Source organism: Phyllostomus discolor, chromosome 4 (genome assembly GCF_004126475.2).
Source record: "Phyllostomus discolor isolate MPI-MPIP mPhyDis1 chromosome 4, mPhyDis1.pri.v3, whole genome shotgun sequence".
In the NCBI taxonomy this organism is placed as follows: domain Eukaryota; kingdom Metazoa; phylum Chordata; class Mammalia; order Chiroptera; family Phyllostomidae; genus Phyllostomus; species Phyllostomus discolor.
Window position 1 is genome coordinate 177,437,472 of NC_040906.2, and position 144,179 is coordinate 177,581,650.

At 34.1% G+C, this 144,179-nt stretch overlaps 1 protein-coding gene across 1 annotated transcript; it reads right to left on the reverse strand.

Annotated features, from left to right (window-relative positions):
• Positions 1 to 15,938: 15,938 nt before the first annotated feature.
• On the reverse strand, positions 15,939 to 113,750 carry LOC114493836 (triadin-like). Its single transcript, XM_036022605.1, has 21 exons — positions 113,733 to 113,750; positions 112,166 to 112,193; positions 112,021 to 112,047; positions 109,840 to 109,866; positions 104,140 to 104,187; positions 98,793 to 98,840; positions 82,643 to 82,693; positions 76,931 to 76,981; positions 54,311 to 54,337; positions 53,704 to 53,733; positions 50,113 to 50,142; positions 48,383 to 48,430; positions 46,567 to 46,614; positions 45,092 to 45,109; positions 43,067 to 43,111; positions 41,805 to 41,825; positions 39,987 to 40,013; positions 37,841 to 37,861; positions 24,313 to 24,351; positions 21,666 to 21,707; positions 15,939 to 18,343 (listed from the first exon to the last, which is right to left on the reverse strand). The coding sequence occupies exons 1-21, from the start codon at positions 113,748 to 113,750 to the stop codon at positions 18,204 to 18,206; spliced, it is 834 nt and encodes a 277-aa protein (XP_035878498.1). The 3' UTR covers positions 15,939 to 18,203.
• Between the last annotated feature and the right edge of the window lie 30,429 nt (positions 113,751 to 144,179).

Genomic DNA, 144,179 nt, shown 5'->3' on the forward strand with positions numbered 1-144,179 from the left:
TAGAATTCCATAGTTAACAATAAGAGGCAACAAAAAATATCTGTCCTGAATTTTGAAAATTTTACCCACAATTTGCCCACATTTGTGAGTATGTGCATCACATATCTTCCTCCACGTTAAGTCTGTGGAGCTTGCAGGATGGTGCAAAAACAACGCCTCTCAATAAGTTCAAAGTAACTTAAGATGGTAGTTAGTAATTGAAATAAAAAATGCAAGACAAAAATAACTCTAATTAGATTATAGAGCAAAAAAAAAGATTACAAGAAGGAAGTGAAGGCTGGACCAAATCAATAAAATCTAAGGTTAGCTTTTATATTTTAGCTTAAAGAAGTTAAATGACAATTTAAATGAATTATAGGTGTTGATAGAACAGGAGCAAAATTTGGTTGTTAGAATGTTAACATTAGTATGCCCAGTGAAAGCAGAAAATAGTACTAATAGTTTTAAAATATCTTAAATAATTTTCTACCTATGGGTAATTTCTCCCAGACCAAATATAAATTCACTTATCTATAGGCAATTAAGTTACCACATATTATTTTTATTTAGATAGGTGAAAAGTAGAGCCTCATTATGTATCAAACTTAGCTCTTCTTGAGTAAAGTAAATCCTAGTATCTGACTTCAGGTTTTTATCCTAAGCTTTCTTGGAACTTTTGCATTGGGAGCTCCTTAAAGCCACCTACATTTACTCACAAGTCCAGAAAAGCAGGCTTATCACCTTAAGATAGAGTTATTCTATAGCACATGTTTTCTGTAATATTGACAGAGATATTTAGTCATCAAGACTAATCTACATGACATTATTACAGAAGCAAAGAGGAAACTGCACACAATATCAATATCAATAACTACATAACAATATCAACAATCTTTATGGAATCTTTAAAAAGCTTTTGTGATAGCTTTATTTAAGGAAGAGAAATGGTAATTGAAAAAAATACAATAAAAATAAATGAAGGGCTAAATCTATGGGATAACTTCAAACATACCAATATTCCCAGCAAAGCGGTGCTGGAAAGAGAAGAGAAAGAGGAAGAATTTGGAAACCTATTTAAAAAACAAAAGACAGAAATCTTCCCTAACTTGGTGAAGGAAATAGATATACAAGTTCAAGAACTGGAGACCCCAACCATTATGAACCCAAAGAGGCCCACACCCAGACACATCATAATTAAAATGCCAAAAGTTAAATACAAAGAGAGAATCTTAAAAGCAGCAAAAGAAAAGCAGTTAGTTACCTACAAGGGAGTTCCCACAAGACTAAGCTAATTTATCAAAGGAAACTTTGAAGGTTAGAAGAGATTGGCAAGGACTATTCAAAGTGATGAAAAGCAAGGCCTTATGACCAAGATAACTCCACCCAGCCAAGTTGCTGTTTAGAATCAAAGAACAGATAAAGAGTTTCCCAGACAAAAAAAAAAAAACCTAATGGAGTTCATCACCACCAAACCAGTATTACATAACATGTTAAGGGTCTTCTTTAAGAAGAAGAATAAGATTAACAAATACAAACAATAAATGGCAATAAACATATATCTATCAACAATTAATCTAAAAGATAAACTAAACAAACCAGCTGAGCAAAAACAGAATTATAGATACAGAGAGCATTTTGATGGTTGTCAGATGGGAGGGGAGTTGAGGGGATGGCTGAAGAAGGTGAGGGGATTAAGAAGTACAAATTGGTAGGTACAAACAGTAATGGGGATGTGAAGCACAGCATATGGAATAGTCAAAGAACATATATGCATGACCCAGGGACATGGACAATGGTGTGGGGATTGCCCGAGGGAGTGAGAGGGGGCTGGGTGGAGTGGGACAGAGGGGGAAAATTGGGACAACTGTAATAGCATAAATAATAAAATATAGTTAAAAATAAATTGAAAAGTATAGTATTTAAACATAAAAATGTAAATCTAATGGCTAAGTTAGCTCTTTTATCTTTTATCAGTCATTTATTTCTTCAAATAAAGGATTAAGAGTTTAATAGTAAAGAGGTGAAAATATCAGGTTCCTAGGGGATAGAAGGACAAAACAGAAAAGAAGCAAAAGCGTTAGGAGTTGATAACATTACTCTGTTTTCAATGGAGGTCAAAGAGCTCTCAGAAGGAAATCCACATTTAATTTAGACTGAAATATCTAGATGAAACTGAAATTTTTGCTTCTTCAATTAGTCATCCCAGTTGTTGTATCAACATCACAATTACACAGGCCACACAAGATTATGAAAGAATAGTGAGTATTTACTCTTTCTTCTAGATGTTCAGTGCATGGTGAGAGTTTTTACTATAGAGAGCTGGAGCACATTGGTGTTATTTATTTTTTAAAAGATTTTATTTATTTACTTTTAGAGAGAAGAAAAGGGAGGGAGAAAGAGAGGGAGAGAAACATCAATGCGATGTGAGAGAGAAACTGATCTGTTGCCTCTTGTACACTCTCTGGGCACTGAACCCACAGCCCGGGTGTGTGTCCTGTCTGTGAATTGAACTGGTGACATTTTGCTTTCTGAGATGATGCCCAACCAACTGAGCCATACCATTCAGGGCCACATTAGCATTATTAACTCAAATTATAAAAATAGAGAAATCATATTAAGCAAAGGTGTTATTATACATTCAGGTTAGGAGCATATTTATCATATACATCTAATTTAAGTCCCATATTCCATTAAACTATAAGAAATTCTTTAAAATTTCTTCATTTAGTATATTAATCTATGAATAGACAGAAAAGATGGAAAATTATAACAAAATTTTGGAAGCGAGAACACTTACTACAATACATAAAAAAGAAACAAAATATCTTATTCTCAATAAGCTAATATCCAAGTAAAGGGAAAGCAAAGAGCAAACATCAGTTGAATGCTGATAACTCCCGTGAAGAGCAGAAATAGGACAAACGGAACATTAGAGGATGCTGAATATCACATTATAGCAAGAGTAAAGATACGGAATTGTTAATCATTGAAATATTCATGTTTAAACAAATGTTGGCAGATAATACATGATATTCAAAAATAAGATGAATATTTATTTATTTATTTAGTCCTCACCTGAGGACATTTTTCATTGCTTTTAGAGAGAGAGGAAAGGGAGGAGAGAGAGAGAGAGAGGGAGAAGATATAAGATGAACTTTTAAAGGTGAGATGCCCTTTTCCTGTGGGTTCAGTTCCCTCAGAATGCATCATTTAAAAGCAAACTGCAGCAGATGGTTTATTCTCAATCTTGGAGAGCCCTCAGTTGAAACCATGAGCATGCAGACAGCTTGATATTGGAGTTTTAACCTCTAGAACTGTCAAAATACATATTTCTGTTATTTAAGCCATTCCGTCTGTGGTGTTTTGTTATGGCAGCCTTAGCAAAATAATATACCACCCAAAGACCTTTCATAAAGAAAATCCCTTTCTAAGTAAATATCATCTGGCTTTTGATTTTTTTCCAACTTTAAAGTTATGTTCTAAGTATGGAGAAAATAACTAAACATTGTTCTGGTCACATGCTCTCTTCTCACATCTCATTTCTCAACAGTGAAAATATATTTGTGGGTTATTTAAAACATAAATGGAATCCCCTTTTGCAGAGTTGATTCATGAATATTAATTCAGCACTTCAGATATGGTTCTTCATTTTTTCTTTTATTTTCTCGCATCTCCTTTCACTGCAAGCTTTCCCCATCTTCTGCAGCATTAAATAGACATCAAATTATTGTAGCTTAAGGTTCTTTGTTTTGTAGTGGAGTCATTGCTGCTGTGTAATGCACATGACCATTACAGAATGTTTATCAAACTTGAGAATGCTTATGAATCATTTAGGATCTCAGTTAAAATACAGACTTCACTTCGGAAGGTCTGAGGTGGGTTTGAGATTCTTCATTGGTGAAAGTCTCCCATTTATGCCAATGGTCTGGGTTGTAGATCACACTTTGAGTAGGAAGAGATTATATACTTTCTGGAGCCACAGCCTCTATTTCTGATCTCTGAGACATCAATGGGTAATTCTCCACCAGCCTAACTCCTTAAGGTGACCTGGTAATGTGACAGAATTAACGTATTCTTTCTAAGTAGGCAAGTTACATGTATTGTGCAACAAAACTGTCTTCCTCCTATTTGACAAAAATCGAGAGTGCTCAATTGGGAATATAAGAGAACTCTTTCTACTTCCAAACAGTGGATTAACAGTTGCATTTGGGATGGTGTTTGTCTAAGGGCTAAAATTTCCTTAACTATGAAAGAAACTTACGATAAAAACAAATTTCTTGTTTTCTCATAAGAAACTCATCATGAGCCCAGAGTAGAAATCATGGGAATTGGTGACCTCTGTGACACAAAAGCAAAATGATCAGGCAAAGGGTGGAGCTTCAAACTTAAGTCAGGCTAGAAAGAGAGACAAACCTGACTTCCAAAAAGTAGAGACTGCATTTTTTTTTTTTTATGGCTGAGAAGGAATGAGGACTGCTTGTTCAAGGGAAAGAGAGAGCTGCAGGGTAATGCAGGATAGTAAGGGTTGTGATGGGAGACATTGGCACAGTGTAACTGTGCAGCATGGGGTCACCAGTCGTCACCTTGGTACATGACCTGAAGACTTGTGCCGAACGGAACAGTTTTTTATTAACAATATTTTGGTTTTCGAGGAGAAAAACTGAGAGCACTTCTTCTCTGAGCCCCTCTCTCCCATGAGACCCAGAACTTCTCTTGCTCTGCAAAAGATTACAAACCAAAACCACACTCAGATGTTCCCCATTTCCTAATCAGTTTTTGGGGGGGTTAAGGCAGCCACAAAAACAGATCTCCATCCTCTCTGAAAGGTGGGTTTCAGAGTCGCCCTCTTGTTGCAGCAGTGCTCCCTCTCTCTCTCTCTCTATCTCTCTGTCTCCTCTGTCTCTCAGGATCTGGGTGCACTGCTCCCAGTCTCCATGTGGCAGTCCAGGACTGGTGTGTCATGCTGTAATGGACCAGTGTCCCAGAGGCTGGAGGCCAGAGAGGCACGTGTCCCAGCATGGGACCCTCTCTCCAGGGACTTCTAACCATGTGGGGTCTATTCACCTGGTGGGCCCAGCATCTGCTTGGTTCCATGAAAGCCCCAGTCCATGTGAGAAGCAAGGCCAAAGACCCAGAGCATCCAAGTGCACCTGTGACAAAAGTCCCAAGCCAAAACTTCACAAGCCAAGAGCTAAGAGAGAGCCAAAAGTCTGCACCCAGCACCAAAGCCAGGGAGCGCTTCTCCCTGCCTCCTGTTTCAAAAGTGCTCTCTCCCAGGACCCCATGTGCTCTGGAAGCCAGTGAGAGTGTCCAGCTTTTAAACCACTAACCATGTTTGTCTTGTCCACTTTTTCTGGGTATGGGCAGAAGTCTCCAGTTACCCTGGGCAAGGAGTCCAACCCCCACAGCTCACACAGCCAGCACTGAATAGGATGATTCATGAGCTAGTAGCCCCAAGGCTGTGGGCAATTAAGCTCCAGCTCAGGAGTTCTCTGCCCCTCCTCCTACCAACGGCATTGTGTTTATAACAGCCTGGGGCTCGAGCAATTCTCCTTTTCCAGCAGCCCCTCCCTTCTCAGCAGGCAGGCTGCTTCAATCTGCTGTCTCAGCAGGCACCCTCACAACCCCCCTGCCTTTCCTGCCAAGAGGGGGAGCAGTCTCTGTGCTGGATTTGGGGGTCCCCTGCTGGAATTGAGGCCTCTTGGTTTCCAGTGATTTCTGCTCCAACGTACCCCATTACAAAAGGTTTATATATTTAGGAGGTGATATAATTTTGAAAACTACCAATATCTGCTATTTTATTGCTTTCAAACATATCCAACAATCTTTCTCAGGCTCACGATTGTTTTTCTCCAAAAATCAGGGTATGTTAGGCAGCCTGGTTTTAGTGAGAGAAAAGAGTCATAAGGAAGAATTTGGGGGTCTGTGTGTAAGGATGAGTACTAAACCCAAACCCACTAATAAAAATTAATTAACAGTCAGATATTTCATGATCAGGTACACATATATTTTGGGACAATGTATCAGTCACTGTGGTCAGCAACGAGAATATACTTTTATGAATATGATAAAGTCCCTGTCTTCAAAAATTCCCAGTGCAGTGACTGTGGCACATCCAGGGCGCTGGGTGATAGGTTGCTATGCGAGTGACTGTATAGGGAGTCCAATTACTCATTCTTGAAAATAAAGGAAGGTTTCTTTGAGTCTTTAACTATAAAACTAATTACTAAAGGACAATTAGGAGTTCTGCAAGAGAAGAGCTGGGGAAGATATAGGCTGAAGTATCAGGCTATGGGGGTGGAAGCACAGAAAACGGTTCCAGTTCTACAAAAACAGAGTAAGAGGGAATGAGTATAGTGAACTGTAGCGGGTGATAAAGGCTAAACACAGATAGTGAAGGGTGGTGTATTTCATAATGAGCTTAGGTAATATTCTAGTGGCAATGGGACATAGCAGTAGAATGCCATAATTATATTTGCAAGTGAAAGAACTTTTATGACAGTGTGGGATAGGGATTGAGGGAACAAGACTGGGGGCAGAGGGGTGGCTTCAAACACTGCTGTTGTTATCAGGTGATGAATGTGGGTAATTTAAGCTAAGGAGATAGAAGTGGAAGTTAGAGGAGTGTGTGAACACTGGGGAAAAGGAATGGTCAGAATCTGGTGTGGAAATTAGTGCTGCAGAAAAAGGAGGAGAATGAACAGGAGTACTATGTGGACACAGACAGATTCCTGGCTTGAGAATCAACATGTGCAGTTTTCCAGTCAGGATTTATTTGGAAATCATTAAACGACATAATGAAAAACTCAAGGCTTTGAGCTATTGAGTGAAAAAAAAATACATATATATATAGCCCAACGATGGAAGATAACAGCAATGCCAAATTAGTACATCCATAAATATGTTGAAGAAGCCAGCATTTACATAAATTACACCCGAGTGGGGTTGCTTTTGTTCATTTTTTCCAGTCAGTTTAGCTCTGATTGCACAAACAGGAGAATATTTGCATCCCCGGGAACAATTTCCGTGAAATATCATTTGAAAGAGATAAATGAAGAGAAGTTGTCTGCAACAAGCAAGGATTATGGAAGAAAACATCTTGAATCAAAAGCAACTAATTTGTGTCTGTTTTAGTAGATCAAAATGTGTGATGTTAGCTCTCATTTCGTAAATTTAAGTCCCAGTTTGGATAATCAGGCAAAAGAGAACATTGGTTCCTTGGTTAGACATTCTGAATGATACTAAGTAATCTTTTTCTGAAATTTAGATGGCAATCAGTATTTTGTCTGTCATGAATTTCACACTCAATCTCCCAAGCAGACACCTCGGTAGCATCTTTGATTGCCTACTTCGTGCTTTTCATTTCCCCACCACTCAGCCTCTAATTCCACAGAGTGCTTCTTATGGTCACTTAAAAATGTCATTGGATTACACATTTTCACAATCCTGGGCCTTTGCTGATATTTTATCCTTTTTCTAGTATTGCCCTCAACTGCCTTGCCTTCTACCTCACCACCATGAGGCCATCATTTAAATCTTCCCAATCCTTCCTCTTGTACCACACAGGTGAGAATTTAGCACACCCTCTTCTAGGCTGCCACAGTGGAGTATGTGACCATTTTACAGGCTTCATGTCATTGTTTTACATTTATTTATCAATCTATCTCTCCTCCTTGACTTCAGTAGCTTGAGAGCAGGAACTTGAGCTCACTCACTGGGGTATCCTCAGCCCCTAGCAATCCTTTTTCAGGTCTAGCTTACAATTTATGCTCATTAAATGGTTAGAAAATGAATTGATGTAAGATTGTTGCCTAAGAATCTACTGGAAGAATATGGACAATGTAAAAATAATATAGGAAATATGTAATGATACCTAGAAAAAGAAAAACAGTGCTTGGCTTTTATAGATAAATTCAATGAGATATCTATTTATAGACATAATTCTCAGAGTTGAAGCCAGCAGAAAGGGTTATAAATTTATAGTCCTCTAATTGGGAACAAGCTGAATCACAAACTCTTATTATGCCAGCTTTCAATTTAGGAAGGTTGACTTTAACCAGTAAACCATTAATGCCTTTGATGAGGATTTTTTTGGCACAGATGATGTTTTCTACAAAGAAAATTTAAACAAGACAAAAACAAACAAAAACCTTGGCCTAATCTCCTCTGTGCTGATAATGATTTTATTTTTGTTAAATTCAGAATGGTTGAGAGTAATTGGATGTGTTTGCTAATTTAATTTAAGTAAACCACTTATCTGTCTCCTCATTAGCATAATGGAGTGTCCCCCTAGCTTTGTAGAAATTGAGCTAAATGGGGGTGGGGAGGTGTTTTTAGAAGGCAAGAGAGGCAGTAAGTTGCAAGGGAGCTGAAAATGTGTGCATACTGATTAAATTACCTTTTCTTTAAGAAACATCAGTAGGAAAGTGCTTCACCTTGACACCTGCTTCTTAGAAAGGGTAGCACAGACCAGAGAATGCAGCATCTCCAGAAGTTAAAGGAAAAAGAAAGTTAAGGTGCAAAACAGCGATGGATGGGAAAGGTTGATGGATTCCTTCAGGGAATTCTTGAGCTGACTGGGAGTACTGTCTCTAACCTAAACCCAAAGCTGGTTACTATGCACTGCTATAAAAGTTGAATTCTAAATAAGAAAGAATTAAAGGAGCATATTTTCAACTACTCAGTCTTCTAAAAACAATCTTTAAGGCCCAATAAGAATATGTTTTTGTTGCCCTCTCTCCACATTCCTTTGGTTTTTCACAACAGGAGGCTCTATCTGCTGCCAAAGCTTAAGCTTGTTGAACACTGTTTAGGGAAGGGTTGCTAGATTCTACCACCTGCTTCCTTGTAACTAGGAACACTTGTAAAACACAAGGCTGCTTCACAAGGAAGCTGATTAAGGAATGCCTAGGTTCCATTTAGGTAAGTTGCCTTCATTAAAACAATTTATTCTTCCTGGGCTTGATTCTTAGCAGAATTCTTATTTCCTTAGCTCTGGGGAAAATACAAATAATCTCTGAGAGAAAATGTCCTTAGCATTTTCCTCATTTAAGTCATCCAATGTCAAAACGATAACTGTGGAGGATAGAGTCAAGAAAAAAAATGGGCTTTGGAGCACGAGGATGATGATGTGAGAGCAGAGAGATGGGCAGGCATACACATTGCCTCGGCCCCAAGAAAATGCAGACAGTGGTATTGGGCGGTGGGCTTCTCATGACCAGTTAGAGTGAGAGTACTTGTAAGAGTCGGATGGCTAAAGATGGCTAATGGATTAAAAGCAATTGATGGACTTAGACACTGACAGACAAGGCAGGGTGGCCAGGGCATTAGGACAAACAAGGGAAAATAAAGAGTAGGAATAAGGGAAAGTAGCCATTATTTAATGCATATAATGTGCCATAAACACTTTTCTCATTTAATCTTCTCCTAATTCCATGGCGTGTAAATATTATTGACATACCAGCTTTACATAAGGAAACAACTTTTCAAAAAGATTGTAAATCACAAAATCAAAGGCTAATAAGATTCAGAACTAGAATTTAAACTTTGAAAAGTGCTTGATATCAAAGCCAAGTGTTTTCTGTTATAACATTTTCTGAAGTAATTGGGATATAGATGAGCTCTGTCTGGAAAAAGTTCAGCCATTGTTAATATAATGAGAATGGTTCGTGCAGCATCAATGTAATGTCGTAGCCAAGGCGAGTGGACTGGAATGTGCATGTGTGAACACTGATGATTTCACTATACTATCAGTAGGGGTTGTAGGCGCCATTGAATGAGCATGTGTACTGGGTGGACATCACATTCAAATTGAATGAGCAAGTAGAGCAATGGATCTGCATCAAATCTTGCATTAAGTTTGAGCATTCCTGTGCAGAAACTATTCAGATGATTCAGAAGGCCACAGCTACGGGCAGCTGGTGATTGGCAGCTTCATCATGACAATGTGCCCACTCATGCATCACATCTCATGCAGAGTTTTTTGGAGAAACATCGAATCACCCAGGTGACTCAGTCCCTGCTTCAGCCCAGATTTGGTGCCCTGAAACTTCTGGATTTCTCCAAAACTAAAATCACCCTTTAAAAGGAAGAGATTTCAGACTGTCAATGAGATTCAGGAAAATACTGTGGGGCACCTGATAGCGATTCCTACAAAGGATTTTGCTGAGTGTTTTGATCAGTGGAAGAGACACTGGGAGAACTGTGCCTAAGTAGGCATCCCAAGATGCCTACTTTGCAGGGGACTGAGATGCCATTGTCCTATATACAGTGTTTCTGGTATCTTCTTCAATAAATGTCTTTACTTTTCATATTACATGGCCAGATACTTTCTGGACAGACTTCATCATATATCTTGTATATAGGAAGCTATGCATTGTATACTTAATAAAATAAATTAGAGACAACTTTAGAATAAAAATGTGTTCTGTAACTTCTGGAAGAGTAGCCATATAAAGAAGGACTTAGTTCAGTGTTAATCAGTAGATAGTTGAAGCCAAAACAGACAGTGACAGGACCTGGTAGGGCCCAGGGGGCAGGACCCCCAGGAGCTCTCTTATTAGCTAAGAGCCACTATTCTGTGTTTATCTCCAGGAATGCCAGGCACATGTTGCATCAGAAGTCAGTGTGACATTAGTTGTTTTCTTCACTAAACATACTCCAGAAGGACCTGTGTACTTAGGGCTCACAGCCTTCTTCAGCCTGGAGATTCTGGCCTATTGTCATGTTTGTATTCTGACCCAATAGGCCCTTCTGACTGGTTGGTCAAATAATTTCCCCCCAGCATCTTCTGTGTAGTGTGCAACCATAAAAGTGTTTTATTACTCAATTTATTATTCTAAGTAAAAATTGCAGTGGATACATTGAAAAACTAACACCACTTAGATTTTCCTATAAAATTACATATCCAAACCAATTACTTTTAATTTGTATTATATATTAAATTATAATAAAAGCTATTATATACTTTTCTTTAGCATTCTAATTTCTGTACACTCTTGCTAATTTGGCTATTCCCACTAAGTCAGGGGTGTTCAACCTTTTGGCATCTCTGGATCACACTGGAGGAAGAAGATTGTCTTGGGCCACACATTAAATACACAAACACTAATGAAAACTGATGAATAAAAAAAATGTCTGTTCATAATTTTCATGACACCCACCACCACAGATAAGCAAAAAAGTTCTCACATAATAACCCTAATTATGCATGGCCTTTTCGATAATCTTTTAAAATTATCAAGCAGATCCCAAGTTTCTGATCACTAATATAGGAAATGTACATATCTAAATAATAAAACTTAGTACAGATTTTAGTAATAAAACAAAGTAATGTTTTAAGTAAATTCATGATTTTATGTTGGGCCGCGTTCACAGCCACCCTGGGCCACATGTGGTCCACGGACTGTGGGCTGGATGTCCCTGCACTAAGTAAATATGCTTTTAATTGACAATAAATTTATCTCAGGAAACATATAGCTATTCCCAATTGACTTTATCCTTAAATATCTATTTTTCCCTATGAAACACATTTTAATATGTTTACTTTGATTTTTGCTTCTAGCCACACTCCCCAAAGATATAGCAAAAGATAGATTAGAAGACAAGATGACAAATAGAGGTACATGGCATATATATGTATATATATACATGCACATATATATATTATCTTAATTTTCATTAGAAAAAAATAGGAAGGATGGAAGTAAAAGTAAAATACCCATACTATCTTTCTCTGTAGATTTGAAAGGATAAAGCAATATTATTATCATGTAAAGTTTAACCCTATTTCTTTGATCCTAATCACACCAAAAATCTTTTATCATACCCAGTCAAATCAGGATAAAAATATCAATTTAAAAGGACACTTATATTGTAAACTTTGATAGAACCTTTCTTGATTTTGGAATGTATGTTAGTGGAACTTGAAGTTTCATCACAGGTAGTTTATTAGATTGCATAGCTATCATGTTTATATTCTGCCTACTGCAAAACATTGTTTGATTGTTGTCTCCTATTTAAAAATTAAGAACAATCTGTAATTTACTGCAAATAGAAAAACAAGGGGCTGTTGCCATAAATATTAAAATGAGGACCATATAATTTACATTATTTAAGAGGAGAGAACAGAAAATTTAACAGAAGAAACTGAAGGAATTTTAGAAAGAGGTGAAGATTTTAAACACTGCATAGAGGGCTTAGAGAACAAGTCCCCATAAAACATAGCAAATGTTCTGTAACTATCTCATGTTATTAAATCAATATTAGCATGGAAAATAAAATTAGATCACCTGATTTTTTATTTTCAAATCAGATCACTTAACTGTATATTATACAGAATTACATTGCATTTTAGTTTTGCTTTAACAAGTTTGTAGGTTTGTAATCTTGGGCAAGTTTTTTAAATTGTTCTGAGCTTTAGTTATCCGTTTTGTCAAATTACAGGATTATCTCTTCCAGTTCAAAATTCCTGTGATCACAACATTTTACATATATAGATTTTTCTTGGCATTTAAAGCTATTCATAACTTTTACTATTTTAAAAACAAATGTTAGCCCTGGCTGGCGTAGCTCAGTGGATGGAGCGTGGGCTGGGAACCAAAGTGTCCCAGGTTCGATTCCCAGCCAGGGTACATGCCTGCATTGCAGGCCATAACCCCCAGCAACCACACATTGATGTTTCTCTCTCTCTCTCTCTCTCTCTCTCTCCCTTCCCTCTCTAAAAATAAATAAAATCTTAAAAAAAAAATGTTATAAGTGGAAATATAAAATAGGTTTCTTAAACATTAATTTAAAAAACATAATATAACTAATAATTTCTTAAAGAGAACCAAAGTTACTTTATTTCTGCAGTCATAAAATTGATGTTCCTTGTATGAAAGAAACTACCTCCTCATATGCCAGCAACTAGTATAGCTTAACCCTTTTGATGATTAATTTGATTACTAAAGTACTCGTCTTTTCACTTAAGGAAGTATTTTACAACTTTTTTTCCTTGTGGCTTCTTCCAATATGGATTATTTAGAAGTGTGTTGTGTAATGTCCACGCATTTGTACTATTCCAAATATATTTTCTTATTGATTTCTTATTCAATTCTTATGGCCGGTGAATATGCTCTATATTGTTTCTGTTTTGCTAAATATTTTATTAACTGTTATATACTGTATCTTCATCAATGTTTCCTGTGCACTTGGAAAAAATGTGTGTTTCACTAATTTTGAGTGTAGTATTTTTATATATCAGTTAAATCAAGTTGCATGGTATTGACTTTCTTTTCACTTTTTAAAAAGTTTAACTGGCATATAATATCATATTAACTTTAGGTGTACAATATAGTAATTTGATATTATACATATTGCAAAATGATGCAATATATACAATAAGTTTTGTATATAACAATAAGCTGATAACAATAAATAAGTTTTGTTAACATCCCTCACCATGTATAGTTACAAATTTTTTTTCTTATGGTAAGAAACATTTTTTATTGTTTTATTTAAAACATTTTTTATTGTTTTATTTAAAACATTTTTTATTGATTGATTTGAGAAAAAGAGAGAGAGAGAATCATCAGTTTGTTGTTCCACTATATATGAGTGCATGAGGGGGGTAGAGAAGGAAAGAGAGAGAGAGGAGAGAGATATTTCTTCCCTAAGCAAAGACATATGCTAAATGATTTGAGATGTTACAGTTGCTATTTATTTTACACTATCTTCACTTACATTGATGAAACGCTTTTAGACCTTCTAATGAATGTTCAATTTTGTGGTAGTGTTCTGGGGTACACGAGTCACTTGCTCTTTCATTTCAGCTTTCCATTCTGAGTGCCACTTCTCTGCAGGCATCTTACAAGCTCTGAGTGTAAGTGGTTTGAAGGGTCTCTGTCACTGATTTACAAGAACTCCATGAAAGTGACACAAAGCAGTAGACTTCTTTAAAATTGTTTTTGTTAGTGGCAGTGTTCCCATTTTTGTGTGGGACTCATGCAAATCTCATTTCCATTTGCTGCATTGGGTTATGCCACTTAGCAACACTAGGTCTTCATTGCAGAGCGGAGTGGGATCATTTAATAACAAAAGAAGGACATTGAGAAGATCTTAACAATAACATAACATTACAAGGTACTGTTTCTTACCAAAGATGAACTTTTGTCACCAGAATTTTTATTTTTTTTTTAGAGATGAAGAACTGAGGAACATATGAGGTAAATGACCAGAGTTATTCCTAGAATTAATTAACAGTCTGACCTTGGATTCGCGGGCCCTTTGTCCACTGTGCTCACCACTATAGCACACTTGCTCTGAAGACACATCTGGCCTCACAATTCCACTCAGAGGCATGGAGTACACTCATGACCTTGTATTAAGTTATTTAGGAGTGCTTTGGATGTGGTGGGGGAAAAATGTAATATAGCACTGATGACCTGATGCAAGCAGTTAGTTGTCACTGAAAGTTCGACACGGAGTGTAGACACAGGAATTGACAGCCTTGCAAAGGGTACATGGCCAGGGGCTGGGCGTGGCTGTGTAAGAAACCAAGAATTTCTTTCTTTTCTATTACCACTTTGCTAACATAACACCATGTGCTTCTTTCTAGAATTTGTATGACTTTTAAATAATAACATGCACTAATTCTCTTTATCATTTATTCTGAGCTTTCCTTTAGAGCCTAAATGTAGTTTTGTATTTATTTTTCTAACTTATTTCACTAACCCACGTCTTTGGATGGGTTGTGATTAATTTAGCGAGTTGTCTTTTTTGTTGTTTTCTTTTTATCTGGGCAAATATTTTGGGTCTTTCAGTGACTTATCACATTTTTTATGCTTAAATAGTATGGAAAATAAAGCTATTTAATTTTATACACAAAGAAAAGCATCTACAGCATGTTTCATGGACCTACAGAGTTAGTGAGGGAGAAGATACAGGGATGCAGTAGTATCAGCCTGAAAGGAGAACAGCAGTGTCATCAGTAGGTCAGTTCCTGGAAAGCTGTGCTGAGTTTCCACGTGTACATGGGTTTACAAATTAGAGAGGGAAGCGTATGATGGAGGAAACAGCAGACAGAGCTGCACAGGGTGGGTGATATACAACAGATTAGAAAGCAAAATTAGACTTCTCAACCTAGTTTTGTTGCAGAGTAGATTTGACCCTGGGCAGGTCACCTAACATCACTGAGATTCATCATTTTATCTCCAAAGGAGATGAATATGGCTTACTCTTAAGGTCCTTTTTAGCTCTCATGTAGAAAACTATCAAGTCCTTCCACATAAGGTTTCATTTCTGACACTGATTATAATTCAAAAATAGATTTTTGAGATATCAAAAAAAAATTAGCCAAGGTTTGCAATAGCATATTGAGGATATAGTTTTATTAAGGGCCTTTGGGAGCTAACAGACCAAGGTTCTGTGCTTGGTTTTGATACAGTTGGTTGGCAAATTTATGCATTTCTGTAGCGATTAGGTTCATTTTCTGTATGTTCCAGTTGGGCTAGAGGTCTTTGAATTTTCTACCATCAGTAATATTCATTATTCTCCTTGGGTTTTTTCCTAGTAAAATAACTGAAGGAAATGATCTAAGTCCTTAAATATATAGTCTCAGTTTCCAAAATATTTCTATGGGAAGTTTTGACAGGGGTATATCAGAATGAATCAGTATACAGGTGCTTTTCAAGGGCATTATTCCAAAAAAAACCTTTATGTCATTTGAATGATTTCATAAATCAAAAACCTTAGGTAGTTATTTACTTTCTATGGACCTTCATCTACTATGAGGAGTAGAAGAGGTGGGAGAGTAGAGGGTCTGTCTGTGTAGCTCATATCATTTGGACAAAACAGAAAACTAACACAATTATTAAATGCTCACATATCCATGACCAATGTGACATGAATTATGAGAAAGCTATTGAAGGCAAAGCATTTTGACCATTTATCTTTTCCTTTTAAAATATAAAGCACAAACATAAAAGGACCAGAAATACTTTATTTGGTGGAACCATACAAACAAAAGAGTTTTGTTCATATTTTTCATATGTTATCATCATTGTAACTTTAAGCGGATAAGCCTTAACAAGTTTTATTAATAATTAATTAATTATTACTAGTTAATCCTAATTAATTTGTCTAAATTCTAATTATAATAAGTTATCATATTTTAATTTTTATCAAGTAATCTTTATAATGAGATTGAAAGAAACAGTAATATGTAGAAAAGCACTCAGAGAGAAAACATCCAAAAGTATTATTTTAGGAATTAATTTTGATGTCATATTTATATTACGATATGTTGTTAGTGTCCACAGTATACCTGTGTATCAGGTTGGTTGTTGTGAAATTCCTATTTTACACTTTGGGAAACAAGCATAGAACATTTAGTAAATTTGCCAAGGCCACATGTGTGAGGATAATACAGGGAAGAGAATCTATCTCTGATATTTCTCTGATAGTGTCCAGTGCCTAACACAGTGCACTAAGTGCTCAATAAATACTCATTGAAAGAAAGAATGAGTGAATGACTAAATCATTCTGTTCTATGAAATCTAAGAAAAACTATTGTCTTTTCTCTCTGTTACCTTTACTCACTAACCTGGACAAGCTGGAGGAGCAGGTGAGCAATAAACTCTACCCACTGTCCTGCCACAAGTTTCCATTGCTACATGAAGAGGCTCCGCAAGATGGTATCACCCGGTCAGTGCTGATGGTACACATTGCTAGGCCCCCCACAAGGAGTGTCATTAGTCTTGGTTCATTGTAATGTTGGCTTTTGTGCTGTGAGCTAGGTCCATCAGCATGTGGCTGAGACCTATAACTTTCACAAAAGTCACTGAAAATCCATTATTAGTAACAGACATGTTACTGATGCCCTTGTCAATGATATTTTAGTAAACCAGTGGTGTAAATCTTGGAATTAAAGGACTTAGTTGCAGTCCTTGGAAATAAATCACCTTGTCTCATATTGACTCTGGCAACCTTGTCAGAAAGTAAGTATAATGCTAGGAAAAAAACCCTCAATTTATTTCCTGAGTTAATCTGACATAAGTTGAGTTGCAACTGTAAACATGAAAAGATCACAGTGGCATGATTGTTAGAGCTGATAGGAAAATGTGATAAAGAACACAAGTGTTTATATTACCGGGAGACAAAAGATGGCAAAACCACAATTGTCATTCCCAATAATGTGTCGTCAAGTAAGTTAAAGACTGGTATTCGTTTCATTGGCATTGATAACCAATTACTAAAAAATCAAGTAAGACATATCATGATGTGCTTATGTTTAAAATGTAGTCCTTCAAGTTTGATGACATTCATATTTTTTCTTTTTGAGAAAGAAAATATTTAATTCCATTGAAGGATTATATTAAAGTGAAATAAAAATACTCTTGCATCTGTCACCCAAATTTAGTGACTGATCTACAATTTCACCCAAGGATATTTTCATCAGGACATACATAGTCTGGAAAAATCTGAAAATTCTACATCTCATTTGCCTATATTTTACACAAATGATTCACCAGACCTGCCTAACTGGGTAGTGTATTTCCACTAGAGTGAATGTATTAATTACAATTCAAGACAAATCTTAGTGATAAGATTCATCAGACATTTCTATTCCTTCTTGTCATGTCTGAAGTTCAGAGATATTTTTGAGCTCTAAAAGAGCATCACTAGGAAACTACAACACTCTTTGGTACAACTGTAACCCAGTCTTACACCTATTCACAACTAAAATAGAAATAGACACAAATAAAATTGAACTATTAAGTACTGACTTATTAGTAAATTGAACTTTGATACCTACATGATACAAAACAGTAGCTTTTATGTAAGTTCCTGTACTCTTTCAACTTAAGGCATAGTCTGTGTTTTCATTTAAAAATATCTATCTACCTGAATCAGGAATTTGATTTTGTAATTTTGTCAATTACATTTAAGAGACCATTATTAAGTAAACTTCAAAGTAATTTGTGAACAACCCTATAGTGAGTGGAAATAGAAAATAATATAAATACCCACACCAGCAACAAACACAAATAGCAGATTTGTCTTGAGCTCCAGACCTTTCAATATGTCTGCTTATTAGTCAGTCCTTTTGCCCACTTTTTTCTATACCAGGCAGAAGAATAAAAATATTTTCAAAGAAATTCTCCCAATTTTTAAATTTCAGTTGCCTGTCTCACTGTGGACAAATGGAAGTTCTTAAAGTCCTTATAATGGTCATGCATGTCTGCCTATTGTCCTTGTTGCTTCTGTCCTGGAGAACTTGGTGGGCCAGAGCTCTCTCCAGGGCGCTGTGCAGGAGTGAATGGAAACTGAAATCCATAGCCATTGTAACCATTCAAGTAGACACATTGGAAGAAACTGATGGGGCCTAAGGAAGAGAGCATGATAATTTGTTAAAACAAGCACAACAAAGGTGAAGCACAGCAAGGCAGTATAGTACAATTCATGCAGACATGGGTTCTATAGCCAGATGGCCTTGGCAATGACTGGCACGTTACTAAACCTCTTTGTGTCTTGGATTCCTCATGTGTAAAACTGAGTCATCAACAAAAACCTCAAAGAAATATAGAAATTAATAAGTGAATATACATACAGCACTTGATATACTTCCTGGAACATAAGAAGCCCTTACCAAATGCTAATAAAAATGGTCTAGCATAAAAAATTAAAGTACTTACTTTATAGAAATCTATTGATGTTATACAGCATTCAGAAAAACTCATATAGTCACAGGTTTCAAAACTTGAGTTTATCAATATATAAAGTAACCAGCTATTTTTTAGTGTTTTAATAATACCATGGAGAGCCTTGTCATTCCTAAAATTTTGAGATTTTCCACTTGCCCTTGCTCTGGAGGCAGTTGCTCTCCTGGGATGAAGTAGTTACTCATTAAATCAATGTCTGCAGGTAGCATCTCTGGCCTAAGGGCAGAGAGCAGCACAGGAAAGGAATGAGTGCCCAGTGAGGCAGTGTGCACAGTGGGTACAAACGTGAGCGCTGGGCCCAGGAAGCTGGTGCTCCCAGGTAGCAGCTCTTTTCAGAGATGACGAGTTTAGCCTCTCTCCACAATCACGGGTACCTCCTGTCTCTTCAGTATCTTCCTCCTGTTCATTTGCATTCTGCCAACCAACCACAGACCTTTTGCAGGTCTGCAGAAAAAAGATGACAACTGAAGCTAGTAGTGTGGGGAATATGTGGAAGCTGGCCAAATAAAAGAAATATAGACTAAAGAAATGCATGGGTAAGGAGAAGCTGAGGGAAGCAGCAGGAAATCATTCTGGATGAAAGCTGACTTTAATTATTTAATCTCTGGGTTTTCAATGGTGAAAACACAATAGTTTGGAGAAATCTTGAAAGAAGAAATTCTTCTTTTCACTTCACCTCACGCAGAAGCATTTCCCACTTTATTCTAGCACCAACAGATACAGTAGGCACAACTCACCCCCACCACCAAGGCTGTGGCAGCTTGTGGGGTAGACAGGCTACCTAGAGGGAGGGCAATACAGCTAGACCTGTATTAAGGAGAAATGGGAGCACCCTCGCTAAAAGGAGAAGAGTTCATCCAAGATAAGCTACCTTCTAGCTGAACAAGGTTCAGAGAGTCAGAGATTGAACAAGTCAGAGATTGGTTCTGTTCTGACAGACTTATTTAATTGATGTTGAATAGGCCATTAATTAAAAAATATCACTATATCTGCAAATTTTAGAACATATAAAAGGCACATGGATATCAGGCTATAGGACTACTTCATAGTAAGATGAAAATAGAAAATATTATTTTACTATGTATAAGTCTGCTTTTTACTAAAAACATTGAATTGTTTGTTTTTAGTTAAACTTTTTATTTTGAGGTCATTGAAGAATCACATACAATTACAAGAAATAATGCAGAGGAATCCCATGTGTCCCTCAGCCAGTTTCCCCCTAATGGAAACATCTTTGCAAAATCATAATGCAATATCCCAACCATGAAATTGACATAGATATCCTCTAACTATCTTACTAAATTATGCTTTAATACTTACAAGAGGGGAACTCCAAGAAACAGATTTTATTTATTAAAACATTGTGTATTTATTCTTATATATTTAAACTTCAGCCACTTCAAAGCACTCCCCATTTGATGCAATACATCTATTGAGACGTTTCTTCCACTGCTCAAAACAGTTTTTGAACTTGTTGATTTTGATGCCTTTTAGTGCTTCTGCTGTTTTATATTTTTGCTTTACCTCTTCCACATTGGCAAAACATTTCCCTTTGAGGTCTTTTTCAACCAGGAAAACAAACAAAAATGTTGCTTGGGCAAGATCTGGTGAATAGGGAGGGTAGGCAGGGGAGTTGTACCATTTTGGGTTGAAAACTGCTGAACACTCAGTGCAGTGTGGGCAGGTGCACTTGAAAATCACCCAGCATGAAATGATCAAATGTGGTGAAAGATAGACTTCAAAACAATTCAATGAAGCTGAATGCAGCCTCTCACATCATGAGCTGGTGCACTGATACAGATGGGTTCCTAGAACACTCACCTAGTGCAGGAAGCCGGTACCACAACGGGCCTTCTGTCCTAAGATAATTCTGTTTTCTTTTGGGTACCTCTCATATTTATGAAATAAATTTTAAGTGTTTATGTGAGATAGCCACAAATTATTACCAGTAGGTAAACAATTGGGGAAGTGTTGCTGTATAAATCAGAAACATGCCTAGATCGACTTTGTGTATTTTGCAACAATATCTCAAAGTGTTAAGACTGATTGTTTTCCTATATTTCTCACAACCCAGTAATTTGAATGGTTATAATAAGTATTTCTAATATCTAAACAGAGCTTGGGGCATAGTAGGCACTTAATATTTATTCAACAAATCACATACTATGTAGAGTAGAAGGCATTTGTTAATGTAGATGACATTTTTGTAATTTCCCACAGAAACACATTCAAGAAGCTTTGTAGAACCCAGAGAACACTGGCATCATTTCCTAAGATAAATGTCTATTCTTTACTTTAAAACATTATGTAAACCAAACTCTAATTATACCTATTTTTAAAATTAATTCTTTTATTCTGCCTGTCCAGCAACAATTTTAATGCATATGTGAATTGAAAATTGGTATTCAGATGACATTGCTTTACCATCTGAAGCAAAATGTCTAATTTGGAAGTAGTGGAATAATGAGAATCTTGGATACTAAATTTTGCAATTGCATGTGAATATTGATTACATTACAAAATCAATGATCCCCAAAATTGAATATTAAGAGCCTACCATATATCTAAAGAAATCAAAAAGAACTTTCAATTGATGACCTAGACCTATTATTTTCCTTTTGATGTACAGAAAGTTCAGCATATCACTTTGACTGTCTTTTTTATAAAGCGGACTGTAACACACATTTAAGCACAGATTCAGCAGAAGTACTCAGGATAAGAGCTGTGTAGAACGGTTTACAGGAAATGCCACACAAATCATTACTTTGTAATTCCTCCAAATTTGTGCCTTTGCCTGACTCAAAAAGTGATGACCTTCTCTTTGAAATATAGATGGCCCATTTTTATTCTTCATGCTCTTCTTCAGGTCTGTGCTAAAAATCTTTTTATTCTAATACTTCTCTTCAGAGAGTTTTCAGTTTCAATTTATATTTACCATCTTTAATATAGATTCATTTAACAGTTTTAATCTAATCGTAAACTTACTTTTTTGCTTCTTTGTGGAAGACACATCTTCAGCTTCTTCTAGTGGATCAAAAATATGGAAGAAGAAAAAAATATGGAAGAATGTGACTTTTACATTTACAGTGATTACATAACAAATATGTAGGGGACTGTAAATATCTCAACAGTACGGAAAGGCACAGGAACTACTTGCCCTTCTTACAATATACTTTAGATTCTCACTCAGACTATGTTCAGCCTTGTACTATGGACTTTGATGGCTAAGAGCCAGTGATAGAAGGGAGCCAATGAAAGAAAAGTGTAGCATGCTACAGGCAACTGTTCAAATAGTTACTGATATGTTGGACACTGGTGGGTGAGGGCTGTAGACCCCTTTTCTTTCTTAAAACACAGCTTTGATGCTCAGAGTTGTAATGTGGTAAGTGTAGAATCTGGTTGTAAAATGATCCCTTTAGTCAAAATAATTCTAGATTTGGGAAGCCATGCATTTTCAGTGATTACCCTCACCATGAAAAAAATAACAATAGCAGGCTGGAATTCTGAATCCTTTCCTTTTCTTATCTGAAGCAGGGCTCTGTTTGCTGTTGTGATATGTAATATGTGTTTATCGACTGGTGGATGATTTTTCTCCTGGTTAGAGGTTCTTAGATGGTTTCCTTGGGCTTTGCAGGTGGGGTTCCTATAAAATCCAAAATGTTCAGATGTGAGTATGTGTGTGTATGTGTTTCATCTAAAGTTAGGTGTTGAGGACTGCCCTGCCTGGTCTCAGGAAGCTATAACCCCCGTGACTTAGGCTGAGTGAAAGACCTCTAGACCAGAAGCCACTAAGGAGACAAAACTTATTTCCCTGGCATGAACACTGCCTGTTCTAATGCCTGGCTCTCATTGCATGATCGGCAGTCAATGACAGGTAACAATTCTCTAATAAAGAGAATGAATCTAAGACAGATGCGATCATGTGGGAATGCCCTAAGGGGAGCGACTCAGGGCTGTGGATATGAAGGGGTGATTGACATCAACCCCTGCCCCCTTGGCTTTGTCAAAGCCTGAGTCCTTGTGAGAAATCCAAGTCTCCTGGCTGCCTTTGTCTTCTCTGTTAACTCAGGCCTGCGGAAATAGCAGGAGCGGTGCAGCCCAGACCAGAAATGGCGAACCCCTGGGGTAATCAGGCCTGGGACATAGAATATGCAAGATCCTATGAGATCTATTTGCTGGAGGATGTTATTAGATTAGAATCTAAAGGCATAGACAGGAAATCAAAACTGCCCTTTGAGTTCTGTTACTCCTTTCAAATGTTAAAACCCCAAACCTCTGCCCAGAATCACAGCGGGGGTTCTGTCTGCACCTTTGTAAGTCACCTACTTCTTTTGATCTTTTCTGCCAGACTGTGAATCCACAAACTAAGTCTGTATTCTCAATTAAAATCTGCTTGGGAATGGATATGGCATGCTCTCCACTAGAGAGAGTGGCCCTGCTGTCCCTATTTCCCCACAGGACCTGGTTGTCTCTGTGTATGTTTTTCTCGTATTTCGACGAGCATCCGCAGGAGAGATGGATACTGCTGGCCGGTATCTGCCACAGTTAGGTTTTAGATTTTATCAAATTCTAAATAAGTTTAAGAACCTTTCTTCTCAAAGTGTGATCCGTGTACCAGTAGTTTCACCATTATTTGGGAAATTGATACAAATGTAGTTCTTACGCACCAACTCAGACTTACTTCATTTTAAAAAGACTCCGAGGTCATTCATGTATAAAATAATTTGAAAGCAATGGTGTAGAAGTCAAAAACATATTAAGAGTTGTTTTTCTTAATAATTCAATTGCTTAAAATATCTAAAAAGTCAGTACTCAATAATTTGTTTTAAGACAAGTATAAATTATTTTTCAAAAGACTCAGGTACTCAGGTACCTTGTGTCTTTTCTCAAAGGACTATTTTCTACACTGTTAATTAATTCTGGGCACTGCCACAGAATTTACATTTTCATGGCAAGAACAACTCTTAGGCAAACTTTTATTATCTACAGGCAAGTTGAGAAGTAGAATAGAAAATATCTGTTATATAACAAGCCAAACGAGGAAGTCAAGGAACTCTTGATGGGAGAACAATGCATCAAATTAGTTGAAACCTTTGCAATAAAGATAAAGAACTTTAGTCCTGGAAAGACCCACTCAAAATCATGCATCTTGTTGTATAAGATTTTTCTGAGATTTGGGGCTTTCTTCCCTTCACTCCCTCCTTTCATTCCTTCCTTTCCTCTTTTCTTTATTATATTGCTGTTAATATAGTCAAGTTATCTTAATTTTTCTTAATAAAAATATGTCAAACTCATATTTGAACATTTATGTGCTTCTCCTGCTGTCAAATAATATCCTCCTAATCCTTGGTGATATAATCATTTTGAAATATTGTTCTTGCAAGCAGATTGGTGAATCAATGCTTCTAAAAATTACTTGTAAATAAATCAGTGTCCAACTAGTAACTTCAATATATGAAGATACATACACACAAACAATGGAAAAAGCTGTTTGTTTAAAAAAGGTCTATCACATAGACATTGCTTAGGAAAAGGTAAGTGCTAGGTCAAGAATACTAAAATAAAACAGGCAGCTGAAATATTATGGTCTCGAGGAAAAAATTCATAAGTGAACTTAAGATAATAAGCTTACCTTTAGCGTTCTTTGAAGCTGGAACATCTTCAAAATCTTCTAGAGAGTAAAAAAAAAACAGTCTATTTTTCAGATTTCTCAAGAGAAAGTATAGTATTTAATGTATTTCAAGAGTCACAGGATCTCTTAACTTGTAAAATCAGCATCTAGTGCCTCCACAAACAAGAATGTCCAGAGACTAAGGACACGTCTCTGATTTAGAGCAGGGGGAGGAATGAATGCCATGCTGGGACTATGGCTAGCAGGCTGCCAATGGGTGGCTAAAACAAGGAGGGCCTGCAGTGGCCTTCCCAAAAGTCCCCCTCTTCCTTCGACTCCTAAGTCTCCTCTTCAAAACCACTGTCACTTTTGGAATTTGAAGAATTTGAGGTAAATGGATTCTCGTACACAATGTAGGGCAAGAAGGGAATATCCATCCACATCATTAACAGACCAATATTTGACAGTTGCAAAGACAATTAAAAGACATTAAAAGATGAACTAAAGTTTAAATATAGAAACAATGACCCTTAAGATGCACTATGTACATTGCTTGGTCTCTTGTGAATTCTACTTAAAACTACATTGTTGAGTAATGGGAAAGTATAAGTCAGAGATAATTCTAATGCAATATATAATTAAATGATCTTTAAATCTTTATATCAACTTTTTGGTGTTCTGGAAAAGAGTCAGTTTTACATTATTTATTCATATTTTGCATTCCAGCTGTTCACAAATAAACAGAAAAGAGGTAAAATAGGTCAGTATGCAAATTTTCTCAAATAAGAAAGAAAGGTGATCTTTAAGAAGAGATATTATTGTGTGAAAGAAAAACTGGGAAGTAGAAACAAAATTATTATCCTTTTTTTTCTACAGTGAATTTTTAAAGTTTTAACCTGATTAGTTTTCTAATCGATTTAAATATAGACATAACTCAGTTAAACACTGGATTAAATGACCATGGTTTTAAACTGTCCAATAAACAGCTATAAATAAAGGTACAGTATAAATGGTTACATGGTATTTTGAAGTAACTAGTGTATATATATATATATATATATATAATCATGTGAGAGTTGTAGGTAAATCAATTAAAATATTTTAAGTGTGTAATAAGAATCTGGTAATGTCTGTGGAAGATGTTCACAAAATTAAAATGATACAGGCCTTTGCACAGAAAAATATGCATTTTATTTTATAATCTATTTTGTAGATTATAGCACACTTAAAACTAAGACACCCATTCTCTGGATCTATTTGTTACCCCTGGGGAAATAAATATGGGTAGAATAAAAGCCTTAGCTTCTTTTTCCTCCAAATTCTAGTTTGACAGTCAAACTGAAAATTAACTTAAAGTTTTCCTGTAATTTATTCATTTAAGGAATAGCTACTTTTCAGCTATAATAATTACAGTGAGCTCTCTTTCTGTGCCGTGTAGTCTTTTAGGTGTTTTACATGTTTTCACTCAAGACTCACAATAGACCTATTAAACAGGTCAAATAATCTCCATTTTACCAGAGAACCTTGAAGTTAAAGAAATTGAAAAAGAATTTTCCTTCAAGCAACACATTTTAAAAAGTGTTAGAAGAAGATAGAAAGTTAATTTTCCTCAACTTCTAGACCCTTGTGGTTTTAACTAAACTAGTCTCTCTCCACATGCAAAGAAACACTTTGCCATGTGTCCTGAAAGAACCACAAAGAAACCCATGCTACCAGGAAGTCATTGGCAGTCAAGTGGAGAAAATGGACATGTGCTCACACAGATATAAGACACTACAGATATCAAGGTGGTATGTTCCAGTTGTCAGAATAAATGAGAGATGTTTCCAGTGTGGAATGGTCACACAGGAAACATCTCCTCCTATGGAGATCAAAGACATTTTGTTTGTTTGTTTGTTTGTTTGTTTGTTTGTTTGTTTTGGAATCTCTACCACTGGCAATGGACGTTGAAGGTTCATTTACTCAGGGGTGGAAAGAATATTCCAGCCAAGGAGAATGTCAAAACCAAAGTTTTGGATGAGAAATGCTAGGAACATGGAAATAATTTGGGTTGAAACCTGTGATAGGTATGAAAAATGATTATAGAAAAATATTTAAAATGTAGTTTAAGCCTGAATCATAGAGATAGAGTCTCTAGACCCCCAGGTTAAGAAATGTAGAATTTATTCTAAATTTGCCATGAATAATTATTGAACATTTGTTATATAAATGGCCTAATCAATTTGAAATATTGGAAAACTTTGTCTATCAGTAGAAAAGGAAGAATGAGAGAAATCACTGAGGAGGCAGGTTAGGCTTCAGAATGGTTTGAGGTCTTATCCACAGAGAGGTAGCCAGCAAGTTTGGATGACTCAGCCAAGGAAGAGTGCAGAATAGTAGGAAAGAAAGCTGAGAATGCAAGGGGTCGGTCTCTGGGGAAAAAATGTGCAGCAGAATCCCAATACTAAAAGACAAAATAAAATAGAAAGTTCAATATTATCAGAGCCAAGGGAGGGAAACATTTCAAAACTGGTGGTAGACCAACAATGTTGATTACAACCAAGTGCCTGAGAATGGAGGATAATTAAGAAAAGGTAATTAAGCTTTGCATGTTAGAGCTCTTCACTGAGTTTCAAGCACATACCTTATTTGAGGAAAATGTCAGGGTGTAATATTGAAGTTGCATATAGTTAAAGCCCAAAGAGGTGGTGAAGAATTTGTGCCAACCTTTTTTCAGAACTGTGATTATAAGTGATAGCAGAACAAAAGCAGAACAGATTCAGTAAGCAAACGGGTAAGAATTTTACATGAGGAAGTAAGCAAAGGGAAAAGGATTTCTGCGAGTAAGACCTGAAGATACATGATTGAGGAGCAAGGATTAAGGGAGGTATGAAGTCAAAGAGGATATGATTTTCTAAGAAGCACTAGTATTCTTAGAAAATCACGGGAGGGTAGTGTTAGGTAAAATAAGGATAAAGATGAAAAGAACTTGTAATTTGGAAAGAAGGAGCATTTTAAAGAATCTGCATTGATGGCATAGATTGTTAACTTTATTTTTCTCATTTTTAAGATAAAATGTTCTGTGTAGCATCTAGTCTGCTCTGCATATTCTTAGCAAATATGATAAATAAATAAAAACTTCCTAAATAATGCATAAAGGTACTGTACCAGAAGTTACTGTACATTTAAGTCCATTAGCAGCCTATTCTGATTTGTGCAGTTTCAAGAAACACTCATAGGTAAACATCTGGAGTTCTTATGCACAGATACAAAGGTGAAGTATGGATTTTTGTATTCTTTATTATTCCTCTTTCTTTATCTAATTCTCTGCACCACTTTGTCTTTGCAGAAATACCAACAACTCCAAATTATTTTCTCAACTGATTGCTGGATTATGTGTAAATAATATGATGAAATATTGCACTCTAAAAGTTTGTTTTTATTTTTCATGAAGTCCTGGGGATTCACAGTAGTTCAAAGCAACAGCTGACAGCCACTTTATTTTAGTTCTCAGGTGTGAAAGCCTTCTATACATGCTGGTATTTAAAATAGTCATGAGTTTTAAAGAAAATTAACTGGTACACTGAGCAATAGTCACAGAATTCTTGAAATTCTGTGAATAATAAAGTACGTAGAGACAGTTTACATTTGGAATTTTGCTCACAGTGAAGCCAGTGATATTCAACAAACATGTGCCTGCCCCGTCACTCTGCGGATAAGACACAATTGTCTTAAGGGCAGTGTCAGAGCAACTTAACATCACCAGTAAAGGACTGAGGACATATTGCTGGTTTCCAAAGACTAATAATCAGCAGTGACAAACTTTCCACCTAATGCACCTTCTACACAGACTTTCTCTGGGTGCTAGCAAAGGGAGTGATCAGAAGGGGTTTTATTCAACAGATTTCAGTCAAAAGTAACTGCTTCATTTTATTTTCTTCTGTAACAAAATCTCCATGATTTATTCACTCTTAATTAAAAAAGTAGGAGGGTTTTAAGTCTACCTTAAAATAAATGAGATGTTCTTATTATGATTTTATCTTATGATTTTATTTATTTTGATGCAAAAGCTTAATAAGAAAAATATGTTCTTAACTAGGGAAGTAACCCAGTATTATGCCATAGTCATCACCATCACCATCATTATCATCATTATTCTCACAAGTGCCAATTAATAATCACTAATTATGCACAAATAATTATTTATGCACATTTTATTTTATCTTACTTAACCTACCCCAAATTTGCTTTTTAAAGATTTGATTTATATATTTGTTTTAGAGAGAGGGGAAAGGAAGGAGGGAGGGAAACATGTGGGAGAGAAACATAAATCAGTTGACTCTTGCACACCCCCGACTGGGGACCTGGCTCACAACCCAGGCATGAGCTCTGACTGGGAATCAAACTGGTGACTTTTCAGTCTGCAGGCCAGCGCTCCATCCACTGAGCCACAGAGCCAGGGCTGCCCCAGACTTTTTACTATTATTACCCACTTTGAAAAAATAAGGCTACTAAGCATAGAAATGTTTAGTAAAATCCCAAGTTTATACAGTTTTTAAGTCATGATTAGAACCCAGTCCTTCTGAAGCCAGTGTCCCTATCTGATGCTACCCTATAATATCTTTGGTGTGTCTACTATTAATTTGGTGCCAATTTGTTTTTAATAAAAACTACAGTGTTAGTATTCATCAACATTCTCTTCTAGCAAGTGATCTTCGCCACTATTCCACCCCAGCAAGGAACCTCCAACAAAACAAACAAAATCAGACATTTAAAAAAAACAATTATTGGTATATGTATCTCCTGAAATAACATTTAATTAGTACACTACAGAAAGACACATTTTCCTTTTTTGAATGTTTATGCATATATGTGTTAACTGAGAAGGGTTTTGTTCTAAAGAAGGTTAAATTTGGGATTCTATTATGAAAGACTGCCTAAAGTTTTAATAACAAATGTAGGTTGATACAATTGCCTGGAAGTAGGACATCAAAGAGTTTACTTTTCCACTTAGAAAGGAAACTATGAACCTTGGTTAAGGTAAGATTTGTGGGTAACATTACAAAATCACTTTTGGACACTCAAACTTCTGATAATAGGACAGATAACAACGGCACAGTCAGACAGTGGCAGCGGTGCTGGGCTCAGAGGTGAAGGAACTCTGTGGAATCTCTCCTTCTGCCCCAAAGTAAGAAAGGCCCTCTTGATACATGAAAGATGAAGTAAACCTGCAGACAAGTGCCTGTATGAAAACTGGAATTCAGGCACTACGTGTGCAAGGAGCAATGTTGGGATGAAGATGTCCCTTGTTACGTCAGTGATGGTGCCATAAAAATAAAACTGCCCCAAGGGAATCTGAGAACATACAGCAATATATTATTTAAATCTCTCTCCAATGCCCCCTAAACAGAGAGCAAAACTCATGGATAATATTTATAGTAAAATGGAATGAAGTTTAAAATACATGTGGATTAAGACAAACAAAGAGTCGAAAACATACCAGGTATCAGTGTTTCTAAAGATAGAAATGGGAAAGCAATGATAAAGCCGAGAGACTGGAGAAGAGGGAACAACCAAATACACAACAGATAGTTTCTGAAAAGTAAGACAGGCCAAATGGTAATTGTCAGCTGAGAATGGAAGGGACTTTGCCCAGTCCCGCAACAGTTAAGCATGGAGGTCCACCATGATGTCTGAGTGATGGTGCGAGGGGCGACCCTATGACCTTGGGAAATGATGAGCCAGGGCTCATTCCCAGGAACTGGGAGTTGTGGAATAGAAGTTGAGTGGGACGAGGGCAGTAGAGACAAAGAAAGATAAGGTCAGATGTAGTAAGGGAACGGAAAAAATGTAAAGTCAACTTCAAGGTTTTGATCACAGAAGGAAAAAGGTCAACGTGAGTGTGAGTCTGAAGAAACAACAAAACAAATTTATATCACAAAAAACTTCACATATTGAAATCTTTTACTCAAAATTTTAAATATATATGAAATATTTTAAGAAATAAAATATGAATTAATAAATGAGGATAAGCAAAAGGAGATTGTGAAAATAACCAATAAGGTTTAAAAGTAACTATTATAGTAAACATGGGACAAGTTAAATAATATTACATAGAGCTGAAGAAATAGTGAATCTATTATCTTTATATAATAATTTTTCTATTCCATGTAATGAGAATTTAGGAATATTAATTCTTTTGGCCATGTTATCATTTTATAACACACTGACCCATTAACAGTCACATGATTATCTGAAAAAGTAAAATATTCTTTCAAATGGGAATTACATACTTGTTTGGAGATACTGGCTTTCTAAAATCCTTGAAAATTTTCAATGCAGGTACATATATCAATAAAAATAGGTTATGCTTTTATGATGACAAAAGTATAGTTTAGTTACATGTAATTATATTCTTTTAAAATTAGTCTTTACCTAAGAAACACAGACATATCAATTAAGAAAAATACTACTAACCTTTATATTTACAGAGTCCTTGTTCAATTTTATCTTGTGCTTATTTAAGTTTGCAGACACATTTCCAAGGTAGCTTACTTCTGATATCTAATATTGTTGCAAACTTATTAATTTTCCATATTTATATAAGTTTAATAATGCAGAACCAAAAAGTGAATGAGCATTTTAAAAGTTAGAAAGCTATAAAAAGCAAACCCCAGGTGCAAACTATAAATGAAATTGTCTAAAAAATGGAAATCCTGGCTAGTCCTCTGCTGGGGTTGTTTAAAGTTTCATTAAAAACTAATTAACTTCAAGAAGAGATAAAGTTTTATCAATGTGTACTTATAAAATTAAATTCACTATCTTTGATATCAAAATTAGATCTCAGGGACTTTATAATAATCCCAAACTTGTCTCTGCAGATAGTTTTGGCAAAATACTCACTATTCATAATTAAGAACCATGTGGCAAAACAAGATGACAAAGTTAAAATCCCAATAGAATTACCTGAAGGAATGTTCTTACTATATTACACCTTTTAAATACTCACTTTGAGGGGAAAGGTAGCCTAACTTTACTTAAATGTTCACTACCAGCAATAAGAACAAGAAAAATCATGGATTCTTATAAAAGTTTTTTTTCTCGAAACCCCAGCACCCATTGTCATAAATTGATTATCGATGTCTCCGTTCCATCAAGAGTCCTGAGCTCCTCTAGATGCAGGTCTTTCCCTGGCACCATCTGCCAGTTAATGTATTTTTAAATTTCTTTTTTTATTTCATTTTTTTTTTCTTTTGGGAAAGTTCCTGGAGAGTAAAGTTTTAAGACATACAGTTTATTTGTTTTTCAGGGAAAAGGATATCAAAAGTCCTAAAATAATATCAGGAGGAAATGGTTCCTCCATTTGAAATCCAATGCTGTATTTATTTTGTTTTTAATTTTTACGGTAATAGGTCGTAAATATAATATAATATAATACCCCTTGATGTGTTTCCCTTAATTCTATGGAAAGCAAATTATTCCTTATATTTTACCACATCTACAAAGAAAACAGATACAGAGTAAAAATTAAATAAATATTTAGCAATTAGAAAGTTACATTCTTTAAAAAAGAAACCCACAAAACAAGCATTGATTAAACCATAATAGTCTATGAATCATCAAACATTTGATTTTGCTTTCTTATACATTCATTACCCTCCTTCTTTTGGTTGGAACATTTGAGCTATTTATATTTAAGGTGATCATTGATAGATATGTATATAGTGCTGTTTTATTGTTAGATTGTTTTCCTCTATTTTTTTCTTTCTCTTTTTCTTCTTCTTAAAACAAGCCTTTTAACACTTGTTTCAGTGTTCACAAATTCTGATTTGGTGTTCACAAATTCTTTAGCTTTTTGTTTCCTCTGGGAATCTCATTTCTCCTTCAATTTTAAATGATAGCCTTACTGGGTAAACTAGTCTTGGTTTTAGATCCTTGTTTTTCATCACCTTGAATATTTCATGCCATTCCCTTCAGGCCTGAAATGTTTGTGTTGAGTAATCAGATATCCATCTAACTGGTGCTCCCTTGTAGGTAACTAACTGCTTTTCTCTTGTGGCTTTTATGATTCTCTCCTTGTCTTTAAGCCTTGTCATTTTAATTATGGTATGTTTTGGTGTAATCCTCCTTGGGTCCAACTTGTTTGGGATGCTCTGAGCTTCCTGGACTTGTATATCTTTTTCCTCCACCAGATTAAGGAAGTTTTGGGTAATTATTTCTTCAAGTAGGTTCTCAATCTCTTGCTCACTCTCTCCTCCTTCTGATATTCCCATGACATTGATGTTGTTATACTTCATGTTGTCCAAAATGTTTCTTAAGCTGTCCTCATTTTCAAGAATTCTTTTTTTCTTTTTGCTACTCTGCCTGGGTGATTCATTTCTACCTCATCTTCCAAATCATTGATTCAGTCATCTGCTTCATCTAACTTACTATTCATTATGTTCAGTGTATTATTTCAGATATTGCATTTTTTATTTCTGACTTGTCCATTTTAATGGTTTCTGTATCTTTTTTCATGCTGTTGAGTATCCTTATAATCATTACTCTAAACTCGATGCCTCTAAGAGACCCATCTCAGATGGAGATACACACAAACTAAAAATAAAAGGATGGAAAAAGATATTTCATGCAAATGGAAAAGAAAAAGAGGTGGGGTAACAGTCCCTATATCCAAAAAAAAAAACAGACTTTAAACAAAGGCTATGGTAAGAGACAAAGAAGGACACTGTATAAAGATAATGGGAACAATGTAACAAGAGGATATAACCCCAGTAAACATTTCTGCACAAACATAGGAGCACATAAATACATAAAGCAGATCTTGATGGACATAAAGGGAGAGATTGACAGAAGTACAATCATAGTTGGGGATTTTAACACCTCATTGACTTCAATTGCTAGATCGTCCAAGCAGAAAACCAACAAGGAGACAGTGGCCTTGAATGACACATTAGATCAAATGGATTTAACTGATATCCCCAGAGCATTTCACCCCAAAGCAGCAGAATATACACACTTTTCAAGTACACATGGAATGTTTTCTAAGGCCACATATAGGATACAAAACAAGGCTCAATGAATTTAAGAAGATCGAAATTACATCAAGCATCTTGTCTTATTGTAATGCTATGAAACTAGAAATCAATCACAAGAACATTGAAAAACAAGGAAAAGCATGGTAACTCAATAACATGTTATTAAGCAATGAATGGGTCAACAAGATCAAGGAAAAAATAAAAGATACCTCCAAACAAATGAAAATGAGGACACAACAATCCAAAATCTGTGGGACACTGGGAAAGCAATCCTAAGAGGGAAATTCCTAACATTACAGGTCTAGCTCAAGAAACAAGAAAAAGCTCAAATAAACAATCTAACTTTACACTTAAAGGAACTTGAAAAAGAACAACAAACAAAGCCCAAAGTAGGTAGAAGGAAGGAAAGTATTCAAACATTCAAGAATGTTTTTGCACAGCAAAGGAAATCATCAACAAAATAAAAAGGCAGCCCACAGAATGGGAGAATATATTTGCCAATATATCTGATAAGGAGTTAATATCCAAAATTTATAAAGTACTGACAAAACTCAACACTCAAAAAACAAGCAACCCAATTAAAATATGGACAAAGGACCTGAATAAACACTTCTCTAAAGAGGACATATGGAGGGCCAACAGACATATGAAAAAGATGCTCGACATCACTAATCATCACAGAAATGCACATCAAAACCACAATGAGATACTATCTCACACCTGTCAGAATGGATTTCATCAATAAATTAACAAACAACAAGTGCTGGTGAGGATGTGGAGAAAAGTGAGCTGTTTTGCGCTGTTGGGAATGCAGACTGGTACACCCACTGTGGAAGCAGTATGGAGTTACCTCAAAAAATTAAAAAAGGATCTGCCTTTTAACCCAGCAATCCCACTTCTGGGAATAGGTCCAAAGGAACCCAACAACACCAATTGGAAAGAACATAAGCACCCGTATGTTCATTGCAGTATTGTTTACAATTGCCAAGATGTGGAAGTATCAATCAGTAGATGAAAATAACTATGGAATATTTGCACAGTGGAATACTACTTGGCCATTAAAAAATTACCCTTTGCAACAGTGTAGATGTATTTGGAGAGCATTATGCTAAGTGAAATAAGCCAGTTAGAGAAAGACAAATACCGTATGATTTTACTCATATGTGGAAGGTAGTGAAAAATGGGGACAGACTCATAGATGGAGAGAATGATGACAGCTAGCTGGAGGTGGGGGGGTTAGGATTGGAGAGATTCAGCGAAAATTCAAAAAGGACTCATAGACATGGACAACAGTGTGGTAACTGCTAGGAAGAGAGAGGTATAAGGGGACTAAATGTTAATGGAAAAAGAATAAAATTAAGGTTAAAAATAAACAATAAATTGATTTTGCAACATTACTTTCACTGGTGTTACGGGGAGATATTAGTTCATTGCTGATTCTTATTAGCATCTTTTCTTATGTTTACAATAAAAACCTAGATGGTTGAGAATCCAGTTTACTGGATAGTTTCAAGCATCTAAATCAGAGTGAACCATTAGAATTGAGAAAGAAATAATTATCCTCTGTTTTACACTAGTCATTTTCCACGTATTAACACACACCTTTCCTGACCAAAAAATCTAATCTGGGAGTAGAGGATGGTCTGTCTCTGTGCATCCAGCATCAAAGCAGAGAAAATGACCTTCGGAGGCAGAGGACCTGGTCTCACCCAACAGGAAATGCAGGCACTAGAGTACAGCTCAAAAATGCAAGTAGAGAGGATCGATGGCTTCAAAGCAGGGCCCATTTTGTGAAGCTTCTTTAGTAAATGACAAATAAGTGAGCAAAAATAAATAAGAAATCTAACAACCCCCAAATTTATACACACATATAATATTGAAAAGAGGTTCAGAAAAAAATGGTAAAAGGCAGATGACTGTACTTGAACAATAAATAAATAAATAAATAAATAACCTGTATTATATTCTATTTGATAACTATCTAAAGCAATTTTTATGATTACCCTTAAAAATTCATTGTAAAAAATATATGCTCTAGAGAATGTAACCTTCACACATTCAGAAACCTACCTATAAAGTGCATTGTTTCATAATATCCCTGGACATTTATTTTATATGATCTATAAAAAACAATATGCATTTTTCCTCATATCTTTCTCTTTTCTGTTAAAACTCTTACCCTTCATTGCTTCTACTACTACTATCCCTGTGACTATAAGCTTCCCCCAATTTTTTTCATATCTTACAAAGTCAAGAAAGTAAACCATAGCTTTCTGGAGCTGGTAAATCTAAATTTTTTGGCCTGCAGGTTCTCCACCTCACAGTTTTACCCTCCATGCCATTACCTCCCACTACTTTATTTTTTAAATTAAATCATTTTTATTGTTATTCTATTACAGTTGTACCAGTTCTTGCCTCTTCACCCTCCCCCACACGTCCCACTGCTTTCTAACGCTAGCCCTGACTCCAACCCCAGCCAACTCTTTTTCTTTGTCTTTGATTGCCTCTGTGTACTATGCTTTCTCACCACCTACTGGGAGATAATGGGAAACACACATACTGGTCTCTGCACCCAGTTTCTGGCACAGACCTCTTAAATTCCTTGGAATATTCTGGGTGACAAGAAAGTCTTTTGTTCTAATGAGGCAAATGGTGGGTTCCTGGAGGAAGGGTCGTCATCAGAAGGATCAAGCCATGATTAGAAGCTTGGAGCTTCCAGCCCTGCCACTCCTCTTTTACGAAGGGAAGAAGGGCTAGGGATTGAGTTAATGATTAATTATACCAATGTGCTGAAGCCTCCATAAAATGGCAAAGGTGTGGGGTTCAAGGAACTTCTGGATTGGTGAACACAACTACATAGAAGGTGGTGCACCCCAACTCTACAGACACAGAAGCTACTGCCCTTGGGACCCTTCTGGGCCTTGCCTTATGTATCTCTTTGTATGGCTGTTCATCTATGTCTTTGACCACATCTTTATTATGCAATAAGCTGGTAACATAAGTAAGTGTTTCTCTGAGTTCTGTGAGCTGTGCTAGCAAATAATTAAATTCCAGGCAAGAGGTTGTAGGAACCTTCTATTGGCAGTCAAATCAGAAAGAAGTTATGGATAACCTGGGGGCCAACTCCCTGCAATGGAAATCTCATATGGAGAGGGGGATGTCTCATGGGACTGAGCCCTTTAATCCATGAGATATGAGCTAAATCTAGTTAATGTCAGAATTTAACTGAATTGTAGGACAACTGGCTGGTGTCAGAAAGAATTACTTGGTGTAGAAAAAGAATTCACACATCAGGTGTCAAAAGTGTGGGAGTATGGTAGTAGTGTGAGAGTAACAGCAAAACACACAGAAGTGAGTTTTCTTTACACCCACTTTTATCTTTTTCCGGTTATCCAATCCTATCCCTTCTTCAAAGTACAAATTCCAGAATCCCTTCCTTCATGAAGTGTGCCTTGACCACCTTCGGCTGTAGGGGAAGGGTGCTTCAAAGGGCTTTCCTGAGGATCAGTTCTAAGTTTTGCCCTCACCTTAGTGAAGCTAATTCTGTACCCTTGCATTATCTTTTTAAAGATTCCTGGAGCAAGCCCATGTAGGGTTTCCTTCTTGCTTCCAAAGAACTTTGAGTGATATACGTAGCTTGAGGAACTGAAATGTGACTAGTAGACACTGAAATGTGCTGTAAACAGAAAATACACACACAATTTCAAAGGCTCAGTATAAATAATAATGTAAACTATCAATGTATTTCTACATTGAATACACATTTCCATAGTATTTTTACCTATAGTTAAACGGTATTATTAGAATTATTTTCTCTTTACATTTTTAATGTGTCAACTAGAAAATTTTATATTACTTGTGTAGCTCACATGATATTGCATAAAACAACATTGATTTAAAATGATTTATGTTCCTAATCTGGAGACATGGGAATAAAAATACTATTTCCTGAAATTTTGTGAACTTATTGAAAAATTTACAGTTGTATCCTATATATTTACAATCCCTCTCTGTACCTAGATATTGATATTTCAGAGAGTGTTTTCTGAGAGCTTTGTCTGGTTATGCTGTACAAGATTAGATCCATTCCTAACTATGGTATTTTCAGATATACAATTATATTTAAGTTAATGAAGGAAATAAAACAACCCAAAATAAAACAATTACTTGACCATATGTGCTCTATGGCAAATTTTTAGTGATTAAAGTTTTAAAGCAGAAACACATTATTTTTTTCTTCATTCTACTTCAATCACTGAAAAGATTCACCTATTTGAATGCAAGTCACTTTAACCTTCAGACTCAAGGTCAGGATAAGGTATTTCTGTTACAAGTTGTCATTTTAAATAATGTCATTTTTTTTAAGTTTCAACATAAGTAAGTTTAAAAATTAGCAAATTTTTGTGGGAGGATTTAGTATAAAATGACTCACCCAATCTCTTAATACATTAAAAATATAAATATTTTATGAGTTCCCATTTGAAATTCATACTATGCACCAAAGAGAATTTATCATCAATACAAGCAATACTTGCCTGATACTCTTGTAGGTTTTTCTGTTTGAAGCAAAAAAACAAAAAACAAGTTCTGTTTAACTCAGATAAATGATAAATGCAAATATTATACATCAAAGAAGTATATAAAAGTTTTTAATATCTTTTGACTTTTTTCATATTGTCTAAGAGTTAATGAAGAAATATAGCTCTCTATTGCCTGATAACAGGGGTCTTCGAATATTGTAATTGCTTTTATGAGTTCTATAAAAAAAGCTATTAATCATTGCAGGTGTCACAACATATTTATGCTTTCTACACACACTAAAATCAGCAGGATCTTTTAAAAATTAAGTGTGTTGGTTCAATTATAATTATACCTAATTTGTAAATAATTACTTCATATGATGTGATTAATCTAAATATATGCTTGAAAGTTTCCAAATTTTGTAAAAATATATCATTGAGAGTTAGCTTCCTTTCAAAGGTGAATAAAGACAAATAATTAACAATGGGACTGTAAAATCAAATCTTAAAAAGCAACATGCAAAATCAGTTTAATTTTTCATAACTGTTTATTAGATTCAATGAGAGATTATAATTCTTCAAAGTAATATGGTTTTCCATTAAACTGAATTGTGTAGGGCAAAGATATAAAGTGAGATGATTGTCTCAAATACTGTAGCAGGCATTCTAACTTGAAAAAGAACAGGATTGGTACATCTGCACTGTACCAACATTAGTCTAATATAAAAGCCTAGGCTTGAAAATATTTTCAAAAGGAATCTGCATTATATGATTTACTTTGAGACTTGTAGAGTTTCTAATATAGACATAATTTGGATGTTTGTAAGAGCTACAAATTTATAAACATTAAATTAATTCCAATAGAAATTTAAAAAAAAAATTTTACTTGGGATACTTATGTTTTCAATGATATTACAGCAACATACCTCATATATAAAATTGCAAAAAAAATAGAGTAATTCAGAAAAATACTTCAGTAAGGCTGATGTGTTATTATTTTTTCTCTAAAAATTCTAGGGTTAGCTAAAAAGACAGGAACTTAGAAAAGAATCAAACATTTACTGAGGTATAACAAACTGTATACTGAATGAAGGAATGAATAGAAATGTGCCTATACTCTCAAATAGTTCTGGGTTGGACTTGTGCTTTTATATATAAAACGCCTTTGTTACTTTGTATTCATAATATAAAGATCCTAGAAATGGTATACCCTCAGAATAGGATCAGAAGGGCATATCCATGCAAGGTCTGATTTCCTTGCACAGCCCTCTAATTGTAGCTTTAATAGCTTTGGGAATAAAGTGGTGTACATTTTATCTTTGGCCTGCCTTGATTGATAGAAAGCTTCCCCTTTGTATTTTTCACAGTGTAATAGGAGAACAACATATGATGGAAGAGGCTTAACTATTAAGTCTTTGGCATCATACTGACTTGGAGCCAATTCCTGTCTCTACCATGTAAACATTCCGAGATAATAGACTTCCTTTCATCCTACTTTTACGTCATCTTTAAACTGTACGTGATAACTGGTCCTGTAGAAAGGTTTAAACGAACTAATAATGGGAAGGAATATGGCCATGTCTATTCTAAGTAACTGGTTTCTTCTCATTTTTCTTGCTGGTTATCTTAAAAGATATTAAATGATATTTTGGAAACAGTGCCAATATGTAATGTGTGCTCCTCTATCTTTCTATAAATTTGGTTTGCTCTCTTATTCTAAATTTTACTCCTTAATACTATTGATCATTATATGTCTAAATTATTAATAATCTCATGTCTAAAAATGTCCTGCTATTTTAGGTATACATGCTATAATAATCAGCAAGAGGAAATAGTGCAAAATAAAACACTCCCCCCAATACACACATGAGATCAATAGAGTTACAAATGAGACTATTTGCACACTTGGACAGGAATGAGATAGAAACCAGTATTTAATGAGTGACAACCAAATGTGTAATGGGAAAGCTACATGTGTTATTTTATTTAATACTTAGAATAAGCCTTTGGGGAAGTCACTATGCCTGTTCTATAGATGAGGACACTGGGAATCTGGGCAGTTAAGGAACTTTCTCAAACATCACATAGTTAGATAGAGGCTCAAATTTACATACTATTTCCACAGACCCATGTTACCTCTTCTGGAAAAGAAACTATTTACCTGATTCTCTGACTTCTGATGTTTCTGCTTTAGAAAGGAAAAATATACAATAGGGAAAAAGGAAGAAAAATAAAGGAAATAATATTTTTAATTTAAATAGCAGACAATTGAGTATCAGCTGCACATATTTCTGATTGAATTCTAATAGTGATGACAATAGAGACCTATATTCAAAATGGAAAAAGAACATACTGATGACCACTATTTCTGAAAACTGTACCTGGAAATCTATTTTGAAAATAGAGCAATTTTATAAACACTGTTAAACAGTCTATTCATATATGTCAGAATTAACCAATTCTAAGTCCTGTGGTTGCTTTTCTTAATTATAAATAATTGGACATTATAAATCTCCATTATATAAACTTTGTTATATAAACAAAGATTAAACTTGATCTTCATGTATCCATGAAGGCATGTGTTCATTGAATGTATTTATAAAGTAACTTCATGTATGACTTACAAGTGCAATAGTGGGATTGTGGAATGAGATTGAAAAATATCACAGAAATAAACTGAACTCATGGTGAGTGCAGTTGGAATAATGAGACAAGATGTAAAATGTTATTTGTCCTTAGCCAATGACAAGGTAGCATCACTCTCTTGTTCCTTTAGTAAATTTATAGACTAATACTATTTAAAAAATAGCATGTCAGGTTTTTGATAATATATCTTCCCTCACAAATCAGCTGAAAAGAGAACCTGATACATTTAATTTCAATCCTATACATCTTCCTGGGAAGCTATTTTCAAATTTAAGAAAAATTGATTAAAATATTTTACAATAATTAAGACAAAAAATGAATAACATTTCATAAATAAAACAGTATTTGTAAATGATTATATTTTACATTAGCATTCTAGTTTTGACTTTCAATCCTTAATTTTTATTACACTTTTCACGTTAGTAACAGTAATGCAAACTTTGTAGACTAAAGATTTTCTCCAACTCAAAGTGAACATTTAATGTTTTATATTGGTATAGAAATCTATTCTGAAGAAAACTGTAGCTGCATTTATAAGAATATGTCATAACGCCCTCAAGGAACTGGGTTAGTCCTTGCCATTTACAAACTTCAGATATAACTTCTAGATACACTCTTGATTGAAATGTGCATAATTTTACCCCAGGGTAAAGTGTGGGTCATAATTTCACAATATGAAATAAATAATTCATTTTTGTAAAACTGAATAACATTCATAAAATTTAAATGTTTCATAAGTCATTTTATTTTACTGTTTGAACCACCAAAATAAAACCATAATTTTGAAATATTAAAACAACTTCCATTTGATTTTTGACACAAATAAGAAAATAAAGAGCTAATGTGTTAAAGTGAAATAATTGAGGGCATTATGTGTTCTGTATTTTTCTTAACCCAGTAGTGACTATTAAAGAGAACTCCATACTGTGCTTACTCAGTACATCCTAACAAACAACCCAAAGCATACAAAAGAGAGATGTGACTCTTTATTTTTTCTGCAGGTCTTAGTTATTGTGTTGAATGTATTAATTTCACAGGTCTGAAAACAAAAAATCGTTTTAGGCATTTCTCATATACCTGATATGGTATAATGTATCTAATAGGTACTTAAAAAATACATGTTCAAGAATTAAGAAATATAATGCACACACTCTTCTCTCTCAATCAGAGTTATTTGCATGGTTAATGGCATGATGGTTACAGCATCAATAGACATACTGGATCTTTTAAATGCATTTACAATATAAATAAATTATATATTTAAAATAACTAAAGAACAAGTTATTAAAAAATTAAAGAACAAGTTATTAAAATTCTAAAATAGTACACTTACTTAGAGTTGGTTTTGATTTCTCTAAAAAGGAAAGAAAATAAAATTAGCAATAATTTTCTATCTATAGGTAAAATGTCAATCACTTTTATTTCCTATTTCTGTTTGTTCCAGTTCAAGTAGGCAAAGGCCAAACATAATTAAAATGAACACTAAACAATGCATGTAATTTGAGTAATTTCTAAGTCATATTCCCATGCACTTTCCAAAGGAGAAGTTGTAAACCTTCAAAATATAGATTCTTCATGGGTTCCTTATTCTTGTAAAGCCTCATCTTTGGTTTCATGAAACATGAATGCTCACGATAATTTGAACTCTTTACTGTTTCTGAATAGCATAAAATGCATGTTTTGTCACTATTCTTACAGAATATGTATTATATTAATTAATATTAACTATTTAAATTCTTCTAATCTAGTTTTTGAATGAACATGTTTAATTTATAAAATCTGAGGAAGAATAAATGAACAGTAGGTAAAAACACAAAGCTATACCATCTAAACACATGATCTCTCTCCATTATAACTTGTCTTCTGAAGTTATTAACTAAAGCATTAATTACTCAGTCTTACACCACAAGATTTAATTATTCAATAAAATAGCCAACATTTGTCCATGATTGTGAAGAATTAGAATCATCCAAAATTATGACAACTAATTATTTCATTAACAGTAGGCAGTACAAATTGATACGACTTTTTTAGAGAACAATTAAAAATATCTATAAAAATTACATTTTATTGAAAAATTTTACTTTAAGAAGTTTTACCTAAAGTTAAACTACAAAAGGAGATTTATGTATTATTGTATATCATTAAGGGAAACCTTCAAAATACATTCTTAAATAGAAAAAATCCAGGGAAAGTGCTATTTATACTATGCCATGATTTATGTTAAAAAAAGTGGGAATATCTATTATTTGTATGTATGTGTTATATATTTATACATACTACTAGAAGGATACATTAAGAATTAACAATGATTACCTATTCAATATTATTAGATATTTTTGGTGTGGCAATTGGTATAATAGGAAAAATTTGTATGTTTGGAAATTCATACATATTGATAATAATATTTAACAAAATGTTTAGTTGTCAGTAATACTACAACCCTATCTCATATAAACTAGATTTTATCACAAACCACAAGACTAAGCACTCCCAGAAAATAAACAATTGAAAAACACTTTTATGCATTTCTTTAATTTTCAAATTTAATAAAAGTAGTGAATTAAGGCAATGTAAACAAAAAGAGCAAAAAACCTGTTTTTATAAGTGGAGATTCTTTTTCTTGATGTTCAACTTTTTCTGAGGAGAGAGAAATCAAAATTAACTGGCAATCCATGGATTATTTATGTAGCAAGTTTTTCTTATTAATATACATGCAGGCTATTTTCACTTATATGGGAAGCATGCCCCCAGAGTCATTTGCATGTAACTTGGAACACAGAAAGCAGAGTGCCATAGAAACACATTAAAAACAAGGTCAGGTTCATTCTCAGGGCATCTTGTAAGACAGATGTGAAGGTATTAGCCAGCTTGGGGTTAGGTGATTAGAAAAAAAAGGTAGAATATGACAAAGAGGGGAATAACAAGAGGATTTTTCTTTCTTTCGTGACTCGTTCCTTGGGGACATTTGCCTTTGCATATTACAAATTTCCTTTTTACCTCTTGACTCCTTCCAGTTCTCTTCTTGCTCATTCAGAAGCAATTTGATTCCGGACATTTGTTTCTCATTGAAAAATTACCCTAAACCAGACCTATTCCAGAAAGTACCACATTTGTATTTTCACTTTCCTGGACCAAATACACTGTCTTTCCAGGTATAGTTAGAATTCTCATCAATGAATATAAACTAAGTCTAGTACATGACAAATGGAATCAAAAAGTAAAATTGACATATCTGTTAGTCTTCTGAAAAATATTTGAATTAAAAAAATAGGCGATCTCTCTCTTTCATCAAAAGTGGAATTCCAAATGAAGCCATGTAGGGTAGCCTACTTTGATTAGAGCTGAGGATATTTGGAAATAGTGATCTTTGCCAAACATTGATTCTTTCTGCTCAATTCCAGAGTTAGTCCTTCTGAGCTGTTATTAATACTTACCCATCATTTGCTTATTTCACTCCTGAGTTAGGGGATTTGCTAAAAGTACTACTATTCTTCCCCAACATGGTACACTAACAGTAAGGGAGGGGGGTTGAGGCAGGACCCAGGGTCTCATAAGACTAAATTGGATATATGTGAATTCAGGACTGACAGAATTCAAGAATGAAATTCTATGAACTTAGTTTGCATAAATGTTAATATTAAATAGACATGCAACATGTAAGAAAATGAAAAGTTAACATTCAGGTTATTAAACTGTCCTAGTAATAGCAATAAAATAGCATAATAAATTATAGTAATAATAATATCAAATGTTTTTCAAAATACATGGAACAAGTTCTAGGGTAGGACTATCTGGGCTCCATATCGTTATAGCACATCTCCTGAACAACTTGTATAGCCTTCTAACTGGTCTCACCAAATTCAGCTTTGGACTTTGTTGATGCATTTTTATATAGGAGCCAAGGAATATATTACTAACAGCTACTACTCATACCTTCATCGAAGCTTCCATTCCACAAATATATCATTTAAGAACTATCATCACAATTTTGCCACGATTTTGAACACATTTATTACTTTTGTGACAATAGGCAAATATTCATGCCTTCCTGAGCATTTTAGCCAGCTTTTAAACTATGAACAACTGTAATAACTTCTGTATCACTTCTGAACAATAAAATGGCTGATTTTTAAAGTCTATATAATGAGAAAATTCCATGATTTTAATAACAAGTCATAAAATGTTTGTAATTGTATGGATTTCTAAATACCAACAGATATAATATAATTAATGCTTCTTAAATAAATTAAAACAGTATATGTCTCACAATACTAACAATTGCATAGAATTTCTTACTTTTGTTATTTATTATGTTGTTTAAAAGATTCTCATTTACCTTAACTTCTTAGTGTTATTTTATAGCCAGAATGTACTCACTGTTTTCATATTAATAATAATGAAACAAGTTCTGGATATCTCATCTGTATAATTATAGTTAACTATTAATAGTAGTGAAAGAAAGGGATGTTAAATCAAAGCCATAGCAATAACATATCTTTATCACCTATATAGGTATTTTATTCCTAAGCAAGGCTAAATATAACAGTTTTAAAAAGCACATTATTAAAGTTAAATAACCAAGCAATACTACTCAGGTTTATTCTTTTCATCTCTTACTTGCTGGTTTAGTCTTGACTGTGGAGAATGGAGAAAAATAAATGCCATATTGATGAATATAAACCATGGAAAGATAACTCTAGTATTTATACTTAACTTTCTTAGTTTTTAGATTTTCTTTTTATCTTAAGTTTAATCCATTTTCACTGAGCCCTATTATTTCACTGTCAACAAATAGATTAATCACATTACTAGCGAAAAACTAAGACACATGAAATGTATATAAAATTTTAAACAATTGATGCATTTGGTACATAAATATTGTAAGTGGAGCTGCTTTCTTCATAATCCTTAAATACCCACATAACTAATTGAGGTACATAGGGGGCCATATTAACACCTTAGGGTAAAAGTTAGGGCTGCATTAATTGAAATAATGAGCTTGGGAAATGGTTTGGATAGAGTACAATTACCATAAGAGGTAATTTGAAAGGGCCTTATGGATTTTTCTTTCTTTTGTAATAATAGTCTATAATTTCTTTAAATAGTTCTTTCCTCTATTCTATTGTATTTCCCTCTGAGAAACTGTATTTAAATCTTTATTATCATGATTATCTCAGTTGAAAGAAATTACTTCACAGACTTTTCCATTGAAATTATTTTTTTGTAAGGGATTGGACACTATAAATAACTGAGGTGGGTAGGATTTTCTGTCGCAAAATCACATGGAGGAAGTTCAGGATTTTAAGATGTCAGTATGAATGGAGACTCAGTTTTGTTCATCCTTACAGAGAGACCTGTAGAACTGCAAGAGTGTGTGCCATTCTTATTTTTTCTCACATGAAATAATAAAGGATGGACAGTTGTTCCTTTAATATTACATATTCTGCTGCTCATTCTTTAGGGTAAATTTCTTTAAAAAGATTGTATTTATTTATTTTTAGAGAGAGGGAAAGTTAGGGAGAAAGAAGAAACATTAATGTGTGGTTGCCTCTTATGTGGCACCCACTGGGGACCTGACCCACAACCCAGGCATGTGCCCTGACTGGGAATCGAACCGGCGACCCTTTGGTTTGCACCCTGCACTCAATCCACTGACTTATACCAGTCAGAGCTCTTTAGGGTAAATTTTAAAAGTTATACAATCACCTAACTCTAGAGTTCTCATAAGAATAAATTACTTCATGTAGCACATAAATAGTAGGCAATTTCAGTGTTTTTGTACCTTTAAAGTTCAAGAAAATGGTTTGAGGATAGGATGAAAAACTTAAGCACACATAATAATCAATGTATTATACAGGTTTTCTTATGAATTATATATAAACTTAGGTCAATCACACTTTTAAAAAATGAAATGCTACTCTAGTTTTCCAGAGTTGATTTCTGTTGAGCAAAGCTTTAGTTATTTACAAGAATTTAAAATCTTAGAATTGATGTCGCTAATGGTATACAAACTTCAATGAAGGTTTGTGTGTGTGTGTATACCCACATAAAAATAACTGATACATAGAATAAAACATAAAATATATATTTACCTGTTTTTTCTATTGGGGTAGATTTTACCTGCTTGACACCTTTTTCTTCTGTGATAAGAAAAAATATTATCACAAGTAGAAATTTTAAATGTGTAAGCACAAAATAATGGCATTTCAACCTTGATATTTTGTGTTTACTTTGAAATAACACCAATGTTGAGAGAAAATGTAGATGTTTCCTTAAGATAGCAGGTGATGTCTTCCATTTAAACTGGATGGAGGCACAAAGAAAACTGGTCCATCGGCAGATGTTCCTTGCAGCTATGTTGCCACAAAAGGTTTCCTAATTCAAATCATCCCTTAACCCACCCAAACACTCCTTATCCCTTGCCTTTATTACATTTCATTGTATGTGTCTACATAGAAATATTGCTTTATAAAATATGTATCCCTTTTTCATTATTGCATTATAATAAGAAAAAACATTTTTTAAATCTCTTTTTATGCATGATGCCTCCCTGGGAACCTGAGGATTATACCGGGAACTCAAGTTTTTTATGGTGTAAAGCTGGGGCAGGGCAAACACAGCATGTTTACAGGATGTCTTCTGTTCTCTACATTTTTATGGACATACTCAAAAGATTTTGGGTTAAAGTAGAGAGATAATTATGATGATCCTATATAAAATTAAACTTTTCAAGTAATCAGCTGGTCAAATATTCAAGTGGGAAAGCTTTATTGGGAAACAGAATTTAAAGAATATAAATGTTATTACTGAAGTAAAAGAAAGGTGTAGTGAGAAAAATAATGTATTTGCCATACACTCAAAGACTAAAATCTCCTATTGTCTCTGTAGTTTCACTTCAAAATGACAGACATCAGGAACAGTGAAGAAAATAACAGGTTTTCATCATTCTTTCAGAATTGTTTCTAAGGTTTTACTTAAGTAGATATAGATAGCTATTCTCCACTTCCCACGTTCCAGCTCTTGCTTTCTTTATTTCTATGGTTTCTGTTGTTGATATTTCATATTTTTTAAAACATAAGCAAATAAAATCATTCTGACTCAAACCCATAGTAAACAGATTCTCTAAAGTAAAGAGTTTACTAAGATATGTTTAGAGAAAATATGTTTTTAACTTTTTAAAGATTCTGGAAAAAACACATTCACAGCATTGTGTAAATAATTCAGCAAAGAATGAAGGACAAAATTCTATAGGATACCTAAGGTATGGGGTTGTCTCAAAATCAAGCTGTTATTTAATTGACTTAAATTAAAACAAAATTTCTTGTCTTAAATAAAAACTAATTAATAAACTTATCCTGGTAACTTCTGCATTCATCTTTATGAACAGAACACATCGGCTTACCTATATTTTGTCCAAAATGTAAGATCAGAAATAAAAAAAAAAGGAAGGGAAATAAAGATGGAGTAAGAAGAAAGGAGGAAAGGAAGTGTGGTGAAATGTCAATTTCCTTTTCTTTTTCTTTTTTTGGAGTCTAAGATGGTCATGTTTGAATGAGTAAATCTGAATTACAGATGTTTTCTAAGCATGTCTTGCCCCAAACAGAACAAGAAAAAATAATATATAGACCTCATTCACCTGAGTGCTAGCAATGATGTCTTTGTGCTTTTAGTATCTCTGATAGGAAGCAAGACTAGTTGTGTAGTTACTCGGGACTGGTCATGTCCTCAGTATAAAGAAACATTGTGAGGATGACTAAAACCTGATGTTCTAGCATCTGGGTGACTCAAAACATTAATTCTATCTAATAACTTTATAATTGACTTTAAGCTCTTCTTAAACTAGAAGCTACTTCTAAAACTAGACCATTTAGAGGCAATTTGATACTACAAATACCACCTGCAAAATACCTGGTTTACCATGAGAAACAGTCTTTTCTGGTTTCACTGTGTCTTTTTCTAAAAATAATGAAAAGAAAATATTTTCAGGTGTTTGGCTCTATAAACTAACACACAGTGAATTTTCTTTGTGACTTAGGTCAATAATTTGTTAAGCAGAAGACATCAACAACTGTGCCCATGGAGAAAAACTTCCTACATTTTCATGTCATCCTAGTTGACATGAAAACCTTAAAGACCTTTGTTGAATAAAAACCATATGCCAAGAATTCTTATTTACATTTAAGCACCCATGGCAGCCAAAGATCAGGCTGTAATAAAGCATCAATCCTGAAATCAGGAGTCTAGGCAATGGTTGAAATAGAGAACAATGGTCCTGTGGAGTAATGTGAGAATAAATATTATTAAAAGTGCTTCAGAAATGTCTTGCATAAATTCTACATGAGTATTATAGATAATATTCATATATACTGCATATTTGAGCTTTTTTAGATGAAGCTAAGAAGCAACTTATTTGTAAATCTAAATAATAACATTCAATTAAATTACTGCAAAACAACACTATTTAATAATAAAAAATAAAAGTTTTAAATGATATTAGGACTAACTAGAAGTTTGAAATGGTATTAGGTTTCTGGTAAACAAAATAAAGGGGAAGAGGCATATGCAAAGCATTTATATTTGGTAATACATACTCATCTGTAGGAAATAAATATAGTCAGAAAAATAAATAAGGAAACAATAAATAGACATTTATGAGCCTTGTTACATTGAAAAATATATTGTTTATAAGAGCAACTAGATTCAAGCATATAATCAGTTGCTAAGTAATACCTGGTAAGAATTAAATGGTTAATACTTTATATATATAATATATACATGTGCACACATATATATTATATATATTCAGATTCTTGAAGTTATTGATATTGAAGAATACTGCTGTATAATTTTTTGTAACACAGAAGTCACTTCTCTAGAGATGGAAATTTTTTGTAACTTACCTCAGGTAAATAGCTAGTTGGTACCAGATCTAGGACATAAACCACTAAATAGCAGTGTACACTTGGAAAAGTCACCCTGATTTTAGGTCAATGTTACTTCAGTACAATGATGGTTAATCTGGGACAATCTTTTACTGGGAGCAGCTGTGATTGTGAGTAAATTAGACATGGACAAAATCTATTAAAAACATCAGAAAAATAATTTCTGAACTTGTTCTATTGAATTATTTCCACAGATATTAAATATGAGTGACAATTGTCATGTTTCATGTCCCTCATAGTTATATGATGAAAATAAAAATGTTATGCTAGTCCTCAAATCATAACAGGTTTTATTAATTATACATAATTATATATAATAATAATTCTTGCCCTCTTTACCTTTAAACCTCAGTTGTCTATGGTTTTGTGAATTTATGATGCTAGTGTGTTACCAGAAAGAAAGTCACAGATTAAACATTATCCTACCTGATTTTGAGGAATCCCAAGAAATGCCTCCTAAAAATTGGAGTCTCTGCAGAAGCTTAATTAAAGCCATATTTTTGATATTTTTGCTTATGAGATATCCCCATTCTCAGCTAATCCAGTACTATAAACACAATACATATTGATCAATGGAGAAGGAAAATAATGAGGATCTGGGAAACTGTGTAAATCTCCACTGATGGATGGTGAGCCTCTTTTAGTTCTAAAATGAAGATATCAGCTCTATCAATTTAAGAATAAAAAAAATGTTACCTGATTTCGTTTCTTTTCTAACTTGTGGCTCTGAAGGTAAAACAAAATGCAGACATTTTAAAATCTGAAAAAACAAACTACAGCACAAATTTATTTTTGGAAATTATTTTGTTGACCATAATTGCAAAACCAGAACTGCACTAAAAATCATTCCAGTTTCATGCTAGTTTCTAAATACTGAACTATTAAACACATAGTACTTAGAGTCATGCTATGTACTAAGTTTTTGCTACTGCTAATTTATTTTAACCTGAATTTTCTCTTTTCTTAAGATGATTGATGTGGAAAATAGTTTCAATATCAACATAAGATAAATGATTTGATAACAAGAGTTGGAGAAGTTTCTTTGAAATAGATGTGATTGGGTACTTAGTGATTTAGAAATTTAGAAAAAGAGTGTGATGTCTTGGATTGTGTCCCATCAAAAGATGCCTTAAAGTCCTAACCCCCTCCCTGTAACCCAGATGTGACCTTATTTGGTAATAGGATTGCCGCAGGTGTAATTAGTTCAGGTAAGATGAAGTCATACTGGAGTATGACCCCAATCTCACTAATGCCCTTATAAAAAAAGGGGAAAAACAGAGCAGCCCAACTGTCCATCAGTAGATGAGTGGGTAAAACAACTGTGGGACATTTACACAATGGAACACTACACTACTCAGCTGTAAAAAAGAAGAAAATTTTACCTTTTGTGACAGCATGGGTGGACAAGAGGAAAATATGCAAAGTGCAATAAGCCAATGAGAGAGAGACAAATACCATATGATTTCACTCATATGTAGAACTGAGTGAACAAACTTAACTAACAAGCAAAATAGAGGCAAACTCATAGGCAGAGAGCAAGCTCTTAGCTCTGGGAGGCGGTTATGAGTTGCAGAAGTCAAGCAAAAAATAAAAAGTGAACATGGACAACAATGTGGTGATTGCAGGGTGGAGGGATGTGGGAGGAGATGGAAGGGTATAAAGGGGATAAATAGTAATGGAAAAATACAATAAAATAAAAAATAAAATACATAGCCCTAAAAAAACCACACACAGGAAGAAGACGGTTATATGCTAATGGATGCCAAGATTGGAGTGATGCCTCTACAAGCCAAAAAACACCAAGAATTTCTGGCAAACAAAAAAGGCAGAATAGGTAAGAAAATATTCTGCTCTATAGGCTTCAAAAGAAGTGTGGCTCTGCTGACATCTTGATTGTGGACTTCTGGCCTCTCGAACTATGAGGGAATAAATTTCCATTGTTTAAACCTACCCAGTTTGTGGTATTTTCTTCCAGCCATCCAAAAAAACTAATAATTTTGGTACTTGGAAGTGGGGTGAGTTGAGTAATGGGTTAAGGCTGGAAAATTTTTGAGGCACTTGTTATTAAAAGCTCAGATTGTCTGGAAAGGATTCCTGACAGGAAATTGACATTAAAGACTATTCTTCTCAATTCTGAGGATTCTCCTCAGAATTAAAGACTATTCTCCTCAATTCTGAGGATTGAGAAAGAATTGAGGGGAGCTATAGTGGAAGCTTCTGTCTCCTTAGAGAATACATGTGTCATCATGAACAAAATATTGTTAGAAATAAGAATGTTTCGTGTACTTCTAAGATCTCAGAAGGAAAGGAGAAACATGTTATTGGATGATAGAGAAAGAGCGATCTTTGTTATAAAGTAGGAGAGAACTCAGCTGAACTGTGCTCTTCTGTGGGTTGGAAGGTAGCATTTGTAAGTGGAGAACGGATATTTAGCTGAGGAAGTTTCCAATCAGAGTGTCAAAAGGTCAGCCTAATTTTTTCCTTGCTGCTTATAATAAAATGTGAAAAGGAAGATAAGTTGAGGAATGAACTGTTAAGTAAAAGGAACCAGCATTCGACACGTTGGAATATTTTCAATCTATCTAAAAAGAATGAAGGGAGACACTCTTTTGAAGTGAAGGTGTAGCTGGACAAACTTTTGCTAATGTGGGCAAAGAATAAATGTGGGACTTACGGATTCAATTCACCATCTCAGCAGAAGGACAAAGAAAGACCTGTGGAAGACTTTTCTGTCCAATGGCTTGTCTCCCCATTAACTAAACTCAAGACTGGCCATGTTTTTGAGAATACTATACAAGCAGAAGGGATGCAACCTGGATAGAAAGGGACAGAGATAAGGTGAAATAAAGGAATAATAACTCTGAGGACGGAACAACAGATTCAGACCTGGGCTGATGGGACCTCCTCAGGAGCAGAGGGCAGGCCTACCACCTCAGTGGGCCAAGAGAAGAGAGCCACGCCCTACCAAGTCCAGAGGACATAGTATTGAGCCAAAAGGCTTTTCTCAGCCTTTGAAATCTAATGGAATTTTCCCACTATGTTTTAGGTTTACTTGGAAACTGTGACTCATTTTTTCTTTCCAATTTCTCCCTTTTGGAATAGAAATGTTTATCCTATTTCTGTCCCACTGTTTTATTTTGGAAGCAGTAATTTGTTTTCTAGTTTTATAGATTCACATATGGAGAGGAATTTTCTGCAGTAAGAATCATACCCCAAGTTTTACCCATAACTGATTTGCAGAGTGAGATTTGGGACTTTGAATTGGTAAAATTTTGGTCTTAGAGTTGATGCTAAAATGATTGACACTTAAAGATTATGGAATGTACTTTGCACCACATGAATGACATGAATTGGAGGGTCATAGAGTGGACCTCTATGAACTGAATTTTGTTTCCCCAAAAGATATGCTAGAGTTCCAACCTCCACTACCTCAGAATGTGACCTTATACAGAAATAGGGTCATTGTAGACATAATTAATTAAGAATTTATCATATGGCAGTAGGGTGGGTCATTTATTCAATATGACTGGTATCCTTGGGAGAAAAGGAGAAAAGGTACAAGAGAGAGGCACAAAAAGAGAAGATATCCATGGGATGACAGAAGCTAAGACTGGAGTGATGCTTTGATGAGCCAATGAACACCATGGATTGCTGGCGAACACCAGAAGCCAGAAGATGCAAGGACTGATTCTTCCCCACAAGTGCAAAGAAATGCATGGCCCTGTTGACACCTTGATTTGTGACTTCTCATTTCCAGGGCAATGAGAAACTGTATTTCTGTGGTTCTGAGCCACCCAGCTTGTGGTATTTTACTAGTGCAGCCCTAAAAACCTAAAACAGCTAGGGAACATGAACCAAAATGTAAACTATAAGGAGAATCTGACTGATTTGTTTCTCTTAAAAAAAAGGTTCTGCTGCCTACTAGAGCCCTCAGAAATGTTTATCTTACTCAGAAACCCCCACAAAAAGAGAAGAGGAAGAGCAGCTGTATTTTTATGAAATATTTATGTCCTGTATCTGCAAATAAAAGTAGCAAAATAATGGTTTTGTAGGACAGAACTCAATTAGTCAATTCTTTTTTTTTCTGTACCATATAAATTTCTCAAAATGTTTTCTCCTAAGAACAGGTAGTCCAAAATATGCACTATGTTATTTTACTGCAAAAATTTATCAAGGATAAAATTTTAGAATAATGTTTATACTAGAACACAAATTTGCAAAGACATGTTATGCTATTTATCATAAATATGGAATATAAGTATAAATCTATACATAAAATGTACATACCTAGCTTCTCTTCTTTTTTTACTTGTGGCTCTGAAAACATATATACACAGTAATAATGAGGATTATATAAAGATATTTATTTCTTGTACTCATGCATACAGGGGTGGGCAAAAGTGGGTTAACAGTAGTTTGTATGGAAAGTAATACAACAATTAATAAATAACAAGACAAGAACAGACCTTGTGTTTCCTGCACTCACACTGTAAACCTACTTTTGTCAACCTTACTTCTTTTACACATTATTCAGTTTTTCAATATGCCATGTTACTTTGCATCTTATAATTATAGAAAATTAACATAAATGGACAAATAGAAGTTATTATCATCACAAGAGTTATTGAGAAAAAATAAAATGTGAACTAAAATTTCTAATGAGAAGTTAATTAAAGGTACTGATTTGTACCTCCAGTGAATAAAGGGTGGAGGAAATGTTAGCACAGTGTATTCTGAGAAGAGCACTTAGCCTGATAGGTACAGGGTGCACAGAAAAGAATTGTCTCAGATTTAAGCAAAATACTCAGCAATGGAGTTATAAAATGATCAAAAGCATGCAGTTAAAATGTGTTTCTTTCATTCATTCATTCATTATGTCAGGCATGTTACATACGTGGAGGCTTAGGCTTGACTTCTTTGCCTAGAAAGAGTTAAAAATATTTAAGATGAGTCATTCAATTCTTACTGAATTGTCATTGAATATGATAGAATATTATAAATTTGAAAATCAAAATCAAACAATATAGACCCTAGCCATTCTTCCTTATTGAAATTTTATAGGATATGTAATTTAATGTTCATGCCAAGTTACTAATTTAAAACTTATTTGAAATTATAAAACACAGCTTAATTTTATTGCATCATTAAAAAATAATTTGTTCACGAATTCACGTGCAGTGCTAACTTTTTAATCTTATATTGGTAAAGCACATAATGCTTTTGAGGCACTACTTTTAACCTTTCATTACTCAAGATGAAAAACCTAAGACAATTTTTAAATTTCCATTAACATTGTCAAGATGTTATCTGTCCCTGTGTAATATATTAAAAATAATTGCTTCTGAATTTGTAATTCCTTATGACTAGAAATACAAAATTTGCTTTTTTGGCATGAGCAACCCTAGTGCAGGAGTTGGTAAATTTACTGTGAAAGGTCAGATATTATATATTTTTTGTTTGGGGCCATGTAATGTCTGTTGCAGTTACTCACTCTGCTATTGCAGCCCAGAAACAGTCATAAACAGTATGAAAATGAATAGGAATGACTATGTTCCCATAAAACTTTATTTACAGACACTGGTGGCCAGCATACAGGCCAATGTTTGATAACTTTGCTCTATCCATAGTCCATTTTAATTTTCCTTTTTATCTTAACAAAGATTGTGACAGTAGAAAATAAATAAAGGAGGCTGGAAGTCAACCTAAAATACCCTCCATGCTTTCCCATCCCTACTCAGTTGTTCACAGATTCCTGGTGATTACACATCCTAAATATATCTTGCGTGTACTTCCACTTTTCCACGTGTACTTCATTTCCTCCTCAGTTTCTATTTACATTCTAGCCTCAAATACATCATTTCCATTTCCCAGTTCCTTTCTTTACCTGATGCTCCTTCCCCCTTCTTGCAAGCTTTCACCACACTGTGCTCATTTAAGACCCAGCTCAGCTATTGTCTCCCTCTGGCAACCTTTCCTGAGATCCTTCCAAGAGGGGTTATATGTCTCTAATCTTTACTCTTAGAACTCTATGTAAACCACTATGCCTACACATTGCAATTATTGGCAATACTTTGTAATTATTTACTCATGTGTCTCCCCCAAATAACTTGTGAAACTCATTATACAGAGACTGCAACTATCATCTTAGTATTTTTAGCACTGTGCATGGTCTCAAACATAGACAAACATTGTCTTTAATGAACAAGTGGAAACTCTACGGAAACGGAGTGTTCCTCTATTCAGTAAAGCACAAACTAAACACACTCCCACTGACAGCTTATCAAAGACCCTGCAAATATATTTGAAAAGGGGTTGCAAAGAGTTATTTTAGAAGAGTGGCCCTTCTCTGAAACATATCAACATAAATCTTTTATTTGTTTTCTTTACATAGCAGGTTTTTCAAAATTGTGCATGGTTGCCTTACTTTGAGATCATTGAAAATAAAATGTGAAAGATTATGTATGAGATTTCTCATTAATATTGGTTATGGTTATTTCACCCAAGAAAAGGAGAAAATTATACTATGTTTAGGTGTGACTATTGAGTAGTTTTGGCCTGAAATACAAAATTTATTGAAGATCATTTTTCAGTTGGATAGCACTATCTGGCACAGAATGTTTAAATCATGAACACTTACTGAACTGTATTACCCTAAATACCTCTCCATTACATTCTGATTCTCTAAGTGGGTGTTAGAAAAACAAAAGAAGGAAATAATAAGAAATGATGTAAGCCCAGTGAGATTTAACCCTTCTTTTAAAGGTCAGGGCATACGGTGAGGATGGAGAGTGTTTGAGGAGAAAAGCAAAGTAAAATATCTGAACTTGGATGGGCTGTGTAAAGTGCCAGGCACAGCCCCAAGGTACCTCTTTTTCTGCCCTGTGTGTTATTGGTCACACTGATCTCAGTACCTCAGCCTGACACTATTTCATTCTAAAACCAGAAATGTGGAAATAGAAGAGAGGGGCAGTTATTGTTTCTTTTCTACTACACCCAAGTGAATAGTCTCATTTACCTTCCTTAAGGTGTTTCATGTTACTCAGAGCTAAATTTGAACAGCATATGAAAGAAGTTTCTTCATGTTTGTCCAAAAGAGGTATTTAAAATATTTTTTTCTGGAATATGATTCAATTATTAAATATCATCCCTGTCTGAAGCATCACAAGTGTGAAACATTTCCTCATAGGCTTGTGAAATATTTCCATATAAAATATCATTGTGTTGATCCATAAATTAAAAAAAAATACTTGAGCTAAGAGCATTGTTTTAAAAACTGGGTGATATACTGAGTGTTATAAATAATACGAAAACATGTTTAATCATAGAGGAAAGAAAAATGGAGAATAAAATAAGCTTAAATTATTAATGAAAATGGCATATTTTAGAATAGCAAAGAAGATATAAAGAAATAATGTTGACATGGGGAAAACTGGATTTTTGTCAATTTTGTCATATTCTATCAGATTAACTCACAAAGTAGCCTGGAAACGGAAGACTCTAATGGAATTGACATCTTCACAGGCAAGTGCCTAAAAGCATCTGAGTTTTTGTTTTAATTTAGAAGAGTGAGACCACAAGCTTCCTTTGTAGCAGGTCTAAAAGCCTTCTCTAGTGCATTGTTTCTGCCATCCTGGAAGATCTCAATTCAAATCTCATTACTACAACCTTTCTAAATTAGCTTTTAAATTGAGTAAAATGGAGAAGGAGGATTTTCAGAGAAATCTTTACTAGAGGAGCTAAAAAGACCATTTTTTTAAATTTGCCTGAACGAAAAAGAAAACAAATCCTGGGAAAAGACTGAACACAAGAATTATGGCTTTTGGAAGAGTCTGAAATATATCCATGGAAGAAATAAAAAGATGAACTATCTGAATATTGAATAATAATACTTTGTTTACACTAATGCATGAGTAGAGTTTAGTAATTTTAAATGAAGCTGTATTTCTTCTTCCTTTTGCTTAATGACGGGACTTCCTTAGAATCCACAGGGCATGCGTCTCTCCTTTCAACCAGCGGAGAATAATTGTACCTGACATAAATTTATTCAGCAGCTACTAATAGGATTGTACTTGATTGATTAACTGAATGGGCTAAAAAATATTTCACCTCCTAATCTCCGGAAGGTAAATTTATTCAGAAAAATTTCAATTTCAAGACTACAGTACTGAAGTCACAATTACAAATAAAAAATAGAAGGTTTTAAGACATAAGTGGTTAATATTCAGAGGTTAGGCATAAAAAGGATTACATCTTTTTTAATTAAATACAAATTGCTTTCATTTCCATAAACTAAATGGCTAACGTGTTTCTCTTTCAGATTTTAAAAGACTCTATCACATTTTAATTCTGGAAAATTATCTCATGTACTTATTAATATACTTTATGGATAGCGCACTTAATATTAATTTGTGCCCCAAACCATGATAAGCATTTTAAATGAAATATTTTAACACAGTTACTCTCATAAGACCAATTTCCCCACTTAATACATTAAGAAAAAGTCTTCCGTGTTATTTGACTATATAACTATATTACATTTGTTTATTCAAAAACATTTACTGAGCTCTTACTGTGTGCTAGGAACTGTTTCAGGCACAAGATTCATGAAATAATCCAACAAAAATCCCTGCACTAAGGAACATGTAGCCGTGCTGTGTGATTCATAGCATTTGGATTTACTATCTAAGTATTGCATTGGGTTCTGAATTCCAAATAAGTGCACCACCACACTTACTTTTTTGTTTGTTTTCCACCAGCACCTCCATCTCTCTGTTATTCTGAGAATGGAATGGTAATAGAATATTTGAGGTTCTATCTTTTGTAGTAAACTATATCTAGAATCTGTTGGCAAGAGAAAGGTGCACTTTATTTAAGGTTACTTTAAGGTCAAAGAGGAAAATTTGTGACATTATTAAGTCTTTCGCTCACTGCCTTACAAATCAAATTGAATTGTGAATGATGTCATTGATATGTTAAAAAAAGTCGTGTCCCCCTATTTGTGAACTGGGGATCCATTAGATCATTATTTCAGCGTCGTTGCCTGTAACGTGAATAAAATGTTGGGACTTAAATACAAAATCATTATGAAATCAAATTATAGTATGTATATATGTGAGTAAATCCTCTTAGTTAAGAGATAAATTACTCCACCGATTTTTTTTTTCCTAGGATTTGGACTAGTGGGTACTCAATAAATGTCCTTGAACTAACATAGTAGAAATCATTAAATTTTCCTCAATATATTGTGTTTGTTTGTGGTAATAAACCCTCTTTGAATATTATAATGGCACATACCTGGTGGCTACTGAGTAAACATTAGTGTATCTTATAGACAGTGGTTACCTTGTTGTCTGTAGGGATACTTATGAAGTATGTACCACCATTGCCACATTCTAGCAATTACTCAGTGATCCATGTCAGCATAACTTTAATATATTTTGTTTTACTTGAAAAACAATGGGCACCCTCTTTCCTAAGAATTTATAGTAGAGTTTTCTAGCATTTTTTGTTATTATAGGGAAAAGTAAAATGAAAATTTGAGATAGCAATGTCCAAATATAAATTTATTATACATGTGAGCATATCTGCATTGTTCTAATTGCAACACAATTGAACATTGTTTCAAGTCTGTCTCATTTAGATTTTTCTGGAATGTCTGTCACTAATTTTTAAAACACAATTATTTTTGCTTTACTGCATCCCCAGATCTTTTAAATAAGTGTAATACATCATTTCTCAATGTGTTCAACTGAACACACCACTATTATATTATAAATATATACATATACATATATATTATATATATATATATATAATTGTTGAATAACTTTAAGAAACATTGGGTGAAAAAAAGTCCAGCTATTCTTTTTACTGTTAAACCTCCCAAATGTACGCATATATATTGTGAACTACAAGAGCTTTTCTTAAACTTATGTAACCTCAGAAACTCTTTTATGTACCAATAATATAACTAGTCTTCTATGCAAAACACTTTGCAAAATATGAGTCTAAGAAATAGCTTACTAATACTGTAAATATCCCTCGCTTTTACAGTAAGAAAGAAAATCTCTATTAACAGTACTTCTATTGAATTATACTAATAGTTGAACTGTATAAAATTACACAGTTCTAAAGGAAGGATTTAGTTCAAGGTTTTAAGGTTAACAGAGTTATCATATGGACCACTGGGGAAATAGTACTCAAGTAAACTTATGTGACAAATAAGGAGTTCTTTATTAGAAAACAAATGGTTTGATCTTGTTGGTAATTAAACAGACTGAAACAATTTTAGGTATTATAAACATAAATCCACTATTTCTCATGTCATTAAAATGGAATTACCCTAAGTTTTTAGCATTTTTCAATGGATTATTGCCATTTATAGGTAGTGTAACACTGTAGACTTATACAGACAATTACTGTTATGTCTCTATTTGACAGATCAGAAATCATTTGACCTACAGTTTCTCTGATGTCACATCTTCCTCTATTTTCACTCTGTCATGCTGTTTTCCTAGCTAAACATTTACAGTCTCACTTCCCTCTCAGACAAGATTTAAAATAATAGTCTTCAATGTACTCAAAGTATGTAAGGTCTATTTTCTGACCCCTGACCTCCAAGTAAATACCTCAAACTATAGTAAACATAATAAAACCAGATCCCTTTTATTTCCTCTAAACTGCCCATGAGATCAGCAATAACTCTATATTATATATTCCAATGAATACTTTTCAGTCTTTATCTTGTAAATTTCTGCTAAATTTGACACTTCAACAACTTCTCCTTTGATACTCTTTCCTTCCTGGTTTCTCTAACTTCAGGAAATACCTGCTTTCTCCTGCCCTTTATGTTTCTGTTTATTATTTATTTTTTTTTTTCCTTTCTCTTTGACTCCTTCAGGATCTCCTTTTCCTCTATCCACTCCTTAAATATTAGTGTTCTTGGTTTGCTTCCTCAGTTCTTGGCTTTCGCCTTTGTCACACTCCCCTTGGAAGATATATCAGTAACGTTCATCCTTTAAGCCAGCACATCTCTTGTCTGGGACTTACAAATCTGTTACTGTTTTCTGACTGGGTGCCCAATAAACATACCTAAATGTATATCCTATAGGTACTCCTGATTCCAAATGTCTCTCCCCCACCCGACCCCAATTAGATTACAAACTCTAAGAGAGCAGGAACTTGACTGCATTTACCAACATGTTTTTGTACTTAACATATTGTCTAGCATATAATAATTGCTTAACACAAATTTGTATAAACACATCAAAAATTTGCATGATAGGTACAGCTTTCTTTTTCTAAATGCAACTTTTTTTTGAAATTCCAATCACAGTATATGACACTACTGTCTACATTCTTACTCTTCCAAGACAGGATCCCAGGAGTTATGTGAATTTTTCTTACCCTCCCTCCAAATTACGACAATTTTACTTCCTAAATACTTCTTTAATGGCTTTTTCTTTTCTTCCTATTAACGTTCTACAAAGATTTTCTAGTAACTCCAGAGTTTTAGTGCAATAGTTTCAACCATCAGAAAAGTAATTTCCTGAAGCTATCGCCAACCTTTTTATTTTCAATTTCTGTGATTAGTCCAAATGAACAATTTGTAATTCTAATTTAAGCTCTTACCTTATTTTGCTCAAAAACTTAATTGTTTTCAATTTCCATTAATAGTAGGACATAGCCCTTATTTTGGAAGTCATAGTTTTCTGTTGCTGGTGCCTCCTAGCCGCACCTACTCCAATCATCCGTTCGTACTTTATGTTGCCCTGAAGGTGAAGTCCTTGTAGCACCCAGGGCTCCTTACTGTTCCCCGCCTCCAGCTGTGGTGCGTGCCTCTCTCTGCCTGGAACACGCTCTTCCGGCTTTCTTCACCTGCTTATTTACCCTTCTCTAAGCCCACTCCTGTGTTTTCTGCCCTTGGAATTTTTCCCTGAACCAAAGACCTGTAGCAGTATAAAGTTCCTCTATGTTTGCAAAGCACACTATGCACAACCTTTCTTGTTTGTTTGATTTTAATTGCTTATTCCATTTTGTTGATATTACTTTATTTAATGATTTCTGCCTTCATACAATATATTTCTTGAGAGATAAAATTTGCTAGCTTTACATCCCTAAAATCCAATGAAATACTTAATACATGATAGGAATTCAATAAATACTTATTGAACTAAACTTAGCCATTGATTCCATCATAATTGGAGATTTAATTATTTTTATAATTTATAGAAGTCTTGCATAGTGCATATTTTCTGGTTAACTTAGAGAAATATATAAAGTATTTAAGTACTTTATACTTAAAGTGTGTATGTAAGAGAGACAGAGGCAAAGACATAAAGCATATCTTGACAACCTCCTATCTGTCTACTCTGTTAAAAACTCCAGTTAATAAAGTTTATATATATTTCTCTTGCAGAATCCCTATGGTAATTTTAAAATAGATATCACAATGTATTTATTCTCTATAATTACACACAAGTTGAATAAAGTAACAAGTTAGAAACTTCTTAAGTAATACAAGCCACAGTTGTTTTTTTTTGCTAAGTCATTCACCCTTTATGTCAACAGCTTAGACAGTTGATAAAATATAAAGATATTTTACCCTTGACACACATGTTCTTCTAGCAAAACATGTGTTTATTTCTTCCTTTTAAGCACAAATGAATGCATGGGGAAGCCCAGGGTTCATTTGCCTGTGCTGTCAGAAGAAAACAATGGTTCTTTCCTTTGTAATTGTTGGGATGAACAAAGTCCAGAAATCACACATCCAGTGAGGTAGTGGAAGGACAGTGCAAACCAGTGCTTGGTGAGTGTGAGGGCCACTCTGCTAGTTAGAAAGCAATCATTCAAACACATATGTCCACATTAAACTAGTCAAGGCGGTGGGAGAGAGGCTTGATGTTATTTTCTCCTGAAGATAAGGGCAGTATTAGATTTCTATGGGTTTTATAGTAATACTTCTTAATTTTAAAAAATATTTTATTGATTACACTATTACAGCTGTCCCATTACCTCCCTTCCATCTCCCTCCACCCTGTACACCCTCCCCCACCCACATTCCCCCCTAGTTCATTTCCATGTGTCATAAGTTCTTTAGCTTCTACATTTCCCATACTATTCTTGCCCTCCCTTGTCTATTTTCAGCCTACAATCTATGCTACTTATTCTCTGTACCTTTCCCCCTCTCTCCTCCTCCCACTTCCCTGTTGCTAACCCCCCATGTGTTCTCCATTTCTGTGGTTCTGTTCCTGTTCTAGTTGTTTGCTTAGTTTGTTTTTGTTTTAGGTGTGGTTGTTAGTAATTGTGAGTTTGCTGTTATTTTACTATACATGTTTTTTTATCTTCTTTTTCTTAGATAAGTCCCTTTAACATTTCATATAATAAAGGCTTGGTGATGATGAACTCCTTTAACTTGGCCTTATCTGAGAAGCACCTTATCTGACCTTCCATTCTAAATGAAAGCTTTGCTGGATAGAGCAATCTGGGATGTAGGTCCTTGCCTTTCATGACTTGGAATACTTCTTCCCAGGCCCTTCTTGCCTGTAAGGTCTCTTTTGAGAAATCAGCTGACAGTCTGATGGGAACTCCTTTGTAGGTTACTGTCCCCTTATCTCTTGCTGCTTCTAGGATTCTCTCCTTCATTTTTACCTTGGCTAATGTAATTATGATGTGGCTTGGTGTGTTCCTCCTTGGGTCCAACTCCTTTGGGACTCTGTGAGCTTCCTGGACTTCCTGGAAGTCTATTTCCTTTGCCAGATTGGGGAAGTTCTCCTTTATTATTTGTTCAAATAAGTTTTCCACTCATTGTTCTTCCTCGTCCCCTTCTGGTACCCCTATAATTCGGATGTTGGCATGTTTCAAGATGTCCCGGAGGTTCTAAGCCTCTCCTCATTTTTTTTGAATTCTTACTTCTTCATTCTTTTCTGTTTGGTTGTTTCTTTCTTCCTTCTGGTCCATTCCATTAATGTGAGACCCAGCTTTCTTTCCATTATTATTGGTTCCCTATGTGTTTTTCTTCATTTCACTTCTTGTGGCCTTCATTTTTTCATCTAATTTGTGACCAAAATCAACCAATTCTGTGAGCATCCCGATCACCATTGTTTTAAACTGTGCATCTGATAGATTGGCTGTCTCTCAGTGGCTTAAAAGGATGGGTTCTGGGGCTTTCATTCTTCTTCTGTTTGAGCTCTCTCTCTCTCTTTTTTTTCTTTTTTGGTCTTGTTGTGCCTGTTATGTATGAGGGGTGGAGCCTTAGGTTTCACCAGGGCAGGTCAACCCAGTCACTGGATTGTGATGCTCTATGTGGGGACAGGGTCTGAGAGGGAATAATGGCACTTGCTCTACTCTCTGCTGACTTCAGTCCCTTTCACCAATTCCCCTGAGCAAACTGGACCTTTCTGGTGCTGATTCCCATGTGGGTGGGCTTGTGCAACCCATTGGTCTTTCCAGCAACCTCTCCTGTGAGGCTGGGAGTCTCTCCCTTCGGCTCAACCCCCACAGGTGTTTTCAATCAGTGCCCCAAGTCTCTATTTCCCAGTGCTGGGATCCTGGGTTGCGAGCAGTGCCTTGCTTCACAATCACTGCCTCGCTGGGTCTGCGTATTGCCACCCCTTGGCCCGGGTCTGCCAGCTGCCGCTTGCACACTCAGGGTCCGCCCACTGAGGCCTTACTCGAGGTCCCAATGCTCTTTGTGCCACTCAAGTCCTCTCCACCCGGTTGCCTGACTCCACCCCTCCAACCAGTCTAAATGAATGGGTCTGTTTTAACTTCTTGCTTGTCTGACTTCCATTCAGATCAATTTTCTATCAGTTCTGGTTGTTATTCTGTTTCTAAATTGTTGTTGTCCTTATTTTGGTCATGCAAGGAGGCACAGTATGTCTACCTATGCCTCCATCTTAGCCAGAAGTCTACGTCTCAATTTTTAATGTCTATACTCTTAACTTGGTGATCTTGCTGAATCCAAATTCTAATCCATCGGTTCTTAATGAGACCTAAGGCTCTATATTTATGTTGTTTTGTGTACCATGCTTGGAATAGAAAGGGTATAGAAGATAGCATTTTATTTTTTTTCTGTTTTTATAGTTCTTTAAAACACTTTTGAGTACATTATATAACATGATTCTCACAATATGCTTGTTATATTAGAATGAAATGTATTAGTGGTCACTCTATTGTATAGATAAAGTCTCAGAACTTTAATAGTTTGTTGTCATCTCTCCATATTTATTGTCCTAGAATTCTTCCTTCTATACCACACTCCTTCCATTTATCTTTTATATTAAAAAACTGCCTCTGTATGTGCTGTACCTCAAAACCAAGACACATATCAAAAATAAATTTAAGAAAGTTACTAGACAGTGTTTTTCTTTTCATACAAATAATTTTGTTGACCTGTTGTGGCTATGGTGGCTTTTGAGTGATATTCTCAGATGTCCCAGAAATTAGAGAGGACTACCCAGCTCGCAGCAAATATAATATAGGAACTTAGACACAAGCCTAGAAAAAACCCATTCATCCAACAGTGACACCACAGGGTATGTTTGAGGAAAAGAGTACAAACAGGCCAAGGTTGGAGATCTCGAGGTGTGTGTTTATGGCTGAAGAACAGTACTTGAGAAAGTAAACTGCCAGGACTGCAGGCAAGGTAAATAAGTAAGATGCTTTAGTTGTGGGCTTAAAGTAAAAGGAAAATAATCAAAAAACACTGAATAGAAAACAAAATGCGTAGAACTGACAATCTTTTTTAAATATCTATGTGGGGAGGAGCAATGGTGGAGGATTAGACAACTGGGAGCCGGTGAAGAAGTATGTCAAGGGCAGTGAACTAGCTCTGCTTCCTGTGGACAGACATTTGGGAAAGATAATCAGCGGGGGCTTCTGGTGGAGCTTGAAGAGGAAATGGAAACAAGGTGGTCAATTAGGTCATGAGTTGTGTATTTTTTCAGGCAGATGAAATGAATGAAAAATGAAAACTAGAACTGAGGTCTCACTAGGAGATAAAAATAAAAAAGGAGAGAACAAACTTGGGAGATGCATACTTGGCACCTATATGGTCACTGGACTGTGAAAGAGGAGAAGCTATAAATGACTCAGAAGTTTAAGTAACATAAGTGAAGGGTGAGTCTTGAATTCTATTTTCTGAGATAAGGCACAAAAGAAAAAGACAATGGAAGAGATGTGGAGTTCAATTCTAAACCAAATGAGGTGTGAGCAGAATAACCATGTGAAGATGTTGATTAGACAGCTAGAAAGGTAGGTATAGAACTCTGAAGAGTTTGTTTAAAAACATTAATTAAAAAATGAAAACATAAATTATTGCTTATTATTTATTATGTCTACTTGCATTTTTAATTATAATACCACTTATAATTAATGCCCATTGCTTCCTGAAAAGAACACTTAGCTATTCTCCAATTACCTAATGCAATTCATGTCCTATTTGTCATCATTTTCACTGGGGCCAGAGTAAAAAAAAAACAATTCAGTGGTTAATAGTATCATCTATCAAAAATAAATAATTATTGTAATGTTCTTCCAGTATTTAAAAATGTAGTCATCTTTTTTATTTTTAACAGTGTAGATTTAAGTTATTCCTTTTTTGCCAAAAAAGGTTTATTTTTTAAAAATTTTGAGAAATAACAGATGGTGAACGTGGTCAAATATTGCCTAAGGGTCAACATAGTATGAACAAAAAAAGCATTCCTGGACTCTGTCATCAAACATGTTAATGGTCATTTTTGCAGAAAATAATTTAGGAGAAAAGATCCCTCAATAGAAGCCTCCTATTATACACTAAGTTCTAATTTAATCTATCCTTTCATTATGCTCTTAAAGCTCAGGGGAAATTTTTATTCCTCATAATTAAGCTAATTCCCTCCATCTGCAGTGTGTACCCCAACACGTCCCATATTTGGGGCAGTTCTCTCCTCATTAATATGCCCCTCTGGATTTCCTGCTCCTCCTCTCAGTGGGGAATGGCACTCCATCACACACATGAAAAGAACAAACATCTCTCATTGGTTCCACCAGCGGGGAGATGATATGTTGTCCCCTTTAACAACAAGCCCCTGAAAAAAATAGTTTCTGCTCTGCCTCTGCTTATTATGAATAAATTCTCTGTTAAGTTCTGTAAACTGGCTTCAACCTCTACCGCTCTACTGAAAATACTCTCCAAAAGGTCACAGAGAGACAGGCTTTTGTCAGATATAATGGCTTTTTCTCTGCCACCATGTCCCTTGACCTTTCTGAGGCATTGTTACTGCTGACTTCTCCAGTTTTTCTTGAAAGTGTTTCACTTTGGGATGCTGATACACTGTATTTCCTCATCTCCCAGGTGACACACTTTCCTTCTCTTCACCAGTTCTGTATCTTTTCCAAGAAGCTGCCCTTAATTCCCTTCTCTTCCACCTCCATGTTCCTTTTTCTAAAAACAAACAAACAAACAAACAAAAAATTCTCCTTTTTTTCATGGCTTCTACTTGAAAACTCTAAACTTATGGATACAGAATTTGTTTGAGGATTCAAAGTGAGTCTCCCCAATTTCCTAGTGTCTCTAGAATACTTCTATGGGGATGTCCCATGAGCATCCACACACACCACCTCTTTCTTTTGCAGCTTCTGCATTTGATCGCTTTCTCCATTCTCTCATACTTAAGACCTTGGAGTTGTGTATAGTTAATGTCACCCAGTCTCTGTTCTTTTCCTGTGAAACAGCATGACAATTCCTAAGGCAGTGATAGCATCATACAGAGAGTATGATTATGTTTTTAAAGCATATATAGTTATATAACTGAAAGAGCATATAACAAGATGATATTAGCATTTTAAATGGTTGCAAATTCCTGTGATTTTTAAAAAACTTAATTCCTGATAATTCCACATTGAATATTATTCATGACTGTAAATAATTTTGAAAGTAAACAAAATTCATTTCACTGCTTCCTCTCTGTACCATTTTTTCCAACATTTATTTTATAGTATTGAGATTACTATAAAAGACTCCTGGTTTAAATCCCAGATTCAATGTTATTTCTATAGGATTTCACCCTGCATACTATTATAAGACTTATGACACCACTTTTTCCCATTCATGTCCTAAGAATCCAAACTTTGTCACTTGGGCCTCCTATAATTCCCCTTCCCTGGATTTTCAGAACCACCTTCATATGGCCACACACCACAGCTGAAGTCTTACTGTCTTCTGTTTTTCATGTGGCCCCTGGAATCCAGTCTGGTCCCTGGTCCTCTCCTCACAACCCCCTGCTAATTTAACACTCATTCCTGCCTCTGGGTTAACTCCTAATGTAGAGCTACCATTTACTGAACTGAACCAAATGGCAAGCATCGACTCTGTTTCTTATAACAATCCTGCTAGGCGACTATGAGGGTCTTCATTCAATAGATGAGGAAACTGAAGCTCAGAAACATTAAATAATTTAAGGAAAGAAACATTCCTAGCATGTGACAAAGAGAGTCAAATTCTTGCATTTCTAGTGTAAAGCCAGTGCTGCTTCCATCATCCTTTATAACCATCTTCCTGACTCAGGTGTTCTTACAGATTTCTAAAATCCCAGTTAAGTCCATCATCTCCTTCAACTTCCTACTGACTGCCACAGACTACAGGAATGGCTCTATTCTCTGGACTCCTAATGTAATGAGTTGTCTTGTATCCACCTTTCAGTAGTTCACCTCTATGCCCTTGATTATACTCTCTTGGAATTGAAACAATCTCTTACACCTTGATTGTAAATTTTGTACACCAAGCACAGTTCTGGACATATGGCAGTGATATTAGCATAATATATGTTTTCAATAAATTGTTGATTGATCATATTTTCTAATCAAGTGTTCTACTACTGAGGACTTTTTGGAAATTGAAAATAATTATAACATAAAATATGCATAAATGTTTAATGTAAACTAATTATAGGAAATTTATAGTGCATAGTACATCACTTTTCCCATTATATGCCAACAGTAAAATAAAGCCTAAAACACAATATGCTGATAATAAGGAGTAACAATGCACCTTTTATTTGATCAGCAAGCTTTCACTCTCACCAGGAAGAGAGCTAAAAATAGGGCAATTTTTCCACTTCTGCAGATATGTCTAAAGCTCAATTATAACTTTCGATGTAAAGATTCCATATGTCATTTTATCTCTACTATGAATTTTTCTTACAGTTTAAAATAGCTAATTTGCCCACTTTTCTTCCAGAAAATTAATGTTTTCAGATTATATAAAATCACTTATAATGGTCATTATTCACTAAAAATAAAAAATACAAGCCATTCCCTTTCATATGTTGGCAGTATGGTCAAGAGAAGGTATGGTAATAACTCAGATTAGTATTTAATATATACATAGAAAGATGAAATAGGAATTACTTAATGGAGGTTAAAATTTGTGAAAATAAGTATATGCAAATATTTAAAACCAATGCTATAAATGCCTACATGTATGCAGTATTACTTTTGCTTTCTGAGAGATAGAGATATGACTTCTTCTTATATAAATATAGACATAAATGTCTTGAAAAAGGTATAAAATATTTGGAATAGGCCTCAACCTAGAGAGATTGTAATTAATTGGAATTTCAATATTTTTAGTCTTTCTTTTCTTCATTGTGCTCTTCTTATGAAGTTTCTTCTTCTAACGCCTGTCTTAAGAGTACACAGCTAATCTCTCGACTTCTTCCCTCACAAAGCCTGCTTTTTATAAAGTTTTTTTAAAAAAGTATTCCAGTTTTCAAGTTAATGAACTATAAGGCAAGAGATTACGTTTCCAAAAACTCTGCATACTTAATTAATGGGAAACAAAATTGCTGTATCTTTCCGGTTAAACCATGTAAAACCACTGTTTTTGAGGTAAAAATAGTCAAATACAGGAGATTTCACAAAGTTCAATCAATCATAAGGATAAGTCTTAGGCATTTGTTATAACCTGGCTAGAGACTCCGAAATTCATACTGTCCTCTTAGCAATTTATAAAAAGTATTCAATTGTCTGTTAGATAAATAAGGAGCAGTATATGATCACAGTTCCAGCACTTTGATGAACTTATCCAAAATCTACCAGAAAACACAGGGTCTATTTTATTTTAGCCCAAATGTCAAGTTAGTACTGATTACATTTAAAATATATGGGGAGGGTCCACCAGTATTTTCCAGTGTTTTGGGCATCTCAAGGCTTCACCCAGCCCTAAGTATAAAACCAGCCTTATTTATAAGTCTGTAGGGCTTACAAAATGTTCTTACCTGCTTTGGATGTCTTTTCATCTTTTTTACTTTCAGGTTCTGGGGTAAAACATAATGTATATCCACACATACAAACAAGCAAAAAAGAAAAAAAATAAGCATTCAATAAATATAGTACTAAGTAGTTTAACAGGAAGATTTTATAGATTTTTCTCATATGTTCTATATTTCAATTACAGTTACAGTTTATCAGTATACAATGGAACATGTATTTCTGGTAAATTATAAAGTAATTCCAGCAAAAGAACTTTGATTTTAAAATCCAGTATCCTAAAATAGTTTAATACTAATCAAATAATCTGGCATCTGATCTTTAGTGGTCTTTAATAAAATATCTAAGTATTTAAAATAAGGAAATTAATAAAAAGTGAATTTTTTATTTTCAACTACTGACGCTCAATTCATGGAGCTCCACCTGGTGGTTAATTTTATCATTTCAAACTGTTTAACATTTCTATTAATACTTGTTACTATTAATTTTATAAAAAATTAAATTAGCTTAAATTTAGTATAATATAAATAATTAATAGAATGAAGTGTTTTTATATTTTATTGTTCTAAGACAATGGTTTTTATCTAGAAATTCTGCATTTTAATTTATGTCAGTATAGGATAAATATATAATTCTATAATCTGTATAACAGATACTCATGATACCATCCGACCAATGTGATAGTTGACTATATTTACATGTTTCCTAGTCCTTCCTCTTATTTAGCAACTTTCCTAAGCCTTGTAGTTTTCATTTGATGTAAAGAACTATATTTTGATTAACAAAAGGGTTCTGGTACATTGCAGTTTTTCTTCCCTTCAAATAGCAGAAAAACTGACCTCATGGTTGGGATACTTACTGGGTGTAGAGTGTGTGTCAAGGATAGTGCACATTAAAAGCACATTAAACCTATGCACCAGATGCTCGACATTTCTGCACATTATCTTCTTATTTTTATATTTATTTGTTGGCACTATCTATACAACTATCAGATGCAACCATCCTGAGTAGCTAAGTGGATTAACTAGTTTGTAGCTGGTTATTTTAAAGCTGAAGCTAGAGTCTCAATCTACTGAGCTCAGTACTTTTTCCATAACATATACACACACACAAGCACTCCTTGCCCACATACATTTTCTACATGTCTGTTTTCCTCTTTCTCTCTCACCTTTGATGCCCATTGGACCCACAACCAAAAACAATCACACCCTATAAACGTCTATAGCTATAATTCTAAAATGCCTCTAGTTTTGTAATGCAAGCACTTAATTCATGACTCAGTGCTTTATGCCTAAATCCTGAATCTGCAGCCCTTCCTTGGCAAGATTCCCCCTAGGACGTTCATGCTCCCAAAGAAAGTTTGCTGAAAGGACAGAGTGGACAATAAAAGCACAAAATGATCCAGAGGGCATTATTCTCTCTTTGAAGTACAGAATAAATGCATACATTTTTCCTGTCTCATCTGTCATCATTTCATTTTCATGATCCTTTGTCTCTTATACATGCTAAATACGATGTATCTCAGATCTGATAGTGTCACTCACCCTTATCTGCTCTTTCTTCTATGAATCACTATATGTGCCTCATTATTCTTTCCTTCCCTGTAGCATCAACGTGAAGAGTACACATTGAAATAAGTAAGAAATAAATGAAGGGGGCTGAACATAGTATAGGTTGCACAAAAATAGTCAGGCAGAGAAGATCCTGTGATTTTATTTAAAGATGGCAGGATAGCTGGTTGGATATATCTCCAGTAATGAGCCAGTTGATGTTAAACCATTCAATGTGTTCAGAAAGCTCCGCAAAAATCACTTGCCCAGATAAATAAGCAGACATTCTTTGGTTTTGCTTTACCAAGGCAGAGTCACTCTTTAACTAGTCTCTTTCTTATTTGTTTCCATGTGCACCAGCATTCATTTTCTTTAACTTGAAGTGAGAATAATCCATTGAATTAATAAAAGGGGAGAGGTTTAAGTGAGGATAACTCTATATCTGGTTCAAAGATGTAAAAATAATAGATGACCTCATATGAAAGATAATACATTTAAATTATTTAAGTGAACAGGAAACATAGAAAGGTTTATTAGGATATTTTTAAAACTTCCCTGCAAGAAGAAAAGCATATTAGAATATCTGCATAAGGCATCCTGGAGGGACAAGTACAGTGAACATGCAGAGTGACTGTGACTCATTTCCTCACTCTGCTCTGCCCCTTTCAGTGAAGACTTAAATGGAAAGGACATTACAAAAGTGATGGAGGGTTTTGTATTAACCATTGTCCATAAGTTCCATAGACATATAGTTGTGCATATACTAACATTGCACATTTGTTTTGGAGACAGGAAGTAAAAATTCACAGTGCATGGATACATTAATTTTGTAAAGTTAATGATTACAGAGAAAATTCTGGCAATCAATTACTTTTCTTACCAACACACAGTCTTTTTTAATTGATCAGCTTTGCATTTTGGTGTGATGGGCACAGCTGAAAAATTTTTAGGCTGTGTAGGCTGCTGCTTAGAGTGAAAGTGCTAGTGATACTGGCACAATTTTTTACTTAAACTATTTTTTAGGAAATGAGTAACCATGAATTTGTAAAGGCATGTAGTAACATTTTATGCTTTAGAATACTAATCTTTTTAATCAACAAATTATATGTAACTTTCCTTCATTCCTACTAAATATAATAAAAATATTATGAAAAAAACCCCTCATCCCCTCTAGTTACTATCAGTTTGTTCTTTATTTCCAAGTCTCTGGTTCTATTTTGTTCATTTGTTTGTTTTGTTGAATAGGTTCCACTTATAGATATGATCATATGGTATTTGTCTTTTACCACATAGCTTATTTCACTTAGTATAATGCTCTCCAGTTCCATCCATGCTGTTGTGAAGGGTAGGAGCTCCTTCTTTCTTTCTCCTGTGTAGTATTCCATTGTGTAAATGTACCACAGTTTTTTGATCCATGCATTTACTGATGGGCATTTAGGCTGTTTCCAGCACTTTGCTATCATAAATTAGGCTGCTATGAACATTTGGGTGCATAGCTTCTTTTGAATTAGCGATTCGGGATTCTTAGAGTATAATCCCACCAGTGGGATTGCTGGATCAAAAGGCAGTTTCATTTTTGGTTTTCTGAGGAAATTCCATACTGTTTTCCACAGTGGCCGTACCAGTCTACATTCCCACCAATAGTGTACTAGGGTTCCCTTTTCTCCACATCCCTGGGAGTACCTATTGTTTGTTGATTTATTAATGATGGCCATTCTGACTGGTGTGTAAGGGGTATCTCATTGTGGTTTTAATTTGTATCCCTCTAATGGCTAGTGATGTCGAGCATTTTTTCATGTGTCTGTGGGCCGTCTGCATGTCCTCCTTGGAGAAGTATCTGTATAGGTCCTTTGCCCATTTTTAATTGGATTGTTTGTCTTCCTGGAGTGGAGTTGTGTGAATTTTTTATATATTTTGGAGATCAAACCCTTATCTGAGCTGAGGTATTATTGGCAAATATGTTTTCCCATATGGTTGGTTCTCTTTCCGTTTTGTTGATGTTTTCTTTAGCTGTGCAGAAGGTTTTTAGTTTGATGTAGTATCATTTGTTTATTTTTTCCTTCTCTTGCCCTAAGGGATGTATTGATAAAAATATTCCTAAGTGGGATATCTGAAATTTTCCTGCCTATGTTTTCCACTAGGACTTTTATGATGTCACAACTTATAACCAAGTTTTTTATCTATCTTGAGTTTATTGTTGTATATGGTGTTAGTTGGTGATCTAGTTTCATTTTTTGCATGTTCTTGTCCCAATCCCCCAACACTATTTATTGAAGAGGCTATTTTTACTCCATTTTATGTTCCTGCCCCCTTTGTCAAATATTAAGTGACCATATTGACATGGGTTCATTTCTGGGCTCTCTATTCTGTTCCATTGATCTACATGTCTGTTCTAATGCTAGTACCAGGCTGTTTTGATTATAGTGGCTTTGTAATATATTTTGATATCAGATATTGTGATCCCTCCTACTTTGTTCTTCTTCCTCAAAACTGCTGAGGCTATTCAGGGTCATTTATGGTTCTATATACCTTTTTGAAATATTTGTTCTCTATCTGTGAAATATGTAATTGGTATTTTGATAAGGATTGCATTGAATCTATTGATTGTTTTGGGTAGCATGGGCATTTTAATGCTGTTAATTCTTCCAGTGCATGAACATGGTATATGTTTCCATTTATTTGCGTCTTCCTTAATTTAGTTCTTCAGTGTTGTTTAGTTTTCTGTGTATAGCTCTTTTACCTCCTTGGTTAGTTTTTTCCTAAGTATTTAATTTTTCTTGTTGCTATAGTATATTGGATTTTTTTCCTAATTTCTGTTTCTGGTATTTCATTATTGGTGTACAAAAATGCCTTTGATTTCTGAATGTTGACTTTGTATTCCACCAATTTGCCAAAATCATTTATTAGGTTGAGTAGTTTTTTGGTGTAGTCCATAGGTTTTCTATGTACAGTATCATGCCATCTGCAAACAGTGACAGCTTTACTTCCTCCTTTCCAGTTCAGATGCCTTTTATTTCTTTTTCTTGTCTGATTGCTGTGGTTAAAACTTCTAATACTATGTTCAATAAAAGTTGTCAAAGTGGACACCCTTATCTTCTGTAAAGCACATTAGTGAGAGAGGTCATTGTTACTTTAGAGAGTAAAATAAAAGGACTAGTTAAATATTTTCATGTAGTTATTTGAAACCTCAATTTCTAAAAGAAATAATAGAACAACGTTTAGACTAATAGTTCTGGTTATTGCATCTAATTGACATTTTATGGAAATATTTGTCTACTCATACTTGTCATTAAAAATTAGGAAGAAATGGCATAATAATATAAAAATTCGGTATTAGTGAAATAGAATGTAACTTTAAAAATAAATTTTTCCCAAAATGCTCTTTTTCCTACCACCATTATCTGTGACCATGAACTGGCTAATGCTAGACTGGCCATCTGATGTGCAATGACAGAAAGATAAAAGAAGACAGAGAGAAATCTTAGGTTGATATTTTTCAAAGATCAAACACTCAAATGAATACTAAGTATTTTTAATGGAAAGGAATTGTTTTTCATTTATATATGTAGTCCATATGCATCTCTTCTGGGGGGAATTTTTAACTGAACTTCCTTAATGTGGATATTTATAATATTACTATCTGTTCCTCGTTTTTAATATTTAGATTAGTAAAGGTATTATAATATCATTGTATGATTAAATTATTTAATGACATCAGCTTCAATTCAGATTGCTATGTAAACATCCATTCCAATCAACAATTAGATACTATTAAAGAAATTCAGAGTTTTTTTCAAAATAAATGTTTAGTCTTCACCATTAATTAATTCTTTGAAAAATATAGTAAAATTTCTCTGCTTATTAGACACTTAACATAACATATAATAATCTTCTATAAGGCCAAATATCCTAATTTGCACATTATCCCAGAGTAATATAAAATTGTCTATAGCACTAAAATAACTACTATCATCAATGATTGTAAAGGTGAAGTTTTAGATATGATAATACATTTCCAAAGTAAAATATAAATGTTTTAATATGTTTGAAGTCTATGTTGCTTTAAAAAAATTCAAGTTCATATGTGGATTGAGAAAAAAAAAATGTTGTTCTCTTGTGTTTCATAACAATTTTGTTTAATTTAAAATTAACAGAAAAGTTAGGAAAATACGACTTAAGGGTGTGTTTCTTATACATTGCTACATGAGCTAATGGAGACTCTCCATGCATCCTTTATTTCTCTGACTGATTCCCTGTCAGCTTTCTCTTTCTACAGTTCTCCAACTCATGTTTAGGAAAGTTCACCACAAATCTTTTTAAATAAATAAAATAATGTCAGTAAGTTGGAATTTTTACTACTAAGCTGTACATTGGTTTTGGGAAAAGTCATTAAGATGTTACTACTGGTTTGACCCTTGAATTACACTAGGAATTCAAGTGGAAGCTGCCCATTTTCTTTCCTATGCCTATAATGTATACTCGCTTGCCTTCCCCCAGTTAGAAGCTGCCCAAGGACACAGCTGTGAGATAATAACATGCTGATGAGACTATCTGCACTAGGTACATGATTAAAGTCTATGAAATGTGTTTTTACATGACCAAACCTAGTTAAGGTCTATATATAAACTTAATATTCTAGCAGGCTGGTGGAGAAATCTACTTGTTCTGTGGCCATCAAGACCAGCCTATTAAATAATTCCTCTTGCTTATTAAACCTGTCACCTACTAATCTGGAGTGGCCTGCCTTCTTCAGCCTCCCAGTTTCCTCCAGTTACAGAGGGCCAGTTTCATATTTCACCCAGGAAGCTCGCTGCCCGGTTTGTGAAGCAACAACTGATCAGTATTTCATGAAGATCTTCAAGGTAAATGTAGAAACAGGTTCTATTTCTAACATGCATATGGTAGATACATTTTATGGTTTCAGAGGTTCACAAATATGTTAATTTTGACAAAAAGATAGACAATTCTGAATATGATATTATATGCCCCTAGAATATACTGAGATTAATTAGAAATTAAACATATTACATTGAACTTAGCATATTTACTTATGTTTTGAGGGATATACTTGATGTATGGCATATCTGAATCCACATCACTCAAAGACAAGTACAATGGGGAGACAGGAGATACCATAAGATGCAAGAGTAAGAACCCAGTGCTTGATTTAGACCAGAATTCTAATGTTGCCTCTGTTGGAAATTGCAATCACTTTGAAGAGTTTCTCTACTCTTCATTTTATTTATTTATAAGATAAGGGTAATGGACAAGAGTTTATCTCTAAGTTTCTCCTAGCCATAAAATTGGTTTAGGATTTTACTATATTTAAACTTAAAGTATGGCAAGGTATCACAGAAATTTTATGTATTACTTTTTATCCTGAATCTTTGGTTTCCATAGTTATTCCTAATAAGATTCGCGCTGGGATTATGAAATGTCAATTTCCCACCACAGACCGATAAAATCAGAATAACATGGATTTTTAAAGCTTTTAAATATTTCTGACATAGTTGTTGTTTCCTTTGTTGTGTCATAGTATAGTTTAGAATTTTATCATTGGAAACAAGTCCTTTTTTTTTCTTTGCTCAAAAACATCTGAGGGCTTATGAAAGTTATAGCTGGAGAGCATTAAAAAGAAATGATATAGTATTCTGCTGTAACTGAATAGTCAATAGTCAGATCAATGTGTTTTCACATTCCATGTATGACATTACCTTTTTCCTTTAGGGAAGCTGGCAACTTCACTTCTTTCTCTTTAACAGGCTCTGGAAAGAAACATTGAGCATTTATTTTCAGCCAAGATAAAAAACGCTGAGAACACATATGCAAGGGAATCAGTGACCTATCAGTAAAGTGAACATGTGGAAATGATGTTTTCTCTCAAAAATAATTTTAATCATACGGAGACAAAGATACAACGATATGGAGAAGAATAAGCCATTCTCTGATTATTTTCATTTAACATAAATGTAAGCTGTTTAAAGAGTTATAATCTATTTGTTCATCTAACAGGATAGGCATGTGGATGGATAAGAACTTATTTTATCTGTAATTTTTAAAAACACATGGCCAGAGGGAAGGGGGGATGAGAGCAGAGAGGAGGTGGGCAAAGCGGGGGGAATGGGGTCATCTGTAACAGTGTCAACAATAAAAATAAAGTTAAAAAATCTCCATGGCTTCAGCATCCAAAATTTCCCTCAACTGTTATAATCAGCACTAACTTATTTTTATCAGGCTATGTTTTTTCAAATAAATAAAAAACCAAATGGAAAACCCTCCATATATTCTGTAAATGTGGTTTTTAGTCACCAGACTTCAGTCAAATAAACTTCAAGAATAAGACTGAAATAAAATATGAGAGATAATTTCTTCAATGAACTACCATCTATAAAATGTGGTCCTTGATTAAAGTAAATCAGGTAAAACTTTATTTATTCTACCAGGTTTTAAATACAAAATGATTCTGATCATATAATGGGTTTGAGACATGTATGCAGGCAATATCTTGAAAAACATTATATGTTCTCAACAGACTATATAAAAACAAAAACCCATTTCCCGCCTCCTTTGCAACAATAAATCTCGCCATTTTGTTGACAAAAGTGACTTTTAATACAGTGGGAAAGGAAGAAAGAAAGAAATATACACTTTCAGCTCTTTTTTCCCATTCCCACCTTATAGTTTTGGGTGAGAATTCAGAGAATATGATCTGGGTACTTCTATGGATATAACATTCAAACAGTCACTTAAAATTAATGGAGTCCAGGCGGCTTTGGAGAGTCCCAAGAATGAATATAGGGATTCTACTGAAAAAGTTATGTCCCTCAAAGCAAGATTTTCTAGGTAGATAAGATATACCCTTAAATATCCATATGCTTGTAGAATTTTTTAAAATGGTTTTGGTGGAAAAGAAATGTTTGTGTTTCTATTTATGGTGCAAATTACAAATAAGGCTAATTTCTTTTTCTATACTTCAGCATGAAAAGATGAAATCCAGAGCCATGGGTTGAATAAACATATTCTGAAAAGCTTCATTAACTTTTTTTTTTCTAAGCCAAATGGGGGTCATTTACTGCTTTTGCTTTTCCCAGCTCAGCCAAAAGAATTAATGTGTTGGGAAATGAGAAGTGGTGGTGGGGGCAGATTCCCAGCTCGGTGGGAGGGCACAGTCCCTGGAGTTTCAGGGCTCAATATGAAGCATGTTTATTTAAATGGGTGAGTGTATGTATATATTGGTGTGAGAGGAACAGAGTCATAAAATATAAAGCCTAGCAAGAGGAACCCAGGAGAGGGATTTGATTTTCTGGGGAAAGAAGGAAGGGGGGCAAAATAATAACTATACTCTTACAGGGTATTTGAAGGTCATACCCATCACCTTCAATTTGGAAAAAGTTCTCAGGAAATAGAAGTGATTTTCATTTCCAGGCTTGCTAATGGGAAAATGGCTTCTGTATCCAGGCTGGGTACTCTGCATTGCCTCTCCCGTAGCTTAGGTTTTTCTCAGTCTCCTTTCTGACTTTCAGGGATTTGGACAATGCAGGATGTCTGCAGACTGATCTATCAGTCTCTAATTACCTGTGCAAGTGAGTGAGATAGCAAATCTGACAAAAACTGTGGAGAGAAAGTTACATAGAAATCCTGGACTTCTGTATCTGAAAGTCCTGATACTTAAATTATTGGTTTGGATCTATTTAAATCATTTTTTCAACTTATCTCTCTTGTTTTTTTAGGAGATGAGTTTTAGAAATACATTTTTTGTGTGTATTGTTTTTACAAATACAATAGTTTCTTTGCATTTGTCTAGAAGCCTACAGGAAAGCTTATGAATCTTGATTATGATTAGAGTATCAAACACATTTAATGTACTGTGATATAAATTGGAACCTCAAATAATCTGGGCAAGGAGGTTGGGATGGAGAAAATGTTCACAAAGAAATAAAAAGATTCCAGATTTTACTTTTCCCTATGCTGCCCCAGAGACACAGGCAGTAATGACCTGGGGTGATTGTCCATGAAGAAACATAGATCCCTGGGGACGAGTTTCAAAGTCCTCAGACAACTTCCCATCCTTAGCTCTTGCTTTTGTTTGATTAGTAGGAATGGTCAAGACAAAACATTACGAAGACCAAAGAAGTTGGGGGGTCATTAGGTCCATGGTCCTGAGCAACAGAATATTAAAGAAGACAGACATTGCTGAGCACCCACTTATTATTAGAGCCAAACACACATAGATAGGCATGTGCCCATGCCAATAATTACAGTGTCTCTCAGGCTAATCTATTACTAGAGGAACCTAAGTGTGTTGTTACTATTGCATTTTTAGTGGAGGAGAAATTAATTAATCTCTTTGTTGCATTGTTTGGGTTCGGCTTGCAGTTCCTTGGTCCATGGATAAATCTTGGATCCTCAGATAAGTCAGACCAGCTGTAAGAAGCAAGTAGTGATACAGTGTAGGGGTGGATGTCAGAAGGGACAAAACCAATAATGGGGGTGACTGGCAGGGTTGTCTGGTTTCTGGGTGGCCATGGCCACATAAACAAACAAAACTCTGCCCTTGTGAGTGTGTTGATAGGACTTATGCTAGTCCCCTTGCCCAGGAAAGTCAGCAGCTGAAACACCAGCAAAAGCCAGAAAGACGTGTCTTTCTTCTGCCTTTTTTTTCTTTTAAACAATCATCCCTAGATCATCTTTGCACCACTTGAAATAAAACCACAAACCTAATGACATTTTTTAAATGCCTAATTTATTCATGGTGATCGTGTCCCAGGTAAATGTGGTCCCAAATGATTTTTGTGTGATTATCCTGGTTTTAGAATTGGGTCATTGCTTCAATATGGGTGCTCATGTGTACACAAAGTGGAATCTATGAGAAACTGGCAAATGTAGGCAGCCACTTAACTTGCATAATATAAATAACTTGCAATACACAATGACTCCAGTGCAGTAAGTGGCGTTTTAGAGAGTGGATTGCTACATTCAAATTCTGCCGCAGCTCAGCAGCAGCAGGAGGCTTCAAAGAAATGATTCAGAAACAAAAACACTGTGGAGGTTTTCAAAGTCCCTAAGATCTTATAGGTAATCCTGCTAATTTTAAAGCTTTCTTGTAATGATAAATAATATTCATAAAATAAAGAAAATGTGGCAATTAAATTAGTCTAAATAGTATCTAATTTATGTACAACAAAGATATTCTAAGGTATTAATGCAGCTTGAGTAAAAAAGAGGTACACTTTAAATAGCTCTAAATCAATAATCATATGCAGTAAACCTTTATATACATGATTTTTCTAGGTGACTGTGGGGACACCTTGCAAATAGTAGAGGATTAAACATTGACAAAAAAAATGTGTTCACTAGGAAATTACTTACAATCGTGCATTCATAACTGTTACGACGACAATAATAGAAATTATAGGAACCTACTTAATGGCATGGTCAGTATGGATTTAAATCCCCCAAATAATGTTTTCCAAGGAAGAGTTTTACAACTACCATTTCCAGCTAATTTAGGCTTTGGCACAAGTAGAGTCTTTAAGAAGCAGTTTAGATTTTTGATAATCATTATTGCCTGAAAGGTAGTTTTGGATTTAGGCCCCAAACTTTATCCTCTTTTTTTTTTGGAGATGCTTTTATATTGAACAATAACATGTGGTCCAAATATTCCTGTAACATAAGTACAGACCAAAGTAAATGTATTTTTATACTACATTTTGAAGGACAGAAAGTTTATACTTTGCTAATTGTGATTTATAAATCATAAATGTATATATACACATATATATGTATATGAACTTTTCTGGTAGTATGTTTCAGTGACACTTTTAGTTCTCACACAATCAAGGAAAATGTTTTTTGTTAATTGTGAGATAAGTGAGAGTGAAGGATGAGAAGGAGTCTCTTCCAAAGTACAGGTAACCACTGCAGAAAAATAAACTAAACTCCCCTGTGGTAAATAAGGAATCACTCCAATAGCTGAGGACTATTTTTTATACTAGAGAGCCAATATATCTATACCAAAGAGATTTTCAAACTTACATAATGAGTGCTGCACTCAAAGCAGAGGCTCTTTGAAGAATACAAATACAAGAACCCTATTTTAAGGCGCAAGCAGTATCTGTGTGAAAATTCAAAGATGGACTATAAAACCTGACAGACTTGACTTTCATTCTTGCCTTTGGCTCTAACTTCATGGTGTAACATTGGGTAACTTGACCTGCACCCCTGCTCTCAACTTTATAAAAATTGAGGTACACAGCACAACTTGCTGAAGTGAAATGTGTAAAGTTGATTTCACTGTGCCTGGCAAAGAGCAGATGCCCAGTGTCTGCACTTCTCCAAAACAATTCCCATGTCTTTGTTTGACTAACTTCTCATCTTTCTCACTTGAATTTAATATAAATTCCTTCTTCAGTAAAGCCTTCTCTGATTCCACAGACTTAACTAGAACCTTTGATTATACTCTTTATAGCACCTTGTATACCTCCATGATTCTTATAATTTTAACTAATTATGTCATTGATACTATAAATATCAGAAGGGCATGGACTATGCTTTTCTCATATTCCCAGTGTCTAGGGAGTATGTGTTTTGATTACTTTATATTAGATTCATAAAAATAATTACTGAAAGTGGTACTGGTTAGTCCACATAAAAATTAAGGTGAATAACACAGGATCTTGATGCTTAAGTAGGAGCCATTTCAATTAATTAATTAGCTAGATAGCTAGATAAATAGTTAAGATTACACATATTACAAGTGTATAAATTCAGAAGGGAGGGTTTTAGTGAACATTGAGAAAACTTGATGCTTTATAAGGACATTATTCTTATAATATCCACATAAAGTCAGTCCATTCAGAAGAGAAAAATACCAACGTTAAATAAGAACATCATGCCTTTTTATAGCCATAAGGAGTTGGCAATATTAAAGTCAATAGAAGATGACTAAGAGAGTCTTCGAAAATAACAGAATCCACAACTCCAATTTCCCGGTTTTCCTCCCTTTTCCTAGCTTTGTCATCTTTGTTTCTCAATGATTAGCTAGTGCTTGGAAGGACTGTGCAATGAAATATAATTTTATGAAGGGACAGAAAAGACAAAACCAGAGAACACGAAGGGAAGTCCTTTCTGTATTTTTAAATTACCTTCTAACATTTTTTTACTCTTTCATTTTTTAAGGAAAATCCTTTTTCATTGTTTTTTACTTTTTTTATTTTTGAAACTGTAATCAGAGCACTTTTTAGGTCATGGTGAAATGTAAGAAAGTGTTTGTGGGATGGGTAAATAAATACACATTTTCAAACACATGAGGGTGACCTGTAGAATTTTGGCCCACACATCTGCAAAGATGATGACTAATGTACTATGGGCCTAATCAAATATTTTTCCTAATAATTTTTTGTTTTATGTTGCATTGACTCTATTACCTTTATCCTTCAGAACTGAAGAAGTCTTCCCAGATTTTTCTTTTCTAATTTCTGCAAGAAGAATCATGAAAAGGAAACGTTACAATGAATAATAGAGATAAAAATGGTAAGTTTCTTGATGTGTCTGTTTATTGAGGCCTAAAAAAATCAAAGGGGTTGTGAGTTAATATTCAAAATATATATATATACTGGGATAAGTTACCCATAAAACACTGAACTAAATATGCAGAAGATATAAAATAAGCTTATAAATTATTATCAGAAGGGGCAAATTATGATAAACACAAAACAGGCACAAATATTTGGTTGGTTAAAAAGTCCATTTAGTTTTTTTCCCATAAAATAAAAGACACAGTTTTCATTTTCACCAATTACTTTATTGATCTGGATATTTTGAGTATGTTAGCTATCTCCCACGTGGTATGATGTTGATTCTTCTCAGTTAATGCTGTGATTTGATCGCTATCACCTTCAACAGGTCTAACGGACTTCGGAGCATGGCCCAGGGGGAAATCTCCGGCACAAAACTTTGCAAACCACTTCTTTAAAAAATTTATTTTATTGTTATTCTGTTACAGCTGTTCCAGTTTTTTCCCTTTGCCCTCTTCCACCCAGCCCATCCCCAACTCCCATAGCCAATCCCCACACTGTTGTCCACGTCTGGTGGTCATTCATACATGTTCTTTGATTAGTCCCTTCTCCTTCCTTCCACCATTACCCCCCTCCGCCTGCCCCTCTGGCCACTGTCAGTCTGTTCAATGTTTCCAAGCCTCTGGTTTTAGCTTGCTTATTAGTTTATTTTGTTCATTAGATTCTCCTTATAGGTGAGATTATATGGTGTTTGTCTTTCACTGACTGGCTTATTTGCAAACCACTTTTTACATGTTTAATCAATCATAGCACCTTCTCCAAACACTGCACAAATCCTTTTTTTTTTTTTTTTTTTTTGCATTTCAGTTGCATTTTTACCTTTCTTGAAATAGTAAAGCATAATATGCTCAAAATGTATATTTTCTTCCTTCTTAAATATTAAAATGGCTACACAAAAATTTTACCAAATTATACCAAAATGTATATTTTTTCCTTCTTAAATATTAAAATGGCTACACAAAATTTTACCAATTTTAAAAAATGCATGCTGATATGACAGCTGTCACAATACAATCTAACAAAATAGTTTCAAGTGAAGTTAGAGACAACTAAGTGCTACTATTGTAAGTGCATCTTACAATAAAAAACAAATGAACTCTTTGGCCAACCCAATAAAATGCACTGGGCTTTGGGGAGAGAAAGTAGGGTAACAATAATGTGTAATACTGTCTATTTACTATGTGTCACAGGAAATGTCTTCTGTTTTATCATTCAACATTCACAACAACACTATATGGTAGATAGGCACTGTTATTATTCCTGATTTTCACATAAATGAATTAAGTAACTTTCCCAAGGTCATGTAGCTCTTTAAATGGGAGACCTGGGATTTAAACTGACATCTCTCTGAACTCAACCATAAAAGTAGCTGAATGATGATATCAGGAAGGGCTATGGTAGTTGGTATTAAGGCTAACCTTGAAAGATGGAAAAGAATTAGACCAACAGAGATGAAGTGGAAAGGAAACATATTTTAGGAGAATAGAAGAGAGAATAAGGAGGCCTGGGCTTTGCCCATCTCTTGCAACTAACACAGTGTAGTGGAAGTGATGCTGTGACTTTCTAGGATAAGACAAAAAAAGCCATGCAGCTTCCATCTGCTGCTCTAGGAACACTAGCTCTGAGGAAGCTGGGTGTCATGTAAGTACTCTGACACTACCATGCAGCAGAGGTTACATATGAAGTATGTCCAGAAAAAGCTCAACCATTGTTAATATAATGAGAACAGTTTGCTCGATATTGATGTAACCTGGCAGCCAAGGAGAGTGGGCTGGAATGTGCATGCATGAACAATGATGACTTCATTGTACTAATCAGCAGGGGCAGTAGATGCCATTGATTGAGCATGTGTACTGTGTGGCCTTCACATTCAAAATGACTGAGTGAGTAGAGCAACAAATCTCTATCAAAGTTTGTATTAAGCTTGGACATTCTTCCACAGAAACTATTTGGATAATTCAGAAGACCACAGCTATGGACAGCTGGTGATTGGCAGCTTCATCATGACAACACCCTCACTCATGCTTCACGTCTTCTGCAGAGTTCTTTTTGTGAAATATCAAATCACCCAGGTGACTCAGAACACTGCAGCCCAGATTTGGCAGCCCATGACTTCTGGCATTCCCGGAAACTAAAATTGCTTTTGAAAGGGAAGAGATTTCAGACTGTCAATGAGACTCAAGAAAATATGATGGGGCAGCTGATGGCATGGCAATTGGGAGAACCGTGTGAGGTCCAAAAGTGCCTACTTTGAAGGGGACTGAGGCATCATTGTCCTATGTACAATGTTTCTTTTATTTGGCATCTTTTTCAATAAATGTCTCTATTTTTTATGCTACATGGCTGGACACCTTCTGCACAGACCTTGTATAGGCAGTCCAGTCAACAGCTCAAGCTGTGCTTCCAGCCAACAGCTAGCAACAACTGTTAGACATGCAGACAAGCCAACCTGGACATCCCAAAGTTGGTTACTTTAGATGACTAGAGTTCAAGCCTACACCTGACTGAAATCATATGAGATGCTCAAGTGAAAACTGCCTAGTTGATCTCTCCTGAATTCCTGACCTTCTAAATCATGAGCTCAGTAAAATCTGCTGTTATTTTACATGACTAAGTTTTGGAGTAGTCTGTACATGGAAACAGTCCATGAAATAGTCAGCTAATGAATAGAAAAATATTATACCCTGTGCCATGTAACTTTTCCATTAGAGATATAGAGATAGCAGATAAATTATTAATTCTGTTTTTAAAATTGGGAAGGTTTTCAGTGAGAAAATGTCAGCTGGGTTTGGGATTTCACTGGTCAAGAAATGCAAATTTAACAGTATAAAGGAGTGTAGGATCAGTAAATCTGATTATTTAAATAGCTGAGTAGCAGATTAAAAAAAGAACTCCCACTTACTTGGTTTACAGAGTGATTACCTGCCATCAATTAAGATATGAAATGTGTGAAGAGAGGCCTTTGTAAGAAGATATGTTCCTTGTTTTGAATGTATTGTGTTTCTTTGTTAACAAGATACCCAAAAAGGGAATGTCTCACTCAGCTGAAACATAGGTGAAGTGCAGATTACATGCAAGTGTTGCAGAAGGAAAGCAATCTGTAGTCTTGTTTATAAATGGAAACTGTCACTATAACCAGCAACATGATGTTCCCAAATCTTGTTCACTTTGTTCACACAGATTGACTTGACTTAGTTTCATAAACTAGATGAAAGCAAACTAAACCAGAAAGTTAAAAACTTTTTTTAATACATGCATTTAAAAAATACTGAAGTCATGGATTACAATATTTTACTTCCATGTTTCAAATCCAATCTCATATAATTTGTCTTTATTGATAGCTACATTATTATATGTTGGTGATAATAGCAATTTTTCTGAATTTTGATTAGCTATTACCAGATGTTTAAAAATGAAGAACATGCAGACCATTATCAAAATAGCTACACAAGACAAATTTAAATAATTAACTAGATAAAATTATTCATTTTAAGAAAAATGTTCAGTTTCAATAAACCAAGGATTTTAAAAGTTAAAGACCTGAATATATATATCCACAAGAAATAAATAGAAAATAGTATTTGACTTTTCTTCAAATATTAGCATAAAACAGATCAAATGTACATATAACAATAGTGTTTCCTTCTACAACAATTTTAAAAAGGCCTACGAAACAGACAAAAGACTGAAATAATGGACGATGCTGTAAGAGGAAATAAGCATTGGAGATCTTCTCTGGTACAAAAACAAATGTTTTGAACTCCAAACAAACTATTTTAAGGAAATAGTAGTAATGAATATTATCTTTGATTTGGCCATTATTTCTTATTTGTTGCTCTGAAGAATAGACTTTAATATCAGTTTATTATTATTGACATTAAGATATTAACAAAAATATTTCTGTTATAGCATCTTAGCTTGATGTCGATGTCAAATCCAGGTAGATTAAAACAAACAAACAAACAAACAAACCCAGTGCTGAGATTGGAAGGTTTAAAAGATCCTAACAAGATCATCAGGCAGTTCATGTTCCTGGCTGTGTAAAGAACCAAACTCAAAATTTTTAACTTCCCTTACCCACCTAGCTCTACTGAAGTGCTTGGAAATATGTCAGAAAATGACTTTCTTACCTCTTTTGTAGATATAAGATGCCTACTAATTTGAGATATTTTTAATGAACATGATAAATAAAATCAAAGTATCAACTTTTTGGATTTTTCTCCTTATGGAAAGAATAATTTTTTAAAAACCATATAGAAAGGTTTATTCATAAGTTTAATGGTACCTGGTAATTTCCCAGAGTAGGATTATTAATATACATCACATCACACAACATTAAAAATATTGAAATTATTATATAACACCTGTATTATTTTTTTAAGTGATGCCATATTTCCTGAAGTGATTTGATTTTTAGGAATTGCATACATTTTTAATCATTAATATGTGAATGTTCTAGCAATACTTGTCATTGTTCATGTTCATTTGGATATAATTTTGACATTAAGAGATATTTTAGAAAAAGTATTTTATGACATTTTTATATCTTTTCAAACCCCCCAAATATAAATTTTATGTATATATAAATACACAGAAAAACATTCCCCAATTGCCTAAATAGTCTAAAATACTGCTTGGACTTCACATGAGAGAAAAAAATATATATTGGTGTTTCGTTGAATACTAAATTTGGATATTTCTGAAAAGATGTAAGGGTTTAATTTTACTCAGGACATTGTCCATTAACTTTGTAATTAGCATGACTTGGTCAGAGCCATCTTTAACTTTCTCCTAATTTAATCATTCCCTATCCTGTGGGCTAAGGGACTTGGCACATATATTTCTTAAATTTTAAAATAGTTCTTCTAAATATTTGTTTACAAATCCCTAATGTAAACGTTAACCATTCATTACAATCAATAAGCCAATAATGATGCAACATTGTTAACCACAGTGCACAATTTACATTAGGGTTAACATTTAGTTTTGTACATTCCATGGATTTTTGACAAATGTGTAATGACATACATCTACCATTATAGCATAACACAGAATAGTTTCATTTATCTAAAAACTCCCAGTGCTCCACCTATTTGTTGCTCTTTGTTCCCAAACCTGTGTCAAACACAAAACTTTTTGCTATCTCTATAGTTTTGCCTTTTCTAGAACGCCATGTAGGTGGAGTCATCAAGTGATCTTTTTTTCATTTAGAATTGAAGGTTCCTCCAAGTTTTTGGTGGCCTGGAAGCTTGTTCATTTTTAGCATTGCATAAAAATTCTATTGTATAGATGTACTAGAGTTTATTTATTCATTTTTATATGAAAAATATATTTGTTGATCACAAGTTTTAGCAAGTATGAAGAAGCTGGTATAAACTTTGTGTGCAGGACATTAATGGGCAAAACTTTTTGACTCATGGGGTAAATGCCAAGAAGCATGATTGTTGGATCGTATGGTAAGAAGACTTTTGCAAAAAACCACCCAACTGCCTATCAAAGTGACTGTAACATTTGCATTCTCTCCAGCAATTTGTGAGTTTCTGTTGTTCTACATCTTCCCAACATGTGATGTCAATGTTTTGACAACTTTCTAGGAGGTCGGTATTGGTATCTTATGGTTTTAATTTCCAATTTTCTAATGATGTATAATGTTGAGCATCTTTTTATATGCTTATTTGCTATCTGTCTTTTTTGCTGCGGTATCTGTTAAGATCTTTGCCCATTTTGAAAATGGGTAGTTCATTTTCCTATTGATTCAATTTTAAGAGTTATTTGTGTATTTTGGATAATAGCCCTTGTCAGATATATATATGTATTTTCTGCCATTTTGTGTCTTGTCTTTAAATATTCTTGACAGTATCTTTTGCAGATAAATACTTTTAATGTTAATAAAGCCCAACTTATCAATTTTTATTCATGTATTATGGTTTTGGTTTGTATCTAAAAAGTCATTGCCAAACCCAAGGCCACCTAGATTTTCTCTTGTGTTATCTTCAAGAAGTTTTATAGCTTTATGTTTAAATTTTTGTCTGTGATTCACTTTGAGTTAATTATTTTTAATGTGGTGCTACCTGTTCTTTCTCCATTTAACTTTATTCTCCTCTGTCACAGATAAGTTGACTATATTTTTGTAAATCTATTTCTGGTCTCTCTGTTTTGTTTCTTCAATCTATTTGTCTATTTTTTCACCAATATCATACTGTCTTAATTGCTGTAGCTTTGTAGTCTTGAAGTCCAGTAGTAGTTCTTTTTTTTTTCTCCTTTAATATTATCTTGGCTATTTTAGGCTTTTTCCCCTCATAAAACCTTAAAATCAGTTTGCCTATAGCCATTGAGATTTTTATTATGATTGCATTAAATCTACAGATAAATTTGGGAAGAAATGACATCTTAACAATTTTGATTCTGCCTATCCATGAACATGGAATGTCTCTCAATTATTTAGTTATTTTATTTATTTCACTAGAGTTTTGTAACTTTCATCGTGTAGATGTATACATACTTTGTTATACTTATATCTAACTATTTTCTTTTTTGGAGTTAATATAATTTTATTATGATTTTAATGTTGTTCATTTCTATTTTTTATTGCTTCTATATAGGACAACAGTTAACTTCCATATTAACATGGTATCTTGCAACCTTGCTGTAATCACCGATTAGTTCCAAGTTTTTCTTTGTTCCTTGGGATTTTCTACATAGACAATGATATCATATGTGAACAAAGACAATTTTATTTCTTTCTCCCCAATTAATATAATTTTCTTTTCTTTTCTTCTGTTAACTAGTACTTCCCGTACAGTGGTGGACAAATGTGGTTAGAAGGGACATCCTTCCCTTATTCTTTATCTTAGTGGGGAAGTATCTAGTTTCTCTTCATTAAATATGATGCTCGTTATAGGTTTTTTTGTGGAAGTTTTTTTTATCAAGGAGAAAAAGTTCCTCTCTTTTCCTAGTTTGTTAAAAGATTTTGTTGTGAATGGGTGTTAGATTTTTTCAAATGACAGTTTGTATCAGTTGATATAGTTTTCATAGTTTTATTTGCCCTTTCTTTAGCTTATTGATGTGATAGATGACATTAATTTATTTTCAAATGTTGAACCAACTTGGCTATAATGTATTCTTTTTGTACATTCTTTGATTTAAATTGCTAATATTTTAGGTTTCTATAAACTTCTGTAGAAATCTCTCTAAGTGTATTTTAAACTTTCTGATGGAAAAATATGTGTCAAAGAAAATCTGAGACTCTCAAAAAAGTTTTGACTGGGGTAAAGCAAAAGCTAATGCACTTTCAATAATCTAGACACTGTCCTTCCTGTCTTTTAAAAAGATAAACTTGATCTATTCAATAAATATTTATTCAATGTCTCATTTGTGCTTGGAGCTGGAAGGACAAGGTTGTTGCATGAAGTCCAGTCTTTGCTAGAATGCATGCATATAGAATGATAAAGACACATACCAAGGACTCTGGGACCATAGCAGAAGAATTGCTGAACTGTAACTGATGCAATGAGAAAAGATCTTACAAAAGCACTGACACTTGTGGTGGATTCTAAAATTGAATACAAAGTTTTCCATCAAAGAAAATTGAAAAGAAATTTACCCTAAGATACTACATGAGTAAACCATGGAGTGTGAAATTCCTGTGGCTGGATTGCTGGATAAACAATATGGGTGAGAAGCAGAGGGCCAAGGTGGTGGAGGAACCTGAAGCAGCCTCCTATATGATTAAGCTTACATAATAAGTGGTCTTTAGACTCTACGGCTAAACATTTTTTTCCTGTCAATGTGTCAATTAAGAGTCTTGGCAAAGAAACTTAAGAAAATTTAAGATAATTTTGCTCATAAGGGAATATGACCCATACTTAATTGAGTGACAATACATAGAAAGCCATTGTCATTTTGTTTGGAAATAGTCCAAATTGAAACTACCAGTTACCTACAGTTGTGTTATCCACATCTTTCTGTCTCCAAAGACAACACCTTGTCTTATTTTTTTAATATTTTCTTTTCTGTGGCTGCTGTGAGCATAAGCTCTATGCCCTGTGTGCCATTATTAGTGATTCTTATTACTAAATTAATGTTTAGAGAATCTTTGTTACTTAAATGAACATCCAATAGTATGCTTTGCTCCAGAGATGTGGTTTTTGAATTTTAAATGTAATTAGAGTATATATTTTAAAATTTAAGTAAAACAAATACCACAAATATCATAATTTATTAAGTAGATTTATATAATATTTAAAAATATTTTCATTTTAGAATCTGAATCTTACTTTCCTGATTATACTTTTGTACAGAATGTACTTATAATAAAAGAAAATAAGTCTATACTCTAGTATTTGAGGCAAAGTAGAAATGTCGCAGGCATGGGATACATTTATTACAAGTGAGAATTAGACAACATTACAATTGAAAAGTCCTCTGGAGATTTCTTAGTCAAATAATCTTGGCTTATAAAAGAGGCTTTGCAAGGCAAGTAACTAAACTAACATCCCAGAGTAAATTCCTGGAAGGCTTAGACCACACCCTAAGTTTTATTTTGAAAAAGCTCTATAAACTGTGTTTAAACAAGTCAATATTTCTAACCATTGTTGGCTCTCATCAGTTATATTTTTCAGAGCCAAAAATATAAATGCTAACTCCAAGTTAAAAATTTTTTTACCAGGGTTTTCTTTGCCAAGACTCTTAATCAGAATATAGATGTTCTGTAGGGTTATGTGACCAAGTAGCTCTCTTTCTCATAAAAATCAACGGAAACTAACTTTGCAAGTTATAATAGTGATGTAATCTTTAATTTACACTTTGCCATTTCATAATTCTAAGGGAAGATATGAACTGAATTCTCAGTTTTTTTTAAGAGCTATATTTCAACTGGCATGTAATAATCATTCTATGAAAAATTTGGAGCAATAGTTAATAAGGTGCAAGTAAATTTTATGCATAACGTTGATATGATTTTCATGTTTATTTCTGAAATTACTTGACCTAAAATCTGTAATTTTATTTACAATGATATGAAAGCAACAGTGCATTTTTATGTAGGGCTGGTTATTTCACATGATTTCTGCAATTAGATTTCTAGAGAATGAAGCTTAGACTCTATTAATTTGTTCTAGAATATGGCATCATAATTAATTTTAGGTACTTTAATTCAATATAGTGAATGCCAAATCCTTTTTATTTTTTCCTAAACAGGCCTTTAGTAGACAATCAATTTATAAGTGAAAGAAAAATGACAATTAGAAAATTTCCCAGAAAACAGTCTTTGTTCTGGCCACTCAGCTTTGCAATATAACATATTATATTATACTTGTGCTTATAATATACTTTCTAACAAAAATTTCTAAGAGTCAATGGAGAACAAACCCAAATATGGCTTCAGAATAATAGCAGGAGTGAAAGTAAATATTATAGAATAAAGAGACATAATTAACACCTATGTTCTTGAGATTGTGAGGAAGTGTTTTCTTGGTGTATCATATAGTAAATGCTAAAATGCGTTTCCACAGCCTTTGACATAATGTAATGTCACATGTCAAAGGAACAAAATAGATTTTTATCTTTAAAGAAGAAAACTTTAATCTTCAATTGTCTATATTATATAGTTAAAATTATATTTATATTCCAAAATTTGTTGATGGTGAGCAAAATTTTATAAGAGGAAAAGTAGGATTTGTAAGAAATTTTCATTATGAAGAGAAGGAAAATGATCTACTCTAGATTTAAGTCTGTGTTAAAGAACCATCAACCTAATACTTAGATGTAGACAAAATCAAGAATACACACTTTACACTATTAAAAATTATTGAATTATATAAAGCATTGCAAAGACATCTGAGGTGCATTAAGTTCAGAGATCACATGACAACTTCCTATTTATAATTAGATTTGACTGAGCTTTAAGAAGTGGTTTTAATTCATTCTATTAGCTTTGTGTCAAAATTGTTGGAGGTTAAATCAAAACAAAGTTTAAGAATTATAAGAGGTGGGGATGGCTGGGGTTGTGGGGGAAGTGGTGTGGAGTAAATGCAGACAACCGTACTTGAACAAAAATAAAACAATTTTAAAAAGAATTATAAGATAAATAAAACAAGAACACTCTTTTGATGTAAAAAATGTTTGTTGCATTTAAGAACTGTAAAGATGGGTAAAGTTTCCATTAAGAAAATACTTTGATGAATCATGGAAGGGGTGGACTGCAGGAAGAGTAGGAGTGACACATTGGTCCTCGGTGTGTTGTCTGTCCTGAAAATACAAGGTAGCTTAATTTCGCCCACCTGTCATCTAATTCTTCTGACCTGAGAATTGGTAAGGTAAATTTAGTGGTAGGAATGGTGATCCCAGGGTGAAGTACAGTGTGAGGTTCCTGAGGCAATCTTATTGATTTAGAATGCTTCCCCCCACCCCCATAAAATGCCCAGAGTTTCTAAGTAACAAAAGGAAAAAGAGGTCACACTAAACAGAGGCGGGATATTTTCATGGAAACAAGAATTTGAGCATTACAATGATCTCCCTGTGTGACTTGTACTTGCCTGGGGCATATTTTTCATAAAACAAGAGCAATCAAGTTATCATTAATAACAAAGAACTGTCTACTTTTGAGATAATTGTACAACATGATTGTACATCTCATTGCATCACTTCCAAATCTTATCAGCATCACTGGCACACATTGCTCCTTTACTGGGCTGAGGTTCTCTTTAACATTGAATGACCTTCTTATTAATAAAGGTTTGAATTAAATGGACCAAATGTTGCATGGTGGGAGGGAGCACCCTGCAGATCAATGTAAAAATACAGACTTTTGGGGGCTATGTTGCTTTGCTGTGAGACATAGGATTTAGAATTGTCTCTATTAGGAATTAGGAGCGTGGGGAGAAACATGGTGAGAAAGAAGAGACTAGGAAGAAATTTCCCATGCGTGGGATAAAATAACTATTAAATAAATAAATAAATAAAGTATTAAATAAATAAGAGTAAGAAGTGAAGTGTGTTATGTGAGCAAGTGAGACAGTGGAGAATAGTAAGAAGTTCTCTTGAAAATATATAAAATATATAAATAAGCAGCGTATACTCATTTTGGCGTGTGTTGCATGGGTTCCGTATGCAGACCATCTTCTCTCTGAAGCCAGCTCCATGCTCTTCATACCCAATCCCCAGCGCCTAGTCTGTTGTGGGCGCTCAATAAATATTAAACAACCAAAGTACAAGCTATTGTTTAGAAATTTAGAATTCACAGAAATCAATAATAAGTTGTTATTATCATTTAACATTTATTGAGAGTCAACAGCATGACTTAGTCCACATGTGCAAATAGGTTGTTTTATAATCACGAGTCAAACAAATAATTTAATACAATTTGTGTTAACTAAGTGTTCAGTATTACTCCATTAATCTTAATTGTAAAATTGTTTTCCTTTTTAAAATAATATTGACACACCATTAAATATAAACATTCATCATTTAAATAAATAAGTTCCCTTTAGGGAAATCATTACTCTTAGATATTATTAACATCCATGTAAAAGTATGAGCTAAAACTGCAATAGGTACACATCACAGATTCTACATAGACCAGTGCAGATACAAAGAATAGAAGAATCTGAAAAGGTGGATGAGGACGAATTTACAAATCATGTAATAGTACTTGAGCTTCACCTGTTGCTGTGACAATTTAAAACACTAATACAATTATGTAGGGTTGCACTGTTTACAAAGTAGCATCAGAGGCAACAAAAGACAGAAACTCTTCAGGTGAACACAAATCAGCAAATTTATGAATTTAGAAACATTTCTTAATTTAAGGCAAAAATGCTGTTTTTATTACAGGAAGTAAACTGCATTTAATACATTTATGATCCAAATTTTTCAATTTTACCCTTTATAAAATGATAACTAATTTAGTTCAAATTTATTTGGGGGGTTAATAAGCACTCAATTCTATTTAATATTTTTTCATACATATTTTTGTCATGTTTATACTTAATTGTATTTTTAAATGATTTTTTATTAAGGGGATGGAAAAGTATACTTAATATTTCTGTAATAAAACTTTTAGTTTAGCTTTGGGATAATGAAGTATCAGTAAGTATTCAAGTTTTAAAGTATGTTTTTCTCTAGCATCTTAGAGATAAAAACCCTTCCAGACCGGCCTTCCCTTAAAGAAGGCATAGCTTCTATATTCTAAGGAACATGCTACTTAAAAACTTTGTGGAATAGACAATTTTGATATTTGGAAGGAATAAGAGATAGTTTCATTCTTCTTCCCAATTGTTTTAGTAGGAAAAGCAAAGATAAGGCTTAAAGTTTCAATCTGTAAACTCATACATTGTCCTCATTGACAATTGTTTTATTTTCTCTTCCACTTTGTTTTAAAAAATTGTTTTAATATGATAATTACAATTACTAAATTTTGATATTTTCAACATCTTTAACCAGATGACTACACATAGTTTTATTTATATGAGCATTATCTATAAATACCACATTAATGATATAATTAATTAATTAATAATGCATGTGTATTAATTTTTCTCTACTACTTCTACTTTCAAGTGGGAGTAGTTGGAGGATTTAATCATTTATCATCTTGTTTCTGAAATATTTGGCAACCTCCACCATTGGAAATCACATTTTGATTTACTAAAATATTGTCTTAGGTGCACAGTATTTATGGAGGTACAGCTCACTAAAGTCTGGATAACCTAATATTTCTTTCTTCTGCAGTTCCTCTATGTTTTCATTACCCCATAAATATTCATTAAACACTTACTGTATGGCAGCACTATTTGTAAGTTCTCAGAACTGACTTTCAAAGAAGAACTTAAACGATGTCATACACAGGTATGAAGGAAAGGAAAGATGATTTGAGAATAATTTAATTTATCACTATTTATTTCACCTTTTCACTGTTAAACTTAAATCACTTTGAAAGAAAGCGTTTTAAAATCATGGAGATTTTGGGACTCCAATCTATCACACAGGTCTTTAAAGTTGGTTGTTCCTACTGGCCTCCTCCCTTGCCTCAGTAAGTAGCAAGACCCTGGATGCTTCTTTACAGTGACTGTTTTGCTCCCCTGGCTAGCAACTAGCAAATGTTATTAAAACTTTTCTTCTCAGAAAAAGTTATAATCAAAAAAAAGAGAGGAAAATGGGATTTAGGAAGGCAGGTTGATCTGGAAAGGAATATGAAGGAGGCAAATACACACTGTATCTGAGAAATTATCAACAAATGAATAGACTGAGCTTAATGAAAGGTGATATATTTTTTCCTGACATAATATACAAATACATAAAGATGAATTCTCATACAATAACATGTGTTTTATCTTTAGCAGTCCTCTGTTCTCACCCTAAAAAGAGTAACATTTATAGTGGAAAATATTTGTTTCTCCTGAGGCTTCTAAGTAACTGCTTTCTAAACAGGAGAATAGTTAATGGTATATGTGTATGACTGTGTGTGTGCGCATGTGCATGCACCTTAACGTGAAGGGATTTATAAAGAGTTTCTTAATGCCCAAAACTGTATTCTAGCCAATTTATGATCTTTATGAGAATAATAACAAAAACACATGATTCATCATTATTTAGACAGAATTACAATTTTGGACTTTTGCAGAAATTAGATTAACCAAATTTCTACCTATGATATAACTTGAGTTTGCAAAGTTACATTAACACAAAACTCACTTCATCTTTTACTATCCAAATTTCCTTTACAGTGTAGTTTAATTAATATTTCCCAAATTTCCCAAATTATAGTGCAAAGTCCAGAAGTTCAATATATACAACTTTACATAGATTTTGAAGTATATTTGACTTCCATAAAGAGTTATAAAAATTTTAAAGTGTTTTTCCTTGTAGAAGTCCATTTGTTAAAACTTAAATGAATAAAAAATAACTCTATAAAGTATTTAACTGTACTTCAATGCACTATGAACTAGTTTGAGGTTATGCATAATTTGGAAGATAACTAAAAACTAAATTAAAAAAGAACATAACAGTCTCAAAGCATCATCTTATGAATAAATATTAGAACTCTATGATGAAATCTACAAGATGCCACTGATTTATTCTCACATAAACTCTCTGCTTTATTAAAATCACAAAATATATATTTTCATATCAATTACTAGTCATAGTCCATCACAAAATATGCAAGTTATTCAAATACTCTATTTTATGACTTTTATAGTTGAAAATTATGAAGCCATTGCTTTACAACATTTAAAACTGAAATGATATATTAAATCAATATAAGAAAGCCATTGAAATCACCTCTTGGATTTTTTACATAAGCCAAGAGCTTAAGGTCTTCATAAGATAAAGTGTATTGTTAATTAAAAAACAAAATACAAAATCTTCTAAAGTAGTAAGTTTATATCTCTAAAAGCCACCTTCAGTCTCCTGTCAACTTGAGGAAACATTATAGAATTAATAAAACTAACACCCACATGAAGGTAAGAGGAAATAAATAACTTGTGCTTACTTTAGTTACCTTTTAGGTACTATTATTAGTGTAGCCATTAAATATTCTAATCAATCTAATATGCGGTGGTTATCAAAGAAATCTATAGAAGCCATAAAAATGAGTAATCAATGCCTTTATACTACATAGGAGAAAAGTATGAAGCTTAGTGAAATCAAAGTAATTGACAGTTTATCTCACTATAATAAAGCTGATTTTATAAGAAAAATGCTTAAGTAAATACTATGTGTTTATCAAGGAATTTATAATTTTTCATATTCTTTCACTTATGTTTTCTTCTTTTGGTTTTATGTCTTGACAGGTAAGCAGGTCAGATATAGTTACCCTCATTTTTAAAGAAGAAATTTAGGCTCAGAATCTTGCCAAGTGAACAGGTGAAATTAGGATCCAGTACTCCTACTCCTCTACTTAATATTTCAGAGACTAAAACATCCACTTCAAAAGAAGTTGACAAAAACAGTCTACTGAACTCTAAAGTTCCAGATAGTCCCCAGGAACCAAAATGAATTTGAAACCTTTTTCAATGTGATTTTTACTTAGAAAAGCCCAAAGAAATAAATCTTTTATTAATTGTCTTAACTGAATCCTTAACCTTAACTTAATGGAATCTTTAACCTTAGTTTACTTATCTAAAATGTGAGGAATTGAAGAATATTTCAAAATTTCTAATATTGGAAATGTAATTGCATCTCAAATTTAAGAGGAGAAATTATTTTGACATTTTTCTTGACAAAATTATTGCTAGGTCTGATTTTATTATATTAAATAATAAATATTATGATATTATAATATATAAAATGCCAAAAATGGGCTGGCAACAATTAAATTGATAGCACTGTGACCTCTAACAAAAGACCTAACATCATTTTAAATGTTTTATCTCTAGTGTGCTGTAGCATTTTTCCAAACATATTCTGGAGTGATATTTGTATTATATAGCTGCATAAATAAAAATAAAAATGCATTATTTGTAGCATTATGACATATAAACTTAAAATTTCAGACCCCTGGGGAGAATCAGTTGCTGAAGTCAGAATATGAACTCAAGTAACTTACTTTTGTTGTTACTTTTTCCTTTTTTAAAATTTTTACATATTATTTTTCAAGCAATAGAAATTGTTTTTGCATAAATGGAATTTGTTCATGTTTATTTTTTAAACTATTTTTGGTCAGATGTTGCTAAAACCACAATTCAAACTGAAAAATATCTACCAGTTGCCCTGGATCATTCCGTTATTCCCCAAAATCTTCAGCATTGTTCCCGATGTAATTAAGCAGACTGTGGAGTTTTCCCGTTCTAAACTTATATTCAAAGTTTAGTTATACAAAAGAACAAAACCCAGATTGCTGCCTCACCTTCTCCCTGGCACAGAAAAACATGTGAGGGCAGTGACAGAGAGCAATAGATTTAAAGGTTATTGTCTTCCGCCTGTCTGAGTCCAGTGCTGTCCTCCTCATGTTGTTGTCTTTCTAAAGAAGATAATGTCAAACTCCTTCATTTTTTTTTACCTTGCTCCACTGTCTTGGTTGTTTTCTCTTCCTTCTTTCCAGGTACAGCTGCAAAGCAGAGATAAGGATTAAATAAAAGTTCCTCATGGAAATGCTGCTTCTGCTCAATAAAAGCATTTTAACTTATTCAATACCAATATTTTCACTTAAACAAGCTATTTCAAAGCTTTTGAACATTTCTTATTTCTCAATAATCCAACTGAAACCCATTTGAAATGTAATCTTATAGAATTAGAGAAAAAATCACTTGCCTTTTTTTGACTAGGTTTTCACTTCACTCCTCTATATTGTACTGTGATAAATATGTTCTACAAAGAATTCTACTTGACAGGACAATGATTAATCGACTTGCATTACAGGTTATTGCTGGAGTTATTTAGTGTCTTTAAAATGCCAACTAGATGCTCCTTTAAATTCAAGCTTAATATAGCTTAAGCTACTGAAAGGACAGTGTAGTCCACCTGAGATGTATTTAAAATTAAAGAAAGTCATCCCAAATCACCAGTAATCAAAAGGGAAACAAAATGATCATTTAGGTGCTCTTTCCTCTGAACTATGCTTTCTCTGATACTTATTTGCCCCAGTGGAATATTCACTATTTGCCTATTTACACATCAAAATAATAAGAATAATTCACACAGAATGTGTAGTGCACTGAAATTGATCTAAGTAAAAATCTTCAGAGGCTACTAACAACTTTTAGATAAAAGATGAGTGGGGAACTGAATATGGTAATTACAGCCAAGTACCATGATACCGAGTTGCCAGGGTGAAAAATGCAACTTTGAATGAAGAAATGTGGTACCAATCTAAGCCACTGATAAAACTTAGAACCATTCATTCATAACAGGATCACTAGACATTCTGTGCTTCCTAATGACGTGATCTGTGGTGTATATAGTATAACCTCTGAAATATTCTTGACAAAACAACTGAAATCATGGTAAGTCAAAGATTTAGCTTTCAGTTTAATGAAATGCAGGATATAGAGAACATATTAAATAGTATTCCTAAGAAACATATTCCAAAGACACAATCAGAGCATTAAAACATGTCTACAGGGTAAGTGGCCATGATCTTTCCAAAAAGTTAAAGTGAAGCCTCTACTTTCAGGGATCATTTCTATAATTTGTTACAAAAAGTTAATGTGAAGAACCAGAGAGAGAGAATGGTGCTTTTTTATGGAAAACTTGTTAAATTCACTCATTAGTTATAAGAGTTCATCTGTACATTCTTTTGAATTTTTCAAGTGATAATTTCATCTGTGAGCAATGAGTTTTATTCTTACTTTTCTATTCTTGTGCCTATTATTTCTTCTTCTCACCTTACTCCACGGCTGCAATATCCAGTACACTGTGTAATAGGTGGTGATAGCATACATCTTTGTCTTCATTCTCAGGAGAAAATCTTTCCACGTTTTTTCCACTAACTATGATATTTGCTAAAGGAAGATCTTTACTACTCTAATGATGTATTATATCAAATGCATCTACTATGATGCATTTATTTATTCCTGTTATTGTATTATTCTGGTTAATTACATTGACTAATTTTTTGAAATTGCATTCTTGAAATAAAACCCTCTTGCTTGTGTTTTATCTTTCATACATATTATCAGACTTGATCTGCTCAGGTCTATGCTTTCATGTTCACAAGAGAAGTTAGCCTGTATATTTTCTTTTCTTTTCAGTTCCTGGTAGGTTTTGATATTAAGGTTAAAATGAGTAAATGTTTCTCATCTTCTATATCTGGAGGGTTTGGTGCAAATTGTTAATTTTTGTCTTAAAGTTTTGAAAAAAATCATGACTAAAGCCATCTGGCTAAAATTTTCTTTGGTGAACAATTATAATTATTGATTCAAAATATCAATGTAATTAAAATTTTCAAACTCATTAAAAATGTTTATATTTTATTATCTGTAGGATCTTTAATTGTTTATTTTCTGATGTTGATGTCTTATGCCTTCTCTCTTTTTCTTAATAATTTTTCATAAAGGGCTATCAATTTTATTAGTTTTTATAGAGAATCTAACTTTTATTTTGTTGCTTTCTCTGTTGTACAATTTAATTTCTATTAGTTTTTTCTCTTAAATTTAAAATTTCTAATTGCCTTTGATGTTATGCTTCATATATTTTAAGGATTTATTGGATTCTTTAATACTTGAATTTTAGCTTTTATCCTTACTTTTATTATTTATCTATTTATTTTATTGTTGTTCAAGTACAATTGTCTCCATTTTCTCCCAACAACTCCCTCCATCCCACCCCTCCCCACCTCCCACCCTTGATCCTATCCCCTTTGTCTTTGTCCTTGTATCTTTTATACCTATTCCTTGATGACCCTTCTCCTGTTTTCTCCCCATTCATTATCCCCTCCAACCTCTCCTCTGGTTACTGTTAGTTGGTTCTTTATTTCAGTGTCTCTGGTTATATTTGCTTGCTTGTTTGTTTTGTTGATTAGGTCCCACTTATAAGTGAGATCTCTCCAAAATATACAAATAACTCACACAACTCCACTCTAGGAAGACAAGCAACCCAATTGAAAAATGGAAAAAACCTGAACAGATACTTCTCCAAGGAGGACGTACAGAGGGCCTTTTTTCCTAATGAATATTTTCAAAGGATATAAATTTCACTCTAAACATTGTTTAATTAAATCCCAAGTTCCAATGCAATGTTTTTCATCATACATTGGTTTGATGATTCCCACAGAAAAGGTATTAAATAATCTAAAAATAGAAGATTAGGCCAATTGCAGAAGGCCTTGAATTCCAAACTAAAGAGTTAAATTTTAATATGTATGCTTAGTAAGGAGTTACTGAGACGGGTGGTATGTTAGTCTCTTCTACTAATGCTCTCTCTCAAGTCAGCATGGAAATAGAACACTGAAGATCTGCAATTGTAATAGATCTTGGGTATATAGTTTTATTCATAATTCTTCTATTGATAAAACACATTATTAATATTGTGCAGAAAATATGCATTTTTCAACTGTTTTATTTTAATCCTCTGAAGAGTAAATGTCTCTCAGAAAATTACTGGAATGTGACTTACACATAAACACTAAGGTTTGTTTTTAATTATTTGTGCACAAGGCCTTGCACTCAACTCACATCACATAGAAGAGGCTAGTCTCCTCCAGTGCTGCTTTCTGTTACTCAGAAAAGGTCACTGAAAATGTCAAATATTTACATAAAAAAGAAGACATTTTGCATAAAATAATGATCCTTTTATTTCTGGTCCTGATGTAAAATTCATCAAGCCCAATTCTATGGACAATAAATGTTAGCAATAAATAGTTCATCCAAGTGGATTTTCCAACCGCTTCGAATCAAAAGACCTTAATCAATTTTTCTTTCAAAACCACAAGGTCGCTGCAACCTCCCACAGTGCTAAGGGAAGAGATTTTCTTTTCTCTACATTTGGAGGGGTTTACTTAAAAAAAAAAAGTAGACGTGTATTGCACTCCTTCAGGGATCCCAACTAATATGAAGAAAACAAAGTAGTTGAAATTTTCTGGGAAAAAATATTTCATGAAGTTCTGACATGACAACACAGAATTGGGAATGTTTAGGGTAAAAGGACAGAGCTTCAACCATGAGAGTGACATATAACACAAAGAGAGATTGTAGAATAAGAAATTCAGAGCATTCATAATGGATTCTGGGAACATCAATAATTAAGGTGCAGCAAGGTGAAAAAAATACACAGAGAAGTCAGAAATAAATGCCAGAGAATATAGGAAGAACCAGCAGACTATGTTGGCATGATAAACCAAAAGCAGAGAGGCTGAGAGAAGAGACAAATAGGTAAATTCAACTGAGAAATCTAGTAATGTGGAGACTAGAATGGTTTCATTGGTTTAGTGATGATAATGTCATCAGCATTAGCAAGAGCATGGATGCCAGAGGTGGGATAGAAACCTCATCTTCATGGAAAGTGAGAAAGGACATTGGCTCCCCAGCATTCAGAAGACTGACTAACCTGTGGAGGAAAGAAAATTATAGAGCAATAGGAATGCAGAAAAAGTAATTTTGAAGCTGATGATAATATTTCCAAAATGAGGAACAAAGCCAATACCGAAAAGGATGATGCCACAAATCCATGCCACAAAACAGCATGGATGGTGATGAACGAAGACACAAATGGAACAGCTGATCTTGAAAAGAAGGACAAACACTTACCTCTAAAATTAAGAAAGAGATGGATATAGATTAAACAGGAACACCAAGCTGCTTTTTTATTTCTACTTTTATTCCCTGCAACTTCCTTGCATCTGTTACTTGTTCCCTCAATCAATTTGTCATCCTTTAGCTTTTACTTGTGCCATTCCTCTGAAAATTCTCTTTTGAAAATTATTAATAATTGTCTAGTTGAGAAACCCAATGATTTGATGACTGCAACCTTGTCATTGAAATAGTTTATAGGTTTATGTATGTGTGCATGTGAGTATATACTGAGAACGGGTTAAATTGTCTTTTTAGATACTTCCAAAGACATTGGATACATTACTCATTTAATTTCTGTCTATTTGTAAAATAGAGTCAAGAATTTCAGAACTGTTACAGTTTATTCCTAAGTGGGAATATGTACAACTTTTCATCTTGCTGATTATTTTTAATGTATATTAATGTTCTTAAAACATTCTGAAAACTCTCTCCAATATTCACATAATTAGTTGGTTCTGATTCAACAAGAGAAACAGTTTTGAAAACTTAAATTCCAAACTTCCTAATATGTTCCTTTTTTATTGTTGTTCAGTTACAGTTGTCCTGCCTTCTCCCCATTGCTCTCCCCTACCACATCCCCATACTCCTACAAATCAATTCCCCGCACTGTCCTTTGCTAACCCAAACTTCCTAATGTGTTTCTTAAAGAAAAATGTTTCCAAGTGAGTATTCTAAGGAATACATTTTTCAGTTTGATGTTATTCTTGCACAAATGAACATTGTTCTTGTAAGTTCTACTAGTCAAAGTCTCATTTGTTTGAGCTCCAGCCACCTAAGGCCATATATTTCACTTGAATGCTCTCCAGGTGACTGGAATCCCACTGAGCTTGAACAGCTGCATTTCTTCAATTTTTCAAAAACTAACTTGCAATTGAACTAAAATTGCTAGTTTTAGTTTATGGCCCTAAAGGAATAAAACTATTGGTGTTAGAATACCGAAGACGAAGCCTTGATAATATAGGCACTATAAATTTTGTGCACAGTGAGTTTGTTTTCATATCAATGAATAGAAAAATCAATAAATAGAGCTCTTCTGTGAGCACTAAAGGAGAGATTGTTAGAAATCTTTGCCAGAAATAAGTTTGAGTCATTATGCCCTTTTCTTTAAGTTGCATTTACCTTTTCTAGTTGAGGCAGCACCAACCTCTTCTTTGGTTCGATCACTTTCTGCAAATTCAGATATTAAAGAATGAGAAATAAATACCATAGATGCCAGGTAGATATTTTATAGTATTGTAAGTCAGACAAGACTAAACTGTCCAGTAGGAAAGAGCAAAGCCAGCAGCTGAGAAAACCAAACTATAGCATGCTTGTATTTTTTACAAACAAAGGAACTTTCTTCCATATAGTAATACAGAAACTTTCTTCCAAAATACAACATAGCATTAAAATTTTAGCTTATGTAAGTAGTGACCATAAAAGAAGGTAGCTAATTCCACAAAATACACTAACTGATTAGTCAAGTTTAAAATGATACTAATTAGGGAAAAGAGGACCTGCAGGGCCTTCTTTGCTTAGTCTTTATGGGGATATCAAGCAGTATTTTATTTCAATCAATTAGTTTTACATTATAAGAGGCTAGCTATAATATAACACAAAATTCTATTCAAATATTGCTTTGTAAGAGAAAAAATAGAATTAGGAAGACCCAAATGCCTTCTTGGAGCTTCTCTGAATATCTAGTGTGGAAGGCAGGAGAGCTGCATTTCATACATAATCTGAAATACTGGTCCTGCTACAAAACTTTGAACCTCAGATGAAGGCTTAATAAAGCTGAAGGTTTTTCTCATTCGCACGAAAATAAGAAAAATAAGAATGAGTTGATAAAATTTTATCACATTCTCTTCCCTCTTCAAACTTCCAACATCCTGCAACATAGAGACAAGTTGCTGTTGGGAAATTCATTGAAAAAGACAGAAGCAGATTAGACTACTTCATCCTTTCCCCGCCTCTTCAGCACATACTGGCACTGTTTGTCTTTTTTCCAGTCCCAAAAGAATATCTGTCCCTGCTCCTATTTCATAGAAAGCCTTCCATTTCTGCCGTCATCCCATCTCCTTTTGCCTAGTCAGGGCCTTTGTCCTTCCAAATGTTCTGTCTACCTGCCACTTCATCAGTTTTCCACATCACAGGTGCTTTCACATCAGCTCATGAACATGTGTTGCACTTCGCAACGTCAGACAACCATAACCTTCACTTCTGTGTCCCAGCCCCACATGCCAACTCCCTCATCTTTGCCGTCCATCACAGCCTTCAGAGGAGCTGCTACACTCAACGTCACCACTTTTATCTCCACATCCTCTACTTTTTGAAAGTTGTTTAATTGTGGAATATATGCAAATAAAAGGTGTTAAGGCATATATGTGGATGCACATTCTAACGAAGGACAATTTAAAAAGGTCCATCTTTGAAACCCTTTGTAGGCTTAAGAACCACAATATTATCACTCTTTGAAACCTCTTACTTGTCCAACTATCATTGCATGCCTCTTCTTTAATCTCAATCACCATGGTTTTAAATTTGTATTATTTTCTTATTTTTCTATAGTTTTTTTATTACATGTATTTATCTTTGAACAAAGGTAAGACCATTTTACAGAGATTAAATTACGTTTTAGGTGAAATAAATGTATGTAAATTGAAGCATATTGTGTAATTTTTGTGATTGGCTTTCATAAAACCATCGTGTTGAGATGCGGTGGTAAAATAGTTAAACAAGGAGGCCATTGGACTGGAGTAGTGCTATGGCCTTTGGGAGTCTATGTAAACAAACCAAAGCCAGAGTCAACTAGATTTTTCTCAAATCTGAGAAAATGAAGCTCAAGAGCAATTATCACAACAGCCAAATAATGAAATGTTCCTAAATAAGGCAATTTATGTTGTAGCCAATTCACTCCTTTGTTTGCTCCACTTTCTCATTTCTCGGTAAAAACCTCGGTGCTAGCACCGCCAGCGGAGAACCCTTACACAGTTTTCAGGTTTGGTGCCACCTTACTCAAATCATGGTGTGCTCAATTACACTGGCTTCCTACAGAGGTCACGTTGATGTGAGTAGCTGTAGTTGTTTTATTTAACTTCTGTATACTAGCTCAATGTATACACATTCTACAAATGATATATTCGTTCTTTTTCCAACAGATACTTGGTCATGTCCAATTGGTCATAAATATAAATAATATTGGCATTCGCATTCTTATACATTCTTTCTGCAGTGCAAAATCATTTTCTTAGAAGTCAAATGGCTAGGTGATAGCATGTGCTTGTGTCTTATTTCTTTAGATAAATGCCACATTTTTTCTGTAAAAGCATGCTTGAACTCTGAACCATGGTATTTCCCAGTCTGGAGCTGTCACCCAGGATGTCAGCTTTGGGTTTGTATGTAGAATTAAATCAGAAGCACATCTTGCCCTGCCACCTAAGTCTGCCCCAGGTCTCCCACATTCTACCTCTCCTGGTCCTGAAACCTCCCCAGACCATCACCCTGACACTTTATCTGTACCATTTCAAGTTTATTTTGTCAGCATCATCTGCGATAGTAATCATGTAATTTATTATCCAAACCAAACAAGTAAAAGGAGGCGCTATTAATAATTATTGGGGAATAATATTAGTAAAGCAAGACTGTCCTAAGGAACTGAGGTACGTGGTCATGAACACCCTAGTTGGTATCAGGTCTCCTGGTTCAGGCCCATAGATGTTTTCCTCCAGTAATTTTCATGACAGAGGATTTGGGTCCAAAAACCTATTTTACTTTTCTAACAAATATAAATTGTCCCTAAATATTATTTTACTATTATATAACTGAATATATTTAAAGAGACCTTATTTTAAAATGCCATATGCTGACTCCTTCTGGATGATCCTGACATGTAGATCAAGTGACAGACATTTGATTCATACATGTAGGTATAGAAATGTAGTTAAGGTGATAACACAGTCAGGCTTGGTAGCTGAGCATACCACAAAGTCTAGCCTAGTGCTACACTCAAAGGATGGAAGAAGCCTGGCTGTTGCCATTTCATGTGCATTTAAATCCACGATTAAAAATTATTGTACTTTGGTCCTGACCTCTACCTTGGCTACTTTTTTGTTCAGAATTCAGACTGACCACTGGCTGGTTGAACATGCACGTGGAATACAGGACCAGAGACCCATGGTCCTTGATATGGAATGAAGTGGTGTGTGTCAGTGTTTCCCAGTTATTTTTTTCTTCTTCTTCTTTTATAAATTTATTCTTTAATTAGAGTTGACATACAATGTATTATTCACAGGTATACAACATTTCTGTACCTTAGGAAGTTGACCCCCTGATAAGTATAGTACCCAGCTGGTCTTGAAGTAGTATTTGAAGAAATGGGTGTAGGCCGATATATTCATTAAACATTGTCTACTACACACCCTCTTAAAGATTCACCAAGAGAAGTGTGGAAGATCTGCAATGCGCTGGACTCTAAAAATCTACTTGTTTGGTTCTCTGCAGACCTGGAAACAATTAACGATGTTGTCAACTCCTATGTCACTATCCAATGTGGGCAGAAGTAAGTGCCAGAGACTGCAAGGAGGAGAACTGGGTGTGTGGAGGCAATTTTGTATGTGCAATGCTAAGGGACTCTTTGTTGACTTGCAGAAACTGTAAATGTAGGTCTGGCATCCTTGCTTGATCCAAGGCACTCTTACTCCAACCACATAATCCTTAACATGTAACTTTATATGTGGAAGCATTATGTATCTCTCCTTATTGTTTCATCATTGAATTTAAAATACTTCCCTTCTGTTTTTCATGGTACCATGAGGACCCTGATCTTGAGGTAATATACCTTCCAAGCTTGTCTGTGTCTGCCAGTATTTTTCCTGCAGTGATTTGGGTTTCTTCTGGCTCCATAGTAAATAATGTTACACACAAACTCCCATAGGCTAGTTATTCCATTTAAGTGAGTGCTAATGACAAATTACCTTTTACTTTTTTCATGGACTCGCTCTAATCCAGTTAATCTGAACTATCATTTTACATTCAATATTATGAAATCTCACCACATACACAATTTATGTTCATTAAACTATAAATCTCTTTATTTCATTTGCTCTCATAATTTAAGATCATATAAATTAATATCCTGAATGTTAAAGCTATATATGCAAAACTCTGTACACCTTATTACATGGGTGATTTAAGGAATTTTAAGTATTATTAATAATATGCAATTTTCACCTTAGGCATTAACTTTACAAACAGCCCATTGTATATAGCAGCTAGGTAAAAGAAAATTGTTGTATGGTTTTAAGACCAAAAACACCCTAACATTTTCAGCAGGGGAAATGGCTGGTTACATTGTTAATAGAGAATTTAAACAATTTATGAGTTACTTAATTAATTTTTGTATTGAGGAATAATGCCCAAGCCGTCTACTTTTCTCCATCATACAAGGAGTTGAATATGAATTCTGTTGAAACTTTCATGTTGGGTCTAAGGTGATTTGGCAACCTAGTTTCCTGGAAAACATGCTGATCTCTTCTAAATTTGATTTGAGAGTCTGTTTCATAGATAGCAGAATTTACAACTTTTTAAAAAATTGCAAATGAATATTCATCTACATGCTATATTTTTTTATGAAGAAAACATTCATTCAGAATAATCTTCAATCTAAAGTTCTCTACTAGTGCTATGAAATTATCAGTTTTATTTTATATATTGTCTTGATTATGCATTTCTACCTGAGTATTAGCATCTTAAAAGTTTTAAAATATAGGGCTCTAATCATATCGATATTAAGTAAAATTTTTCATACAATATAAGCAGAATAATCGGTTAATGTTAAACCTCTCTTTCAAAGTCTGCTATGTCTATGTGAACATTTCCATCTATAATTTTAAAAGATATTTTTTCAACAAGATACTCATATTGTATTTCCAATTTTCTCAGATACATTCTCTAGTCATATACTCTGTCTCAAAAAAGCAATAAATAAAAATGAATTTGTTTTGTGTACTATTTGTTTTATGTACCATTTCTTTTAGTACCATTTTCAATATTTAAGGAGCTCTAACTAAAAAGAAAAATATAAACATATTCATTATATAGACAACTGAGGTTTAACTATAAATCTTTTATACAAAGTTTAGAGAAGCTAAAAGTACTGTATATTTTTCTAAAATTAAACATATGCAATCATGCCAAAATAATTTATATTAAGACAATCTATTAGGTACTTTACAGAAACAAGAAATACTGACAAAATAATCAGCATTTCTCCCTAAGTATACTGTCAAAACGACGATGGAAACAAATGCCACAGTGTATCACAGTTGTCAGTCAATATTCATAATCTGATAATACATGCCTTAACATGAAAAATATGACATCACAACAGTAATATTTAATAAAATTAGAGGGAGCTTCATTGTATTAAAGACACAATGACTTGACTGGTAAACAAACTAGGTTGCCTACTGGTTTGATCAAGTGGTTAATCATCAGGAAAATTAAATCTAATGAGTTTAAAGAGACTGAAGAGTCACTTAACACTACACAAAATGGGAAACATAAACCAAAAACACAAACAGCTCTAAAAGGGATTGTGATCTGGACAAATTAACATTTACAAATGAAAAATCCGCAGATAAATTTTAATAAGGATGAACTCACAGAAAATACAAGGTTAAATAATTATGCACATTATTTCAAGAAATTAAATAATCATGGCAAGAAATATTTGGTAAGCCAGCTTTAAAAATTAGCATTAGCAACATCTACAACAAAAAACTCATATGAGTAAGCTGCTGAAATACGCTTTTTGTGTTTTAGAAATTTTATTGAACATACTTGCTTTTACTTGTTTTTCACTTGGTGCTGTTAAGGACAAGAAATAATAAAGTCTAAATTAATTAGACAGGCACTTGTCTCTCTCTCTAACAGTTTTAGGGTTATTTCCATTTCTTAAAGACTGTATTATAACCTTGGAAACTATTAAAAATAGGTCCAAAGAAGAGAAAAATTCAACACTGTGCCATTTCCTTTGATATACTTTAAATATATACCACAAGCCATAAATATTTTTTGATATTCCAACACAGAATGCTCATTCACAACTCATTCATTTTGTTTTCCATTCTAACATACCTAAGAACCAATGGTTTTATATGCAAGTCAATTATTTTTTCTTAAAGCCTATAAAATGGTATGGAAAGAATGAAATTGGTAAATTATCCAATGGTTTCAATTTTAAAAACAAAGCTAGTTATTGCTAATCTGCTACATCATCATCAAACCCTAGAATGGGCAGATAATGATGTTAAGGAATTTAAAGGATTGTATTTTGTCAGGTTCAATACTAGACAATAATGTTTAGCTATTACAACTCTTGAAACTGACTCTACCCATAGTCATGCTGTTGCTTTCTGTGTTTCTATGCTGCATACTTAATTTTAGTTTTCTACATGTGTGCATAAGTGAGAGTATGTGTCATGGCTCACATGTGGGGATGTTACCCTTGAACAGACACTGTGAGATAAACAAAAAATATTCCTTCTGAAATGATAGCTAATATCAATGTTAACCTGAAGTTGTGAAATGTGTGATTGTTTCATATTGTAAATTAGTTGAAAGTCATTCATATTTAAACTTTTTAAATAAATATGTTTATCCTATTTGGTATTTCTCTTTCCATTTAGTCATTACCAAGTGCCCACTATGCACCTGACTTTATAGCAAGAACTCTGGAGACAAAGATATAAAAATTAATTCTTATCCCCCAAATTCTGGTTATTTAAAGTGAAAGAAGAAAAGATAATGTGATTACTATAGAATATCAGTGTTTTTATGAAAGAAAGAAAATGATACTATGACAATTAGTTGGAGAGATACCCAAATAGATTTGGGTTGTCTGAGGAAGTTTTACAAACTTAGAATAATAATAAGAGGAAATATGACTTCAAACCTATGGTAGTCCTTGTCTGTGACAGGGGTAAGAGTATAGTTGAGCTATATTTGCATGATTATTTACGTAATATTGAGTAAATGCTATTTTCACTTAAGTACAATAAAATAACAGGAACGACTAATAGAGATTATATTAAGTACTGACCACCTCTATATGCACACTAGAAAAACCAGTGAGATTTCTGAGTAGCAGTTTGCCAGGCAAAATCAACAGGTTAAGGGGATGGGGTAGGGGTAAGCAATGGGGGAAAAGGCACAACTGTAAATAAACAATATTAAATAAAATAATAAAATAAAATGAGATCAATAAAAATTTTCAGAAATTTGCATTTATTTTCATTTGAAACAAATTATAAGGCAAGTTAAATGCTAGAAACCTCTTAGAAAACTATATCATATCTATACTAACTGAATTTTTAGTTTTTGTTTTTATGTTTGCTTTTCTGCTTATCTGATTCTAATTCAATTTTTTCACCATTAGACTATAAATATATTGAGGGAAAAATCTATTCTCATTACAATTCCCCAGAGTACTTAAGAAATGTGATTAAGTAACATTTGAAATAGGGAAAGAATATTTGCTGGAATTGAATATTTCACATTTTAAAAGCAAATAATATCAGATGCATTCACAGAAATTGTTTTGGTCCTGTTTCATTTCTATTTTTGTTTGTATTTTTTTTACACTAAGCTGTAAAACAGTGCCTTTCAATCACTGTATAGATGAATTCCCAGGAAGGAGTGTGGCTCTCAGGAGGTTGCAGATTCTGACTCAGTAGGTCTGGAGTGGGGCCAGAGATTCTGTTTTATTTACAAGCTTTCAGGTGATTCTGATGCTGCTGGTTTACAGAATGCACAGAGTAACAAGAGTGTAGTATACTATTTGACTTTCATTTTCCAAATCTTCCTTAGTGTTAACTCTATGTGAAGAACTTGGACAAAATACTATGAGAGAGAAGAACGTCCTACCCTTTCCTGTCATGGCCCTTCCGCCTGCCTGAGGCTGCAGCATTAGTAAGCATTGGGCATCAGGAAGAAAGAACCAGCAACACTGGTCAGACTCACCTGAATATTCCTTCTTAGGTGACTTTGCTGTATGGACAAGAAAAGAAAACAGGTCATCATCTTATGCTGTTCGATCCCAATTCACTATTCAATTGCAAATAAAAAACTTGAAATCAAGAAAATAGAGACATTTAAAAGCAGTTACCTGGTGCCACATCTTTTTCTTTCTTTTCCTGTTCTGAAACATATTATTATTATTATTATTACACCTCTGTGTCACAACTTGTTTTAACACAAAGAAATATGTGTGCTAATGCAAGATTGCAGCAAGTAATAGTAAATGCTGTAGAAAGACTAATATTGTATATTTAGAACAAGTCTTTCCTTGTATTTTCTTTTTTTAATTTTAATTGTTGTCCAAGTACAGTTTTCTGCCCTTCCTTGTATTTTCTTCCATGGAGTTCCCTCACAGAACAGCATGAAAATATTCTGAATATTAGAGGAATTAAAATTTTTCATGGATAATTAACCAGAAAAATAAAATAGTTTATGAATGGTAGAAAATATAAATTTGCTATTATATCACCATAAAATAAATTTGGGATAAAAGTAAGCACAAAGGATACTTATTGTAGCTGTTCTAAAATGATTTTCAGATGTAGATGGACAGATTTCATATAGACTTCTTCTAGGGTAATTTTTCTTATATTGAAGTGATAATTGTTTTGCTAAGACAAAGACTTTGCTGAAGAAGATTTAAGAGAGTAAAATAGATTAGGAGTTTTCAGAAGGAAGCAAAACACATTCCCTTGCTTATAGGATAAATATTCCTTATCGAGTCCTTTTCAGGTATTGTTCCTTTGTAAGAACCCACTTTTGTCAATATCATACAAGACAACACATTATTCTGGCCTCAAGAACAAACTGGCATCTACATTATAATAACTGGCATCTACATATAATATGATTCTATATGAAGCATAAGTACTAATTTCATATAAAGTGCTGTTATGTATGTTTCTATTTTTATTTATTTTGATAAGCCTGTAAATTTAATTTAAAAGAGAGTTTTCAAGAAATGCTTCACACAGACACAGTATGATTAATTTTTTTACAGAAGAAGAATGGAGAGATTTCTTCAAGTTCTGTTTAATGAGTACATTTTGGAGACTAGAAGATGTTTATGCTGAAAGAATTCTAAGAACTGTATTTTATAAACATAAAGTGTCATCAGATCAAGCATACAGTCTCTCAAGTGTACAATTTTGTCCATCAGTTTCTTGTTTTGAAGGTGTGAGGACAAATGTATTCACCCCCCATGAGAGCACACAGGTGGGAAAAGAAAACATATAGCTTGGCCAAGGGTTACAGGGCAGGGGAAGAAGTTTAGGCAACTTGGCAAAATTTGACAAAATAGCATTACCAAAAGTTGTCTGGAAAATATGAAGTAATTAAATGTGTAGCTTAATTTATGGCTGATGTAAAACACCAATTAGAAAACATTTATAAGAACTCCGTAAAGTGATGACAATAAAAAAATATACTTCAAGCAGATTTGGGTTTGATCAAAATCAAACACCATCTAAATGTGAGATGTCAAAGTTAAAATAAGGGCCTTTCAGTCAAATCAAATAAGGAAAGTGCTGTACTAATCTGGAACAATAGGCAGGAAAAGATTACTGAGAACATTTATTGAATGGAATAATTCAAGAAATAATTATTGAATTACCCTTAATAAACATAAATTAATTTAACAATTAATGCTACAGTACCTGCAAAATCGTGCCCATGAATGACTTGAGTTTTTTTTTAATTTTTGTTTTTTTTTAAACTTATAAATTGCAAGAATTTATAAAGATATATGCAGGAAAATCTTGTATACTCTTCTTGTACTCTAAATCCTATCAATGACATGTTTTATTTTTAAACTAAAAAAAAAAAGTACAACTTCTTAAGTTGTGTTAATTTCAAGAGTAGGATCCGAATAAGAATATAAGGTTGAAGATGTATAATTGAATGAAGCAATCTTAAAGACAAAAAGCTAAATCAAACAAATTCAAAGATATAATAAGAATAATAAAAATGTTTTGATGGTAAACCAGAACAAATATATTAATTTTAAAAGAATTAATAGTTGTTTAGAGGACAAATCTTTTTCTTCTCCTTATTACTGCCCAAGTCAAAATCCACAGAACTTTCCAAGGAAGAAAGCAGTTGAGATATAAATAAACATCTAAGAAAGTTTGTCTATAGTAACTACATTATTACACCCCACATTGCTAAGTTGTCACAGCATGTCTACAGGAACTTTTAAAAACATATAGACTGTAATAAAGTGAAGACCTTAAGGAGATTATATATATAACATATATTTAAATATATCTTTATATATTATATATATATGTGTACATAAAATTTTATATATATAATTCAATACATATAGATTGCAATAAAGTGAGGCCTTTAAGGAGATTATATATATGTATATATAATAACTATATATATTTAAATATATATGTTATACAAATATAAAATTATATATATAATTCAATACCATTTTTTCAAATCTCTAGTTGTCATTCATTTTTCTGTTGATGCAATGGTTTATAGAGTGGTTTCTGTATTCATGTGCCAGAGTTCATGCCAGAATTCATCAGCAGCTTTGCACACACATTAAGTCTGGGACTGAAGGAACAAATTCTTCTTAATAGAAATGTTGCTCCCCCTGGCTGAGTTGTAGTGTAATTTCATGATTCTCTCCATAGGATATTTTAGAGCATTTTTATGACATAGACTTTCTCAGTGTCCTAACCTTTTACAGGAGCAAATTATGCATAAATATTTTTTTAATTTGGTGTATATTTTAAAATATGTTTTTAATATTACTGGAATCTTTAGAAGCTCTACATACCTAAGAAATGTGATGATTTCTAAAGCTAATTGAATATGGTTGAGGTAGGTTTTTTAAATGTATACTTGTTTGATATATCCTATTTTCCTTAGAGGAGAGTATATATTTGCAAGGGACATGACCTCAAGGCTTTACTGAATTTTTAACAAAAAGCTTTAATCCTGTGAATTAAAGCAACAGTTGATATCACTTAAGATAGGGATCCCAAGCAATGCAGTTCCACAGAGCTCCTAGTAGCACTTGGAGGAGGAAAAAATCATATTATGGACAAAATGTTACATATCATGGGAACACACCAAAACATTTCGGACTGCAGGAATTAAAAAATAGAAAAAAAAGTTGTAACACTAGGCTGAAAAACAATTTCTATTCAGTCTTTTCTATGGACACAACTAACCAGATTATAGGGACTAAATTTACACCAATGTAGTACAGATTCCGTTAATGGAATGCAGATGTATGTTAGTTTACAAGGCTGTGGATAATATTAGATGACTGCATGAGTTTGAAAAAGGACTCTAAGAATGATTGCCATGCCTTTCGGTTCACTCCAACCCACCCCAGCCCCCAGGCAGTGCATTCTTTATTCCTGACAAAAAAAAAAACAGCAAATAGTTTACATGCATAAAATATAGAAGACAGAAATTCAAAACAGCTAGTCTACATGTGTCAGGCCAATAGTAGTAAGAAAGAAAAAATACATATTTGCATGCACTTCCTTACTTTTTCCCTTGGGTTGTTCTGCTGAAAGAAATATAGACAAAAAGCCATCACTCTTAAAATCTTTAAAGATAAAGTGTACTCCCCAACACACTGATTTGACTGCAATTTTTACAATCACTCCCTGCTCCTCTCCCTTTAAATTACATGGTGAGTCTGCTTTGAGGTACTGCTGATTTCCCATCATAGATGTTTCCTTAATTTGATTGTAAAATACTATTTGAGAATGAAATAAATTAGGATTATACTATCTAACCACTTTAAATAATTTATGCTTTGCAACCTTCATAAATACATGTGAACACAAAAACACATGTGAACACATAAGCACCTATGAATAAACACAGAAGAAATAGGTACACTTGTCGTACGAGTTATGATTCTCTTCAAGAGTTAAAGAAACAATTTAGTTTTCTAATTTATGCTGGTGTATCCAAGATTAGTTGAATTTATGCTTTCTAGTAAAATAAGTGCTTGGTACTAAGCATTGTTCAACTTCTTTGTCAAGCAAATATTTCTTTGAACAATTATTGTGAAATATAAACATATACATTATTTTTTATTGCTGCCCAGTATTTCTCATAGCAGTATTGTCAGAAAAGACTTAATTGTTTCTCACTTGTTCCTCTGTCTCTCAATCTCAGTATTTTCTCTCTATCCTATATCCCATATGTATAGCTTTTATATCTGTCAGTCCTTTAAGGAGTAATTTATAAGAGAGAATCAGTAAATATTTCCAATACCTTCTGCAGGTGCTTTCATTTTCTTGGAATCTGAAAACACAAAGAATTATTGATAAAGCAGATAAAGTCAATCAACAACTGATTACCTCACAACAAAATGTCCCTTCACTCTGAAAACACTTTTAATAAAATGGATCGATTACATAATATATATATATATATATTTTAATTTTTGGCTTAACGAGAAAATTTTTAAGAGGATAAATGTTAGAATGGGGCAGGAAGTTGGGAAACTTTTTGAAATATAAAATATAGAAAAATATGAAAGACTATCAATGTACAATTTGTAGATATTACATACCCACTGAAGTTAATGATATTTGTATATCAATTTGTAGATATTTGTACCCACTGAAGTTAATGATCTTTTCACAGAAAGTCAAACTAAGCAAATATGTGGTCTGTTTTCCTAAAGATGGGTTGGAGTCCAGGAGTTTTTAATTCCTTCATTTTTTCAATCTGTAGCAGCCCAGGTGAAAATTTTGCACTCTCTTTGAATGAGCAATACATTTCCAATGTAAACATTCAATTCCTCCTATTGCAACGGAAAGGAAACTGGTGGCTGTTGGCTCCCAGGTTACTAATGAACACATTTCTTAGTAACCGCTATTTAGTAACATGTATTCAGTGGTCTGCAGATGCCTGTTTTATTTTTGGTCTTTTCGGTATTCAGCTTCGATCTGAGAAACTTGTTATTTCCAGTATATAGGCCATGAAACTATCTGTTCCTATCACTTTAAAATAAAGAGGTTTTTGACCTTATTTGATTTAGGATGGAGGCATCTTAACTTAGATTTTTTGCTTAGAATATTTTATGTCTTATATTCTGTGTTCTTTCTTTTACCTCTTCTGTAACTGAATTTTTAAATTCTCTGAGTTAGTGAAATTATAATCAGAACAATGAACTACAAATTGCTACTTACAAAATAGGTAAACTCTTTTCTGGCTGGTGGGTATATGGTTTGGAACTTAGAATAGTTAACATCCACTAACCATTTGCAAGTTAATGGATTTGTGTGTCTTACAGCGATGGGTTGGTACCATGATTTTCCTTCCACAATGAAGTGATGGACCCGAAATGTTTAAAGATGACAACAAATAGCAGTTTGTTCACAGAAGACAGTTAGATGGTCAACTGTGTGGTTATGTGAAAAAATGCCAACAAATGACACTGACCGTGTAATAAAAAGAACAACCTACTTCCATAGAATTAATTATAAACTGGAAACACTTTTCAGGAAAACAACTTGGGAAAGAATATAGAAAGTCATAAAACTGTGCATGCTTTAGATGTAGCAATTCCACTTCTAGATTTCCAATGAAAAACTGCAATTACTATGAAAGCATATATAAGAATATGCTTTTCTCATGACATTGTTTTACACCTCTAAATAGTGAAAATATTAAATAGCACCATCTAAACCAGAGGTGTCACCTGTGACCTGTGGGCTGTATGCAGCCCAGGATGGCTATGAACGCAGCCCAACACAAAATAGTGAATTTACTTAAAATATCATTAGATTTTTTACGTGATTATGTGTTGCAATGTATTTAATGTGTGGACCAAGGCAACTCTTCTTCTTCCAGTGTGGCCCAGAGATGCCAAAAGTTTGGAAATCCCTAATCCTAAACAGTAAGGGTACTATAAAAAAGACACTGTCATTAAAACAATGTTCTTTCAATCTCTTTCTGAATTTATACTTTTTTCTGTAATGAGGATATGTTTCACAAATAAAGGAAAAACAAGCAAGCCTTATTTTTCAAAATGATAAATTCTGGGAACAAAACATTTATTTATTGAGCAAACTTTTTCAAAACATAGTTGTGTCCAGCATGGCACACTAAAAAAAAAGCTAGACTGTATTAGTATTCACCACCTCCCCCACAAAGAAATCAATCTTTTTCTTGCTATTCAGCTTCTCATCAGGAATTATAATGGATTGGGCTAAATTTGATATGTAGAACATATATGCTTAGCTAACCTATTCTTATTCATTTCCTTCATGAGTAATTCAAAAATATAGAGAATATTATATTAAACAATTTTATATAAGAACACAATAAATATCACCTTATTCATATAACTAATAATATATTAATAATATACAGTGCCTATTTCTATTTGAAGACATGGATTCTTTTTTTCAGTTTTTGTTCACTTATATTATTAATTTTTAGGGATGACCTTGGGTAATAAAAATATAGATTTCAAGTGTACAGTTCTATAATACATAACCTATATATGTTATTGTGTGTTCATCATACAAAATTAAAATCAAGTCTCTTTTTTCAACAATTATTCTTTTTCACTCTCTTTTTTGGGGGAGGTTCATTTAAATGAGTTTATTTTTCTTTTTAAAATTTATTTGTTATTCTTATTCTATTACAGTTGTTCCAATTTTCCCCTTTTGCCTTTCTGCACCCAGCTTTCCCCCCACCCCAACCCCCCACAGTCAGTCCCCACACTGTTGTCCATGTTCATGGGTTATTTATACATGTTCTTTGATTAGTCCCTCCCCCTTCTTTCCATCATTATCCTGCTCCCTGTCCCCTCTGACAACTGTCAGTTTGCTCTATGTATCCATGTCTCTGATTCTATTTGCTTGTTAGTATATTTTGTTCGTTAAATTCCTTTTATAAGTGAGATCATATGGTATTTGTCTTTTACTGACTGGCTTATTTCACTTAGTTTAGTACTCTCCAGTTCCATCCATGTTGTCCTGAAAGTTAGGAGTTCCTTCTTTCTTTCTGCTGCATAGTATCTCATTGTATAAATGTACAAGTTTTTGATCCACTCATCTACTGATGGGCACTTAGGCTGTTTCCAGCACTTGGCTATTGTAAATATCACTGCTATGAACATAGGGGTGCATAAGTTCTTTTCAACTGGTGTTTCTGTATTCTTAGGGTATATTCCCAGCAGTGGAACCACTGGGTCAAAAGGCAGCTCCATTTTTAATTTTTTTGAGGAAATTTCATACTATTTTCCACAGTGGCCGCACAAGTCTGCATTCCCACCAACAGTGCACTAAAGTTCCCTTTTCTCCACATTCTCATCTGCACTTGTTGTTTGTTCCTTTATTAATGATGGCCATTCTGACAGGGGTGAGAAGACTTCTCAATGTGGTTTCAATTTGCATGTCTCTGATGGCTAGTGATGTTGAGGATTGTTCCATATGTCTATTGGCCATCTCTATGTCCTCTTTGGAGAAGTGTCTATTGAGGCCATTTGCCCATTTTTTAATTGCATTGTTTGTCTTCCTGGTGTTGGGTAATATGTGTTCTTTATATATTTTGGAGATTGTCATTGTCTCATGTATTATTAGCAAATATGTTCTTCCATACAGTTGGTTCCCTTTTCATTTTGATGATGGTTTCTTTAGCCATGCAGAAACTTTTCAATGTGATGTAGTCCCATTTCTTTATTTTTTCTTTTATTTCCCTTGCCCTAGGAGATATATAGGCAACAACACTGCTGCACGGGATATCTGAAACTTCACTACCAATGTTTTCTGGTAGGATTTTTATGGTATCATGACTTACATTTAAGTCTTTTATCCATTTTGAGTGTATTCTGGTCTATGGGGTACGTTTGTAGTCTAGTTTCATTTTTTTGCATGTACTGTCCAGTTCTCCCAACACCATTTGTTGAAGAGACTATTTTTACTCTATTTTATGCTTGTGCCTCTTTTGTCAAATATTAATTGACTATAGAGGCATGACTTTATTTCTGGGTTCTCTATTCTGTTCCATTGATCTATGTGTCTATTCTTATACCAGTACCAGGCTGGTATAAGATTATGGTGGCATTGTACTATAGTGGTTTTTTTTCAATCAGATATTGTGATCCTTTCTAATTTATTTTTCTTTCCCAAGATTACTGAGTCTATTTGGGGTCTTTTTTGGTTCTATATACATTTTTGGAGTATTTGTTCTAGATCATTGAACTCTGCCATTGGTACTTTAATAAGGATTGTGTTGAATCTATAGATTGCTTTGGGTAATATGAACAATTTAATGATGTTAATTATTCTAATCCATGAACACAGTATAAGCTTCCACTTATTTGTATCTCTCTCAATTTCTTTGTTCAGTGTTTTATAATTTCCCAAGTACAGGTCTTTTACTTCCTTGGTTATATTTATTCCTAGGTACTTTATTTTTCTTGTTGCTATAGTTAACACAATTTTTTCTTAGTTCCTCTTTCTGACAGTAAATTGTTGGTGCACAAAAATGTCATCATTTTCTGGACAACATGGCCAAAATGAACAAATTTCTAGAAATATGCAATCTTTCAAAACTGATTCAAGAAGAAGCAGAAAGCTTGAATAGACAGGTAACAACTACTGAAATCGAATCAGTAATCAAAAAACTTTTAGCACACAAAGATCCTGGATTGGATGGCTTCACTGGCAATTTTTACCAAACATTTGAAGAAGAAATAACCTCAAAGGGCAGTAGGATGGAGGATGGGAAGTAGGGATGGCTGGGGTGGGGGAATGGTGGGGAGAAATAAAGACAACTATACTTGAACAACAGTAAAAATTAAAAAAAAAACAGTAAGAACTAACTCCTGTTCTTCTCAAAATATTTCAAATGATTCAAGAAGAGGGAAGACTACCAAACTCATTTTTAGAGGCCAATATTATCTTAATTCCAAATCCAGGTAAAGGCACAACAAAGGAAGAATATCACAGGGCACAAGCTCAGATGAACTAAATGCTAAAATCCTCAACAAAATATTAGCAAACTGGATACAGCAATACATTAAAAAGATCATACAACATGATCAACTGGGATTCATGCATGAGATGCAAGGATGGTACAATATTTGCAAATCAATAAACACAATGCATCACATAAACAAAAGGAAAGACAAAACCCACATGATCATATCAATAGTTGCAGAAAAAGAATTTGATAAAATCCAACACCAATTTATTATAAAAACTCTCAGCAAAGTAGGATTAGAGGGAGCATCCCTCAATATAATTAACAAGGAACCTATGGCCAACATCATACACAATGGGGAAAAAAAGCTTTTCCCTTAAGATCAGGAATAAGACAAGGTTATCCTCCTTTATCATACTTATTCAACATAGTACTGGAAGTTCTAGTCACAGCGATCAGAGAAGAAAAAGAAATAAAAGGCATCCAAATTGGGAAGGAGGAGTAAAAATGTCATTATCTGCAGACAATATGATAGTATATATAGAAGACCCTATAGTTTCCACCAAAAAACTACTTGACCTAAAAGCAAAGTTGGCAAAGTAGCAGGATATAAAGTCAATATTCAGAAATTGAAGACATGGATTCTTACAGCATAGAAGCTAAAAGAAGGAAGTGGCTAGTTCAATGGCAATCTTGACTTTTCAGCACATTTAGTGCCAGTATAGTGGAGCAGGATTTCTGTCTGCCTGAGAGGTCATGTGATACTCAATGAGTAAATTTTTGAGTGAAGAATGAAGCCAATATGGAAAACCCAGATCATGGTAAGCACAGAGTTGTTCAGGAATACAATTGAAATAAAGCTTAGGAAGAATGTGGAAACAGATGGAAATGAGGCATATTATGACAAGATTATTTCCAACCCCCCCACCCCAATTTCTAACTAGATACTGGCGTGGGATAAGTGTGGAAAAGCTCAATATAATACGCACATCTGTAAAATGTCTGTTACTTGAAATCAATTTTCCGTCTCCCTACTAAAAAAATTGATAATCTATTGGACTAGGTATCAATTGTACTAAAATGAAAGAAAAATAATATGCAGTCTAAGGTCAGTAAAGTAAAACACTTAAAATATTTCATGGAGTTGAAATGTAAAGAATAACAAGCCATAACATAACCAACTAAGCTTTTAAAAAGTTCACTACATTTGTTGTAAGCCATAGTAAAATTTACTTAAAATGGCATCCAAAATCATGTCTTTTGGTTAGGAGCCAACAGAACAGCAGATTTATACAAGCTAAATGCTAAAGCAACTAAAAAATGTAATGCTTGCAATAGAAAGATCACATTCTGACCCTGAAGAGCTATTAAGTACCAACCATTAATACTAATGCTATTAAACTTCATTACGCCCTCTCAGCACTCTGCCGAAACAGATTAAACATATCATAAAGACTCACTTGGTGACTACACTTCCCTAAAGACCATCTGCCCCATATCTGAATAAGTCTTGTATTAAGAATACCAAGGTCTGCAGCAGATGTTATTTAAGAGCAGTGATGTGTTTGCAATCTGTTCCATTCATCACTCACTCATCTTTAGTCATGTACCAGGTATGGTCTATTTTGTTCATAAGTGATGCCAGAGGGAAATGAAATACCCACTGACATTGAAGAGAAAAATGAACTCTCTGGTAGTCTAAAAATGCTGGTAATGTAGTTGGTAATAAATTTAATGGTAATGTAGCCCCATCTAGTTTGTGAAACCTATCCAATTGACATATTACTCATTTACAACACCAGATATTTTGCTTTGTTTTTAGCATGATTCCTCTTCAAATCTCCATTCTGAAGCCTTAGAACTTGGGACTCATTCTCACATACATTTTACTCCACTTGCTCTCACTCTAGTTACAGAAAAACGCAATATATCCAATCTGGCTAGTTCTCAATGGAGCTGTATTTTTCAGAAAATAACCTGTGTGGAAATTCATCAAGAAGCTGAGGTTAACTGAACAAGATCTAGAGAGATCTGTTAGTGCAACACAAATAGCATTAGTAATCAAATTCACCTAAGATTAAATTGCCAACAATTGATTATAATTTCCTAGCCCTAAAAAGCTCACTGGTTTATTACTCCCAATAATAGATAAAGAATTTTCCTTGTGGAGATGTGAAAATAAGTGCCTACTCATAATTCTTGTGGCTATATATTTATCTTAAGAATTCACAGAATAAATATTTGTTGAGTGATGTATGAACTGAGGAAATGTGTTAATCCCTGTACGGGATAAAAGTGAATTAAACATGCATGGTCCCTTTAGTCAAAAGCCTTGAAGTCAACAAGAGTGAAGGAAAATGAGCAAGTAATATGATATACAAGGTGGCAAAACATAGGCAATGGTAGGGAATGGTAGATAATATCTGATGCATGATTATAAATGAAAGAAAAAAGTATATGTAATTGGAAGGGTCAGAGAGGTGCTTTAGAAAAAAGAGAAATTTTCAGAGCCCTGAAAACCTTGAATATTTATAGAGGAAAATGAAAGGGTAAACACGGTTATGATAACAGCAGAAAAAAGGCAAGATACCACATTGCATATACACAATTGAGAATGGCTTAGAATAGATGAAGTGTATGATACATAAAGGGAGAAATTTGGTGGGAGTTTAGGGTAAAAGCTCTCCCATGGTTATGTGGTGCTCTTGTACATATCCATATAGGCCAAGCAGGCAAAGGTTCGAATCACAGCTAATTTTAGTCCCGACAGGGTGCTTTGTGATCCCTCTGGAACATAAGAGGATGGGAGGAGTCTGTGAAGAGCGGCTGTGAGGTTGTCTCTCACATGCTAACCTATGTCTCTGGGAAGCGGTCATGAGACAGTTTCCTCTCCTCACCTCCAGGGTTCTCCTTCCTAGAATCTGTTGTAATAGAGCTGCAGATCATAAAACCATTTGGCTGCAGTTTGATTGGCTCCTCAGCAATGAAGTGCTCCTAACTTGTGTGCATTATCTAGCCTCTTCTCTTCAGGTATGCGATGTGTGAGACAAAGACCATGCAGAACTGGCACCTTTGGCTACTCTCCCTTTGTCTGACTACTGTTGTCTCAGACTCAAAAGGGCTCATTGCACCTTCCCAGATGGCACTATTTAGGCTTTGGTTTTGACTTTACCAAGGTGCGTGCATGACAAGAGGTCAAGAAACAGACTGTAGGGACTTGAATCGCAGGTTAAAGCCTTTAGACTATATTCTGTGGTCAGTGTGGAGACACTAAATATTTTAAATAGAAAATGGTATGAAAAGTTTCATGAAACCAGTTCAATATTTTGGAAGAGGAAATATCATAAGCATGATAATTATTTAGGTCAGAGATTCTCAAACTTTTTTATTTCAGGACTCCTTTAGATTCTTAACAATTTTAAAGGACCTCAAACAGATTTTATTTATGTAGGTTTTACCAATATGTGTTTGGAATTTTAAAGCTGATAAAAAATTTAAATTTAGATAGTTATTTAAAAATAATAAACCTGTTGCATGTTAGCATGAATAATATACTTGTAGGACAAATACATTTTCAAATACAAAAAAAATGCTGAGATGAGTTACTTTGACACTTTTCTGAATCACATTAATATGTGGATTATTGAGAAGACAGTTGGATTTACATATCTGCTTATATATTCAATGTGTTGCAATATCACACATTATAAAGCCTCTGGAAAACAGTGTGTGGTCATGGGAGCATGAGAGTTAAAAAGGCAAATGATGACTTCATAATTTTACAAAAACAATTTTAATGTTGCAGAACCACTGAAAGAGTTTCAGTGATCTCCAAAAGTCCTTGACCATGTAATTCCTTGGTTTAAATGGAAAGTTATAATACCAATGTGAGGTCTCAACTAGGGGACTAGAGGCTTTGAATGAAGATATGTGCTTCTAATTGTTTTAGGAGGGATTAAACAAAGAGTTTGGGTAATTTAAATTATGGAGGACTGTAATGAGGTGTAGGCTAAGAGGCCCTAAAGTGCCTCCCACCACACACAAGACTGGGTGGGGGATGGGAGACATGGAACAGGGCCATTGAGAGTAACTTTGCATATCAATAACATCAGGCTAGCTAGGAAGATGGGCATGACCTTGACTCATGATGTCACTGGAAGACAACTCTCCAGCTACAGCACCTTCACAAGAGCTTGGAGCTGGTTCTCTCTGTGCCACAGGGCCACACCTGCCCAGACTAACTGTGGCAGCCAAGAAAGGCCGAAAATTCAGAGTGCTAGCAGGTGTAGCCAATTGTGGAAGGAATTGAAAATGGGGTTACAGAGGAGGTTCCAAGCTGGGGTTTAAACTAAAAGGCAGGCCACCATGTGGGTTAGGAGGCAATGGGGGATAATGCAAGACTCTGTGGCGGGCCATGAGGAGGTGCTACATGGTTTTGGATTAAGAACTGGAGATCACAGTGACACACCTAATGGTGTTGGGGACTGTGGGAGACCTGCCCAGCTGAGCACAGTTTACTGGGAGTAACTGGGAATCTAGCTAGGCTATGGACTTCTATTTCTTTTCCTGAGATGCAGTACCCCTGACTGGTTTGATTTAGCAAGGGGAGACAAGATTGTGTGTGTTGTTGGGTGTTTTAATGGGACTTTGAAATTTTACTGTGACATTCTGCCATTACTTTAAACCTGTATAACTTTTGAATAAATAGTTCCTTTCCTTTTCAACAAATTCTGACATTGAGAGCCACAATTCCTAAGGGTGGTGGGCAAAGAACTCACAGTGAAAGTGTTGGGAACAAGAAAATTAAGAACTATATGTGACCTTAGTAAACAGGAACCACATTGTAGCTAAAAGGAACTAAGAAGGGAGACAGAGTGTAGGATGTAGTTAAGCAAACGTCCTGTGTCGTGCAGATATTCTCCCCTGGGTGTGCTAGATAAGCAATGCTTTGTTTAGTTTTAAAAATTTGAATTTTACCCTGTTCTCGTGCACAGTCTCTGTAAGCAAATAGCTAACTGCCACATCAGCTTCTGTAAAATGCTTGCTTGCTTGCTCGCGCCAAAACCCCTATATAAGAACCTAGCTGTGAGCGCTCGGGGTGACTCTTTCATCTGCAGCCCCTGTGGGTACCGTGTCTCCGGACACTTTAAGAGTTCGCCCCTGCGCAGGTTAAACTTGGCCAATAAAGCAACATCTTTGATTTCCTGAAAGTCTCCGACATTTGTTCTCGCATTTGCTGAATGCAACAAAAGAAAGACCCTGGGGAAGGGGCTTGTTTCGGTAACAGTATCTGGGCTTCCCAAATAGATCCTTTCTGTAACAGTATAAAATGGGTTAATCCTGTAACAGGGCTAATTTTCAGGAGCAAGGGTAAAACAGAGATTATAGCTTTGCCAGAATTTGAGTCTCAGTGCCTATAAAGAGAGTGGGGTCATTACATACGAAGAATAGGGTATAAGCATATTTTATAGAGAAAAATACAATTTGGGGGGACTTAGATGTTGGGAATCTAATGGGAAGTAGCAGGGAATATTTGCTAATCAAGCCTGAGGAAAGTGTCTGAATGGGGAGAAAGAGTGGTGTGTAGGGAAAACTTCAGTAGAAAAGGGCTTGTCAAAGCAGGACCTCATTCAATATCCAATAATGTCATTTCACTCAGGCTAAGATATGGTTGCTCTGAAGCCAAAACTCACAAAAACAGTCATATTGGTGGGCAAGTTCATGAAGCCAAGGGTCTTCCTTGTTAAGGGAGTTTACTTTTTCTGAAAAAAGACTTGATGAGGCAGGCTTGAGATAAAATCTCCCCATGAAAATCAAGTCTTTAGAGTTCACTAATGCAAGACACCTTTCATGGCCTGATGCACAGATCATCTTTGAGAATAAGGCAGTTGTTATGCACTTCTGTCTCTGCGTTTTAAAATCCACCCCCAAAACTTCTCAAGAGCATTCTAATTAAAGTCCTAAAACCCTCCTCATTTTTTCTTTCTCCACGAAGAATGTAATTAGTATCTTTGGATTATACCCAAAAAGTTTGAAGGTGAGTAGAAATAAACTTTGTGTAAAATAAATGTTGAAAATCCAAATGGTATCTGGTGATTTGTTATAAATTTCCTTCATTTGAAGGAACACGTACTCCATGTCCCTATGGAAAATATACGTGTATCTGTGATTGGTATTGAGCTGATGGAAAGTAAGAAACTGAGATGCGTATGTCTATATTCTGCTCTGCCCTACATAAGAGGAGACAGAGAAAGAGAAATAGGAACTCATGGAACGTAAATCAAATGACTGCCTAAAATAGCTGAACATTAAGATAATTCTATTATATTTTGAGCACAATAAAAAATATTGCAGTTAGCTTAGCTATTTTTCTTAAATATAATCATTTTAGCAATTATAAAAATCTTCCAAATAAAAGATAATATATGAAACATTTTGAAACTAATAATTTAATAATAATAATAGTAATGTTACTGATATTATTAATAATGGTCAGGGCATCTCTTTTATATATTTTGTAGCTGGTGGTGATCGCTAGAACACATGACTTTTCATAAGCAAATCTTCCCAAGGTCTACAAAATATTGCTTGTTGAACATGGAAAATTTCTCAAAAAAAATGAAGCATATAGTAACAGAAAATCTTTTGTTGAGCATAGCAATGAGAAATATATATACATATTTGTATACATGAAATAGATAGATAGATAGATGATAGATAAACTAAAGCTATACAGTTTTACTTTGACTATGGTTTTATAAACCAAAAAGTATTTTAATATCTGTTTGAGCGTAAATTAATAAAAAAATAAATGTCAACATTTCTGCTTTACCTAAATTAAATGGTAAATTGTTCTTTATTTCTAAGAGGAAAGATGAGCATTTTTGAGGATTGATTCTCCAAAACTGTGATGGAAACGTACTACTTTTTTTTATAATGTCTCTGTATACTCAGCACAACATTCCTCATATAAATTATACAACTTTTAAAATACACTGAACTATTCGCTATGTGTTGATGGGGGAATTAATACTGATTTCAGTCTCTTGATAATAAACATATTAATGTGTCTTAGTTAACTTTATTATGATACTATGGTTTTGTTCTTTCTAAACAAATAATAACCAACTAAAATGTTTTTTCCTCTCATGTTTATTGACTGTTAGATCTATGTTTGCCAGAAGCAGAATGTGACTCCCAAGTTATTATAATTATGTGTAATCCCAAGGACACCAAATATAAAATACAACACTTGCTTTCTTATTTTTCTCAGGTTTTATAAAAACTAATCAGAATGTAATTGTCAGTTGCAAAGTTAGAAGTGACTACTTACACGCACAAGTTATTTTTACTGAGAAAACAAGCCTAGATTAATAAACGGTAGTGGTAGCTGGAGAGCTCGTCGAAGTGCTCTCAGGGTGCATTAGAAACATCTCTCTGAACAGGATCACAGTGGCTGAGATGCCCTTAACATTCCCATCAGCTTGACTATAAACCTAACCGGTTTCTTCTTGATGACAGGCCCTGACCTCACTTTTGTTAGAACGTGTACTTTAGAAAGCTTGCATTATAAATTCTCTCCCTGTCCCTTTGAAATATAAATCTTCTAAAACCAGAAATATCTTTCTTAAGACCTATGAGACAACCCTTTGAAATGTAGTCATCAAAAGAGACAGTGCCCCTCTTTCCCAGTCCCTGTAGGAATGTAAGAGACCTAACTTCAGTAAGCAACAGTTAGCAGACGCAGGTGACCTAATCACATTGGCTACTCACCTCCAGCCCTGCTGACATCCTCTGGTACCTTTATACTAGCTCACTCCAGAGCTTAAAAACTCTCATTTTTGTTTCAGTTGAGTAAAATTCCATTTCTCCTATTGCAATAGACGTGACCCCTATTGCAATAGTTTTTAGTAAAGTCTTCCTCACTTATTTAATTCCATCATTTTTTTCACAGCAGGGAATTTTTGTTACACCTTTCAAAGGGAAGTGGTGTGCAGTGGATAGACTATGACTTGTGTGCAACTTAACAGAACAAAATAACGTCAGTTGCTTTCAGTGTCAGAGTTATAAGCAGTTGATATAGGAAAATGGATGTATATTTTGCATATTTTTGAATTTTGATAAAATCTTGAGAGGTTATATATACCTTCTATAACTTGAGAAAGAGTAGATTACAATTAGTTTTAAAAAATAGTCCACTCTTTTATGTGAGGTGAGCTAGAAAAATTACGATTTTGCATTTTTGCAAAATGTACGTGTATAATAGATCCAGTCATCTAAAGGAAATACAGACAAGATGGCAACCAAAACCTAACTCTGAATATTGTTAAACTGCTCACACAAAAGACATAGTGGAATTTTGCATAAAACATACCTTCCTTCTTTTCATCTTTTTTAGCTGCTGTTGAAATAAGGATAAGAAGTTGTGTTAAAACATATTAAATGACCACTTCTCAGAATTCTTCTGGGGATAAAATAATGTATTACATGTATTTATAAATTCAATAGATATCTATATACAAATTAATCTATCTAAATCTGAAATAAAAGGATGACCTAAAAATGTTATTCCATAAAAGGATTTTTTAATTGAGATATAAACATGAAGACATAAATGAATAAAAATATATTGTTACATGGGTAAGAAGTCAAATTAATAAGGATGTGTTTAGCCCTAACTCTTATCTGTAAACTGCTTAATCAACACTTTCATCTAATTTCCTTAAAAGACCATTTCTAACAAGCTTTTGAAATTCTAAGTTACTATTCATTCAACAATAAACCCTTCATTCTGGAAGAATGAGTTCTGGGCTGCCTTCTCCAACGTAGTTGGGATATAAAAGTGAAGAGCCTATGGCCCAAACTCAAATCTGAAAGCAGTTTCCAGATTATCTCTTCACTTCCCTCCCCTGAGCTCCTCTGTTACGAGGCTGAAGTAACACTTCGTTCCTGACTCAAATCATAGTTCCGTTTCCACTGTGACCTCCGAAACCTCAGTCAAAACAGGTGATCATGTATATTTACAAGAACATACATACCTTAACTGTAATGACTCCTTGAGCTAGTAGTCATTTGCTTAAGTAATTCTCTCTGAGCTGAATTTTCATGAATATAAAACACAAAGGTGATCATATTATTAGCCCTGCCTTTCTACCTCCTTTCTAATATTTGTTATATTCTCTATCAAAACTCTTCTGAAAAAGAATCAGTTTTCTTGAACAACATGACGATCAAAAGAAAATTAAAACTTACATCACAGCTCTTAACCATTCTAGCATATTTTGCTTATAAACAACATTGCTGAGTCAAATGGCAATTAGCCAACCCATTTTGCCCATATTTACCAGCACAATTTTGCATGTAGTCGGGTCCAGGATGCAATCATGTCATATGCTAAGAAGTCTGCTACAAGAGCTTTCTGCTCAGAAACAAAAGTGCTATCACCTAAATGTATCTCCATAATTGTTCACTGTTGTATAATGTGGTATAGGAGAGAAAATAAAGATTTTCTCCAATAAATGTTTTCCCTTTTTGTCCCTAAGCATGTTCTGTAAAGTTTCCATAAATGACAAAGGCAGAAAAATTGTACCCTTTCCTTTTACTTCCATCACATTACTACTCATGGTTTGAGAATAAAGGTCACATAAACACATTGCATCCCATTCTCTTCAGTTGGGAACACTGGAGTTAGAATAGCTTTCTCAAGAAATGTGATTGCAGGTAATAGTTAAAAAATGACTTTATAGGAAAATTATTTTAAAGATTCATTTTTCCCAAACTGTTGACTTAAAGACTCAATATTTTCCTAAAGTTCTCTTAAAAAGTACCACTCTTGTACCCCAAAGATATTAGTAAATTATAAAATAGATTTTCTCAGATGTCTCATAAAAACTAAGGTGATTACTTTGTCATCAATCTGGAAACTGATTTTTCAGTCTTGGTATATAGATGAAGCATCAGAAATTTAAAAACATTCTGACAGATTTTTCTAGTATGACACACTGTTGGAAGGTTTAACTGAAAACACTGAAAATTTTGTATATTATTTATATATTTCTATATATCATTTGTCTATCCATCCATCAATCAATCTATGGTTTACTCTTGAAGTTATAAGTAAAAGCTCAGTGCCCGAAACTAGGAGTCAAGATATTAATTCTAGGTTCCTTCTGTGGTTCCTCTGCAGATTTGGTATTTGTCTTAGTTATGCTTTCTCCAATTACTGAGTACTTGAAAGTGTATCTTCATTCAACAATGCGATATTTTCTATAATAATCCAGCAGATGGTGCTATTCTGCAATAAACAGCTTTTGCTTTGGTCAATAAGGTGCTATGTAAGTGGAAAAAAAAAAAGAATTTTTAAAGTGTTTCACTGCTTACCTTGTGCTGCAACTTTTACAGTTCCTTGTTTGGTTTCAGGGGCTTTCCCTGGCTCTTATAAAGGGAAAAGATTCATAAATTAACATAAAGTACTGTCAGAAAAATATGCAAGGAAATTTATTTAAAAGGAAAAATTACAAATCCAAAATCAAATACAGAAAACACTCAGCATTGTTAAGAACTGAACACAATTATTAGGGAGAGAGCTGAGAATTAGGCCTAATGAGGCAAAAATAAAATGACTAACCAAAGGAAAGCAGAACATAAAATTTCCCCAACTGTTTTTGCTTCACTGTTAATGATGATGGAACACTTTGCATTTGTTTAGCACCTAAATTTGAAAATCTTAAAATTCTTTGTAAATTATTTCCATGTAACCAGCCTTTTTAAAGACACAGACATAAAGTGGTTCTTTGAAGGTTCCTGAGTGACTAACATGAGAATAAAGCCCAGTACAACCAGTTTCCAGCTTTTGTCTTTGACTTGATACCTTTCCCTCCACTGCAGTGTGGCAGGGCCAGGGGTGTGGGGGCGTGTGGGGGGCTGGGGCAGTGCAGCACAACAGGCCACTAAATGCATTGTGAAAGAATAAGCTAGTTTCATACATTTTAAATCTTTCTCCTCTTATCTTCATTTTCTTGTTTTTTTCCCCTTTGTTCAGAATTTTCTTTTTAAAGAAACAGAATACAAAAAAAAATAGTTAATAAACACTTAAACATTATTTAATTAGTATGAAAGATAAAAGGGGAAATAAATATTTCAAAAAGCAATAGCTTGTTTCATTTCATTGAGTAGTGGTCCCTGATTGTCATTATTAAGTTTTCAATAATTGAATTACCACTTAACAATGTGAGAAGGAAGATTTGTTCATTTGTCTTAGATACTGACCTTGACTCATTCATTCATCACATATTTATTTAGGATCCACTATGTGTATGTAGTAGCTAGGTACAACTGTAGCAGTTGACACACATGTATATTCAATCTTATTTAATTATCATAAAATGTTGATTTCAGTTAGTTTGATACAGGGTGGGCAAAAGTAGGTTTACAATTATTCATATATAAAATAATACAATAAGCAATAATACAATAATAAACTCTGTGTTTTGCATCTGACAACTGTAAACCTATGTTTGCCAACTCTTGTATGACAATTATAATTAAAGTTAAAAATAACAAGATTTCATCAGAATAACTTGGCGAAGAATCATAAACACAGAGTCCATGATTTTTTGGCCAAATAGAAGAGGTTCAATTTGGAATTTATTCTTCACTGCCTGTTGGCAAGAAAATTATTCATTAATGTCATTGCTATTATTAATGAAAATGCTAATTTTTATTATCTTTTCATGTAAAAAGCACTGCTTGATACACATATATCATTTTCATTATTACTCTACGTATTTGCCAAACAAAATATCTTTTTCCAGAATTAAGCTCAGAAGCCATTTACCTATGATGTCTGTATTATTAATCTTTATTCTTCTCTGGAGGAAAACTCCATGCCAGTTGCCATTCTGGTGCTACCTTTGTTACACCTAATAGGTGGTCTCGATATTCTTAGTCAAGATTTACCTATAAATATTGAATTCCTAACTTTCCTAACTAACGTGTTTCTAAGTATTGCTCTAACCCTGTAAGTATAGGCTAGTATTTAGTAAGCACTTAATAAATAATTGGTGAATAAAAAGTGGATAAAAAGATAGAACCAAAATATTACCAAAAGTGCCCTAAACTACTCAGATGTTTTACTCCTTAGGATCTCAACATATCAGATAAATGTAGAGTAATAAGTTATTTTTTTTAAATTTACAATTGGAATCAATAAAGTGTCATAGTAAAAGTGTCATAGGATTTTTACACTTGCTTTTCCTCCTATCTTCTATTTTCTTTTATGTTTTTTCAGATTAATTATCCTAACTGACGCCTTTATACCTGAGGTTCTGTTGGACCATCCAACACACACAATTGTGAATTATGGAGAGCTTTCCTCAAGGTCTTACTTCTGCCATCAATCATTTGGTTCCTCTGTTAGCTGCTTTCACCCCCAGTGATCAGGACGCAGATCATGCCCCGGACTGTTCAGGATTCCTTATGCGAGCATCCTGACAGATGACAGATTGGTCATCTCTCTGCAGAGTCACATCCTCCCTCCCCTTATCCTGTCTGTATGACTTTGTGCACACTGAGCGAGCATGTTTTAAGGGCTCATACCCTGTGGAGTCTTTCCTACACTGTGTACGTTGTCAGCCTTCTAAAAATAAATTAGTCTGCTAATGCACACTATACATGAAAGATACTGTTCCAGGTAAAAGGTGTTACTTTAAAGGGTTAGTTCTACAGGCAATGTCCACATGCAAAGGGATGATTTTAAAGAAGCTACATCTCAAGAGCATAGGAGTAAAATGTTATTTATCCCTCAAATTTTCCTATTCTTTCTCTAATTTCAGCTTTTAAGTCAATATATATTAACAAACTATTACTTGAATGACATTTCTGTAGAAATTAACAGTTTAAAACCAAATACTTTTCAGCAAGTCTGCCAGCTTTCATTCCACCCAACAAAAACATTGACTCCAAATCTACTGAGCATACACACAGAGGTGATCAGATTAACATCTGTTTGTGTGGCATTTCAGTTTTCAAAACTGCATGGCTTTAAGGAGGGAGTCAACCCTGAGACCAGAAATGTACAACATTAAAAAGGCCACAGCCAAAATTGCATGAGAGTGAAAACACATCAGACCCATACAGATATGGTGAAATGGTGAAGGGATTAAGAACTTCAAATTGATAGCCACTAAAGAGTCCTGGGGATGTCAAGAACAGTATTGTAATAACTATGTATGGTGCCAGGTGGGTCCTTGAAATATAGGACAAAAACCTTTGTAAAGTATGTATATGATTGTCTAATCACTATGCCATACACCTGAAACTAAAACAAAATAGTTATCTATTATAAACTGTACTTGAAAAATGAATTAAAAAATAATGAAAAATAATCCATAGAAATAAATTTTATTATAAGTATTTTTCTGCATCCTTTGGATTACTACCAATTGCAAAATAAACTAAATTTTTATTAGAAAAAAGTTTTGAATATGTATAACATTAAAGAAGAAAGTACAATGAGCTCCATGCTCTCAGCACTTATTCAACAAGTATCAGGTAACGGCTTGTCTTATTTTCTCTGTATTACTCACTACCTACACAATTCATACCCCAAATAAAAATTTCATTACATCAAATGATGGTATCTTTTTCCAAGTTTTCATTTGATAACTTTAGTTATATTAAAAAATGATGATTTCAATAAAAACACAGGATGATAAATTCAACAAAAATTATAATAATTTTAAAATTGATATATAATATTTTGGACTGCCAAATTAGAAACAGGATGGACCTAGATTAAAATGTCAGCATAATTTACTTGGGAATGTTTTAGTAGAAAATTATTGGAGAAGTTAGTATTCTTAGGCTCCTGAAATGTATTTATATAAACAAATTGTCATGAATCAGATAAACCAAATGTTTTAGTCTCTTCTGATTTCATAGGCATGGAACAGTCTCATTTATGAAATTGAATCTGCAAATTTTCATTCAGCAACTGATTTTTGCATACAGCTTTAAATATTCATTTAATATCATGAACTTTCCATCCATAGGATTCTGTTTATACTTTTCATGTGAAATCTAAACTGATTGAATTTTTAAATGTAGATTATCATAACTTCAATAGCAAATGAATTGCCACACTAAGTACAGTATTGTACTTTGGCTAATGAAAAACAGATGAAGAATAATGCTGTTGTAGAGAATCATACTTACATTTAAATATTTTCTAAGCAATCCCTCTGCCCCTTGTCTCAAAGTAAATCATTGCACTTTTAATTTTTTAATAAACTGGGAAAGATTATTTTCTCTTTCAAAAGTAACAATGAACAATTCCTGAATTATGTAAGTCTTTTCCTTTCTGCAAATAAAAGCAAAATAAATAAGAAAGATGTGCCCCTAGCTGAAGAAAAGTGCCCCTTAGAGAGAAAAATTGTCAGAGGTATGTGAATGAATACCAGCAGGTGGTAAAGAAGGTGATGAGTTCTGATGAAAACTAGTTATTTCACAATATCCAGCCCACTGGACTCAGTGGTAAAGATTTCTGTTTCAATATGTAATCATATTTTAATTATTTACTTATGCTATTATAACTTCCATTAATCTATAAACTCCCTGAGATCATTGACTGTTATTTATTCAACCTCATAACACTACTCTAGCAAAATGCTGGGAAATTCTCTGTAATAAACATATAGGGAATTTATTGCATACAACACCTAATTATAAAAGTGATTAAAAAAATCCAATTAAACAGTTTGAAGTGAGACATTAAATTTAGGAATCTCTCTCTCTCTCTCTCTCTTTCTTTCTCTCCCCATTCCGTGCCTGCCTTCCTTCCTTCCTTCCTTTGTAGGCTTGAACCCTGACTGGAAGTCAAACCTATGACCTTCTGGTTTTCAGGATGATGTTCCAACTAACTGAGCCACACAAGGCAGAGCAGGAATTTATTTCATTTCAAGCACTCATTTTCTCTTTGATCACTGATTATGTATTTATTATGCAGAGTTTCCATTTTAACTTTCAGAACTTGATTTTCACTAGAATGCCCTGTGACCCTGATTGCATTTGGGAATTTTGAAGAATTTCACTATTTCCAACAGATTTCCAAATAATTTGTGTGGATTAGGGAATATAGGAATTCTATTTAAGGATGTAATATGAACTATACAATTTTTAGAAGTGAAATTATGAATCAATCTACTTTCCTTCATTTTCCAATAAGAAAACAGAAACATTTTTATAAGCCATCTCTTGCTAAATCAGCAATAGTCCAAGGCATTTAGTCTGTACTTAGTTCAGAAAATTAAGTACAGAAAAGTTGAATGACTTCACAAACTATGAGAGAAATTAATATTTATTGGTTCAGCAACTAAACTTTGACCCAGCAATATAAAACCTTCTTGATCCCTTAAAATGTACACAATCTTGCAATTGAATGAGCTGCTAAATCAGGACCTAAATTATTGTTTTCTAGTCTTACAAAGTCCAGTATTATTTTCAGATATAGATACTCCCAAAATAGAGAAAGGTTAACATTTAAGCTAAAAATTACTATATGCTTAAAAGCTCTGAAGCTAAGCCTCTTGTACTTGTGTCTCCAGGAAAGCACACCTCAGGGGCATTGCTTCGCTTCAGTATGATAATTACCCCATTGAGATGAAATTAATCATGAAGCAGCCTTGGGCCATCCTGTCTGACCAAGGGGACTGAAGCTTGAAAGGAGGGCCTATTTGCTGCCAGATATGCAAATTGCCTAAGGTGCACAATGCAGAAATATGAATAATTTATCAAAATAATCTGTTATTGCTAGAGGTTAAAAATCTAAATAAACTAGCAGCATCATTTACTATAGGTAGAATAATTTAGCTAGACTTTTCCCCCACAAAATTTTCATCACTTAAACAATGTATTTTGTTTCAGGATTGAAGTAGTCTTTAACTTAATTAATATCTTAACATCATAGTGTTTAATTCAGAAGAAAAAATGATTATTTCATGTTTGTTAAAATAGTCCCTTGATTTTGTCTTAGTTTTTAATAACATAGATGATCATTTCCATTGAAACCATTCTAAGAATTTCTTAATTTGAAAAAAATAATATTGATGTTTTAATTAAATCTGAGTTATATCCTACAGTCTCTATACATGGAATCAGCTTTCTAAATATTATTCAGAGAGAATTAAGTATAATAAAAAAAACCTGGAAGACATCTGTGAGAATATTCACAATTTCAGTAATATGCTTTTTCCTTTCATATCATCTAGCTGTCTGGATAGAATGTGTAAGAATGAAAGGTTTCTTAAGCATTTAACAATTTAGAATTTAGAGTTGAAAGCCAAAGTACTTATTTATTTAAATGATTAAAAGAAGGAACCTTTACTTAATTAAAAGAAAAGTTATGAATGAAACACAAATCATTTGAACTTTCACACTCTAAAAAAATATCTGACCTGTAAAGGAGAGGACTGATTCCATTTAAGTTAAGCAAAAGCCCCTAGCCACATGGCTAATAAAACCATTAAATGCAATGCCATGGGAAGATAGGGGTCCCTTCCCTGGGACACCAGACGGGTACTTAAAGGTACATATTTGCTTAAAACAAAGAGAGAGCTCAAGTTGATCACTTCAGATCCCTTTCTACCTTCTTCTATAGCCACTTCCTCAAATCAGGGGCTATGAGCACAGATAAGAGTACTTGAAAGTTTACCTATCTTACGTCTTGATGGCAAATGTCTTGGTTATTTATTTGTTTATCATTGTGGCTTATGTTGTTAGTACTTCATTAGCACAAAATAATAATTCCCTTTTATTTGATAATTTTTTTAAAGCAAGCATTCTGACCACCAAGCTAGGCTGATTCTCATAGAAGTATATTTTTTTTAGAGCAATTAGGACTCAGGTAGAAAAATGACAGTTTTTGTGAAATATATGTTATAATTTGAAAAAATTACTGACTTCCCTTTAGGGGTGATTTATTTCCTTAGTTAGGATTGATTTGGGCTTTTTAAGTGAAATTTAAAGAAGATTTTTAAAGAGTCAAAAACTATTTGAGAAAATGAGCTTTTTTAATAAGAAAACAGAATCTGACTATTCAGCAATATTTTTCCAGTTAAAATTTCAATCTTAAAAATTGAGGTGCTGTTAGTAGGCCCCTTAACTCCAATGTTCACACAGGATTGGGACTGGCTTCCTCATTAATTATGGGACAGCATCGTGATCTAAATCCAGCCCTTAAAAAAAAACACCAGCCTTATCGTTCTAACAATTAGTATGCTGTCTGAATATTACTATTCTGTTTTTCACTTTCCTAGACAGTAAGAAACAAACACACTGCTTTAAGCTCATTACCCAATTTGAAAATATTATAAACAAACAGAATTACAAGTGTAAATGTAGCCCTATAAAAATAGAAAACAATAGGAATGTTGGAAGGAGAAACTGAGAGCAAAGACTAGCTTATATTTCTTTGTATTCTCAATCTCTGACAGTCCTTGGCACTGAGAGGACATCCAGTAAATGTTTTTGCATGAATAAATAAATAAGGATTCGGAGACAAGGTGTTTGAAAAATCACAGTTGTATTCTTGAAAATTCTAAACCAAATAGGTAGCAAGTCTTGTAAAACTGCTCAGACTCACAAGTCCTTTGTGCTCTGTGGTACTGCAGGTGTCAGTTGGAAGATGTTCCAATCCACTGAAGAAAGAATCTAAATTTCTTGTAAAAATGGTAACATTTATAAAAATGTAGATTTTTTACAGTGATAAATTAGAATGATTTCTAAACAGAAGGAACCCTAAAATGAAAGTCCTAAATCAAGCAATCAGAAAGAATTCAGAGGTTTATGTTTTAGCAGACACTTTCTGCTAAATGTTGCCCTCCAAATGAACAGACAGTTTAGGGAATGAACAGGGCCCAATTTGATTTATGTAAATGAACACGTACTTCTTCAAGTAATTACTGAGGTTCATCACTCATTCTTTTTTAGTATTCATTGCATGTGTGCTTACTGGAAATAGGACATCACCACCCACACCCTGCTTAAGAAGTTATATAAAAAAGGCTAAATAAAGGTTATAGTAATCTGAGTTGTAGATGTTGGCAATTTTTAAGGAGGCAGGCTATAGATAAGACTTGAAGGAGAGATAGAGTATGGAGCCACAAAAGGGCAAGGGAAAGGAAACTGCAAAGTGAGTGAATGATTAACCATTCCCATGAGATTATGCTTTAGACTGGCTAGGGCAGAAGAATCTCATTGATGCTGATGAGAAATAAAAAAAATTAAATTAAAAAAATAAATTATGGTAAAAATAATTAACCTTGGAATATGATCAAATGGAATGTGCTTTTTTCTTAGAACACCAAGAGCCACTGCATTTTTGAGCAGGAAGTTACACTGCACTATTTTGAAGAGATACAACTTTTCATGATTGTCAGAAGAAAGGGTTTATCCTGGTAGCATAGAAGCCAAGTTAATTGTCATTGAATTACTCCAGTTGTAAGATGATAATGTCTTAGAGTTGGCAAGTGTGTATAGAAATGGAAAGAAAATAGCAAGTTAGACATTTAAATGAAGATATTAATAGAATTTTTAGATTTGTTATTACATGTACAGAGGAGGAAGAAAGTGTTTGTTCAAATAAGATAGGTTTTGGACCTGAAAAAAATTGGTTTTAATATAATTTAATTAAACTTTATAATACATGCTGAGTCTGAGACAATGGTGGAACTTCAAGTGAAAATGATGAGTAGACATTGGGAAAAACATGGACCCTGAGGGGATGCAAAGATTCTAAAGTCATCCACATGGAGGTATAAATTAAAATTATGAGAGTTAGAGTAAACTTATTTTTCCAAGGAACACTTAGAAGGCCCCAAGTTGCCATCCTACTGAGAAAAACGCTGCTTAATAGATACAAGGACAAACCAAATAATGTTTGTTTCGACAAGGTCAAGAAAAGAGGACACTTAAAAGGGGAAAGAATAAACCTCAGAATTAAATGAAAAGGGAAATTTTTTTGACATCTAGCGAGTCCCTGGCAATATTTGTGAACACAATTTGACAACTGGGTTGCAAACAGAAGGAAGTCTATTGCTTTGTGCCTGTCACAGCCTATGGATAACCAAGACTGTGGCTGGACTGGTGCTTGTGGTTCTTTTTGTGATTGCAAGACATCCTCAGCAGTAACCAACAGGAAACTCTGAAAAAAAAAGGATTACTAGTTATGAGTCCTGGAAATTACATGGCAGATCTGGAGCAACACATCATAGTTAGAGGTAGGGGCAGGGGAGGAGAGAGAGACGGACAGAGAGAAGGAACAAGCAAAGAACTCAGACTTAGGTTCTGCTTTTATTGGAGTAGAGGGTGGAGCCTAGGGTTTAGCAGGCTTGCCCCTTGTTTCTAAATTTAAGACCAGGCCTTTAAAGCAAGGGAAAAGAAAACAAAAACAAAAATAAAAAAACAAGGGCCAGTATTGAAATAAACCAAGATCTCTAAAACAAAGAACTGGGGATGGGGTTTGGGAAGGGGACAAGGCCTGCTTCTTTACCTAGTCTTGTGGCTGGCAATGTGTTTATTCAAGATACCCATATTTGAAGTGAACGCCTCTTTCAAGTAGATACCTTGGCATTCAAAACTTAAATTGGCTCTTTGTATTACAAAACAAAACAAAACAACAACTGTTAGGGCTTATATATACTGCATTTGTATTTAGGGGCTTAAGGCAAGTGGCAACCAAATCAAGGTAGAGAGTGTATGCCACTTATTTGACAGGTGTGGCAGAGGTCACCAGAAACAGAGAACATGAAGTGGCTTGAAGGTAGCAGGTGGGTTAACCAAAAGCTTTTTTTCAAGACAGGTGACTCAAGTTTTGTTGGAAGATAGTAGAGAAATATGTAATGGAGAGAAAAATATCCAACTGTTTTGGGAAGTGTGATGGCAAATAGAATAACAAGATCCCACAGTGTGTGAGAAGGAATAGGGAAAAAGCATAGGTGAAGGCATTTACCTGGAGAAAATAGGCATAGCTTCCTTCTGGAAATCAAAAAGACCCTATTGAAGTGTCAAGAATGCACAACGATTTCCTGTACTGACAACACTGTGATCAATGATGACATAACAGAGCACAAGGAAGAGGCTCAAATTCAAAATACACTCACTTTAATTAAAAGTGGAATTTTATCAAAAAAGGAAAATGGTGACAGTTGGATAAAGAAATAAACACAAAAAATATGAGAGAGAACAATCTAAAAATAAAGGTAAATAAGAATAAAATAATAACATAGACATGACAGTAGAGGGGGGAAATGGGGAAAGACATTTAATATTCAAATTGTTATCGTAATGTCAGCTTCTCTAATGCATAAGGTTGCTATTAAACATGTGGGCGTTCTAACATATAAAGGTTATAGGGCAATTTTTCTTTCTTAAACTAAAGAGGACCATTTGGCAAATAGTTAGATCTTTAACAAAGACAGACAAGGAATATTTGGTTATTTTCTTCTTTTTGATATCAAGATCTCACTCTTCTTGGATTTTTATCAATACTCATGAAGAACAAAATGTTTGAATGGGATAAAGATAGTCTTTTCAATAAACGGTGTTAGGAAAATTGGATAGGTACATGCAGAAAAATGAAACTAGACCACCTTCTTACACTGCACACAAGAATAAAGTCAAAGTGGATCAAAGACTTAAATGTTGAGCATGAAACCATTAAAATCCTAGAACATATAGGCAGCAAACTCTCATACATTGCCAGTGGCGTTTTTTTTTTTCAGATATATCTCCCCAGGCAAGGGAAACAAAAGAAAAAATAAACAAATGGGACTACATTAAATTAAAAGTTTTTGTACAGTAAAGGAAACTATCAACAAAATGAAAAAAATAACCCATAGAATGGGAGAACATATTTGTTGGTATATCTGATAAGAGGTTAATATCCAAAATTTACAGAGTACTCACAAAACTCCACACTAAAACAAACAAACAACCCTATTGAAAAATGGACAAAGGACCTGAATAGACACTTCTCCAAAGAAGAGATGACCAAAAGACATATGAAAATGTGCTCAGTGTCATTAATCATCAAAGAAATGAAAATTAAAAAGAAAATGCAATATTACCTCGCACCTGTCAGAATAGCTATCATCATTAAATGAATAAACAAGTTTTCAGGAGCATGTAAAGAAAGGACTCTTTTTGCATTGTTGGTGGGAATGCAGATTGGTGAAGCCACTGTGGAAAGCAATATGGAAATAACTCAAAAAATTAAAACTGGATTTGCCTTTTGACCCAGCAGTCCCACTTCTGGGAATATATCTGGAGAAACCCAAAACACTGATTCAAAAGAACATAAGCACCCCTGTGTTAAACACAGCAGTATTTACAATCATCAAGATATGGAAGCAGCCCAAGTGTCCATCAATACATGAGTGGATAAAAAACTATGGGACGTTTACAGGAGAATATTACTTTGCCATAAAAAAGAAGAAAATTTTACTCTTTGCAACCGCATGCATGGACCTGGAGAACATCAAACTAAGTGAAATAAGCCAGTCAGAGAAAGACAAATACCATATGACCTCACTTATATGTATAATCTAATGAGCAAACTGAACTAACAAGAAAAATAAGGACAGACTCAGAGAGGGAGAGCAGGGTGACAGCTAGTGGGGAATGGGGAGGTTAGGTGGTAAAGGGATTGGGCAAAAAGGAAAGAGGACTCATGGACATGGACAACAGTGTGGTAATTACAGGGGGAGAGGATAAGGGGACTGAAAGGGAATGGGAAAAATACAATGAAGATGAAATAAAATACAAAAAAACAAATAAAATTATTTTGAGATTCAAAACAAGAAAAGTAAAAGCTCTCGAGCTAGACCAGGTAGCTGGGGGCAGAACCACTCCTTTCTCTGTGCTTGGAATGTGCTCACCCTTTGCCTTCCCTACACTGGAAGCTGCCCAAGGACACAGCCTTGACTTACAAATGTGTTGAAACTAATTGGACTGGATAAATGACTCACCCCATTTAAGACCCCCATATAAACTTAAAATAATATTTTTAGAGATAGGGGAAGGGAGGTTGAAAGAGAGGGAGAGTGACATCGATGTACAAGAGGTGTATCAATTGATTGCCTCTTGTGTGCCCCCACCTGGGGACCTGGCCTACAACACAGCATATGCCCTGAGTGGGAATTGAAGTGGCAAACTTTTAGTTCACAGGCTGGCACTCAATCCACTGAGCCACACCAGCCAGGGGCCATATACACTTTTAAAATGTGGTGGGTGGGTACACAGAACTAATTATCCTGCAGTTGCCTAAGACAAGATTCATATCTGCATTCTTTTGCTTATTAAACCTGCCATATACCAATCTTCGAGTTTCTGCCTTTTTCTTTGGTCTCTTTCTACCTTCCTTTGATGGAAATGTATTTTAAATTACACCAGGATTCTCCCTGTGTGGTTGTGCCCAAACATATGCAATTAATTATTTATCTACACATACAGGTGATTTTATTCACTGTTTATTGTCTCTGGGATGTATACGAAAATATGCACTACACATTTAAGATGAAACGTCACTGAATGACTGAGATAGATAATGGTTCACATTTGTTCTTAACTTAGAAATTGATGAACTGTTCTTTAGTGCATATTTGAGTCACAACTCTAAGAGTTCAAATGCTCTGTCAGTTCATATACTAATGACCTAAATAAATAACAGTGCTTCACAATGTGGGCTTTCCACTAAGGGTATTTCACTCCTCCATTCTCTCCTTTCCATCAATATTAAAGAAATTTATGTACACATCTTGGGAAGAGTCTCCAATGTCAGGTAGGCAGATTCAAACTTAAATTGGTATTTAACAGGAAGGCTGGAGGTTCTCTTAGCAGCAAAATTGCAAAGTGAGGTCATTTAAGATTGACATTGCTTAAGAAACCCACATTTTCACATATTGCAGCAAATGTATTCTTTTCTTTTCTTAGAGGACCACTCAATGAAGCATAATGGGTTGCTTTAGCAGATGACCTCTCACTGTGAATATTCAAAATCCACACTTACCTGTACAAAAAGGGGAGCTAATATTCAATTTCTAGAGCAATGTGCACAGAAGCATTTGAGAATAAGGGAGTGAATGCTAATAGGTGAAAACAATTTCCTGCATACTTTGGTA

Excerpts from the sequence above, each read along its gene's own strand:
- LOC114493836 (XM_036022605.1), bottom strand. Across the intron at positions 82,694-98,792 it reads AACCAAGACAGTGGAGCAAG|AAATTAGAAAAGAAAAATCT; the intron begins GTAAAAAAAAAT and ends TTCTTCTTGCAG. Across the intron at positions 21,708-24,312 it reads AGCTTCAAAGAACGCTAAAG|TAGAAGAAGCTGAAGATGTG; the intron begins GTAAGCTTATTA and ends TTTTTGATCCAC.